The sequence below is a fragment of the Rhinichthys klamathensis genome, unplaced genomic scaffold, assembly GCF_029890125.1.
Source record: "Rhinichthys klamathensis goyatoka isolate OS25496 unplaced genomic scaffold, OSU_Roscu_1.1 h1tg000050l_1, whole genome shotgun sequence".
Lineage (NCBI taxonomy): Eukaryota > Metazoa > Chordata > Actinopteri > Cypriniformes > Leuciscidae > Rhinichthys > Rhinichthys klamathensis.
In genome coordinates, this window is record NW_026606596.1 from 2,104,977 (window position 1) to 2,231,542 (window position 126,566).

Genomic DNA, 126,566 nt, shown 5'->3' on the forward strand with positions numbered 1-126,566 from the left:
GAGAAAGCATATAACCAGAAGGTGGCAGTGATGCCCTGCGAAATGTTCCCCTCATGAATATACGTCAACGAAATGACTTTACCGAAAGTAAAAAAAAAATGTCCTACAATATCTTTTCTGCATTTTTCCACCCGCAGAAGGGGAACAGATGAGTCATTTTAATGGGAACTAAGCCAGGCCATAATTTCCTCATCTCTCCTGCTGCGGGTTATTTTTGTCCTTGAATTGTTGATGAGGCAACAGTGTGTTCAGGTTCAAGCACAGTTAGCCACTTTTAAAGCTAGTTGAAACGTCATTAGTATTTCCTGCTCTTGATGCATTAATATATCAAAAACAGTTTAAATCCTCAGTTGTTTGTTTTTTGGTGTGATGTTCTCAGCTTATTCACATTTTCTTAGTCTAGTGTCTAAAATGTAGGCTATACTTTTCACATAGGCCTATTATTTATAGGGACCCACTTTATATTACAGTTTTTTTTTACTATAGCTAGGACACATTTCTCAAAACTTGGGTCATGGTTTTCAAAACTCTTCACATAATTCTCCTAACCAACTTTCAGCTTGGCACAGCAGTTAATTTCACATTCAAAATGCACTAAAACTACCAAAACATTTCATATATGTCTCAAATCAACTCATTCTTCTAACACTAGCAAAGATTGTCATCCAACAAACACACTTTGTCAATCATAAACACAGACCTGAAAAACACTATCATTAGGTTGCATTATTCAATGTTTTTATTTGTAAAATTTATTTGCAAAGCAAGCATGACACTCTGCAGTATCGTGCATGTTTACATTACAGTACAAAATTATTCCTACAAGTTTCCCCTTTTGTATAGATGGTAATGAATTTGAAAGACTAACACTTGTGTAGGTGTTGTTCAGTTATATTTAATTGCTTTGATATTATTTGATTTTTCTTTTTAGATATTTAGAATATACAGTATTTCAATATCGTATTACTGTCTTATTCATTTTTGTGTTGTGCTAGGTTTTGAACTTAAGTTTACAGTAAAGCTTACAGTCAGTAAACAAGTGCGAATTGGCCTGTGTAGTACATAAAGTTTTGGTGATGTTTGTGTCTAAGTGAGAAAAGAATTCATGTAAATTAAAAGATGCCATCATTGAATGCATTTTGTGCCAAAGCAATGATAAATGATCCACAGTTTAGCCCACATAGACTGATGCTGTGATCACTGTGAAGAGTAAAAAAAAAACAAAAAAACTGAAAGTGCAAAAAAAAAAAAAAAACACTGAAAGTGCCTTTATAAGTACTAACATTTAAATTAATCATCTGATACAATACATTTGTGTACATACATGTACATGTTTGTAAATTTTTCTTACATTTGTACTTACATTAAAAAAATACCTGCATGTAATTACATCTGTAATTAATTTCTGTAATTACACTGTTGACCCACACCCTTAAACTTAACCATACCACGAAACCTGTAGTTAACCTTAACCGTATTCCGCCTCAATAGCAGCAAAAGTGTTTTGCAATACAACATAGTACATGAACACAATAAGTACATTGTACCTAACAATTTTTATTGTTAGGTACAATGTAGCTGGTGTGCGGTGAGCGCACTGGCGCCGTTGTACTGTGGCTGCCGTCGCATCATCCAAGTGGATGCTTGGTGCACACTGGTGCTGGTTGAGGAGAGAACCCGTGACATGATTGTAAAGCGCTTTGGGTGTACAGTACACTGTAAGAAATTTACTGTAAAATTTACAATAACTTACTGGCAACTTCGGTTGCCAGTAAGACTGTAAAAATTTACAAGAGTCCTGTAAATCATTAACTACAACTATACTGTTAAACTTACAAGAGTTCTGTAAATCATTAACTACAACTGTACTGTAAAATTTACAGTCTTACTGGCAACCAAAATTGCCAGTAAGACTGTAAAAATGTACACAATTACTGTAAATCATTAACTACAATTGTACCGTAAAAACACAGCACACTGCTGTATATATATGTATTTCCTGTAAAATTGTCTTTACAGCTGTAACTCTAAAATTAGTCGAAATAATGTTTATGAATGCAAGAGAAATTACAAGAGCAACTATGAACTTACATGTACTGCTATACATTTTACAGTAGAGCATTTACTGTTGAATTTAATTCACTATCACAGCAGTGAAAAATCTCAACTGTAGTTAGTGTAAACATACGTTTGCTTTAAGTTTCAGCCTTTTTGTCAAATAAAACTCACAATAACAGGTTTTCGTAAATATAACAAATTTATTGTGCAATAATGTCTGTTTAACATAAGCACCAGATTCCAAAATATATTTGTAAAAACACAAATGGAGATTGCACATTAAATGAAAGGCTTTAGCCTAGGAAAGAACCACTGAGAACAGAAGCATTTAAAGGATTAGTTCATCTCAAAATGAATATTTCCTGATAATTTACTCACCCCAATGCCATCCAAGATGTTCATGTTTTTCTTTCTTCAGTGGAAAAGAAATTACGTTTTTTTAAGAAAACATTTCAGGATCTTTATCCACACAATGGATTTCAACCGCAAACCTAACCCTAACATGTTGAAGTCCAAATCAGTGCAGTTTCGAAGGGCTCTGAAGTGCTTCAAAGGGCTCTGCACGATCCCAGCTGAGGAATAGGGTCTTATACAGCGAAACGATCTGTCATTTTCTAAAATATATATATATATATATATATATATATATATATATATATATATATATATACTTTTTAACCACAAAAGCCTGTCTTGTACCATCTCCGAGATGCGCTACAGCGTATTACTTTATCAAGTTGGAAAGGTCGCGAACATTTAAAAAGAAAATAATAAAATATTTTTCACCCTTCCCTACCTTTTTGAACCGGAGTACACAGACAAATAACTTAAACTGATAACGTGACCCGATGACGTGTCGCAGACCAGCACAAGATGAACAATTGTGGTTAAAAAGTATCTACTTTTTTTTTTTTTAAATAACCGATCGTTTCGCTGTATTCGATCGATCGCCCTATTCCTCAGCTGGGATCGTGAAGAGCCCTTTGAAGCACTTCAGAGCCCTTTGAAACTGCCCTGATTTGGACTTCAACATGTTAGGGTTAGGTTTGCGGTTGAAATCCATTGTGTGGAGAAAAATCCTGAAATGTTTTCCTCAAAAAACGTAATTTCTTTTCCACTGAAGAAAGAAAAACATGAGCATCTTGGATGGCATTGGGGTAAGTAAATTATCAGGAAATTTTCATTTTGAGGTGAACTAATCTTTTAAATATCAATTATAAAGGGCACACATCCCTAAAGTGTGACTGAACTGCAGTCATAAACAAAAGAAATGGTCTGAATTGTGCCTACCTTTAATTTGCCAAATCCATAAAAATGGCAAGAATACTTGAACCTCAATCATGAACTTCAGGTCAGAGTCTCTTGTATCAATTCCTTTGGAATACTTATGTTTAAATGGCAAGCCATTCAAAGTCCATTGGCTTTCGTAACAGTGTGCATACATGTGTGTTCATTCCATGCATTTTCTTGTCTCGCTTTCCAGCAGCAACTTTTGATCCAGTTTCCGGGTTAATCCCCACAAGTCCTCTGTGGAAAAAAAAACACAACATCCAATTATCAAAAAAAAAACAGTATACACTTAGACAAAATACATAATTTGTCAGACAACTCATAAATTACATTTAATGAAGGGTCATATTTAATTTTATCAGAAATTTAAATATAAAAATATTTAGCCTTCCATGTTTACAATAATCAAAATGTACAGATTAAATCATTATACGGATTATGTGCAGAATTTTTAGATTGAGCCATATGCTGGGATTCCTCGTGTTTAGCATTTTAAAAAGTGCATTTTTAAAAATTTGGCTATAGAACATGTAAATCATGTGCACTAGGGCTGCACGATATTGAAAAAAAAAAAAATTCACATTGCGATATTTTATTTTTCTGCGATATATATCGCGATATGAAAACAATTTCACCAGATGACTTTATTAGCTCTCTTTGGAAAGAATGAATCATCTGAATGACTGGGGTGATTTTGTAATGGAGTAAATCTGCATAGCAACTATTATAGTTAACTAATGTAGTTAACTAGAGTTTAATAAATGGAACCTTATTGTAAAGTGTTACCGATTTGCTATGTCTCGTGAGTTCAGTGTTGGACAGGTCAGTTGTTTTAACCATTCATTAAAGGAGAACTCCGGCGCAAAATGAACCTTTGGTCTAATTACACATTGTTACCTAGTCAACCGTTATCTGAGATTTGTTTTCATGATTATCGAATGTAAATAGTTTTATCTCTAAAAACAGTTTAGCCTATAAAGCTAGTATAACGCTAGTATATTGGGCATAGTGTAATGACAAATAAAAATCGCTTGTTAATACCACTAACAAGGCTCAAAATAGCCCCACACTAACACGGTAGCATAATGAGGGTCCCTACCTTCAAACCGAAGCATTGAGAACTTTGTCAGTGTCCAGACAGTTTAATAAGAAAATATTTTAAACATACAGTCAACTTCGCGTATACAGGCAGGAGCCATCTTTGAAATACAGCCTTTACCAGTCAATCTACGAACGCCGATCCAAGTCTGCTGTTCGCGCTCACCTTATCACAACTTATAGCTCGTTCACATCTCACCAGCGCACTTGGATCGGCGTTCGTAGATCGACTGGTAAAGGCTGTTTTTCAAAGATGGCTTCTGTCTGTATACGCGAAGTTGACTGTATGTATTAAATATCTTCTTATTAAACTGTCTGGACACTGACAAAGTTCTCAATGCTTCGGTTTGAAGGTAGGGACCCTCATTATGCTACCGTGTTAGTGTGGGGCTATTTTGAGCCTTGTTAGTGGTATTAACAAGCGATTTTTATTTGTCATTGATCTATGCCCAATATACTAGCGTTATACTAGCTTTATAGGCTAAACTGTTTTTAGAGATAAAACTATTTACATTCGATAATCATGAAAACAAATCTCAGATAACGGTTGACTAGGTAACAATGTGTAATTAGACCAAAGGTTCATTTTGCGCCGGAGTTCTCCTTTAAAGTAAATCGGTTCAAAGGAGTCATTAGTTCGCGAATTGGAGGTGTAATTAAGCTGATCTCTCGCTCTCAGACACGACATCTGAAACTGGAGTTTCCATTGTCATAGAAGGCTCTATCAAATGGTTTACAGAGCACATTTTATGTGTCCGTGATACATGTGATGCAAATGTAGATCTCACCTTAAATGTCCTGCTGCAACCAAATGGGCACTGGATCTCCAGACCTGACTGAATATGGCTCTTTAAATGAGACAAAAGCTGTGTTAGTGTCCCACATTGAACATCACAAAACTCTACATGGCATTTAAATGTTTTATCATCACACATCTGTGCCTGATGCTCTTTAGCAGACCGGTGATGTTCACTGTGATTTCTGTATATGTGCGACTTCAATGAAGAAAACTTAGTGAAAATATGTGGGCAATCAGGTACACCACATCTAAATCCTGATTTAGGCACATTTCTATGCAATTTCACATGCTGCACAAAACTCAGAATTGTACTGCTCTCATTATTACATAAGTGACAGATAAACATGTTCAACTGCAAAAATCTAAACTTCACAAGCTAATAAATGCACAGCAATAAAGCATGTGCACAGCAAATTTCAATGTACTTTCTATTTAGCAACTAAATTACAAATATGAATACCAAGCACCCTTACAAGTAATATTAACCAAATTAAATAAATAAATAAAAACCACTTCATTACAGCATCTTAAATCGAACAAACACGTGCTATTAGCTAAAGGCTTGGCAGTCAAAAACACTAGTTGCATAAAACCTACACAATTTAACTGCAATGTTTACAAGCTTAATGTTACATGTCTACTACCAACAACAACGTAAAATAATTTTATACCGAACACTTATCAAAAATTTTAAAGTAAAATGACAGCCCGTCCACACTTTCATGTTGAAGAAAATATAGCCAGCTAATCGTTACTGGACTCACCAAGCACAATCATGAAATTGGACAAATAATCTAGATTATCCATTTTGCAACGTCACAAAATAAAAATAATAGTTAAAATATTGTGGATGTAACAGGATTTCACGTTTACACTAAAGCATGAATTACTGGCTACGCACCTCGTCTCACTCTCATTCGAGGTCCTCCTCTGGTAATCGTTGCGCGCATGAGGTGAGCGCGAAAATTGAGTGTCGATGATGCAGCGCGTGGAAAGTCCCAACTGCCAAGATGTCCACTGAAGATGACGATTGACGAAATGACATCACACGCACTGCGCTACGCCGATTTTAAAAGCCAACAGTTTTAAACTACTTGCTGTACGTTATATAATCAAATGTCAGAGTCTAAAAGGTGTAAACAATTCGCTAAAAACGCTGTATTTATTACAGTTGACTATTACTTTAGTGTTATTGATTTGTGAAGCTCATAACATTTTGCAACCTTTTTTTTCTTCTTTAAAAAAAATTATTTTAAAAATTACAATGGTATGCATGATATCCAGTAGCATTTACTGCATAATCATGTTTCCAGAAGTCATAGGAACATGCAATAACAGTGGTCTATCACAGTATCTTATTGGACCTCTAAAATTCACACCAATACGCACGCGCCCACATGGCAAAATACAGCAAAATGGAAAAAATACTGTAAATGTTAAAATACAGTAGTCTATTGTAAATATTTACTGTAAAAACTACAGCAATTTTTTACAGTGTAGTGCATATGAAAGCGCTATATAAATGCCTCATTCATTCATTCAACAATTTTTATTATTTTGTTTTATTATTATTTGATGCATATAGTAAAAAACAACTTATATAAAGTGGGACCCATATTAGTTTGGTCTTTGGCTCAATCGCTCTTAAATGTAAAAAGGTGTTTTCTCAACTTTATAGACCTGTCCTTTACTACAGATTTTATCATATTCATCTGGGCAGCAGTTAAAACATCAAATGCACCATAACATTAGGAAATCATTTTCTGCTCTGCTGTAGAGAAAAACATTTTTTATTTAGGAAATGAAACATCATTTACAAGTGTTTACTGTAAATAAAACACTCCTATAACCAGTTATCTACCGTGAGATCCATCAAAGGAAAAATAAATCATATGTGCCATTTGCTAAATAGCACATCACATTTCTATTTCAGGTAGATGTCAGACCATAAGAGCCTGAGGGAAGAAGAAGGTTATCACAACAACAAACTAAGGGACAGTTGTTTCACATAATGACGTAAATTTAGAAAATGTACACTGATAAACTAACACTCCTATGGCCCTTCTCAGTCCAGCTCTGATTCCATGCAGTGTCTTGGAGAAATGTTATCCACTGTGATGAGTTTTAAATTATGTTTAGTTAGCTAAAATACTAAATGTGCTTGAATTGTAAGGTTTTTACCAGCTAGTTGGACTTCCTGATCATTGAACTGGTTTATTATGGGTTGCAAAGTTATTTGTATAGTGACTGAACTGGCTTTTAGAATGTGATTTTGTAACATTTAAACCTTTTTTTTTTTTTTTTTTTTTACTATCACTAGGACCCATTTCTCAATATCACAACATCAGTCTATGTGGGCTAATCTGTGTATCATTTATCACTGCTTTGGCACAGAATGCATCTTTCAAATTACATGAATACATTTCTCACTTATAGACAAACACTCTACCTATACAGGCCAATTTGCAAGTTTACATACTTTTCATAATACAACATTGAATAAGACAGCAATTTGCTACATTTCTACACTAATGCAACATTGAAATATATTCTCAATCTAAAAAAATGAAATACTATCAAAACTATTAGATGTAGCTGAACGCCTACACAGGTGTTAGTCTTTCAATTTCATTACCTATTATCTATACAAAAGAAAACAATTAGGAATAATTTTGTACACTAATGTAAACATGGACTATGTAATATACTGCAGTCGATTCTAAACAGCAGATAGATGGCTGCCATTCTTGTTGTTAGTGTATTTTAGGTCGTTGTTTAATTATTAGTGACACTTGGATGACAATCTTTGCTAGTCTTATAGAAGAATGAGTTGATTTGAGACATGAATGAAGTGTTTTGGTGCATTTTGAATGTGAAATGAACTGCTGTGCCGAGCTGAGATTTGGTTAAGAGAACTGTGTGAAGGGTTTAGGAAAAAATGACCAAAGTATTGAGAAATGTGTCCTAATGATTGTAAAAAACAAACTCTAGTCTAATGTATTTCTATTCTTTCCACACACTGCTGCTGACTAGTCAATTATAATAAATAATAAATCATAAATCTGTCAAGAAACGCAACCGTGCATTATTTGAAATGCTCCAGAATTGAAATTGAAATTCTACTTTACTTCTCTCCTACCTGCCACAGCTGACCATCAATATTAAGAATTCATGGATGAGTCGTTGAATCACACAGATGAAACATTCCTCAGACTGAGGAAAGGAAGAATCCTCTGTGTTGGATATAATAGCTTTGATTTGTGCTTCTTTTGGCTTTCTCTGTGTAGCCGTGATCATAGGACTACCGAGGTGGAAACTGACTGTACGCTCTGAATCATGTGCAGAATATGAAGGACTATGGACTAAATGTTCTTTTAGCCATAATGCCAGTTCATTAACATGCAAAGCCTATTTAGATCCAGCCCTGTGGTCAGCTTGTTACTTTATAACTCTCTCTTTGGTTCTGGCTGCGGCTGCATGGGTCAGTTCACTCGTGAGCATTCAGTGCACCCGTCCCGACAGTGCCAGGTGTTGCCTGGTTGGAGCGGCCTGTTTGCACCTGCACTGCTCGCTTCACTTACTACTCTCATCTCTGTGTCCTGGACGGCACTCAGCATCTTCCATGCCGATCATGGTCTGAGCTCCATTCGGTTCCACATGGGGAGGCTCTGTTTGTAGGCTGGCTGGCCTCGTGTTTGCTATGCATGGCTGGGCTGTTGCAGTGTTGTTCTGGCCCCCTCGGCAGGGCAGGAGAAGAAACCACCATTGCTGAGTCCTCCAGCCACAGCGACATAAGTTTGAACACACTGTTTAGCTCAGCCAGCCTAGACTCTCATGGAAATGCATGGAGTAGTGAATTGTAAAAAGGGATGAGTTGGTGACAGTAGTCTTTTTTAAAGGGATAGTTCACCCAAAAATGTAAATTCTGTCATCATTTACTTACCCTCATGTTGTTCCAAAACCAGTATGAGTTTTTTTCTTCTGTTGAACACAAAAGAAGATATTTTAAAGAATGTTGGTAACCAGACAGTTGACCGCACCCACTGCATTCCATAGTATTATGTTTTCCTATAGCCAATGTGTGCCATTAACTCTCTGGAGAACCAATATTCTTTTATTTTAATATTTTCTTTTGTGTTCAACAGAAGAAAGAAACTTATACAGGTTTGGAACAACTTGAGGGTGGGTAAGTAATGACAACATTTTCTTTTTTGGGTGAACTATCCATTAAACATTGTCTTTTTTTAATTCACTTATAAATAAGGAAAATAAAGACTGAAAGTATACTTTAATGTGTGCCACAAGCCCACAACTGAAGACTTCGCATCATGGTTTAATTTCATGTTTAATTATTATGTTTAATTTAGTCAAATAACATCTGTCTACAGATTCTTCCTTTGCCATAGGGGCTAGGATTTGCCCAACAGGTGGCGTTGCTCCACCATTTAGCAAAAAGAAAGTCAGCTTTTGGTCCAATTCAATTTACCGAATCGGTTCGTTCCAATGAACAAGACCAAAGTCAAGTCATTCAAGTGTTTCCAGATGTATTACGTTTGATTTTTGATGATTATCACTACGTTTTCACAATGTAGGTCTAGATTATGTTAAATGTGATTACTGTTCCAACATTTTAGTTAGTAATAGGCGAACAATATTATTACTAACATGTAATTATTATCATTATTATTATTAACAATAATAAGAAGAAGAAGATCCTAATAGTAGCCTAATAATATGTTTACTTAACATGTGTTCCATTTTTCACAGTAGGCTTTTGCTCGCTCCTAAACAAATCCCTTTCAGTCGAGTGTTCTACAAACGGTTATCGAATCGTTTCGACTGAGTCCATTACATCAAGAATCGGTTCAAAACATTTCGTGCGAACAAAACATCGTCACTATAATTATGAGGACTCTCATATATTTTTTTTAACATGAAGTGAATGAGAGCAACTATTTAACTCCCCATGACAGCATATTCAGCTCACTTTTTACCTCAAACGGATTGTCTCAATGTGGCTATTTGGAGGGGAAAAGAATTTAAGACCCTGGAAAATAGTCTGTGCGGACTTAAAAAAAGAAGATAACACCGTGAAGAAAGCCAAAACCCTGAACAGATTTTGCTTTAATCCTGCGTCTGGATCATGTGTCTGCCATTGGCACGCGCACTTTACTATCCTCGCAATGCGCGTGCGGTGTGCTAAGTATTTGAAGCGATGAACGGAGGATATCAGCACAAAATCTTACCTGAAATATCTTGAAGACTCTATTACATCGTGGATTTTCCGGTAAAGGATGATAATGTGTTGTTTTTTAGGCAATAACTGGCTTTTTCGAGGAGCTGTTTCCATTGCGCGCGATGGGAGGTGAATGGTTGATGAGCGCGCGCTACGATTCCCTGAATCCAGTTTTATGACATGAAGTTTTTTATTTTTACCCATTTTGATTACAAAGCCATGGATAAGCGCAAAAGACTGTTATTTTTCCTTTTTTACTTGATGTCAAAGTTTTACCATAGTGACCAACAGGTCATACGAATCGGTAAGTGATTGTCTATCATGTCACGTTCATTGTTGTAACTTTGTCACCTGCAGTTAACGTTACTTGTTAATTTATAAACTTTCGGTGCTCGGCACCGTGGGTCTTTTTTGTCACGTCACTGCTTAATCGACTTGTGAAAGTGTTTTGTTATCGCTTGTTTCAAAATATCTTCATCTTCTATTTATTTTTGTTACATCTAAGTATTGTGCAGTTGTTGTATCTGCATGCATAGCCTATAGAAGTCAAGTCAAGTCAAGTCATCTTCATTTATATAGCGCTTTTAACAATGAATTGTTTCAAAGCAGCTTTACAGAGATAGGCTAAACATAATTTAAGGTAACAGATTGTTTTGGCGTTATGGTCTTGAATAATGTTACTTCCAGCTAAAGTTAACTTTGATTGATTCACCTTCGTCGTAATGATCAGACTTAGTAAGAAATAGCCTACGTATTCATTGAAATCATCAACATTGTCATATAGCTACTATAACAATGTTTTGTTCCAGAACTCAGACGTTAAAACTTTTTGGGATGAAATTGGATGAAATAATTAACAAAGATAGGTTTCTTAAAGTCCGTTCTGTATGTGATGGCCTTTCCTGACATAAGAAGTGTCGTTGACGGGCCATCTTGAAAGTATTATGTTTAATATTAAACCATCAGCATCATCATCACTAAAATGTGATTTGAGAGATTTGATCACTGTCTGCCCTCATATGTGTTATTGAGATTAAGCCTGCTGTAGTCACACAGAGAACAGTACTGTATGATTATTGCTGCTGTCTGACTTTGCCATCACAGTAAATCCCCAAAGCAGTTTTAACAACCTACATTAATCCTCTTTCCTACCCAAGACTTGATTTGATGCTCCTCTCCAAAAGATGGGACTTCAGTTGAAACAGAAATCTTGGCGTATTGCTTCTGTGGGATAGATTGTGAAACAAAGCTGGAAATACTATATATATATACAGTTCTGGAAAAATTAAGATACCACTGCAAAATTAGTAGTTTCTCTGTAGTTAATATTTATGTGTGTGTTTAAGTAAAAATATTTTTTATATATTATTTTTTAACAACATTTCTTCCAAATTTCAAGTAAAAATATTGTCTTTATTAAGGATTCATGACTCAAGCCACGTACAAGGTTATCCTGGTAGAACAAAATTCCTCCCTTCTGCTCGGACAATATTCCCCAACTCTTTCCCACGGGACAATGCTCCTTGCCACACAGCCAGGCCAATAAAAGTGTGGATGGAGAACCACCAGACCAAGACCATGTCATGGCCAGCCCAATCTCCACACCTGAACCCCACCGAAAACCTCTGGAATATGATGAAGAGAAAAATGGAAGGTCACAAGCCATCAAACTGCTTGAATATTTGTGCCCGGAGTAGCATAAAGTGACCAAACAGCAATGTGCAAGACTGGTAGAGCAAGACACATGAAAGCTGTGATTGTAAATAAATCAAATATTAATTTCTTAAGTAAAGACATTAGTATTGTGTTGTTTAAAAACATGGGATCTTTTTTTGTGATTTAAACCAGTTGCCATTTTCTGCAAATAAATGCTGTTCTTTCTTAAAATTGGGAAGAAATGTTGTCAGTAGTTAATAGAATAAAACAAAAATGTAGATTTTACTCAAACACATACATACATAGTATTATTAATTTATTAAAGGAATGATTATTTTATTAAAGTTATTATTCATTTTTAGATAACAGTCTGTTCAAACTGTAGTCTGATATAGGCACACCACTGGACCATTTACAATGAATTAGTTAAAACAAAAGGTTTACAAACACGTTCTCTTTCTGTATATGTCAACCTACAGTGTTGATGTTAAAAAAAAAGCCTGCATCATCCATCCATCCATATATAAACTACAATGAAATGATCTCAATTTAGGTTTACTGCAACGATCCACTCGTAATGTTGGTCATTTTTCCTAGGATGTATACAGGGCTCCAGACTAACTTTTTGCCTTGGTTGCACTGGTGCGCCTAACTTTTTTATTTAGGTGCACCAGCACAAAATTTAGGTGCACCCAAATGTTTCCTCGGCTCGCGTCGCCTTTAACGCCACAATTTCAAGCTCAGCTTTTTATCATGCTCCATATAAATGCATATATATTATGTAAATGATTTTAAACAAGAATAAGGTGTAGGTAAATACTTTTTTTTAATTTGAAGCACAATTATATTGTATACAAACATTTTTTTTGTGCTTCACTGAGCTGCCAAACTAACTATTTTGAGTCTCTAGCTCAGGCTCGGTAGGCTCACCGAGGAAGGACCAGGGCTTGGCATCTTACAGGGACTGGGGAGACGGGTGGCTGAAGTAGCTCCATGTCTGGGCTGTTGTCGGAGCATTGACCGGGGAGTAGGGATGGGTATCCATAAGGTTTTAACGGTATTACTACCGATACTCCTTAGCGATCCGGTACTTCAACAGTATTCTTATCGGTTCTTTTTGTTTTATAAACAAAGATAAACAATTAAACAAAGATGCACATTATATAGGCCTACACAGTGCTTTAATTTCAGGAAGGTCTACTAACATTAGCTACTGTTCAAGTATGGTCTAAAAAGAAAACTAATAAAGTAATCTAATGTAAAATAACACTGCATATTTTATCATAGATAGATAATGCTTATTAAAGCTGAAGTTATTAATTCAAGAGCTGTGAATACAAGCCGGTCATTTTGACATATTTTTGTGTACATTTGATAGTTTAGACACGCACATGAAACCCAAAGTATAATTTGCTTGTCTCGTTACGTTCTGTTTTTAGAGCGCGCGTCGCCTTGGGAACAGCATCTCTTGTGCAGACTTTTGTGCTTTTAATAGCTCTTTTTACAATTTAGTAACAGTAGCTGGACTGCATTTTACAACAATCACGAGCTGATTCTGTCGTTAAGTTTGAGTTTTAGGGAGAAGTGACAGCGCACTGCTGCGAATGGAAGGAAGCTGCGCCAGACCGAATGTGTCTGTAGTTTTTAATGGTTTTACCTCAATATATTTTTTTATAATCTTTGGAAGCCGAAATCTAAAACAAAATCAGACTAATATCACAGACCTAAAGTGTAACCAGGCTACGTTTGAATGTTTAGTTCTGCGTCGTCACTCATTAAGCAGAGCTGTCGTGTTTTGCGCGCTGTGGCTCCGCGTGAGAGATCTCTCTCTCTCTCTCTCTCTCTCTCTCTCTCTCTCTCTCTCTCTCTCTCTCTCTCTCTCTCTCTCTCTCTCTCTCTCTCTCTCTGACTGCGAATAGCAAAAATGGTGTAATATTATTATACACAGAAAAGGCTCGCAAGATAAATTCTTTTTTTAAATAACGTCTTTATAGTAATAATAAATAGTATGTGTATTTTCTTAATTTCTCCAGTAAGTTACCCACATCAGAACCGATCACGTCCGAGCTGATCGATACAGCGGTCTTTCAGAAGTTGAATACCGGGTTTCGGTACCCATCCGTACCGGGCAGAGTGTTGGGGGAAACAGGCCTACTTTTCTAAAAGAGAAAACTCTATGGGTCTATTTCTTTTCATTGTTCGTCGTCTGTTTTCTTGCGTTTCTTTTGCTGATGCTGATTGCCGTAACTGATTCTCTGGTGCTCAGGTCGCAATTTCAGTCACACAGCACGGAGCAGTGTAGGCCTACCACAGCCAATCAGAGGCAAAGACCCGCCCTATCTCTGTCTCTGATTGGTTTAGACCACGATATGATCCAACCATGAGTGTGCTGTGAGTTCCGACAAAGGAGAACAAGCGCTTCGCTCGTGGAAACTTGGCAGCGGACGCGAGGACGTTAGGTGCACCGGTGCGACCTTGGAAAAAATGTAGTCGCACCCTTACAAATTTTGGTCGCATATGCGACCAAATTGGTCGCACTCTAGAGCCCTGGTATACTTGTGTGTGAAAGAGTTATTTAGCCTCCTGATCTAACCTCCTAACTGCCCTATTGATTCCACAGGTATTTCATCAGTTCTGTCCCTGAGGGGACTTGTTTAGAGCACACCATTGTGGACCCTTATTATCTGAGTCATTTGTCAAAGTTTATCAGATATTGTAGGTTTACAGATGTTTTGTCGCCTTGAACACAGTGTTCTGTCTTTAAGATGGATGTGCACCGGAGCAGTGAATCATATTATTAGATATACACACCCTTACACATACACATGAATTTGATAGGACATTGTATGTCAGGCTGGAGACACTGTCCCTATGTGCTTTCAAAAATACAGCATCCACCTGCCATCTGTCATCTGAATGTTATGATTGGCATGTTACAAAGCGCACGCCACTGGAGACATGCAATAATGGTGGGATTAGTTTGCATAACAGTGAGCCTCAGTTGAGTTGATACACTGATGTTCCTTGGCTTTTCACAAATGTTCATGTCAACATTGTATGTCAGTGTACAGCTATAGTTTCTGTTTCACATATGTTGAGCAAAGATTAAAAATAGATGTTGGATGGATGATACACAAGGAAACAAGATTTGCTTTTTAAAACAACTCATTTTAATTTTCATTTGCCTCTATATTAATTGTATCCCTGTATTCAGAGAAGAAATATATGTAAATGTAAAAAAAAAAAAATATATATTTTCATTAAAGGGTTAGAACTTAGTTCACCCAAAAATGAAAATGATGTCATTAATGACTCACCCTCATGTCGTTCCAAGCCCGTAATACATCCGTTCATCTTCGGAACACAGTTTAAGATATTTTAGATTTAGTCCTAGAGCTTTCTGTTCCTCCATTGAACATGTATGTACCATGTACCTGGGGGCGGCAGTGGCTCAGTGGTTCATGTAGGTTGTCTACAAACCAGAAGGTTGGTGGTTCAATCCCCGGTTCCACCTGACCCAGTGTCGAGGTGTCCATGAGCAAGACACCTAACCCCAGCTGCTCCCGACGAGCTGGATGGTGCCTTGCATGGCTGACACCGCCGTCGGTGTATGAATGAGTGAGTGGGTGAATGTGAGGCAATATGTAAAGCACTTTGGTGGCCATTGGGTCTGTGAAAGCGCTATATAAATGCAGTCCATTTACCATTACCAGGGATGGAAATTAGCACCCGCCAAATGCTGGTAAACTCGCTTTGAGTGGCTGGTAGATTTTGGAATCTGTCTGTCTGTCTCACCAGCCACAGTGGCTGTCTGTCTGTCTGTCTCACCAGCCACAGTGGCAGGTGGACAAAAAAAGTTAATTTCCATCCCTGGTATGTACGGTATACTGTCCTTGTCCAGAAAGGAAAAAGACATCATCAAAGTAGTCCATGTGACATCAGTGGGTTAGTTAGAATGTTTTGAAGCATCGAAAATACATTTTGGTCCAAAAATAACAAAAACTACGACTTTATTCAGCATTGTATTGTCTTCCGGTTCTGTTGTCAATCCGCGTTCACGAGTCCGCAGTGACGCTGCTGACGTAAGACGCTGCTGACGTGTGTCTGGTGCGTCCGTGTATTCGGGTTCAAATAAATATGGCTGGGCAAAAAAATGCAAGTCTTCCTCTGTGTCGAAATCCTTAGACATGTTTGCGAAGATTGTTTTGTTTACAGCGTGCGTCTCCCTCAGACTGTAAACGAAGCTCGGGCGCACCAGATAACACGTCAGCAGCGTCTTACGTCAGCAGCGGCACTGAACGCGGATTGACAACAGAACCGGAAGACAATACAATGCTGAATAAAGTCGTAGTTTTTGTTATTTTTGGACCAAAATGTATTTTCGATGCTTCAAAACATTCTAACTAACTCACTGATGTCACATGGACTACTTTGATGATGTCTTTTTCCTTTCTGGACAAGGACAGTATACCGTACACTACATAGCCTACATGTTCAATGGAGGGACAGAAAGCTCTCGGACTAAATCTAAAATATCTTAAACTGTGTTCCGAAGATGAACGGAGGTCTTACGGGCTTGGAACGACATGAGGGTGAGTCCTTTAATGACATAATTTTCATTTTTTGGGTAACTAACCCTTTAAATAAAATGTATTTATTAAAAAATAAGTTTGATAATACTTTACGTAAAGCCTTTGCATTATAAAGGTATAATGTTTGTTCTAATGCATTATAGCTTTCCAAATAATTGTAACCAAAGGCATAATGCATTATAATATTTGCAGATTCCTTGTAGCATCTGAAATTCGTTGTTTGCCATGTGTTTTAATGCATTATACTTTCTAAAGGTGTAATAATGAATAGATACGTATTGTAGTGTATTATAACTGTTGTGGTTACAATTATTCATGAGCCCATAAAATGCATTATTACAATGCATAATTAATGCATTAATCAGAGAACTCACCACGCTCTCCCAGCTAATTAGGTGCTAAGACCTATGTCTCTGTAGTCAAAAAATCAAAAAAGGTCTGCATTGTACACTCTAAAAAAATGTTTTATTAACTTCAAGCTGGAGATAAAAAACAATGTAAACAATTTGGCTGTCTGTCTGACTCCCTCAGTACATAATTAATGCATTAAAATACTTTTATAATGCATTATATATAAAGATTTTCAGTAAAGTTTACCAAAAGTTAAATTAAATATAACGGCCTAATAAAAGCTGTTTTAATTTACAAGGAGTGGGTCCATCTCATGGCAGCTGCCATTTTTAGATGACCAGCTGAATACTACTTGCTTTAGGTAACCCATATTTTATCAGACATTTTTGGTAATGTATTTTCCATCATTAAAAAGTTTTACGTTGGTAGTTTTAAATGGTAAATAATCAATTATTATTAGAACATTTTAAAACACATATCCATATCAATGACCTAATAAAAGCTGTTTTAATTTACGTGGAGTGGGTCCATCTCATGGCAGTTGCCATTTTTAAGATCACATGATCAGCTCAATACTGTTTGCTTTGTCTAGGACAGTAATCATATACTATCAGGCACTTTCGGTCACCAAATAAATGAATCATGGCTTTAATTAATCCTTGCATTTCTACAATGGCACAATAACTGGAAACCTTTTTACGTTTACATGATGCATGCATCAATGCCACGTGATACAGCCATTTACAGGTTTCTATTAGCATGAAGGAAAAGCAAACTAAATTTGTTTTCTCATCTTCACAAAAAATAAATCATAAATGTGTCCTACAAAGGATGTCTGCGGATGCCATTTGTCATCCCATTGGTTGCTAGCACAGATTTTGTGACTGCATGACAGCAATTTTGTTAGTTTTGGACCGAACTATTTTGCACACGTTCTTGTTTAAGATCTTTATAAATCTTATAATTACTGTCCAACCCTGTATGAATTACTGTTTTTAAAATCTTGTTAATATTAAGCTGCATCAGCTCATTCCTGTGAGTGGTTTAAAATAATCTGCGCTCTCACAGTGTTGACTGAGGAAATGTGCAGTGCTGATGGAAGTATTTCACAGGCCATGAGTGGAAATTAATCCTTTTAGATTTGGATCCACGTGGCCTCAGATGTATGTTCAGGACTGTGAAATGGCACTGGTCTTTGACGGTCAGCAGAATTTCCCTAAAAGTCTGTACGGACATGGTGAATTAGGAGCTGGTTTGCATGCCTCTGTGCATCTATTTGAACACTCTGCAAAGTATTTGTCAATTAACAAATAAAGTTGGTTGTAAATATTTGCATCTAAAAATACTTACTGAACCTCTTATAGATTGAGCTTGAAATTACAGTGAATGAACTCGAGCGTTTAGGATGATCCCCATGAGAAAATCAAAGAGTTCGATCACAGTGGCGGAGAGAGTGGAGAATAGCTAATGTATCTCGCTCTTTCTCTGCTAGAGCATTGGTATGCATGCTGACTCCTTATCCCTTTGTGTTTTCTTGTGTTTGTCAGAAGGGATGTGTTTGAACAAGATTTCATGAATTTGAATGAGAGAGAAGGTTTTTTCTTTGATGATGCATTTGGCCTGTGTGTTTGCTGAAATCATTGTGATGTCTTTATGAGTGTGTGGAATACATAGACTGACAGTGACCGAAATGTTGAAAAGAAGGTCAGAGACAGAAAGACAAAGACTGTGTCCGAGATGATCTGAGTTATTCGGCAGTGGCTTATGTGCAGGTTTGTGTATGTGTTTGTATGTGTGCATGCTTGCATTGGTTGTTGCTCATTTGTGCATTAGAAGGTTCTATATGCATGATTAATCAAGAACTCAACTGTGTGTACATTACATTTATTCATAGATGATTTTATCCAAAGTGACTTACAAATGTGGAAAATCGTACAAGCATTTCATCGTACAAGCCACAGCAGCAAATTGTTTAACGAAAGTAATATGACAGAACGTATTATATAAATTAAGTAATTTAAAGGTGCACTCAACAGCTTTACATAAAAGCCATTCAAGCTATTTTAAGGCATGAAAACATTTTTCACATTCCCAGTTTTAAGGGATACAATTGACTACAGGGGGACTTTAAACAAGAAAATAAAAAATTTCAGTCTTTCTGCTTAACAATTTCATGTTTAATTTAATATTACTTGCCGTTTACATGCAAGTAAATCCATAAAATTTACACACAAAAAAATTCCCAGTGTATGTTATGTTATTGATCGTATTATGAACAATTCATTTTTTTTTTTTTTTTTTTTTTTTAAATCATTCAATCTTCCGGTGAAACGTCAGACTTCTCTCTGGTCATTCGGATCTGCCTCCATCTAATCAATAATCGATGGGTAGAACCACGTTCTTGTCGGGTCTCATCTATGTTGGATGTGTTTCGGATTACCCTGTGGATTTATTAAAAAGACTGCCTAATATCTTAATCTTTGTGTGTATTATACCAGCACAATCCGTGACACCTGCCATGTTAAGATCACGAGTCGTGTCATGTAATTTACGTTAGTTCTTACAGCCAGTGCTCTAAACAAAACAAGCAAATCAAGTGGAAAAATTAAATCCAAATTGGCTGTTTTTACTAGGATGATAAAACAATCCATGGCACACGAAATGCCTCTGTGATCATCCAAAACACAGTGTGACAGCTAGCGGTCACAGTGCAATGCAGCATGAGACTGAGATAAACAGACGAAAAGGATCAAAAAGAGATAAACAGTTTAACAGTTAGTAAACACACTTCATGCATCCAGGCCATTAGGTGTCCAATACAACCGTGATGTTCAAATTGAACAAAAATCAAGCGTAGCGTCAGTTCTGGCAGGTCATGTTAGCTGACTCTCAGCTGATCCATGTCTACCTATAGGAATACGACGCCTATCACTGTATACATATAAGCTCCTTCAGTATTATCAGCAGCTATCGTGTTTCTTAGGAGCTATTACCTCCTCCCTCCCCAGCTCCTCCTCTCGCCAGCATTTGGCATTTGAATCAGAATAAATTGAATCAGAATAAATTCCCGAATTATGTTGTATTTTAAAATCTTGAATTAATGATATCTGCAATACATTCATGTTGGTTCTGTTGTGTTTACCCTAAGGGGGGTTATTGCTGCTCTCCCTGCTCTTATCCATGCTAGGCTGCATGGATGCGCAGGGAGTTCTCGCCCAGAACAGACCCATACCGCCAATCCAAACTGTATGCTAATTGTCAATCGTATTTGACGATAGTGGTCCTGACAGAAATTTACTAAGTGCACCTTTAACTTGAACTCCCCATGACTAATTATACTTGTCTGACTCAAATTTGACTACAGTGAGTGGAGCAAAGGGAAACTCATCAACATTAAATATTGATTTTAATCATACTACAGTACATCATATAAATCAGCCCAGTTCTACCCTCTGCCTTTGTGAAATATTTGCTTTAAACTGCTGAATTTGGTTGTTCTTTTGCCCAAAAAACAATACTGGATGAAAACACATCCATTCTGAGAATTCAGTTTGTTCTTACTGTATTGTTGTGCAGAGCGTTATGTCAGAATATAAGCAGCGTGGTTGAGGACAATGATATAAAGTTAGAGTTGACAGATATGTAGCATTGAAAAGCCTCAACTGAACATCTCCCGGAATGATCCAGGGGAAAATGAAAAACAGTACCGGCTGAACGCACAGAGCAAAGTTTGAGATCCTTCATGGCATTACAAGGTCAGATGCACTCAAAACAGTCACCAAACACTTATGCATGCACAATCATCTGCTTATTGTGCATCAAAAGACTCGGGCTGCATCCAAATATGCATACTTCACTACTATATAGTATGTGAAAAGAGTATGTCCGAATTTACAGTATAAAGCAGTAGGCAAAAAATACCCTGATGACCTACTACTTCCGGCATGATTTTAAAGTGCACATCCAGTCCCACAGGAGATGATTTGTAAATGGCAGTGAAGCAGCACAACTGATGCTGTAGGTCACATGACAATGACAACATGACAAATTTAATGACGGGATTCATAATAAAAAAAGAATGGTCTCAAAGTAAGTACGTACAAAAGTACGTATTCAGAGAGTGTTTTAGATGCAGCCTTTACGTCACTTTCAATGACATTTTGTTTTGTTGTCTCAGAGTTGAATATTCTAAAGTTCGTTGAGCTCAATATTTGGAGGGGAAAAAAATGAAGGCACTTAAAGTCCAGCAGCATTTCAGGGCTGCATTCATAATCTCCAAAAGGCCTTTGAGATGTTAATTTTGGTAAAATGTTAAGAAAAGTTGAGAAATCTTAGCAATTGAATTGCACACATGCTTCATCAGGGTATATATTACAGCTATTAGCTAAAAATCTCCATTATTTTATGAATGAAAAGTCCTACTGTTTCCTTTATCAACCAGTTCCTGAGGAAAATGAGAATGAATACATGTGCAAAAATAAGAAAGAGGCACAAAGGGTTTGTGAGCTAAAAGGCAAAAAGACAATGCATCCAGTAACACAGTCTGGGAATGGCGACAATTACCCATAATTCAGCTAATTTACATCAATTTAAATGTAAAAACTGCCTAACCTCTGCACCATTTTTGTTCATGTGTGCAGAATTTTAATGAAAAAAGAAAAAACTCTGAAGCAAATATTTCCACTCAAGGGTTCGTTGACAGTCAAATTAGGCCTTTAAAAGTTTCTTTTAGTCTTTCTGTACTTTGATATCTTTGGTAGGCTATATCTTTGATATCTTTTCAATCTTGATAAAGAAAATTATTAAAATAAAAACAATTATTAAAACATTAAAGTTAATAAATGTATTAATTAAATAATAAATTTAATAAATAAAATAAAAAAATTTAATTGATTAAAATAATTTAACAATACAGTACTATAGTGAGTAGATTAGGTGATTAGTGGTGTAGGTTGATGAAATAGAAACTAAATAATTTCCAAACATTATTTTACACATATATCTAATATTAATATTATAAAAAAATTTCACATTATAAATTGGGTCTTTATACATTAACTTATAAAGCTGCCTTTTTAAGCCAGCATGCACAGATAAATAATTTAAAATGAATACGACAATATTCCATAAAAAATAAGACCTGTCCATTTTGATTTTTGACTTTAAATTTAAGATCCCTTGCATAGGCTATTTGGGGATCAGTGGTAAACGATTGAAAACATGATATATAGAAACTACTACTTTTTTTAGTCCATACTTTTTGCCAACCACTGGAGTTTGTGTTTTCTGCTAAAACCTTACCAATTGCTTACCAACTCTGGGAGCCTTTGAGCTGTCTGTTGATCAAAGCTAGAGAGAAGGCACTGCATACTGCGTATGTCACATTCTGGGAGGTATAGGACATGTTCTACATTAAAGTACCATGAACTGCATTAATGAATTATCCACTGTGAGAATATTTTGAGGAGGATGTGCTGTATACTGTCTGGCAGACTATAGATTGAACTAGGGCAGTGATAAAATATCGATGAGAGTGCTGGCCTGATCCTGCTGTGACAGTGCCATATGTGGGTCTGCAGCTGAGTACTATTGGATACAACAGCTAATAATTGGTAACAAAATTTCACGATCGGGCCTGTATGGTGAAGCTTTGTCAGTAACAACACTTTAAAGTAGTGGGGGGAAAACACATTAGAAAAATTTAAGAAATAAACCCATACGAAAAATAAGTTTATTGAAGTATGCTATTAGTACTTCTTTTAAACTAAAAAAACAAGAAAGTATACTTTTAGTCTTCTTTTTATGTACTTAAAATTGCACTTAAGTATACTTGATTTATACTGACAGAAAAAGTATATTTGGCCAATACTTGTACTAAGTGATCGAGATATACTTAAGTATTATGAAGTATTCTAAGTATTCTTGGCTTGTTGTAGTTTTGATTGAGTAGCCTATTAAATCATATTTTCACATAGTTTAACATACTGTCTTATAAACTTACATTGTTTGAAAATATTGATTTATAAAGAAAACAGATATGTATACCTAACTCTGATTATCTGAATGTTTGTGTAGGCTAGCTAGTCCACTGGTAGTGTAGGCCTACTTAGGAATTTTCTTCAAATCTACTTTACTCGCTCCTCACCTTTGACTGAATTTTCCGCCTATATATGTTTTCACCGTTATATGGTAGGGGCGCTATTACACATCTTCTAGTACAAAATCTCCGGATCAAAACACAGGTGAAGAAGCAGATAGAAGATTGCTTATGTAAATGTAAAACATTGTGATCATCAAACATTAAACAGCATATAAACTGCCTAACGTCACCGAATGAAATGTCGACCCAGGAAGGGGTAACGACTGTAAAGTTTTGTGGGTGTTGATGAATTCGATCTACTCGAAAATCTATCTAACATAAATCTGTGTTATGTTCTGATTATGAATCCGATCCGGTTCAAAAAAGCGATTTTCTCAGCTTTTTGTTTAAAAGGTTGCTTTTTTTAATGAAACTTACCCAGATTCAAGTGTTTATAAAAAAGGATGCATGAAGCTACAATAAAAAGTACAGTTATATTTCAAGTATAAATAATGCATACCTAAATAGGAACATAGTTGTATACTTAAAGTACAAAAATAATATATAAATAAACTATAAGTATGATGTTATGTTCACTTAAAGAAAACTTACAAGTATACTTATTTAATACCGTGGCTAGACTAACAAATAAACAGATGTCGTCTGAACAAAATACCTTGTTACAGTTTAGTAGTAATGATTTCATGAACTTCTTCACCGAGAAAATTGAAAGCATCAGAATCACAATCGTAAACGCTCAATCTTTGCTCGCGCCTTATAATTCAGCCGCAATTATCACCCCGCAAGAACAATTACAATGCTTTACAACCATAGAACAAAAAGAGTTAAATAAACTTATCACTTCATCTAAAACAACAAAATGTTTATTAGATCCTATACCAACTAAACTATTGAATGAAGTGTCACCTATAGTGGAAGAGCCTCTTCTCAATATTATTAACTCATCTTTATCTTTAGGTCATGTTCCAAGAACGTTCAAGCTGGCAGTTATAAAACGTCTTATTAAAGGGTTAGTTCACCCAAAAATGAAAATTAAGTCATTAATTACTCACCCCCATGCTGTACCAACCCCGTAAGACCTTCGTTCATCTTCGGAACACAAATGAAGATATTTTTGATTAAATCTGAGAGCTGGATCACTGCTACATAGGCTGCCAAAGGGAATGATACTTGAAGGCCCAGAAAGTCATTAAAGAAAATGTTTAAATATTTCATGTGCCTACAGTGGCTCCACTATAAGTTTATCAAGCGACGAGAATACTTTTTGTGCGGAAAAACAAACAAAAATAACGACTTTATTCGACTATTCCATTGCTTCCTTGTGGGTCTGAGACGAGAGTTCAAGAGATTTCCAGGACGCATGCGCGAGAACTGACATTCTTCTTCTACTACACACTACACAGCGCGCGTCTTACCAAGGGGGTAATCCATCGACCGGAAGTTGAAGCCGGCCGGGTGCCGCCATGTTGTAGCAGAACTTCACTTGTGTTAGCATTTCCATTGACTCCCATTCATTTTTGCGTCACTTTGACAGCGAATAACTTTACATCTGAGGCGTTTAAAGACTCCATTTGTCCATTATTTATTTCTAAAGAAACACGACAATGTATAAAGGGCTCCATTACCTTCTATGTTACACTATGGCCCCGTAGAAACAGATTTAGTAAAAATAGGCTAACGATTGCGTCATAACCACTCGACTCTCTGTCGCGCTGTACAGAAGTTACCGTACAGACAGGAGGAGAAGCTCGCAGGCAATCGGGGGGACGTCCCGTCAAGGGAGAAGCCCATAGATAATGAGTCCATAAAAGCAACGGAATTCTTACTCCTGCTCACTCACGCCAAAGAACTCTTTGCTCAAGTTCCCCGTCTCTGCAAGATTAACGTTGGCAGTTTTCACGCACAGCTACTAGAAGAGTAACGTCTGTCAGACAGGTTGCTCACGTCATCAAGCTTAGTTTGAGTCGGTCTGAGTCTGCGCGTCAGGAACGGAAGTTCTCAAAAATCGCTAAAAGTGTGCTTCAACTGTCTCAACTGAGTTCCAATGAGATCGCTCTGTCCATTTCTTTTACTGTCTATGCGTCTTACAAGCAGAGGAAGACGCGTGCTGTACATAGTAGTAGAAGAAGAATTTCAGTTCTCGCGCATGCGTCGTGGAAATCTCTTGAACTCTCGTCTCAGGCCCACAAGGAAGCAATGGAATAGTCGAATAAAGTCGTTATTTTTGTTTGTTTTTCCGCACAAAAAGTATTCTCGTCGCTTGATAAACTTATAGTGGAGCCACTGTAGGCACATGAAATATTTAAAAATTTTCTTTAATGACTTTCTGGGCCGTCAAGTATCATTCCCTTTGGCAGCCTATGTAGCAGTGATCCACCTCTCAGATTTAATCAAAAATATCTTCATTTGTGTTCCGAATATGAACGAAGGTCTTACGGGGTTGGTACAGCATGGGGGTGAGTAATTAATGACTTAATTTTCATTTTTGGGTGAACTAACCCTTTAAGAAACCACAATTAGATCAAAATAACCTAGCAAATTACAGACCCATCTCAAATCTTCCATTCATGTCAAAAATATTAGAAAAAGTTGTGTCCGCTCAACTCGGCTCTTTCTTGCAAGAACACGACATCTATGAAAAGGTTTAGTCTGGATTCAGGCCACATCATAGCACTGAAACTGCGCTTGTTAGAATCACAAATGATTTACTTTTAGCTTCGGACCAAGGCTGTATCTCAGTACTAGTTTTACTTGATCTTAGTGCTGCGTTCGATTCTATAGATCACACAATACTCTTAGATCGACTACAAAATTACATTGGTGTTCAAGGACAAGCATTAAGCTGGTTCAGGTCATATCTGACCGCTACCATTTCGTCTACTTAAATGGAGAAAAATCGATCATAACTTCGGCAAACTATGGAGTGCCGCAGGGATCTGTGTTACGCCCTTTATTATTCTCAATATATATGCTGCCACTTGGTAATATTCCAAGGAAACATGGAATTAGTTTCCATTGTTATGCCGATGACACTCAAATATATATTTCATCACGGCCAGATGAATACGCTAAATTATCCAAATTGACAGATTGTGTTAAAGATATAAAAGATTGGATGACGCGTAATTTTCTTTTATTAAATCCAGACAAGACAGAGGTAATACTTATCGGTTCTAAAAACCGTCCACAAAACCTTTCACAGCACGACTTTAACATATTAGGATGCCCTGTTACTTTATCCGCTACAGTAAAAGACCTGGGTGTTACATTAGACTGCAACCTGTCTTTTGAAAAGCATATTTCATATGTTACAAAAACAGCCTTTTTCCACCTTAGAAACATTGCTAAGCTACGTAATATGCTATCAGTCTCTGATGCAGAAAAGTTAGTTCATGCATTCATGACCTCGAGACTAGATTACTGTAATGCTTTATTAGCTGGTTGTCCTGCATCTTCAATAAACAAGCTACAGTTAGTCCAAAATGCAGCCGCTAGAGTTCTTACTAGATCAAGAAAATATGATCATATAACACCGATTCTATCATCACTTCATTGGTTACCTATAAAGTTCCGTATTAATTACAAGGTATTGCTTTTGACTTATAAAGCTCTGAATGGTTTAGCTCCAGTCTATTTAACGGATCTTCTATCGCCCTATAATCCATCGCGCTCTTTAAGATCACTAAATTCGAGGCTTCTGGTCATTCCTAGGATATCCAGATCCACCAAAGGATGGAGAGCATTTTCACATTTAGCTCCGAAGCTCTGGAATAGCCTTCCTGATATTTTTCGTTGCTCAGACTCATTCTCCCAGTTTAAAACTAGACTAAAGACGCATCTATTTAGCCAGGCATTCATATAAATTTTTTATCTTACAGTTACTGTAAATTCGGCCTCTACATCATAAACGCCAGAGGAGAACTGGCCCCGACTGAGCCTGGGTTCTCCCAAGGTTTTTTTTTTTTCTCCATTGGGTCATCTGATGGAGTTTTAGGACACCATCGGGTCACTTGATGGAGTTTTTCGGTTCCTTGCCACTGTTGCCTTTGGCTTGCTCAGTTGGGGATATTCAAATTAAATGACCCATCATACCACTGATCAGCTCTACCAAACTTGGATGTCTTTTTCCAGTAATAAACAAACACTGTTAAGTTGTTTTGATTGATACTGTGAAGCAGCTTGATACAATCTGTATTGTGAAAAGCGCTATATAAATATATTTGACTTGACTTGACTTGACTACTTGCCGTAAAAACTAAACAAGTATTTGACTAGTAAACTATCAGTATACCTATAAGTTCACTTGTAGTATAGTTGCAGTACAAATGAGAAATGTAGTTGTAAACTAGTTGTGTACTCAAAGTTTACTACTGTTACATTTAAAGTATACTTAAAAGTATACTTTCATACACTAAAAAGGGGGCCAGTTTAGTCCCAAGTAGTATTGAAACAGTACGGTACACTTACAAGTATACTTCTAGTACATTGATTAGTATACTTACTACATAAGGTATACTTAAAAATATATTTGTACTTTACTAAAGTATACTTGAAGTAACTTGAACTTGAAGTATACTTATTTTCCGTAAGAGTCCCTTTCAAGTCAGGTGTTTGTTTTGTTTTACAGTATGTGTTTGAGAGGAGTTTTTCTCTAGCGCGTAACTTACGTTTGACAGTTGTATTCTTATCTGTAACTCTTTACATTACAAATGCTAAATATCTGGACCTTTCTGACCTGTCTGCAGTGTGAAATGTGTTTTGTCTGGAAATTACAAATGCTGACGACCTACAGCCAATGAGAGAGCAAGAGACAGGGCAAGGGAAAGTTCAGGGAAAGGAGTCATAGACCAGAACATCAGAAAGCAGGGCTTCTGCAAGCAACCATTCTCTTCTTCATATTTTATTCCCCCCTGGAAATCAGCGCACAGACAACTTGGATCTCAGGCTTCTTGCGGGCTATCATTTTGACAAGAAGAAATCCAGTCTTGCTGAACTTGTGTCTTGTGCGTGATCATGTTTATTTCCTTACTTAGCAGCCATATCACCCTGTAGCCCAAGACTGGTTGCCCACTGAAGCTAAGCAGGGCTGAGCCTGGTTAGTACCTGGATGGGAGACCTCCTGAGAAAACCAGGTTGCTGCTGGAAGAGGGGTTAGTGAGGCCAGCAGGGGGCGCTCACCCTGTGGTCTGTGTGGGTCCTAACGCCCCAGTATGGTGACGGGGACACTATACTGTCAAAGAGCACCGTCCTTCGGATGAGACGTTAAACCGAGGCCCTGACTCTCTGTGGTCACAAAAAATCCCAGGATGTCTTTCGAAAGAGTAGGGGTGTAACCCCGGCACCCTGGCCAAATTTGCCCAGTGGCCTCTGTACATCATGGCCTCCTAATCATCCCCATATATACCAATTGGCTTCATCACTATGTCTCCTCTCCACCAGTAAGCTGGTGTGTGGTGGGCGTTCTGGCGCAATATGGCTGCCGTTACCCTCCTTTGTTTGTTCCCCTATTTAGCCTCCCTGTGTTTGTAGTCATGTTTGTAGTCACATTGGTGGTGGTTGAGAAGATCCCCCCTTCTATGTAAAGCGCTTTGAGTGCCAAGAAAAGCGCTATATAAATGTAATGAATTATTATTATTAATTACTTCCTGTACCACTTCTCGTGGTGTTTGGTTTTTGTTACACATAGTTTGTAGATCAGACATAGGCTGAGTCCATCACTTGCATACTCTCTTGAGTGGATACTTATTTTGAATAAGTGCTTACTTCGCGAGCACTTAAGAAAGCATGTTCTAAATAGTATGAATGGGTAACACTTTATTTTAAGGTGCTTGTAATAAGCAGTAATTAACAGTTAATAAGACACTTATAAGACCTTATAAGATGCATATAAGCATTAACCACTTTATATAAGTGTTAATTAAAGGTCCAGGCCCTGAAGAGATCAGGGAAACTACTCCCTCTTGGGAAGGTCAATTTTTAAGGGACTGGGAGTTTGTGTTACCATTTATGTTTGTTCGGCTGTTCTAAAAGTGCAATGTATTGATACTTGAGAAATGTATTATTTAATTTTATTTATTTATTATCATTAGTTAATGCTTATATGCATCTTATATGCATCTTATAAGGTCTTATAAGTGTCTTATTAACTGTTAATTACTGCTTATTACAAGCACCTTAAAATAAAGTGTTACCGTATGAATGTGTGTAGTATGAATGTAATTCAGACGTACTATATTCGCCATGCTGTCATTATCATGTGACCTACCAGAATCAGTTGAATCTCTTCACTGCCATTCATAAATCCTCATGGGATCCTCAAGGGATAGTAAAGTGTCCATCACACTTCAGAATCTCACCGGAAGTAGGAGGTCATCCGGGTTTTTCTTTTATGAGTACTGTGAATTTGTATTACTTTAGATCACATTTATATTACATTACAGAATTTATATTATAGTACATACTATAGAAATACAGTATAGTATAGTATAGTATAGTATAGTATAGTACATACTATATATTATAGAAACAAGAAAGGCTTCAGGCAAAACCAGGAAACACGAGGAAACAGGAAACATTGACAACGAACCAGCACATGACTACAAACACAGGGAGGCTAAATAGGGGAACAAACAAAGGAGGGTAACGAGCAGGACAGGTGGGACAAATTAACCAATAATCCGATAACAAGATGGGAGGGGCTAGACAATAGACAGAAGAGCACATGGCACAAGGGAAACACATGACAAACCATGTGCTCACAATAAACAGAACTAGAACACAAGCACATTACAAACCGGGAATGTCAGAGCTCTGTCACCCACTAAGATAAAACCAGACAGAAGTGACAGAACCCTGACATTACGGGACGGGAGGGTTGAGCCAGGGAGGTTCAGGCCTATCAGGAGTCCCTGCTGAGGTCCAGGGTGGTGCAGGCTGTGTAGGTGACCAGGGCGGAGCAGGCCCTTTAGGCGGCCATGGCGAAGCAGATAGTCCATCGGGCGGCCAGGACTGAGACGACAGTCCATCGGGCGGCCAGGACTGAGACGACAGTCCATCGGGCGGCCAGGGTGGAGAAGGTCGTGCGGGCGACCACGGCGCAGGGACAGGCACTCAGGGACAGGCACCGGCACCAGCTCAGGGACAGGGACAGACACCGGCTCAGGGAGAGGGACAGACACCGGCTCAGGCACAGGAACAGACACCGACTCAGGCACAGGAACAGACACCGACTCAGGCACAGGAACAGACACCGACTCAGGTTCAGGCGTGGCGGCGGCCATCTTCGCTGAGGGCTCAGGTTTAGGCGTGGCGGCCATTTTGTCCGGAGACATTGGCTCGATGGAAGGGACGTGAACAGTCTCTGGATCGACAGACGTGACGTGAACAGTCTCTGGATCGGCAGACGTGACGGGAACAGTCTCTGGATTGGCAGACGTGACGTGAACAGTCTCTGGATCAGCAGAAGTGACGTGAACAGTCTCTGGATCGGCAGAAGTGACGTGAACAGTCTCTGGATCGGCAGAAGTGACGTGCTTCTTCCATGCATGCAACATGGCCAATGCATAGAAGGACAGAACCGTTCTCTTGGCCATGGCAGGACTGATGGTGGGAATGATAGGTTCCGGGGTAGTTCTCCTCCCCCGCCGTTTATGTGGTCGCGGCGGTGCTGCCGCCTCCTTGGCCACCACCGAACCTGAGACCCCTGACGTCAGGTCCTCCCGGAACACCGGACTTGGCTGAGCAGACGGGACGTGAAGCCCAGGCCCGGCAGGGTTGACGTGAAGCGCAGGCTCTGCAGGGCTGACGTGAAGGGCAGGCTCGGCAGGGCTGAACGGGACCAGCGGTGAAGGCACTGTGCTGGACAAAACCAGTGGTGAAGGCACTGTGCTGGACGGAAACAGCGGTGAAGGCACTGTGCTGGACGGAACCAGCGGTGAAGGCACTGTGCTGGGCGGAACCACGTGCACAGGAACCTGGCCAAAGGGCGACTGGACTGCGGACCGATGTTGGTGCCCACGACAACCATGTCCCCCTCCATGGCCTCCACGAGTCCCCGAGAATCTGGCCAAGCGGGTTCCTTCAAAAGATTGCGACCGAGCCGGAGTCCCAGATGAGCTGCCAGTCGCAGTCCTGGGCTTACCTCCTCCCACCCGACCGCCGGCTCCCACAGTCTCCTCAGTCCTATGAGCGCACATAGCAAAATAGTCCAATAAGGAGATAGCAGATCCCTTCTCTCCCGCAGGAAAAATCTCATCCCGCTGTTTCCACATACTTGGCTGGTTCGTTCTGTTACGGTATGGTTGAACGGAGACGAGGATACAAAAGCAGGTTGAGGTGATGTTTATTAAATAATACAGAATAAAGCAAGAACGGCTTCAGGCAAAACCAGGAAACACGTGGAAACAGGAAACATTGACAACGAACCAGCACAGGACTACAAACACAGGGAGGCTAAATAGGGGAACAAACAAAGGAGGGTAACGAGCAGGACAGGTGGAACAAATTAACCAACAATCAGATAACAAGATGGAAGGGGCTAGACAATAGATAGGAGAGCACATGGTACAAGGGAAACACATGACAAGCCATGTGCTCACAATAAACAGAACTAGAACACAAGCACATTACAAACCGGGAATGTAAGAGCTCTTGTCAGTCACCCACTAAGATAAAACCAGACAGAAGTGACAGAACCCTGACAGTCCCCCTGTTGCCAATCCATCATGTAATGAGCACACAAAAGCGAATAAATGGTACCCCAGACAGTCATGTAATGTGGGAAGAACAGTGATTTAACAACTTTGAAAATCATGTAGCGTGTTCATTGGTAGTTAAGACTAAGTTTGTGGTTTTGTATTTCTTAATCAAAATTCATAAATTAGTGATTTGAATTGTCCTGCTTCCAAACTGTGTACTAACATATTTTTTTGTTTTATAGTGTAACGTTTATAAATTAAAACTTTGTAATGAACATAATGTATAACAGACAATAATTTTTTTTTTTTTTTTTTTTTTTTTTTTTATTAATCATAAAAATATGCAAAGCTCTACTCCTAAGTACAAGCATATAGATCCAAAGCTTATAACTTTCTTTCTAACTTAGTAAGCCCGTCTAGATCAGTCCAAAGGCGGCATCCGATAGAACGGGTGAAGGTCCCTGCGTGTTACTGTCTTTCCGCGTGACAAAGTAATTTAATTTCATTTAAGCTTTTATCTGACTCCATTTTATCACAACCTCGAATTTAGGTTAGATTGCCAATTGGTTATTGGTCAATTATATAATAGTTTAGCAATACATTTGATTGTTCTATTTAACTCTTTACTACTTATATTTTACCCGTTTATATTAGGAAGCTATGTCGCTCAGAGGTCCTCACGCCTTGTTTAACGTGGGTCTCACGATCACAAGCTCGCCAGTTTTGGTCACCAAATCGGTCGCATTCACGCTTACACAATCAAAGATACTTTGGCATAGCCCCCGTGATTGCATACACTTGAAATTAAAGTAATGTTTACTTCAGTAGAGGTATGGCCACATGTGGCTACAAATATAAGTCAAGAACCAACTTTACTTGTCTTATAATAGCTTTGGATTGGCCATGCCGTGGTTTCCCACAGAGGTAAGACACACCCAGATTTAGGTTGGTCAAGGAGCACTTTTGCTGCCCTAAACGGAAATTCACTTCTTGTCTTTGCAAAACACGTACACTTGAATGAGTGCCAAATATTGTAGTCACTAATCTGACGCGAAACTTGCGGTAACATACGAATCCGTTTAATCTACTTTCTGACTAATTTCAGAGTCAGTCGGAATAAAATCAAATGTAACAATTTATTATGTCAGGTAAATATACCATGCCAATTTCATAATCAGTTCAAAGATAACAAATACAAAACATCAAATGCTCTGGAATAAAGAGAGAAGATGCGAACCTGACATTATAAAATACATAATGTGGAGTGCCTGCATATACTCAGCATCACGGGCTAATTTGAGTTACAAATCGCCACGAGCCTTCTTCAGCATCTCCCTCAATACTCAGACCAAGGCAGAAACCTCTTTTCAAATGTAAACATGGAACTCATGTGAACTACAGGTACATTGGGAATTTGCATTAATCACCGACACCGTCCCAGACTTACTGGGGACAGAAGTTGATTTACATGGGGGCACACCCACAGCAGTTAATAAGATATCTCTAAACTCTCCACATCTTATTACCTTTTTGGTTTACTTCTGTGGGAATGAGACCTTTGTACCAGTCGCACTGAGACATTTCAAATGATACCAAACATGTATAATACTGTATGATAATTGTTCATATTAAACCATATCGATTTTTGGGTGAATTCAGGTAGGGATGTTTGAAGGCAAAGATGTGTAAATTGCGAGGTGATCAACTCAAGTGTGATCGTGTCTCGAATAGGGATGGTAATATAGCAAGAGAGTTCAAATGTAAATTTCCTTTGTTTTCTTAGAGAGTATCCCTCTCTTCCAGTTCTTCCAGTTTCTTCAGTCTTAAACTTATAATGTTTATTGCAAGGTCAAAATGCATTTAATGGCACAAACATGATAGAAAAAGAAATTCATTAAAGTTGCGGTCTCCAAGGCGAGCCGCAGAGGCTTTGGACATCCCTTGGGGACCATTTTCCAATGAATAGAAATAAAGCATTAAGCATGCTCAAGTAACCATCACTGTGCCTACGCACACATACACATACACAAGTGTCTATATGCCACTCTGTCTGCTTTTTCATTCCACTCCAATCTAATGCTATGTCTTAAAGACACTGTAAATCTTTTTGGCTCCAAATGGCTGACTCTTAACATGCCAATTAAAGGAAATTTGAATGTAGATTGATTTGGTGTTTCCAGGTAATAAAAGATCAATGAGGGATCAGACCTTTTAGTTAGCTGAAATAGTCAGAGTAAATAAACATAGCAAAAACGTAGATCCGATACTTCCTCAAAAACTAACCGAGACTTGTTTGCTGCCAGACTCATTGTTATCAACTCTCCTTCATGTTAGTGCATCTGGCTCTTCTAGAAAAGCTTTAGGCTTTATTTTCATCTCCAGCCTTCCAATCGGACACAGTCTGACCATCTCTCTCTATATGAAAGCAATCAGTTTTTCACAGACGAAATCTCCTCTCCTTGCTCCCTGTGTGTAGTGCTCAGTCTGCGCTCTTTCCTCGAGGGACTATCTGAACATCAGACAGTGTTATCCACAGCAGGACTTTCTGGCTTTGCTCATTCCAACTCAGCTTTCAAAAAGCCAAAACAAGCCACTGAGACCGGGTTTGGTAGAAGCTCGTATCTTTACTCTGATGAGCTTCATCTCACACACATGAACATTTCCATTTAATTACTCTTATCTTCATTCACAGTCTTTTCATTAAAGAGCCAATCTGTCACTTTCACTGTTGGAGGTTGGCTGTTTATTGGTGAGTTAATGGCCCATTATTTCCTGCTGAGACCTGTTTGCTGGCCGTCTATGAATAGAGCCCGATCTCAGGTGGATGTCCTCCATGCGGATCTCACCGTGCATTGTATTTGCATGTTGTGTAGTTTTAGTATCTCCAGCATTACTAATAATGTGTCATGACAATGCTCTTAGTAACAGATGTTCATGCATAATTGTGGAGATACACTCCAATGCAAGTCTTGGCCACTTAGTCATTTACGCAATGTTGACTTTGCACCCTACCAAGTTAAATAGATTCTTGATTGGCATATTCAGTAACAAAGTTTGATGTTTTGATCATGATTATTTGCTGATTCAGGTGTGAACAATATGTTTTGATCTCGATGATTGTGTGATTTGCATATGATCATTGAGAAGAGATGATGTTGATTAACCTCATGCAATTGTGAGAATAAGCTTCATTGCCAGCAAGGGAAGTGATTTAAAAATGGCGTGTTAAAGGTCAAATGCAGTGTTGGCCAATTAGTCCAAATTTCTTAAGCAGCTACATCTGCATGATTTGCCATTTCAGATTGTCTAAATGTTATGGAATTGCTGAATGACCTGGTGTAACCTCTTTAGCGAATTATATCACATACTTGGTATTAACATTTAGATGCATCATATCAGACTTGGAATTATTCAAGAGCAGAAGTAAAACAGCTATTGTACTCTGTCTTTTTTTATGAATTATTAAGATAATGCATTCATGTCACTCTCTTTTATGTTCTTAATAATAATCAAACAGCAACATTGACAAGAAAAGCTCACTGCTTTTGTAACTTTAATAATCCTCTACAGTTAGATATACTTAAAAACTCACACTCTTTGTTATTTTGCTTGTAATTGATTTCTTTGTTCTTCATTTTATTATAGACTGTTTACTGATGATGTTTACTTAAAGGAGCTGTATGTAAGATTGTGGCCAAAACTGGTACTGCAATCACTTTCAAATTACTGTAGAGCGGTGTATCCCCTCCCCCTCCCCCCTGACTCGAGGTTGCCAGATCGGCTGCAGGATCCAGCAGGAACATAGGCTGCTACAAGGAGCTTTCAACTAGAGCAGAGCTGGCAACCCGGATGCCGAAACACTACTGACTTCGTGATTGGTAGATAGGTGGAGGGTGGGGCTTCTGGCCAAAACACAAGATGACAACATCAACATCAGTTGAGGGCTGCAACTTTACTTTTTAAATGACAATATCGTGGCCGTACTACTGTTGTAAGTGATATAAGTATTTAAAATGAACATGATCTCTTAATGTCTAGAGACACATCAGGGCCATTTTATCATTAATTGAAATACATTTCTTACATACAGCTCCTTTAATTGAAAAATACTCAAAGGCTGCATAACTTATTTTTGAAAAGTGTCCATCACTCAAGGGATGTTAATACAGAGCAGTCCAGCAAGACTTCTGCCTGGATCTTCAATTTGCAATCCTAAATTGTCAACGTGTGCCAAGCGTCAATGTGGTCTGGATGGGAAAAAAATGATCTAGAACAGACTATGAACTTTGTCAGCTGTTTGAAAATACCATTGACTATACCTGAGCCAAATCGTATATTCTTTACATGTGTCTTAAAGGACAACTCCGGCGCAAAATGAACCTCGGGTGTAATAACACATTGGTACAGACTAAATCGTTCCCTGAGATTTGTTTTCATGATAATCGAATATAAAGAGTTTTATCTCTAAAAACAGTTTAGCTTATAACGCTAGTATATTGGGCATCGAGTAAGCAAAAAGAGATCGCTAGTTAATACCATTAACAAGGCTCAAATTAGCCCCACACTAACACGGCAGCATAATGAGTGTCCTTACATGCAAACCGAAGCATTGAGAACTTTGTAAGTGTATAGACAGTTTAATAAGAAGATACTTTACACAGACAGTACAGTTAGCGCATACAGACAGCAGCCATCTTGGAAAACAGTCTCGATCAATCGAACCACGAAGGTGAGCGAACAGTACGTGTAGATATTGAAGATAAGATAAATTATATTTATTTTTTTATTTTCTCTGTTGCGTTCAGTGCTTCTCTTATGCGCTCAGTGCTTTCTTCCGGAAACAACGGACCATATGAGATTCCAAGTCACAGTTCAGCTCACGTATCACCGTGTTCGTGGTTTGACTGATCGAGACTGTTTTCCAAGATGGCTGCTGTCTGTATGCGCTAACTGTACTGTCTGTGTAAAGTATCTTCTTATTAAACTGTCTATACACTTACAAAGTTCTCAATGCTTCGGTTTGCATGTAAGGACACTCATTATGCTGCCGTGTTAGTGTGGGGCTAATTTGAGCCTTGTTAATGGTATTAACTAGCGATCTCTTTTTGCTTACTCGATGCCCAATATACTAGCGTTATAAGCTAAACTGTTTTTAGAGATAAAACTCTTTACATTCGATTATCATGAAAACAAATCTCAGGGAACGATTTAGTCTGTACCAATGTGTTATTACACCCGAGGTTCATTTTGCACCGGAGTTGTCCTTTAACATCGTTGTACCATTTCTTATTCATATAGTTTTTTTTCACTAAAGGTGAACTCTTTGTTTAAAGGCACATCTTGGCAAGATAATGTAAAAATAGTGAAGTTATATCTTTGATAAGTGTAAACAGACAGGACAAAAATATGATTTGTCAAAATAAATGTGTGCATTAGCCTTTTTTAGACAACTTTTGCTGGGATGTGCTTGGATGGGTAATTTTTGGGAAGGTTAATTTTGTCTAAATGGGTATCTAACAGATGGTTTTAAATATCTATCTATCATGACTACTCTCAGAGTGTTGGTAATGGATATGACAATGTTAATATGTTTGGTCTTGGCGGAATAGATCTGCTACACTGCTGCTGTTATTGATGCTGCTGCTGCTGCAATTATATGCTGCAAAAATATTATGCTCCAAAAACTAATACATACACACTCACCTAAAGGAATATTAGGAACACCTGTTCAATTTCTCATTAATGCAATTATCTAATCAACCAATCACATGGCAGTTGCTTCAATGCATTTAGGGGTGTGGTCTTGGTCAAGACAATCTCCTGAACTCCAAACTGAATGTCAGAATGGGAAAGAAAGGTGATTTAAGCAATTTTGAGCGTGGCATGGTTGTTGGTGCCAGACGGGCCGGTCTGAGTATTTCACAATCTGCTCAGTTACTGGGATTTTCACGCACAATCATTTCTATGGTTTACAAAGAATGGTGTGAAAAGGGAAAAACATCCAGTATGCGGCAGTCCTATGGGCGAAAATGCCTTGTTGATGCTAGAGGACAGAGGAGAATGGCCCGACTGATTCAAGCTGATAGAAGAGCAACTTTGACTGAAATAACCACTCGTTACAACCGAGGTATTCAGCAAAGCATTTGTGAAGCCACAACACGCACAACCTTGAGGCGGATGGGCTACAACACCAGAAGACCCCACCGGGTACCACTCATCTCCACTACAAATAGGAAAAAGAGGCTACAATTTGCAAGAGCTCACCAAAATTGGACAGTTGAAGACTGGAAAAATGTTGCCTGGTCTGATGAGCAAAATGATGATAGAAACAAGATGGCGGATTAGGTGAACACTCCTGACGCACCTGCTCGTCTGTAGAATAAAAACTGCGCTTTAATGATATTTAGTTGGCACTTATAGTGGAAATATAGTCTAAAATAACAATATAGCGTATGGACGCTCCTAATATCACGAGAGGAGAGAAGAAAAAGCTGAAAGGAAAAGTTACCGTGTCGCTTCAGGAACAAAGCATGGGTACAGCGAGGGCTGACAACGCTGTCTTGATTGCGGAATTAACTGAAGTAATTTCTACATTAATGGACGACAAGCTAAAAAAAATTACTGATAAACTCACAATTGTTGTGGAACAAAATGAGCAGAGACTCCAATTAGCAGAAGAGCGGATTTCAACTGTGGAAGATTCCGTCAAGATACTACAAACTAAAGTGGCTGCAATGGAAACACAGTTGAAAACAGCAAATGATAAAGTGATCGATCTGGAAAGTCGAAGTCGTCGGGACAACCTCAAAATCTTAAATTTGAAAGAAGGAATTGAAGGGACTGACCCGAAAATATTCCTAGAATCTATGTTCCCGAAACTACTGGGCCTCCAGACTGGCAAGGACAGGGTGAAGATTGATCGGGCTCACCGTGTCGGACCCAAGCAGGATGATAGACCGCGAGCAATGATTATAAAATTACACAATCCCAGCGACAAAGATAAGATCATGCGTGCTGTGAAAGCTAAGGGGTCACTGATGCTTGAGAATAAAAAATTGCTCATTTACCAAGACTTATCCCCAGCTGTTCGTGAACAACGCCGGGGTTTCAATGAGGTGTGCGAGGCGCTGATCAACAAGAATATCAGATTCAACATGAAGTTTCCTGCAATTCTGTGCCTGACACATGGAGGAATTCACCGCTCATTTAGAAGCCCAGCTGAAGCACGTGAATATTTGACTAAACTTAAGGACTAGCTGAACACCTTTTGGATCAGATCTCTCTTATTTATGGATTTAGACGAACAGAAGGGGGGTGTCTCTGCTGGAAAGGTAGGATCTGTTTTGCGTGATATATATTCTCCCATGCGTGAACCCGGGAGGACTACCTTATTTTAACATCACGGATAAACAGTAGGCTATTGCCTCTCCTCATGCAAAGGACAATGTGATTGACTCATGAAAATACTCAAAGGTTTAATCCTACTAATCAAAATAGTCTATTATGTTAATGTGGATGGAAAGCCGCTGATTTAATATTTTGTTTGTTTGGCTGACTGAAATGTAAATATTAACATATGATATATAGCCAATTATATATCATAAGGATGTAAAGATGGGCGGGTGCTTGGAACGCTTTTTTTCTTTGTTGTTGTTTTTTTCTTCTGTTTTTCGTTTTCTTTTTTGCTTATTCTTTAGTCACTTAAATGCCTTTCGCAAAAAGGTTTTATTCATTTGTTTTGTCCTGTATGTCTGTGTTGTTGTGGCCGCGTATGTGTGTGTGTGTGTGTGTGTGTCTGGATTGCTTTGTGAGTTTTGGGGGAAATGCTTTTTTGTTTTATTATCTATGGGATTTGAAGATTTGACATACGATGGAGATGACATGCATCACTGTATTGACGTTGAAAATAACATAACTTGTAAATATTATGACCCTGAGCACGTAAAATGTCTGAATATAGCAAATAACTTTTCATTCCTGCACTTAAACATAAGAAGCTTGAATAAACATTATGATGAGCTTGTCTCCCTACTCCTAAATACTGAATGTTGCTTTAGTGTAATTGGTTGTAGTGAGACGTGGCTAAATGATAAATCGTACATAGATGCCTTAAACATTGAAGACTATAAATTGTTTCATAAGGACAGAGTAGGTAGACTTGGTGGTGGGGTATGCCTCTATGTACGTTCGAACATTCATGTCGATGTTTGCGATCTTGCTGTAAATGATAATCATACAGACTCTCTTTTTATTGAGATAAAAAAGGATAAAGGCAAAAACATTATTGTGGGTGTGATTTACCGTCCTCCAGATTCTGATTTAAATGTTTTCAATAGTAAACTTGAAGAAACTTTATTATATTTAAATAAATTAAATAAAGACTGCGTCCTCCTTGGAGACTTCAATATTGATGTCGCCAAGAACGATGCAGTCAAAAATGATTTCATTAATACACTATACTCCTCCTCTTTTTTTCCAACTATAAATATCTTTACCAGAGTCACAAATATTTCTAAAACTGTCATAGACAATATTGTTACAAATGTACGAAATGTCAAGCTTGAATCAGGAGTATTACTCTCTGATATATCTGACCATTATCCAATATTGATGTATTTTAAATTTGATTATAAATCCCTACCGTCATGTCATCCGGTAAAAATTAGAGTAGTAAACGATAGAACAATGTATCAGCTTAAGGAAAGTTTGCATACTAAAGCATGGGGTACTGTTTATTGTTCCGGCAATCCTGATACTGCATATGCTTCTTTGGTAAATGAAATAACTAATTCTATTCGTTCCATTATTCCTATTAAAAATGTCACACGTAGAAGGGCAGAACACAAACCCTGGCTAACAAGTGCAATTTTGAACTCTATTAAACAAAAAAATAAACTCTACCAAATATATGTTAAAAAACCAAATATAGAGAATAAAATTAAATATAATGCTTATAAGAATAAATTGACACATATAATTCGAAAAAGTAAATCTAGTTATTATTCTGAACTTATACAAACTGTGCAGGGAGACTCTAAGAAATCATGGAAAGTGCTGAATAATGTTTTGAATAAGGGCCATAAAGATACCGTGCTCCCAGACACAATAAATAATATTGATCTTGCAAATGATTTTAATAATTATTTTGTATCGATTGGGACAAATCTTTCAAAAAACATTTCACAACCACACACAAATCGTAACACTTACCAACAATATATGACAGGCAATTATCCAAACTCCTTCTTCCTAAAGCCTACTGATGCCACAGAATTATATAATATCATAATGGCTCTGAAGAGCTCAAATTCTGCTGGAGAAGATGAAATTAGTAACAAAATATTAAAAGGTATTGCGAATGAAATAATTGAACCACTTTCACATTGCATTAATCTCTCACTGCTTACAGGAATTGTCCCCAGAATGACAAAAATTGCAAAAATAATTCCGATTTACAAAACTGGTGACAAAAATGAAATAAAAAATTATCGTCCCATATCCATCTTACCAAGTCTTTCCAAAATACTGGAAAGAGTAGTGTATAATAGATTGATTAATTATCTCAATACATTGAATATACTTAATCCATCCCAGTATGGCTTTAGGAAAAAACATACCACCAGTATGGCAATCCTTGATCTTACTGAAAAGATCAATGATGCCATAGAAAAGGGGGAATATGGTATCGGAATATTCTTAGACCTTTCAAAGGCCTTCGATACTATTGATTTTTCCATATTATTGTATAAATTGCACCATTATGGAATTAGAGGTCAATCTCTTAATTGGTTCAAGAGTTATTTATATCAGAGGCAACAATATGTAACTATACGCGAACAGACTTCAGAAAACAAATATGTTCAATGTGGTGTTCCACAAGGATCCATATTAGGTCCTCTCCTCTTTATTATTTACATTAATGATCTGGAAAACTCATCAAAGATTCTGCATAAAGTAATTTTTGCAGATGACACTAATTTGTTTTTATCACATAAAAATGAATTTGAACTTCAACAATTACTTAACAAAGAGCTTCAAAATGTTGACAGTTGGTTTAAAGTAAATAAATTGTCTATAAATACTAGTAAAACTAACTACATAATATTTTGTTCAAATAAAAAACAACTTAAACTTGATGATTTAAATCTACAGATTAAAATAGAGGGAGAGGAACTACAGAGAGTAAAGACGACTAAATTCTTGGGTGTCTTTATAGATGATCACCTAAACTTTAAACACCATATTGAATACCTTATTAAAAAGCTATCAAAGTATGTTGGTCTGTTCTTTAAGCTTAGATATCTGTTTCCTCGTGCAACATTAATCACTCTTTATAAAACCCTCTTTGAACCTCATTTAAACTACTGCAATATCATATGGTGCAACACTTACTGTACTTACCTAAGAAAGTTAGAAATTTTGCAAAAAAAAATTATTCGTGCCATTTCATGGGCTGATTTTAATGCTCCAACTTGCTCTATGTTTCTTAGGTATGGTATTTTAAGACTAAGTGAACACAATAAATTTCATAATGCATGTACTATGTACCAGGTGGTCAATGGACTAAATGGTAGGCTGTGTGAACTTGTTCCTATTCGCTATCCCCGGCACACTTTCCTCACTAGAAATAAGCACATTATTACTGGAAAAAAACGGAGATTAAAAAGCACTGGTATGAGTGTGGTGTGCCGGGGACCGCGGATTTGGAACGACCTGGATGAAAACTTAAAAAATTCAAGTTCTTTTCTTTATTTTAAACAAAAACTCAAAAAACAATTATTGAGTCTGTATTCATTTTCTTGAAGTATGTATTATCTCTTACTTTGTATGTATGTCAGTATTAATTTTATAATCTCATGGTACACTGTGAAGAAAAACTGTACTTGTGAAATGGGATCCCCTATTATTTGTTGTACGAATGTTGTATGAAATATTTTCTATGTATGGTCACACATCTGCGATCGTTTTTTTTTTGTTTGTTTTTGTTTGTTTTTTACTTTTTTTACTTTGATTGCTATGGCCCCCGAGTATAAGCTTTAGAGCTTCTTTGGGGACCAGTTCACATACTTGATCATCTTCTTTGTTCTTGGCATTAGTATGTATGTGAATAAAGATGTCTCTCTCTCTAAAAAAAAAAAAAAAAAATGAGTCTCGAATTCTGTTGAGACATTCAGATGGTAGAGTCAGAATTTGGCGTAAACAGAATGAGAACATGGATCCATCATGCCTTGTTACCATTGTGCAGGCTGGTGGTGGTGGTGTAATGGTGTGGGGGATGTTTTCTTGGCACACTTTAGGCCCCTTAGTGCCAATTGGGCATCGTTTAAATGCCACGGCCTACCTGAGCATTGTTTCTGACCATGTCCATCCCTTTATGGCCACCATGTACCCATCCTCTGATGGCAACTTCCACTTCCCACAAATCTCCATCAACTGCACGATGCTATCCTATCAATATGGGCCAACATTTCTAAAGAATGCTTTCAGCACCTTGTTGAATCAATGCCACGTAGAATTAAGGCAGTTCTGAAGGCGAAAGGGGGTCAAACACAGTATTAGTATGGTGTTCCTAATAATCCTTTAGGTGAGTGTATATGACATGCTGCTGTGAGCAAGTAAGACATGCTGCTGCAGTACAATATAGCATACATGAATTACCTGTAGAAGGTCTATACAGGTGGAGCTGGGGAAGGTACGGGGTTTATGAAAGCGTGCTGCAACTGCTACAGTACATGCTGACCAAGTAACAGGTTGAGCTGCGAGCTCATTGGCTACTGATACAGCTGGAACCAATCAGCTGTGGCCTATAGAGAATGATATGATTGCAAGATTCCTGCCCAGGGACTACAGGTGCAAATTAGCAAATGTTGCTACAACCTGGCCCAAGACATATTCTCTTGTTTAACAAGTTTAATGTTTATTGTGCATTGTCCCTGTTTCAAATAAAATAATTTCCTTCCTTCCAAGCAGATCGAGTTAAGGACTTATCAGCCTACATCCAGAGTTTCAAGAGCTGGACTAAATTTTTTCAATATACTTTATCATTAACTTGGATTTGATTTGTATTTAACATTAGCTTGGCACTATTGTTTATAACTGTTTTTAAATTAGTATGGACCTGAAATGTATATTTCCAGGGCACTGGTTTTATTTATTTATTTATTTTTGTACGTTTAGCTAGACACTGGTTTTTAAATGTGTTTTTAAGGAACTAACAAAAACTAGATTGTGCTTTTTTAGCAGGCCTATGCTTTAGAATGAACTTGAAATTGATTTATATTCAGCATTAGCTTGGAACTATTGTTTGTAACTGCTTTTGAATTAGTGTGGAACTGGGATAAATCCATTACCTGGAGACTAATTTAAATTTTATTTGTAAATTTAACTAGGCTCTGTTTTAACTAGACTCCTTACTTACTTGTTGCTCAGCCCTGTTTATTTTGGTTAAAGGGGGAATCTTTGAGACGCGGGAGAATGAACCCGTCAGTATGGATGAACTCGCCTTTAAATTTGCTGTTACAAGTATCAACCGAAACAGAACCTTGATGCCAAACACCACGTTGACCTACGACATCCAGAGAGTTAACCTCTTTGACAGCTTTGAAGCCTCCCGAAGGGGTATGACTTTTTTTGATTGATTTAATTTTGAATTTATTTTACTATTTTATTCTTTGAAATTTGCTAAGTAGAAATATAAAGGCCAGACTATTGCTTTTATTATGTACATGCTTTGTTCTGTTCTCTTCTCTGTTTCTAATATACATTTTCTCATGTCACCTGTTTTTCTTTCCCTGTCTGTTCTCTCTCTCCATTTTTCTTCTCTCAGTATGTGACCAGCTGGCCCTGGGGGTTGCGGCGGTCTTCGGCCCCTCTCACAGCTCCTCGGTCAGTGCCGTCCAATCCATTTGCAATGCTCTAGAGGTGCCACACATCCAGACACGCTGGAAACACCCATCTGTGGACAATAAAGACAATTTTTACATTAACCTCTACCCTGAGTACACCTCCATAAGCAGGGCTATCCTGGACATTGTCATTTTCTACAAATGGAAGTCTGTTACTGTGGTTTATGAAGACAGCACAGGTGAGTGACAGTTATTGTTTAGAAAGGGGAGACAAAGGGATATTTGAAGGGCAGCTCAATGTGCTTTTTGAGGTTTTGTGATCTTCAATGGGATCTTCACAGCTTTGTGCTTTAAAATGGGACACTGCAGGCCACAACATGTATACTGAAATCATATTTTTTGCTGGAAAGAGTGATTGATGTCCACATATATTTACATTCTATTATTTTTAAAACAAATGGGAATTCAAACTGAATTCAACAGTAACCCCAGCATTGCTTATCACCATATGTTTTGAATGCTGGTTCCCAAGCACGGAAAACTGGTATACCCTTCAGGCGATGCTGGTCAAGTTTTGTTGGTGAACAAGTATAAACCAATATGAAACCCGCATAAACCAGTTTGCAAATGCCTTGTGGTTTAAACTGGTCTTTTCAGCAGGGATCCCCTCATGAATTTTAGAATTTTGTGTGTCTACTTACAATTTTTTAATATAAGAAGTTTTCTATTCTGTTAATGTTAGATATAGTATTTTTATGTCAATTAACAGTTCTGTAACTGGTTCGGTAACAGCCAATTGAAAGGAGAGACACACAGACAAACTTCTGCAAAGTTTCAAAGATTGAAATGCATGATAAATGTCATGTTCTGTCATGAACAACTCTCTAAAAGATTGGCATGGTAATGGATATGGCAATGTTAATGCATTTGGTCTTGGCGGAATAGATCTGCAACGCTGCTGCTGCTGCTGCAGAGCAAGTACAGAGACTTGTTACTGCCAATACATTCACAGACATTGCTGTGAGCATGTAAGACATGCTGCTGCACATGTAGCATACATTAATTAACCCCCGTAGCAGATCTATACAGGTGGAGCTGGGGAAGGTGGAGGGTTTCTGAAAGCACGCTGCAACTGCTAACAGCAACACTACTGGTATTTAAGTGTGGAGCCACAGCTCATTGGCCGCTGATGCAACAGCAACCAATCAGCTGCGCTATGTACTGTAGATGACGATGCAATCGCTACCAAATTTAGTTAAGGACTTATCAGCCTGGCCCTGCACCATCTAGAGTTTCATGCTAGAAATTTGTATTTATTGTTTCCTAAAACAAAGAACCGATTCTGAACTGCCAGAAACTAATAAAAAAAATTACAAAATGCCAGCCTATGGTCTTCATTGGCTGCCTGCGAACAACGTCTACTTTGACCCGCCCTCATACACTGTAGTTGTAGCTGAGGCCTGAAAGATTTTGGTTTGTGTTGTCGAAGAGACGTGACGTCGTTCGTGACATGTCGAAGAGACGCTGTTTTCTGTGCTACAAAAGCAAATCCACTTTGCGAGGACTTTCAAAGGATGAGATTGATACGGTAAAACCAACGCCACAGTTATTGTTTGTATTACTCTGTATCAGGTGCCGAGGAAGCCTCCGGAGCTGAAATTCAGATATGGTAATGGAGTTTTGATTCCGACACTCGCTGTAAGCGGTAGACCCATCACAACAGACTGAGCCATCTGACCAATCAGAGCACAGTAGGCTATTGGATTGGTTGGTTTAGAGAGACCAAATCCTTGATCGAACTGTTTCAGACACAGAGAAAAAAAGGTGATGCTGCAATGCATGTAAACTAGGGCCGGGTCTCGATTAAAAAAATTAATCTAATTAATTAGAGGCTTTGTAATAAATTAATCGAAATTAATCGCATTTTAATTGCATAAATATTTGACCTGAGAAGAGTGAGAAGTAATTTTTTTCACATGGATTTTTAGTATACCATTGAATAATGACAATACATAAGCTTAATCAACAACATATTGTTTATTTTTGTCAAACCAAGTCCAGCAGACCAGTTCAATTTTTGCCATTAAATGTAGCAATAGCTACACTAATAGCAATAGCGAATTCCTTGTTGCATAACTTTGCACACAACCATGCTCTTATCGACGCTTCCATCCGTTTTTATAACAAAATTTCCCATCCACGGGGCCAACCAAAGCGATCTAGGCGATCTATGAAGCAAGCAATCTCGTCAGCTTCTTCATCATGAACGCTAGTTGGTGCTCCAGTATAATCGGTCCACCGAAACTCATCCAGTGAGAAACGTTCCGCGGTGCAAAATTAGTGCGATTAAAATTATTTTTTGTGTAAATTAACGCGTTAAAGTCTGTAATTAATTAATCTTAATTAACGCGTTAAAGTCCCGGCCCTAATGTAAACCTATTGTAGGAGACCTTCAAAACTTAAAGTGCCCCTATTATGCTATTTTAAAGTTTCCTAATGTTGTTGTGGAGTCTCCTACAACATGTTTACAACATGCATCAAAGGTAAAAAAAAACTGTTTAATTTGCTCATAATATACATTTGCACATCATCACATTTTCAAACGACTCGTCAAATGAATCAATCCCTCTAAATCCCTCCTTTCCGCGAGCTACTCTGTTCTGATTGTCCAGACAGCTCAGTCTGTTGTGATTGGCCTACCGTGTACAGCGCGTTGAAAACAAAAATGTCCATTGCCTTAACAACGTCAGCTCTGCTTGTCCTGAGGCTTCCTACACCGTAAACTAAACAGACTAACGAACAACGACGTCGATTTGACCATATCAATGCGAGCACGAGTCCGATGATGAAACACTGGAAGAGCTAGTTATTCAACCCGAACCTCCATGGCAAGGACGACTTGAGCAGGACGTTTCACAGTGATACACTTCTCAGTTTGAGGCACATTATAAGATGTTGCAACTGTAATTCCTCACCATCAGCATTAACAAGTGCATGTCCATCAACAAACCGATTATTTTACTTGTACTCATTTATTTACCGAGTATTTTTGTAATACATTGCATTGAATACATGGAAACTGTATCAATAACAGTGCAAGTATGCAATGTACATTAGCCGAGCTCTAGAGTGAATGATCTGATGTAACATAAACGTTGGTAAAACAAATATTTCATCAAAGTAACGTTAGTGAGAACGACAGACAATCTGCATTAACAATGGCCCACAGCTGATCAGCTGTCATTATTTCAGTAACACAGTAATAATATGAGTTAGCCAGTTAGCAGGAGACCTACACAATATAAAACTCAAAACTAAGTTTTTTGAACACCATCTTTCAAGAGCAAGCGGTTTGCGAATCCTGCATTGAACTCCGAGATTTGAGAAGCAGTTGTCAGTAAAATAAAGGGAACACAGCAAAAGTTTAGGATTATACTGCTGTGATATCATGGTAAAAATGAATTTTAACCTCGTCCTTGGGCAGTGAAAAAAAACTGGCTTTACCTTCACATTATAGAGCACAGCGCCGTCTTCTCCACATGATGCTGTCCAGTATCCACAGAAATCAGCTGCCGGTTTGAGGTTCAAGTTTTCCCTGGCGCGTGCAATACGTGGGCGGGCAATATACTAATGTTTCGTCTTGACGTCACAACGAAACGGCTTATGACTCGTTTGAAAAACGATTCATTTAATTGACTCGACTCTTACTTTTCAAAGACAATAACTTACTGTAATATACGGTGCACTTTCAGATTTGAAACTTTGCAGGATGTTTTCATTCACTTAGAGCTATGTTACACACTACATGAACGCCCTTGCCCTTATCAGTTTAATTTCCTTTTGACAGCATTATTTCAATACCATATTTCATTTTCTATATATTTTGACTTTTGTGACCTTTTCTAAACTAAAATGGTTTTGAAAACAGTAAAATATTGACTGAATATTGATCTCCTCCCACGTTGTTTCCTGCTGATTACAGACATGTATTTCATAGGCCTTGGCTCATGTGTCAGCAGACTGAAGAAATATCATGATTGGAATGGTTGTTCAGATTTATAATTATTATTATTTCTCTCAAAGAGGTGATCAAATGGGTCGATTACTCACTCTGAAGATAACACTGAAGAATCAAACAATAACTGTAGATATAAAACGCTTGAAATCAACATGACATTAAGGGTGACTGACTACATTTTTAATCAATTCTCAATATTGTGCATAATTTATGCATAATCATTTAAACTTCTTCTTTTTAAAGAAAGTAATAACTTTCTCTGCCTCTGATTACATCAAAACAGAAGTCATCTTAAAGACATGCAGATGGGGAAATACTAACCTATAAAAATATCATTACACCAATATCACCACACAATCAAGTTACTCCTTACATTCAAATCCAACTAAATAGTTGCATATGCAACTGCAGCATAATGCATAATATGCAAATCACGCATAATGCTATAGTTCACCAACACACTTCAAGTGTTCCCCTGATGGCATCAAACTAATCTGGAGAGCAAATCAAATGCAGAAAAAACTAGAAAAACAACCACAAGTCCAAATAAAATGGAAAAATGGCCCTGCAAACACTTCTATTTCTACTGCTTAAAATGAACATGCTGACACTGTAACCAATGTCTTTGTAACAATTTGCTCGCACCAGATAGAAATTCTGTCAGATTGACCAGTTTCAAAATGATTAGTGTGTCTGATTCATAGCCAGTGACTTGGATCGAAATCATTAGGGGAGCTCAGGGAACAGATGCCAGCTCAAATTTACCCTAGTATTTACACATCACACCATCTCAGCTGTAGTGTGATTTGTCTTGGATTCCTGTGTGTCAAGACAAATACTGTAACTTGCCTGGAACTAAAAGGAGTTTCATACCTGTTTTTTTTTCTTTCTGTTTTTTTTAACTGAGCATCAAAGCAATTTTGTTGCCCAAACCTGTTGATATGACCGACATATTTCTCTATCCATGTCACTGAATTTAGTTGCACAGCCTTTATAAGAAATTCTTGTCCCTTATATTAGTCTGTCACCACTTTTATTGACTTTCTCCCTAAGCCTGCATGGGATATATTTTCTTCAAAATATCAAAAAAAATTTATTTAATTTTTAATCCAATTTGAATCCCTTTAAGTTTCGGTTACCATAAAGAGATAATTAATAAAAGCTATTTTAAAGACGTAACAAACGCTGTGATGATCTAATAAAGCCACCAAGAGATTATAGACTAAAATACAAACAATACCAGCGTCATCAGAATTTAAAACAGGTTGTTTAGACGGTCTTATCAGATCTAACACCAGGAAACCAGTTTCAGCTTATGACCTTAAAGTGTGGTTTAAAATGCCATAACATTTTGAGAGTGAGGGAAATAGAACAATATAGAAGCTTATTATTTTAACCTTGACTCCCAGGAGCCCCTACATGTACTGGAGCCCAATATGTATCCATTTCAGAGTCTCGTCCAAAAGCACAGGGACCCCTGAACTTGAGAGATGAACCCCTGAATCTGAGCTTGTCTGGTTATTAAAGGGTTAGTTCACCCAAAAATGAAAATTAAGTCATTAATTACTCACCCCCATGCTGTACCAACCCCGTAAGACCTTCGTTCATCTTCGGAATGCGTCGTGGAAATCTCTTGAATTCTCGTCTCAGGCCCACAAGGAAGTAATGGAATAGTCGAATAAAGTCGTTATTTATGTGTTTTTTTCGCACAAAAAGTATTCTCGTCGCTTGATAAACGTCCCGGGTTACGTATGTAACCCTAGTTCCCCGAAGGGACGGACGCTGCGTGTAATCGCAGTGGGAACGCCCTCAGCGTGACGCGTCTGAAGCATGAATGAAATCAGTCAATGGAGAGAATGAGCGTACGGCGAGTGACGTCATCGACCAGGAAGCTATAAATATCCCCTGAGTACACAATACGCCAGCTTAAAAGTTACTGAAGCAGCGACCCAAGGGGATGCCGAGAGTATGGCAGGACACGCAGCGTCCGTCCCTTCGGGGAACTAGGGTTACATACGTAACCCGGGACGTTCCCCTTCAGGGACTACCGCTGCGTGTAATCGCAGTGGGAACGCAATACCCACATCCCCATACGACCAAATCCCCGTCGTGTGTCATTAGGAGACACAAGCCGACGAGAGAACCTGAGCCCCGGGAGTGGAGCTAAGATCGAGGGAATAAAATCTAACGAAAGTGTGCGGTGAGGACCAGCCTGCCGCATCACAAACGTCCTGAAGAGAAGCTCCTGAAAGAAGAGCTGTAGAAGCAGCCATACTCCGGGTGGAACGAGCCCTTACAGCCAAAGGTGAAGGCTGATGGGCCGACCCATAAGCAAGTGGGATGGCCTCGACCACCCACTTGCTCATCCTTTGCCTAGATGCAGGACACCCTTTCTTAGGTGACCCAAACAGACGAACAGTTGTTCCGATCTCCTCCACAGGGCAGCTCTGTGGACGTAAGCATCTAAAACCCAAACTGGGCACAGCAAATTAATTTTCTCCTGGTCTGACGTCAGAAAAGGCGGAGGACAGAAAACCTGCAGAACTATAGGTCTAACAGAAACAGTTGGAACCTTAGGAACATAACCTGGTCTCGGAAAGAGAAAGGCCTTAACCAACCAGGAGCAAATTCCAGGCACGAGGGAGCCACCGAAAGTGCTTGAATATCTCCAATTCTTTTTAGAGATGAGATAGCGAGAAAAAGGATAGTCTTAGAGTAAGAAACTTTTCCGAAACTTCCTCGATGGGCTCGAAAGGAGCAAGGGAGAGACCTTCTAAGATGATGGCCAGATCCCAAGCTGGTACCCTCGTGCGAACTGCAGGCCTCAGCCTCAAGGTGCCACGAAGGAAGCGAGACATAAGTGGGTGTTTCCCGAGGGAACCTCCATTTGAAGGGGTGTGGTAAGCAGCTAAGGCCGCCACATACACCTTCAGTGTGGAGTGGGATAACCCTGTGGAGAGACGGTCCTGCAGGAAATCCAGCACTGTACCAACCGGGCAGTTAACTGGGTCCTGCTGGTGCTCTCCACACCAAGAGGTGAAAAGTTCCCACCTCGCGCATATAACTTCCTCGTGGAGGGAGCTCTGGATCGGAGGATGGTCTCAACGACCTCAGCCGAGAGACCAGAATCTATGAGCTGGGCCCCCTCAGAGGCCAAGCCCACAGCCTCCATAGCTCTAGACGGGGGTGAAGGATCGACCCACTCGCCTGAGAGAGCAGATCTCTCCTGATCGGTATCTCTAGGGGAGAGCCGTCGAGGAGAGACACTAGGTCCGCAAACCATACCCGGGCCGACCAGAACGGGGCTATTAGCAGGAGACTGAGCCCGTCCCGGCGAACCCTCTCCAGAACTCCTGGGAGCAGAGCGATCGGGGAAAAAGCGTACAAGCGTGACCTCGGCCACGGATGTACCATCGCATCCAACCCCAGCGAGGCTGGATGGCTGCGAGAGAACCACAGCGGGCAGTGTGATGTTTCTCGAGAAGCAAATAGGTCTACCTCGGCAAGACCGAAATGTTTCCATAGGAGTTCCACCACCTCGGGGTGAAGACTCCATTCCCCGGGCCTCGGCCCCTGTCTTGACAGGATGTCTGCCCCCTGATTAAAATACCCCGGGAGATAAATAGCTCTCAGAGAAAGAATTTTCCCCTGGGACCATAGAAGGATCTGACGTGCCAGTTTGTAAAGCGGGCGAGAACGCAAACCCCCCTGATAGTTGATATAAGAAACCACCGATGTGTTGTCTGTCCGGACAAGAACATGGTGGCCCCTTAGGTCTGGGAGGAAGTGTTTCAGAGCCTGAAACACCGCCAACATCTCTAGGCAGTTTATGTGCCACAGACGATGATGGTCCTCCCACAGACCCTGAGCCGGGCGACCATCCATGATCGCCCCCCCAACCCGTGAGAGAAGCATCTGTCGTTAGCATAACGCGACGACAAGGAGCTCCTAACACAGGGCCTTGGGACAGAAACCAAGGATCTTTCCACATGATCAGGGCGTGATGACACCGTCGCGAACTCACGATCATGCGAAGCGGATTTCCCCTCGGGGAGAATCCCTTGGTCCTGAGCCACCACTGTAACAGTCTCATGTGCAAGAGGCCAAGAGGTATCACGTTGGACGCAGCTGCCATGAAACCTAACAGTCTCTGGAACTGTTTTACAGTGGATGACTGGCCTAGCTTGACCTGATCTACTGCAGCGAGAATCAAAGCAATACGAGCAGGTGACAATAGTGCCTGCATCGTCGTTGAATCCCACACTACACCTAGAAAAGTGGTTCTCTGTAATGGAGAAAGAACACTCTTTTTGGCGTTGAGCCTCAGCCCCAGTCACTTGATATGAGCAAGAACGACATCTCGGTGCCGAACCGCCTGTTGTTCCGATTGAGCTAGAATCAAGCAATCGTCTAAATAGTACAGAAAGCGGATGCCCTGTAACCTCAGCGGGGCTATAGCAGCATCCATACACTTCGTGAATGTTCGGGGTGACAGTGCTAGGCCGAACGGAAGAACCCGATATTGGTACGCTTCGCCCCCGAAAGCGAACCTCAGGAACTTCCTGTGTTGAGGGAGGACAGATACATGGAAGTAAACGTCCTTTAGATCTATCATGACAAACCAGTCCTCGGATCTGATTTGAACATCCCCTGTGACAGACACAGCGCCCTGTAACGTACTGGCAGGGAACAGCTGGCCTGGGCACTCCACAACCCTCCTCGGAGGGGGCGAGCGTCCCTCGGGAAATCGCTCGCAGAGTCTCTCTACGCCCTGTATAGGCAGGGTTAGTAGAACAGACCCCTGAGGGCATCGAGAAAGACAGGGCACCGTGTTTTTGTGCGGTGAACTCAGGTCTTTCACGATAGGGACCACCCTCAGAGTCCTGACGTTTAGCACGTCAGGATTTTTCTTTTTCCCGATGAAGTAGTATCCTAACTCCCTGCTGGGTGGGGGACCCATTCCGCCAGGAGCTCTACTAAGGGAACCAGCCTCTCGAGGCTGGCCTCTGGATGAACATCCCGAGTGACAGACACAGCGCCCTGTAACATACTGGCAGGAAACAGCTGGTCTGAACACTCCACAACCCTCCTTGGAGGGGGCGAGCGTCCCTCGGGAAATCGCTCGCCGAGTCTCTCTACGCCCTGTATAGGCAGGGTTAGTAGAACAGACCCCTGAGGGCATCGAGAAAGACAGGGCACCGTGTTTTTGTGCGGTGAACTCAAGTTTTTCCCGATGGGGACCACCCTCAGAGTCCTGACGTTCAGCCCGTCAGGACTTTTTCGACGCGGCCTTTCTGGCGACAATGACTGTCCTCAGATCAGTCCTGCCCCGAGAAGGCCGCGCCGGAGAGCGCCCGCCTCGTCCCTCCAGTTTCTCTGCAGGAGGGCACGAGACTTGACACTCCGCTTCTGCTGTGCTCTTTTGGAAGACGAACTCGACGAAAAACTTTGCTCTGGTTGAACATTCTGCGTGACAGACACAGTGCCCTGTAACGGCGCACCAGCAGGGAACGACTGGTCTGAACACACTAGAACCCTCCTTAGAGGCGGCGAGCGTCCCTCGGGAAAGCACTCGCCAGACCCTTCTACGCCCTGTTTCGGCAGGGTTAGTAGGACGGGCCCCTGAGGGCGCCGGGAGAGACAGGGCACCCTTAAGGGAGGTGAACGCAAGTCTCTCTCGGCGGGGAACCCCCTCAGATTTTCCTTTGATCGGCCTGAAAAGCCTGCATAAAAGTCTTTTTATTTTTATTTTTATTTTTTCGTATGCAAACATGCAACCGCCTGCCCAGCCACCGAGTAAGCCTTCCCCACCAGCACAGAGGTATATATATTTATTTATTTATTTTTGGTGGAAGAGCCGGTGCTTTAAGTGAAGACGATGAAGCAGGAGAGAGATAGCTCGCGAGCGTCTCCTCCGCCTACAGTATCGTCACATAACCAGCAGATTTAGCACCAACAATGTTACCATAAGCATTGGACTGATTTGTGTAAATTCTGCTTGAAACCGGTCTAACCCAGGTCTTTGACACCTCAGTATGAAGATCTGGGAAGAACGGTAAGCACCGGCGAGAAGGTTGAAGTCGTGCAGACAGAAATCTATCATCTAGATTGCTTTTAATTCTAGAAACCTGTCTATCAGCTGGCCACTCGATACTGTTTTTTTTTTTTTTTTCAGCTTTTCAACAGCCCGAGATAACACATCCATCAAACCTTCTTCATTTGCAGTATAATGTGATAAACTAGTTTTCTCTGATGCAAAACTTTCGACATCCAGCTCCTCAGAACTGGAAAATCTCAATTCAACATCATCATGTGCCTCCACCCGGGCAGAAGTAACCGCCGCAGCGCGTGCTTCCAGAGCCGGGTGAGAGGCACTAGATCTCGGCGGAGATAGCTGAGATAGGCCGGAGCCCGTCTCAACGTCGCCAGTGAGATCCATCTGCGAGCCCCAAGACAAGCGCCGCCGCTCTGCCTCAACAGAAGCGGGACCCGAGCCTTGGGGAGCTCGCAGCAAATCACTCTCCTCGAAGAGCGATCGCCGCGAGCGCAGAGTTCTCAAGGGAAAACACTCGCAATGCTGACAATCGACTCCCTCGAGAGCCGACTGGGCATTGCTGCACTTCCCAACACACTTCTTATACTGCTCGCTCATATTGGTTTTTTTATATAAAATATATATAGTGAAAACTCCTGACAAAACAGACAAACACAATCGACAGATTCAGACACACACAGAGCTGCTGAAGTAACTAAAAGCTGGCGTATTGTGTACTCAGGGGATATTTATAGCTTCCTGGTCGATGACGTCACTCGCCGTACGCTCATTCTCTCCATTGACTGATTTCATTCATGCTTCAGACGCGTCACGCTGAGGGCGTTCCCACTGCGATTACACGCAGCGGTAGTCCCTGAAGGGGAACTTATAGTTGAGCCACTGTAAGCACATGGAATATTTAAACATTTTCTTTAATGACTTTCTGGGCCGTCAAGTGTCATTCCCTTAGAAAGCCTATGTAGCAGTGATCCACCTCTCAGATTTAATCAAAAATATCTTCATTTGTGTTCCGAAGATGAACGAAGGTCTTACGGGGTTGGTACAGCATGGGGGTGAGTAATTAATGACTTAATTTTCATATTTGGGTGAACTAACCCTTTAAAGTTATATTCATGAGAAGGAAGTCTGTCTTTAACCATCTGTATTCATTCACTGTAGTCACATTTTAATGCACAAGAATTACACTTAATTAAGTGATCAGCAAGATAGCCGCTTAATAGAGTTTGCTCATCTGTATCAGTGTTGTTATGGTTAACTAAAACTATTAACTGAAATACAGCTGAAAAAAAGAAATATAAAAATTCGATGAAAATCTTACATTTAAAAAACGTTACTATGTTTACTACTTTTTACTATAATCAAGTATGTTGGAATCATTAGAGAGATGCAATCATATGCAATTATATTCTTGTGAAAATAGCATAGAGGATCCTTATTATCTAATAACACTGACTGAATCTGTCATTTTCTGCAGTGGCCCTTGCTAATTCCTTTCCCAGGTCAGTTCAACCTTTAGATAACTTTTTGATCTGCTGTGGTTTAATGCATTACTTTTTGCTACTATAGACTGAGTGTTTTGATTAAAGAGAAGCCCCAAATGCATCTGATTGTTATGTATCAACGGAATAAATCAGTCCCAATTTCTGGTCTCTGTAAACATCTGCTATAACACTAGGGAAATCAAAAGTGTAATTACTGCAGCTCGTGATGAGTTTGTTTTTCTTCCATTTCTCCCCACCTTCGATCACTTTTTTTGTTCTGTTTTTCAAGGATTAATGCGTATGCAGGAACTGATCAAAGCTCCGTCCAAAAACAACCTGAAGATCCGTATTCGCCAGCTGGCGTCGGGAGGAGGTGACAGTCGCCCCCTGCTGAAGGAGATGAAGAAAGAAAAAGAGTTTTACGTCATCTTCGACTGCTCCTACCAAGTAGCCGCCGAGCTTCTCAAACAGGTGCATTATCCTTTCAATAAATTCTCGTTTTGAACTTTCGTTGAACTCAATGTTGCGCAGATTGAAATGGATTGAAAATGAGTGTCAAGTGCTCTTGCATGCTGTGACCCAGCAGATTCTCAGAGCTGTACTTTAAAGCGGACATGTAATTCAGTATGCCATGCTGCCTTTATTTCTGAATACTGCAGAAATCGTCTTATTTCACACTCAACCCATCTTTGCTTTCTTTTCCTTCTGGATTCTTCCCAAAAAACATCTTTTGTTGTGTTTCTCCCCTGCAGCTGATGTCGATGGGTATGATGACAGAGTATTATCATTTCTTCTTCACTACTTTGGTGAGTCTGAAAGGCTCCCTGCTTGCTATTAATAAGAGCTCTTTTTATTGCATTAGATGATGAGCAGGCGAAGTGATTTTCTGCTGTTTCGTATAATTGTTACTGTATGATAAAACCCCACTGACATCTTGACTTATGTCAGGCTGTACAATATTCATTCTGATTTATGTTTGACAGTGTTCACTCATTGACACATGAGACTGTAATGGTAGCGCACTATCCTAAGCTTTTGTGCTAATGTTGAAAAAGGTTTTAAAAAATCAGAGTGAAATTGAATTTAGGGAAGAATTTATAACTAGAAAAAGAAAGTCATCAAGACAAACTTTTAAATTATGGCTTGGAAACCTTATCAGAAAGTTTAAAGAAGTTTAAAAAGTCTGAAGGCCTTGACAAAAAGGCCTAACAGACGGACATAAGCTGATATGCTACCATTTCAAATTTTAGTGTTATAAAGTTTTTTTTAAAGAAATTAATACTTTTATTCAGCAAAGACACATTAAATTGTTCACAAGTGACTTTACATTAAATACTTTTACATCGTTACAAAAGATTTCTGTTTGAAATAAATGCTGTTTTTGAGCTTTCCACTAATCAAAGAATCCTGACAAATGTATTACAGTTTCCACAAAATATTAAGCAGCACAACTGTTTTCAACATTGACAATGATAATAAGAAATGTTTCTTGAGCACCAAATCAGCATATTATAATTTTTTATGAAGAATCACTGAAGACTGTAATTATGGTGAGTAATTATGGTGAAATTTCAGCTTTGCCATCATAGAAATAAATTACAATTAAAACAGAAAAGAGTTTCTTTAAATTGTAATAATATTACCTGTTGAATTCAGTAATTCAGTAAATTTGACTTTCTGACTTTCTGCTATGTAAATTACAATTCTACTTCCTGTGGGTTGTGGCCAATTCAATCCAAATTCCAATTTATGAATTTAAAGGGAGACAATTCTTAAATTCAGAGTTTTGCACAACCATGATTTATGGACTCCTAACAAGAGCTTAAGGCTGCACCACAAACAAAATGGACCATTTTATCTCTTATGGCAAAGAAACACATGGCATGAAGAGGTTATATCTTGTGCAAAGTTTGCACAGCTCTTAAAGCTAAATCTGAACAAACTCTTGTTGTCTTGCAGGATCTGTTTGCTTTGGATCTTGAGCAATACCGCTACAGTGGAGTCAACATGACTGCCTTCCGCCTCCTGAATCTAGATGATCCGTATGTGGCTTCCGTGATCCAGAAGTGGTCCATGGAGCGCCAGCTGGCACCGCCCAAACCTGAGAGTGGATTGATGAGCGGCATTATGACTGTGAGGATCGCTCTGATGTCATGCTCAGTCTTGTTCTAGAGTACTAATACAGTTTACTTTTTTAAAATTTCCACAATCAAATTCTGTGAGTCAGTTTAGTTATCGCAAAAATAAAAAAGTCTTGCCTTGACTTCCATTGTGAGTTCATACTGACAGAATTTGATCCGCTCCTGTAAGATATTGCATAAACAGGACAATTGACCTATTGGTAAGCCCCTCCCCTCGAATGCAGATGAGCCAATGGCAGTTAAGTATCAGTTGCATGGGGACTGGAACTCAGAGATCTTTAGGTTTCAGCGCCATAGAGAAACATTGGAAGATCCGAAGCTCTCATCAGTTTGATGGTGTTTATGCTACAAAAATGGTAAAACGATGTGCCTGGAGTAATTTTAACACTGATTCCAGGTATCCTGAGAGGATGGGCAATGGAATTTATTTTATTCCATTTCCTAAACCCAAACAAGACAATGCAAAATGTCTGCTGTGTATTAATCCAATGATGTGGGCGCGTAGTAACCTGGCTCCTTAAGGATTCAACCCCAATCCCAATGAAGACGAAAACATTCATTTTCTGGTTGTCATACTCTCATTAAGTTACAATTAAAGTTAGTGAGTCCATGCTAACGTACAAACCTAAATAGCTAACTGTTCTTACGTCATGTACAGACTGGTCTACAATTCAGTGCCTCTCCATATTAATCTGGTTAAATGTAAATTAATTTAATCTTACCCTGCAGTACATGAACAGTGTTGATCCTGGATCCTGATGTAACATGAGGCTTCTCCCGCTTGCACTTTGATCTGTAAACCCTCGCTTCCAAATTAATCTTGTTACCCACCATATTTATTTTTAAATCTTTTATATATCCCTCCATGGCATATTTAAGTCCCACATGAATGCCCCTCGACAAGAGGTGGTCCTTTTGTGTCCAAAATGTATCAAAAACATCTTGGGACAAGGTTTTCACACTGACAGCTGTCATTGAATGACAGTTAGCGACTCCGTTTGTTTGTCCGAGTTCGCAACAGTAACTAAGGGGGGCAGGGCTACCGATAGGTCAATTCGGAGTCAAACCTCTTAGTAAATACAGTTGTCGATCCCAAACACTGACTGTGTGAACGCACTGTAAAACGAGTCAATCGCACTGCACAAAATCCTCATTTACATATAGACCAGAACTAAAACCAATCCCTAACTTCTTAAAACCACATCCTTCACAGTTAGAATAACTAGGATTAAGTTTTACCGCTGTTGACTAATCTACCCGTCCTCCAGAAGGCAGTGTATACTGCTAGCACACACAGCCTCATTAGACACGCATGAAGAGCTTAAAGCAGAAAGCATCCAGAGATTTATTCAAATCTATTTTTACCATCCAGGTCACATTTTAGCACTGAATAATACCCAGAGAAACATAAGGTGTGCGCGGCAGGGGACAGGGGAGGAGCTCTTTTCCTGTGATCAGATGGAAAGGAAATTAAACTTAAATGTCATTATGTAACGTTCAATATTGTATGAATGGTAAACAAAAACACTTTTTGCCTGTATATTAATGCATTCACGTGAAGTTTGATTATATTTAGAGCATGTTTTGTGGGTAAATTCTTCCCTCCTTCCGCAGACCGAGGCTGCTCTCATGTATGACGCAGTGTTCATGGTTGCTGTTGCGTCTCAACGGGCCACACAGATGACAGTGAGCTCCCTACAGTGCCACAGACACAAACCCTGGAGGTACGGCCCGCGCTTCATGAACTTGTTTAAAGAGGTGAGAATATTGTCCTTTATGTAGCAAAACGCACTCAATTGATATGAATTGTAAACTTGATTTTAATTGTATACGATTATAGACATTTTATTTTTAACTTTACAAGAAACAGTGTTTTCAGTTAATTCAAGTGATTACAAATAAATCAAGTTAAAATTATACAAATTTTGTTTTATTGTCAAGGAATATGTTTTCTTGCTGCTAAAACGTATACACTACCATTAAAAATTGTGGGGTTTAAAAGAAAAAAAGTTATAGCGGCACAACTGTTTTCCACATTGATAATAATAATAAGAAGAAATGTCTCACTAAATCAGCAAATTAGAATGATTTCTGAAGTATCATGTGACACTGAAGACAGGAGTAATGGCAGCTTTGCCATCACAGAAATAAATTACACTTTAAAATATATTAAAAAAGAAAGGTTGTTTTAAATTGTAAATATATTTCACTTTTTGTTTTTGATCAAAAGAGACTTCTTTTAAAAAACATAAAAAAACTTACTGACTCCAAACTTTTGAACGGAAGTGTATATAAATTGCAGCAGTGCATAATACATCATATCATTAAGAAGATGAGCAGTTATTAATGCATGAATCAAACTCTGAATTATGACAATTTCTGATGTTTTTTCATGCATCATTTTATTTATTATAAATAAATAATAAGCCCTGTTAACTAGGGCTACGTTAATTGCGTTAAATATTTTTAACGTGTTAAACTGGAAAAAAAATAATTTAATGCGTTAACGTGTAAAAAATATTTAACGCAATTAACACAGCATCCGTTTTTTCTGTCATTCTTTGGCTAGAGTCTCATTATCACGCTCTTATTCATGCAAATGCCTTTAAACCATTCAAGCGCGACAAATCAAAAGAGAACGCGCTGCCTGTGATTGTCCTCTTTATATGACACACACACGACGCACAGAAAAACGCATGCCAATATCGTGCGTGCGTACAGACAGCGTGCCACAATCGAGTTCTCTTTCGTGCTTGAACAATAACACAGTTAACACAGCCAAACTGTCCCTTTTGTCGAGTATCCTCATAAGAGCAGCCTTAAATGAGTTAAATAAAGTCTAATATGAACGTAAAGAGTTGTGAGAGAATGAGACGCGTGTGAGATCCGCGTCATGTGCAGCAGTGGCAGGTCTTAAAGTGACAGCAGCCACTAATTCTGTCTGTCCGTAAAGTTAATCAAAGAACAAAGGGAAAAGAAAAAAATCACTCACTGCTCTTGACTAAAGAACTTTTGTAGCTTTAATAAGGATTCATATTTATTTATTTTTTTATTTTTTTATATCTTTTTATTGGAGAATCACAGATGTTACATTTTACAGGAAGTGAAACAATTATCCAGTTTCATTTTATCTTACCAAACTAAAACCTTATACAAACCCCCCCAACCAACACATTTATCCAACCCTTCCCACCCCCCACATTTTGACAACAGTCTGGGAAAACAATCTTTTTCCATTTTGTTTGCTACACAGTACTTCAAAAGAGTTTAAGGATCTACACATTGAAAACAAGCACACAACTGCATGCCCACATTTCGACCCCAGTTGGGGTTAACAGGGCTTTAAACTCAGTTTCACAATTGTCAATCAGGCTACTAAGTTCCCACCCTATTAAGGTAATTGACCATTGATTTGAATAAACATATATAGAAAAAAATAAGAAAGGAAACAGAGAGAGGTTGTAGTCAATTTTCAAATATAAAGGAGTCTCATACTTCAGGCAATACTTTGAGATTCTCAAAATATGTCACAAAGGGTTGCCATTTTAAGTAAAATTTCTGGACGGACCCTCTCAATGTGAATTTAACTTTTTCTAGTTTAAGAAAAAATAATACATCCCTTAACCATGCGGCCACCGCTGGTGGAGTAGCGGATGTCCAAGCCAGTAAGATTCTACGACGGGCAAAAAGTGATGTAAAAGCGATAATGTCCAATTGGTCCCGGGTTAGGGTTAAGGTCTCCTTTGGAATACCAAATATTGCAATCAACGGACAGGGCTTAATTAGAATTTTTATAACTTCGGATAAAGTTTGAAAAACAGATGACCAATATTGATTTAGACGGGGGCACAACCAAAACGTGTGTGTTAAATCAGCCGGAGAGAGGGAGCATCTATTACAACTCCCGTCCGTTCCTGGATATATATCTGCTAACCTAGCCCTACTGAAATGAGCCCTATGCACTACTTTAAACTGAATGAGCCCCAAGCGTGCACAGGATGAGGATGAGTTAATCCTTTGTAGTGCATCCTCCCAGAGTCCGTCCGACAACTCAACCATCAACTCGCCTTCCCACCCGTTCTTAATTTTTGAAAGGTTTTGGTTTTCCAGAGACATAAGTTGAGAATATAATAGTGATATCAGTCCTTTTTTTGAGGATTCATATTTTCTACCTGTTAGATGAGGAAGGGCAACTGTAAATATTACATTTATTATGGGTTTATGTGAGGATTGTTTTAAGTTCACTTAAATAAAGTTGTTATATTTTTGAAGCCTAACAAATGTAAAATATTTGATAGCTGTCAATTACACTGTAATGTTGAATGGCTATAATTAATGTTAACATTGCATTACTCATTTGTATTAAGTCAAACCTTTACTTGCGTCGATGGTCATGCACATTTCATATCTGCAACAGTCGCTACCACTCATGTTGGGTTAATTTGGTAATCACTGTATGATCACTGAATGTGTGAATACTGAATAATTGTGGAATATTTATCAGACAGTCTTTTTGTACTGTTTTAGATTTTAAACAACTTTTCCTTTAGATTTTTGACCCGTAGGTTACATAAAAATATATTTGTAAATAAAAAAAAAATTCAGGGCAGAGGTGCCTGAAAATGGATACTAGTACTTTGATCTTTTTTTAAGTCCCAGATCACTGCTGGATGCTCTCACCGCCTTTGAACCGAGGGGACACTTCTCCTTCATGTTTGAGTGTGGGGTGTGTGTCCATCCACTCTGAGAACTCAAAAATCGATGCCCATGATAACTCAAAATGGCTGTCTAGGGGAACGAAAGCTTGTTCTGAATAGGCCTTTCAGTATAATTTTTAGATATGCTTTCAATTCCACTTGCATAGTGACTCAGCAGTCAGAGTGTTCCTGGCTTTAGAAATGAAAGAGGCTTTTTAAAAAAATGAATAGTGCGACATTGCATTAGGGAAGGGGCGGCCCGGCAATGCTCAGCGGTACTGTACTAGTCGGTTTGTACTAGAATCCCTCGGTACTCAGTTTGCACCTTATTCACAGAGCGGCAATGCCAGAAAAAGAAAAAGTACAGGACTTAAAGCTGCCTGTCATTCATTTCGTACATTTGGATTTGCTGACATCTGGTTGGTTGACATGTCTTTAGATAGTTTTTGAAGAGATGTGTGGTTTCGGTGATGGAAATATGGTCTAATTCGGTGGCACAAGTTAACAATGCGGCTAACATTGCTTACGACATTTTTAAAGCTGAAGTGTGTAATTTCTGCACCATTAGTGTCACCAAATGAAATTGGAAACATAATGGCTGATTTCAATCAGGCTTCTGAAACATTTCCTTCGTCTTCCAGAAAAACAGGTAGCCCCACCCCCAAACTCATTTTATAGGTTGAAGTGTGTCAGTTCTGTCCTATAGAGTGCAACAGTCCCCGCCCACTATTTCAGCAGCCTTGGTTACGGAAGTATTTTTTCTATAAATTTTTCCCATAGGGATTTTTAAAATATTTGTTTATAAACCAAACCAACCAGCTACGAGGTGAATCACAACATTATAAGCATTGATTTTAAGCAAAAACTTACAAAAAGACAAAAGTAGAAGACTGTGTACTTAATGGTGTTATTGAGGGAAATTAAAAACAAATTATTTCAAAGTTAAAATAAGAGAAGGATAAAAGCAATGATTTAAAGAAGGTGATTATATATAGAAACAATAGTTTGTGTGTATTGTCTAAACACATAAATGATTAATTAGTTTGAGAGCGTAGGGAGACTGACTCTGTTGCGTCTTTCGCAGAGCGATTCTCTGATTGCTGGAGATTCCTTTGCAGAATCATGGGTAATGTAGTTTTTCACCAGAATTTCCACTACTGAAAATTATTGTTTAAAAAATAATTGAAATAATGTGGGCTGATGGCTATACAGAAGCAAATACCATCTATTAACAACCTCATAGCTTATAGTAGTTATTTAATGGTTTTTAAGTTATTGTTAAAAATCAATTCCTCTATGGCAGATATGTCCATTCCTGCTCCTCGAGGGCCACTGTCCTGCAGTGTTTCTGTACGATCACACCACCGCCGACTTGAGCTTCCAAAGCGGCCGGAAGTCATTCATTTTCAATGGAAGCTAGCTTTTCTCAGCTGCAAGGAGCGTCAAATCCATCGGCGTCGAGTTTTGGGCGTTTTGAGCGTCAATCAGAAAGTTGAAAGAAGCTCAACTTTATGGTAATGAGCTGTGACGTGGTTCAGCGGCAAGCAGCGGCAAAACGCCAGCAACCAATCGGAATATAGACGTCCTTCGCGCTGGCTGATTCCGGAGAAACATACAATGTAAACTTTCGTTCCTACCAAAACATTAGTTCCGAGAAAATGGAAGAGAAGCTAATAATCGCCGTTGCTGGGTTTCCTACAGATTTCCTATCATTTATGACATGACGTTGTTTGCGTATAGCGCATTGCGTATAGCGCATATAGCATGAGCGCAACTTTTTTTCTTTTTTTTTAATACATTTTATTGGATACAGCGTTCAAACAATATTTGCAACATGATACAATATAAGTCTCCATTTTATGAATGAACAATTTCAGAATAAACAATTCTTCAAAACAAGTCATTTTATGGTTCCCTCCCCCACAACCCCCAACCCAATCCCGCCCTCCCTCGAGCGCAACTTTTATTTGAAATATTTACGAACGCTCGTTTTAAAGCAGGAATGCAATTGATTTGCTCACGGTGACACCGATTTGACCGCAAATAATAATAATAATAATATCTAACTATTATTTTTTTCCCGACCAAATGTGACCAAAACGGTTATAAAAATGCTGTCATTATAAAAGGTTTCTTCCATGTATTGCTTGTTTTTTTCTGTTTATTTCATTTCATGTTGTGACACTTCTATTCTCCCTGCAACGTCAGAGCGTTCAAAGCGTCCAAAGCGTCAACAAGCTTCCCCGTACTTTTTGACAAGCGTCCTTGACAGGGCGGCCAGAGCTTCTTTGACGCTCAAGTCGGCGGCGGTGTGAACGTACAGTTTAGCTCCAACCCCAATTAAACACACCTGAACCAGCGAATTATGGTCTTACTAGGCATACTAGAAACTTCCAAGCAAGTGTGTTGAGGTAAGTTGGAAATATACTTTGCAGGACAGCGGCCAACCAGGAGCAGGTTTGGACACCCCTGCCCTCAGGAAAAAAGGAATGGGTTTCCGGTACTTTTTCACCATCTTTTGTTGATCAAAAAACAGGTAGCTCCACCCCCAAACTCATGCCGTTTGCTGAGCCAGTGTTGCTCCCCAAAGCTACAGTGTTTACACTTTTGAGGGAAATGAACCTTTAAATGGGCTACTTATAGTTATTTCCACATGTTCAACTGGGAATGGAGAAAGTATTGAGCATCTGAAAAATGATGCACTTTGGGTTTAAGTGTGTGTAATTGTCTAATTAGGCTTGTTTTGAGTTGAGCAAATGTAGAGTTAGTTTTCCGTTCATGCCAACACCATGACGAACTGCTAATGAGTCCAGATGCTATATTTTAACGACCCATAAACTCTGTATCACAGCACCATTAAAGCCATAAAACACTGTTGTAAGAGGCCTCTCTACAGACACTGAGCTAGAAAATTCGAAATATTCAAAATGTTGTAGGATATAAAAACCCATCACTCTGTGAACTGCGTATGTACTGTAGCCGTTGAAATTCTTCACTTTAACAGCAGAAGCAGCCATGCTGGAGAGCTTTTAATAGATTGCCAGGACAAAATAAAAACCCTCTTTATTTCATTTATTCCTTTTCTCGCTTGTCCTGTCCATTTAAGTCATTTTCACTCACTTAAGTACTGTAATGGGAATTTTGGTGCAACTAATCAACTGTGACAGAAGGCTGAACAGCTTTAAATGTATTTGTTTATGTTGACCCATTGAGCAGGATATGCTGAACAGTGCGGTTTTGCTTATGAGCTCCATTTTATGAGGAAATAACGAACAGAAAGTATTACATGCCATATAATTTTAAATTGTGTAGCTCCTGTACTGTAGCAAAAAAAAAATGTTTTACTTAAAGTGATACTCCACCCTAAAATGAAAATTCTGTCATCATTTACTCACCCTCAAGTTGTTGCAAACCTGTATGAGTTTCCTTCTTCTGCTGAACACAAAGGAAGATATTTTGAAGAACGATTGGAACCAAACAGTTGTTTGGCACCATTGACTTCCATAGTAGAAAAAAAATACTATGGAAGTCAATGGTGCCAAAGTTCCAATCGTTCTTCAGAATAACTTCCTTTGTGTTCAGCAGAAGAAAGAAACCCATACAGGTTTGCAACAACTTGAGGGTGAGTAAATGATGACAGAATTTTCATTTTTGGGTGGAGTATCCCTTTAAGGAGCTTTGATTATATTACACTGCATAGTCGGCAAAGTCATTGTGAAGAAACGGCACTGCATAGCCTACAATTACAATATAAGACCCACAGCTCTAGTGACATTTAGGGGAGGTTTTCACAGTATTTATCCCTGCTTGGGGCCAAATTGTAGGGTTGAAGGGAAAAATAAGTATCATTATGTTATTTTCGGCACTAAAATGTTTGTGGTCCCATTAGGCTCACCACCCTCTGCTTCTCAAAACCAATAAGGAAAGTTAGTGTTGTCATTATCAATTATGCAGTACATGTTAGAGATTTTTCGAGTTAGACTTTAAAGTTATACAGATTAAAGCAACTTTATAAGATATTCACAATCCTTGTCTTATTGTTTTTTTTTATTTTTTATTTCTTATTATCAACAGAGCAATTTGACTAAATCAATAAATAAATATTGTGAACGACTCGGTTACTAACGTAACCTCGGTTCCCTGAGAGGAGGGAACGAGTATTGCGTAATAGCTTTACGCTATGGGAAAACTCCTTTTCTCGAGAAATATTGAAGTCTTTATGTAAAACGCATTGCAGCTGCACAGCATACAGCAATGAGCGAGGCAGCTCGGTCATTGGCTGTGCTGCGGCAACTTGCACGAACCAATGACGGGGCGACTCTGAACCCGCTTCCAATGAGCGTGCTTCACGCCCACGCGCGTCAGAGCCCGCCAAGATGGGCGTGGCCAAGGGCTATATATTGGGCGCCCCGTCGTCTGAGTTCTTTAGGTTCAATCGACTGAAGCAAACTGACCAAGCACAAGCACGGCAGATTACGCAATACTCGTTCCCTCCTCTCAGGGAACCGAGGTTACGTTAGTAACCGAGTCGTTCCCTTTCGAGAGGTTCCTCCTATTGCGTAATAGCTTTACGCTATGGGAACGCCATGTAAAACGCCGTGCGTGCTGACTTCGCTTCTATTAAGCCGGAGGCCGGAGCCTGAGCCTTTGAGCGAAGTAATTATCCAACGAGCCAGCCGAAGGCGGGTTTTATAAAGGACAACGTGGAACGGCCCGATGGGCGTCCAGAGACACACACAAGCACATTTTCATGTACTGTCATGTATGAAAAATCCTCCACATCAGTTTCAAAGATGTGATTCTATGAGGGAGGAGACAATGCTCAGCATGTACACACCCCAGCCTATGATAGCTAGACCGACAGTATGTTAGAATGCAATGAGGGGACCTGTAGGTTATAAAACCTGATAAATGTGGACGGTGAGGCCCAGCCTGCAGCCGCACAAATATCTTGAATGGGTATCCCACTCGACCACACCCACGAGGAGGCCATGCCTCTCGTAGAGTGAGCTCTGATGCCCAAGGGGCACTGAAGGCCCTTGGCTTCATAAGCCAGCGCTATAGCATCAACTATCCAGCGCGATATTCTTTGCTTTGACACAGCCAGACCTTTAGTGCGGCCGCCAAAGCATACGAACAACTGCTCTGTCTGTCTGAACAGGGCAGAGCGTTCCAAATATACTCTGAGTGCCCTGACCGGGCAGAGTAAATTAGCGTCACTTTCGTCTGCTGGGGACGATAGCGCGGCCAAAGATATCACCTGTGCTCTGAAAGGAGTAGAGAGCACCTTAGGAATATACCCGTGTTTTGGCCTGAGGACAACCCTGCTGTCGTTAGGTCCAAACTCCAGGCAGTTAGCGCTTGATGACAGCGCGTGCAGGTCGCCCACTCTCTTGACCGAGGCGAGAGCCAGCAAGAGAGCAGTTTTGAGCGAGAGCTGTTTAAGGTGCACAGTTCGGAGGGGTTCGAACGGGGCACGCTTAAGTGCGTCCAGGACCGTGGCCAGGTCCCAAATCGGCACCGAGGGGGGGCGTGGGGGATTCATCCTCCTGGCGCCCCTCAGGAAACGAACAACTAGGCAGTTTTTCCCTAGTGTGCGTCCTTCGACCGGTTCATGTGATGCCACTATGGCAGCCACATATACTTTGAGCGTGGAGGGGGTGCGGCCTGCCTCCAACAGCTCTTGTAAGAAAACGAGCACACTCGGCACTTCGCATGTCTCAGGATTCAGGTTCCTGGATTTACACCAGTCACTGAACACCTTCCATTTCTGGGCATATAAGCGCCTCGTAGAGGGCGCTCGCGCCTCAGTGATGGTTCTCAACACTCCACTGGGGAGGTTCCCGGGAATCCGTTGAGGGGCCACGCATGGAGGGCCCACAGATCGGGGCGGGGATGGAGGATCATCCCGTTGGCCTGCCTGAGGAGATCTAGCCTCAGTGGATTCGGCCATGGGGCAGATTGCGTCATTTGCATCAGTTCTGGAAACCACGTCTGGTTCTTCCAGAGTGGGGCTACCAGGAGCACTGCACATTTTTCCTCCCTGATCCGACTGATGACCTGAGGTAGCATCGCGACCGGAGGGAAGGCATACAGCGGTCGGCTCGGCCAGACTTGGGCGAGCGCGTCTGTGCTCTTTGAAAAGAAGAGAGGGCAGTGCGCATTTTCCTTGGAGGCAAAGAGGTCGACCTCTGCTCTGCCAAAGGTTTGCCATAACCACTGAATCGTCAGGGGGTGGAGAGACCATTCTCCTGGGAGAACTTTGTCTCTGGACAGCATGTCCGCTCCCTGGTTCAGAACACCTGGCACATGCGCCGCTCTCAGCGAGCGCAGGTTGCGCTGGGACCATAGTAGGAGCTCCCTGGCCATCGAGTGCAGGGAGCTCGATCTGAGTCCACCCTGACGATTTATATGCGAGACTACCGTCATGTTGTCCGTTCGGACTAGGACGTGCTCGTCCTTCAGGTACAGGAGCAGGGCTCTGAGAGCCAAAGCGACCGCTTTCAATTCCAGACAGTTTATATGTAGGCGCTTCTCCGGGTTTGACCACAAGCCGGAGACAGGCCTGCCCTCGTAAAGGGCCCCCCAACCTATTTTGGAGGCATCTGTCGTGATCATTTTTCTCCTTGTGTTCACGCCCAAACTCACGCCGGACTGATACCAGTCGACAGCTTTCCAGGGCGTCAGGGCTTTTATGCAGCCGTGATTTGCTCTGATTAAAAAGTGGCCCGAGCGCCATGCGTGAGTGGGGACACGGCTCTTGAGCCAGCGTTGGAGAGGACGCATGTGCAACAATCCTAGCTGGAGTACAGCTGATGCTGAGGCCATGAGACCGAGCATCCTCTGAAATCGCTTGACGGGGGCGCGCGCACCCGCTCTGAACGATGTTGCAAGGCGCCGAATAGTGAGCGCGCGCTCTGATGAGAGGCGTGCTGTCATCTGCACCGAGTCTAGCACTATTCCCAGAAAAGAAATATTCTGGCTGGGGGATAGCATGCTCTTTGCAAAATTGATTTTTAGACCTAGGCACTCTAGATGACTGATAATCCAAGACCTGTGTGTCACTAACTGGCTCTCTGATTGTGCTAGTATTAGCCAATCGTCGAGATAATTTAGTATTCGCACTCCCCGCTGTCTCAGGGGGGAAAGTGCTGCATCCATACATTTCGTAAATGTACGGGGTGCCAGTGACAGGCCGAATGGTAGTACTGTGTACTGGTATGACTGTCCCTCGAAAGCGAATCTCAGAAATGGCCTGTGATGAGGCGCTATTGGAATGTGAAAGTAAGCGTCTTTCAGATCCACTGACAGAAACCAATCCCCCGGGCGAACTTGCGCGAGGATATGCTTGGTTGTTAACATTCTGAACGAGCGAATCATTAAAGCTTTGTTCAGATGTCTGAGATCTATGATGGGGCGGAGACCGCCATCCTTTTTCGGGACGAGAAAATAGCGGCTGTAAAAACCTGCCTCGCTCATAGAGGGGGGCACTGTTTCTATAGCGCCTTTCTCTATCAGTTTGAGCATCTCGGTGCGTAGAACATGTGAAACATCTTTTCTCACTTTCGTCTCTACCACTGCTGTGAAGCGGGGCGGTCTGCGAGCGAATTGGAGCGAGTAACCGTGTTTTATTATGTTCAAAACCCATTTCGGCATGTCGGGGATATTTTCCCAAGCTTTCGCTCGCACAGATATGGGCTGAATGCTGGCCGGGGGCGTGTCGCAGTGACGTATGGCCCCCGCCAGCGAATCGTTCTGTGTAAATACCGAGCTCACAGCTGTCAGCGGCGCGGGCGCGCGCTGAGCAGCTTTGTTGAATGACGAGTGCAGGGGTGCGTGTGAGATTACAGGCACGCTCGCTGTAATGCTCACAGAGTGAGATGGGGAAATGTTTAACACTGTGTGTATAGTGCTTATGGGTGGGGGTGCATAGACTGTGGTAGGCACGCGCGCCACTTTCATAAAACTTCCCGCTCGTGGCGGGAGGTTTTTGGCCATATAAACAGTGTTTGTGAGATGGGGTGCGTGCATAACAGCGGGCACACGCGCTACTCTTATACAACTTCCCGCTTTTACTGGGGAAGTGTTTATAACTGTGGGAACAGTGCTTGTGTGTAGTGGTGCATACGTAACAGTTGGCACACAATCTACATTTATGAGGCGTCCAGCCTGAGCTGGGAAAACATTTGGCACTGAGTTTACAGTTTTGATATGTGGGAATGCGCACTTTGGTGTGGACACGTGACCCTTTAATGACACAGGCAGAAAATAGCTCTTTATGTGATTTCTGTGTGTCGCCGTAAAAACGGCGTTTGTTTGCAGGTGGGCGAGCTGTGTGGCTGGCACATTGGCTGCTGTATAGACATTTCCAGCCGCCTGTGAGGGGACTGGGTAATGCTTTAAACGTTTTGGAGAGAACGGTCCGGCTCTTGCGAGACACGCGCTCTCCCTTTTCCTCCCTGTAGCTAGGAGGACTTACGAGGCTCTGGGTTCAGCACAATCCTGGGCCGAGGTCCCCGTCGCTCGGGCGGCTGTTTCCTGTTGGCGGAGCGCGAGCGGCGTCGAAAATCCGTTTCAGGTTTGGGCTGAGAAACGGGGGGGCGCCGTCTTAGCTCGCTGCTGCTGAGGCGGCCGTTGGCGGCTCTGCGATGAGCTAGATCGCTTGGGCAGGAAGTGACGCATAGCCTGTGAGTCCTTACGGGCTTCGGTGAAGCGCTCGGCGAACTCCTTCACCGCTGGTCCAAACAGGCCGCTTTGGGAGATAGGCGCGTCGAGAAATGACGCCTTATCTGCATCCTTCATTTCTGTTAGCGTCAGCCACAGATGGCGCTCAAGGACAGTCAGGTTAGCCATAGCACGGCCGATGGATTGGGTGGTGGCTTTTGTAGCTCGCAGCGCTATGTCAGTGGCGCTGCGTAGGTCCTTAAATGCCTCAGGATCGGGTCCAGACTCGTCCATACTGCGGAGAAGTTTGGCTTGAAAAACCTGGAGGACAGCCATAGAGTGAAGCGCTGATGCAGCTTGGCCGGCGGCGGCGTATGCGCGACCGGCGAGAGCTGAAGTAGATCGGCAAGGCTTCGAGGGATGAGAAGCTTTAGCTTTCCATCCAGCGTTGGAGGGTGGACACAGATGATTGGCCACAGCTTCCTCGAGGGGCGGAGTCCCCTCATAGCCTCTTTCTTTCGCGCCGTCCACAGAGGAGAGCGACAAAGAAAAAGAAGGCTTCAGGCGAGCGGAGTGCGGGGCTTTCCACGACTTCGTGAGTTCGTCGTGAACTTCCGGGAAGAAGGGGGAGGGTCTTTGTCGAGGGGCCTGTCGGCGCCCCTGCAGGAACCACTCGTCCAGTCGGCTGCGGGCGGGTTCTTCCGGGGAAGACCAATCGAGCCCGAGGTCTTCCACGGCCTTAGAGAGAATGCGGATGATCTCAGAGTCCATGCTGGAGCCCGCGCTCGTGCCCGCTAATTTCGATGGCGCGGGGTCGAAGGACGAGCCCGGCCAATCGTCGGATGCAGCATCACAGGAAAAACTGTCATCCTTATCATCGTCATCCCCTGACGCGCCAAACGAGACGAGCCCCATCGCTCCGCTGGAGGGGTGCTGGTCCGCCTGTGTGAACTGGACTGGCGGCGGGGAGTCTTCGGGTGGTGGTGAAGCACGCGGGGATTGGCCCGGCGTGACATCACTGCAAACCGCGTGCTCCGGCGGCCTCTGTGAGCGGCGTTTTTTCTTTCGCGGCTCGACTAGAGGAGATGGCAGCACGGAAGAGGTGGGCACTTTCGCGGTGAAAACGGCGAAGCGAGGGCGCAGCTCGGTGAGGCCCAGGGCGTCACACTCGGGACATCCGCCTCGAGTAAGGGCAGCCTCTGCGTGGTCCGGTCCCAAGCAGCGGGCGCAGATGATGTGACGATCCCCGTCCTGAAGAGGGCCTCGACACGAGGCGCAGGAAGGCATTTGAAACAACGCCTTGGAAATTTGACTCTTTTAGAAAAAGTGTCGCGGGGGCGAACACTGATAGCTTTGTAAAAGGATATAGATGGTGCGCGCCGGATGGCTTAGCAGAAGGCGATCGAAGGCGGCTGAAGGCGCCGGCGTCCTCGAAGCAGTCCTGCTGTAGGCTTGTCGACGGCGGCGGCGAAAAGACTCCAACAAATCCGGAGGATCCAGCGAAGAGAAGGTTCTTTGCTGAAGGAGATTAAATCTAAAGAACTCAGACGACGGGGCGCCCAATATATAGCCCTTGGCCACGCCCATCTTGGCGGGCTCTGACGCGCGTGGGCGCGAAGCACGCTCATTGGAAGCGGGTTCAGAGTCGCCCCGTCATTGGTTCGTGCAAGTTGCCGCAGCACAGCCAATGACCGAGCTGCCTCGCTCATTGCTGTATGCTGTGCAGCTGCAATGCGTTTTACATAAAGACTTCAATATTTCTCGAGAAAAGGAGTTTTCCCATAGCGTGAAGCTATTACGCAATAGGAGGAACCTCTCGAAAGGGAACATTTTATTTCAGAATTTCTTAGTATTTGGTTTATTCCAAAGTGCCAAACTTGCTTATTTGGTTGGTTAGTGGCCTAGAAATAGTGCAGAATCTGAAATATTTCTCATAAAGTTTGTTTCATTTCTTTGTTTTAAATGTCTCAAAATTTGTCCCTTGTTTTATTTACAGGTTTGAAAATTACTTAAAATGCCTACTGGCATTTTCTGCTTCTTTTTTCTTTTTCTTTATTATTGCAATGCAGGTAATCTAGCCTTTATAAAAAAAAAAGCCTGAAAGCCTGATTTGGTGACCAAAAGCTTTTCTTTCTTTCTCACCCTAGAAAGTGACTTAAAGTGACTAGTCAGTCGACCATTGTTATAACCACCACTGCAGTTCAGTGAACATGACAGTAAAGGCACGTTCACACCAAGGACTATAACAATAATGATAAAGTTATAGTTACAAAATTCGTTCTAAATATAAAAGAATAGTCCACAACACAACTATAACAATAATAGCACAGAGAAACTATATCATTGGAATCACTTTCAGAATTAGAATGCAGTGCACCCCTTGTCTCCATTGGCTCTATCACAGTTCCCTACAATGGTGGAAATGGTTCACATCGAGGTCAGAATCAAGTCTCCAGGTGTCCTGCAGAATAGTAAGCTGTATCCCCCTGAACAAGTCTGGTGACATGTTGAAGGCCAGCCTCTTGTTATGAGATGTGCTCTGAGAAACACAGCAACCTTGCTAATAGAAGTGTTTTTTCCTGATATCCCACCCACTTATCAAAGGGCTTGAGTAGGGCTATTACTCTTCCTTAGTTGCCTCAGCTGATTGAATTCTGGGATTGCTTGCTCTCATTTTTTGCACAACAAAGCTAGCTGAAATGAAATGAAATGAAATGACGGTACACTAGCTTGATGTTCTTGCTTTTTGGGAAAAAATGCAGTCAGGCCTGACCATGTGTAGTGTAAGGAAGAGCACTTGTCATTTATTCAGAAAATGTAACCTAAAGATTTAAAATTTTGCCTCAAACAGCTTATGTGTGAATTAAATGTATTAAAAATAAACAATATTAAAAAATATATTTTTAAACTTAATCGAGAACTATGCCATTAAACTAAAAGTATAAGTCTGATCTTCCATTCGTAATGACCATAATTGTTGTGATGGCCTGTGATAAAATGTAACAGTAAATGAAAAAGCTCTGTAACACTTGCTAAAATCAATACAAAACATCCTCAAACACGAACACATCTTAAGATTATTAAAAATGGGTAATCTCGCGGTGAGAAAGTTAGTATGAAAAATACAAATTTTTATAAACTTTGAACCTCTAAGATACACAAAATGTAAGTGTAAAATCTACACTTGCATGTTTTAAATCATCCACACTTTAATATAATCCATTTTAATATTGCAGATATATGCAATTCTGTTCAAAAGTATTTGTTTTAAATATTTAATATTTTATTATAAATGATTAATTTTTAAATGAATACTTTAATTCAGGGTGGATGCATTAAATTTATCAACAGTGACAGTAAAGTAATTTTTAATATGTAACAAAAGATTTAAAGTAAATGCTGGTCTTTTAATGTAGAAAAACTGAAAACAGTATTTTAAATAATATTTTTCAATGGTATAGTTTTTATTGTATTTTTAATTTTTTTAAATGGTGAGCATAAAATACTTATTTCAAAAACATTCAAAATAATCTTACAGACAGCAAACATTTGAATGGTAGTGTATGATTTGATTTATTATAGATAAAATTGTGACCATAAATCTAAAAATTACAAAGGAAGACATTGTTACTGTCACGATCTTGGTGTGTTCTAGTCAAGACAGGACAATACACAGGAAAACGTCTCGGTTACATATGGTAACCCATGTTCCCTGAAAGAGGGAACGGAGACGTTTGTTGGAGGGATCCGACAGAAATAGGATCCCTACCAACACGCCATGTTGTTGGCCCTTCCAGTGCCCTGCATAAGTCTCACTTCTCTCCCTTTATTAGGGGCAGAAGCTTATGCGGGGAGTCCTGGCCACTGATGTTCCGCAAGACCCACTCAGTGAGAACATTGGATAACACTGGGAAAGCGTGCCCTTCCTAGGGGGAGGAGAACGCTGCGGAAGCCACGACCTGCCCGGAGGGAAATAACGTGAAGAATACACATATGGACTAGCCAAGCAGGGTAGTGCAACATATGGAAGTCTCTGGGGTGGTGCCAGCCTACTCCTAGGGGGGAAGCGCACCGCTCTGCCAAGGGAAAGACACTGGCTAGCCGACAGGGTAGCCGTACTGTGGAATTTACACATATGGGGTCACCGCAGGGACCGCTACATATGGACACCCAGACAGGTTCCTCAATGCATACGAAGGTTAGGCCTGGCGTCAGACGCTCCGCAACGTCTGACTGCCATAGGGGTGACGGAGGAAACTGTCTCCGGGGAACACACTGGAGCAAATAGACGCACGTATCTGGCCGACCAGGCGAGAATGGCGTAGCAAGCCGACACTTGAGCGGGTTCCCCGCGTTACAGGCCACTTGGGGCAAGTATAGTGGGCTAACTTCTGCTTGGAGACAGCCTTTCCCTTCTGCTGGCCTCCGTAACAGACGAAGAGCTGGTCTGAGGTCCTAAAGCTTTGCATTCTGTCCACGTATAACCGCAAGGAGCAGACGGGACAGAGAAAAGCCAGGGCTGGGTCTGCCTCCTCCGAGGGCAGCGCTTGCAGGTTCACTACCTGGTCTCTAAAGGGCGTGGTAGGAACCTTGGGCACATATCCGGGCCGAATTCTAGGCACGATTCGTCGACCGAAAACGCTTGCAGGTCCCCTACCCTCTTGATAGAAGCCAGCGCCGCCAGGAGCGCTGTCTTTAGTGACAGGATCTTTAGCTCTGCTGACTGCAGTGGTTCGAAGGGAGGTCTCTGCAGTGCGCTGAGCACCAGAGACAGGTCCCAAGAGGGTATAAAGGGGGGACGAGGCGGATTTAGTCTCCTTGCCCCCCTCAGGAACCTGACAATCAGGTCATGCTTTCCCAATGACTTACCTTCAACTGCATTGTGATGCGAGGCAATAGCGGCGACATGCATAAAGATGATAACCGACAGTGAACTGAACAAAACAGGAAGTATATATACACTGAAGCAAAAAAGGGAACTAAATAAGGCACAGGTGTAATTAATCAGAAACCAAGGAAACTAACAAGGGGATTAACAAGACTAAACAGAAAAGAAACACAAGAAATAGGCACATGAATGAAAACAATGAAATCTAACATACTGACAGTTACTTGGCTTGAAATGCTGTATGTTGCGGCTCAGTGGGTATATGAGGTCCCCGGTTCTTCCCCTTTCTATTTGGACTTTGCATGTTCTCTCTGTGTCAGCGTGGGTTTCCTCCGGGTGCTCCTGTTTCCCCCATAATCCAAAAACATGCAGTATTGGTGAACTGGAGTCGCTAAATTGTCTGTAGATATTGAATGTGTGTGTGTTGTGTGAGTCCCAAGCCATGTAATGGGGGGGCGGTTGAGGAAAGACTTGGCAACCTACCCTGGAAAAATCATTGCATATGGCGAGAGATAGCCCATATAATCACCAAGAGTCGGATACAGCTGAAATGGTTAATGAATGAATGAATTACAAATGCTACATTTAAATATTGCTGTTTTACTACATATCAGAGCAAGTGCTGCTTTTTTTACAGTAATGTACTGTTTTATTCATCATTTAGGCAAACCTGCAGCACATGATCCAAGTGTTTCTGTTCAGACTCTGCATAGTCCATTCAACTAAAATTTAATTGACCAGCAAAATGCTCTTGGGGTTTTTTGGGGTTTACAGACGCACATTCCCTGAGGCTGCATAATAGTCCATTACGTCTATGATTGAAAGACACAGCAGTAAAAACAATGTTGTGCATCATTCTCATTGTATACTGTTTTTGTGCCTCAGGCCCAGTGGGATGGTTTGACTGGACGGATAGTCCTTAACAAGACTGATGGTCTGCGGAAAGAGTTCAACTTAGACCTCATCAGCCTCAAGGAGGATGGCACGGCGAAGGTGAGTCAGCTCAGCTGGACCCTGAAGAGAGACTGCTGCTATCAGCAGAGTGAATGGAAACCTTGAGCCAAGTGTCTTAATGTATTTCGTGTATGGATTCAATTAAACTGAATATGTTGTTTTGAAAGCAGACATATTTATTAGCCAGATCATTTTTTGACCTTGTTGCTCTCATGCTGATTACACAACTCTTCAATTCTTTCTAAAAGCGAGTGGCTGATGGTGCAGCACGACCTACTAAATTATGGACAAAGGTTTGTTCCAGTCTTGGTTTCATTCCATGAGTTTGTGATTAAGACCTGTGGAGAGCTTGGATTTCCTTTCCTTCAGTAAACCAAGTGCCCTTTCATCGGCTTCCCTCTCCCTGCAGAAATCCCTTCACTTCCTTATCGAAAGAGATCGCTGCCAGTCACTTCAGCCAGAATGTCTTGCTGAGATGCATAATGTGTGCCAGTTTTAGTTATGAAAGTTAAATCACCTTCCTCAATATCCAGCACTGTAAAATACGTACTTTTTTCCACAATCCTTCGCGCCTCAGTAAGAAACGCATCTCCATAAAAGCCTGCTCAGGCGCGTAGAAAAATGTACATGAATCCACAGGCAGATATTTAGAGAGCAGCTCTAATCTACTTTCAAAGTTCATTTGAATAAGTCGCTCATTTCAGACTCATATGAGCTGTGTGACAAGTGCCATACATAAACATAGACTAGATTAGGCTTGTGTTAACAAAGGGTTTATCGAACAGAGAAAAAAGCAAGCCCTCCATCAAGCGGTTTCAATCTTTTACTGCTGACATCCTGTTTTAAAGGAGTCATGTCATACTTTTCTCTTATGTTATTTTTTTAAGATCCTGTATAATGTTAGTCAAATTGGTTTAATTTAATTTTTTAAGCTACTAATACTATCTCTCTGATCCTTAGAATTAGATGGGCTGCTTTTATTAAACATTATTTATTAAATAATAAATTCTTGTTGATTTCTGAAACGCTTTTATCTCATAAGATCAAGGATTATTTGATTCCTATAACGTATTTTTTAGTCTAAATAAGAGCTATGCTGTCAGGTAACCGGGTAATACCTTCTTTTGTGACATAAAATATCTGTCTGTCTGTCTGTCTGTCTGTCTGTCTGTCTGTATGTCTGTCTGTCTATCTGTCTATCTATCTATCTGTCTATCTATCTGTCTGTCTGTCTATCTATCTATCTATCTATCTATCTATCTATCTATCTATCTATCTATCTATCTATCTATCTATCTATCTATCTATCTATCTATCTATCTATCTATCTATCTATCTCAGTATTCATATCAAACTCAGGAGTAATACATTTAAAATAATCATAACCACAATATTATTTTAATTAGTTGTATACAATAATTTAACAAAATTATCTCTACAAACAAATAATACAAATATAAAACAAATAAATAAAAATAACAACAATAATAACAGTTATATAAAATCTTTACATTTGATATAAATTTGTAATGTTTTCCTAGGAGAAACTTTAAAAAAATACAACAATTTAGCCTGATGACATTGTGTCGTTTTTTTATAGAAGCTTTGACTTCTTAAAAGTGTAAAGCACTGTGAGGCTTCGAAATCTTCACATCTTTACACATTTTCCATCTACTTATGCTTCTTGTGTTCATATTTCATATTCATATTTGAAGTCCATTAACCGGAATAGCAGTGGAGATAACAGAAAAGCTTCATAAATTGCAGAAACGTTGGAAAGAACTTGTTTCTGCTTCATTGACCTAGAGAAATACAGCAGTATAAACCTACTTGTCCTCATCTTGAAATGTACACTGAATATTCTAGAGCTATATGCATAGATACATATACAGTATATATATATTTGTTTATCAAGTAGTAGATTACTAAAGGCTCACACTTTTATTTCAAGAGAACTATTTAACCTTCTGATATAGTGCACAGAACTTTACAAGTCATTTGTAGCATTTATGGTGTGATGTTGCATCCATATCAACATGTCTGATAACCATCGACCCTTTCTCATACTTCTTTTTGACCCTTTCTCATACCTCCATCTTTATATGTTGTGTTTTTTATTTATGACAACATCAATTCAACATGGCTAGCAAAAGTGGAAAGTAGTGCACTTAAGATGATATATTTATGAGCTTCTATTTTATTGGACAGATGTGTAACTCTAAAAAAAAATCTCTGAAAAGAAATATTGAGTGTTTATATTATTGTTGTTTTTTTCTTTGTGTTTTCATAATTCATGTACACAATTCATTCATAATTTGTAGAGCATGCATTAAATAGGAAAGCATTTTACTGGATTTTATTGAGCAGGGAAGGAGTGTTTTACAGTCAAAGGCATTCAGTGAATTAGGACTAGATTCTTTAATTTTCTTTCATTAGGTTTTTTCCTTTCCTTTCCTTTCCTGACCTATTTAATGAGTCTGCAGTGATGAAGTCCTTCTTTCACTGTCATTTCATGTGCTCAGAAACAGAGACTCATGTGCTTCATGCCTTGTCATTTCTATATTGTATTGTTAGATTGGAGTGTGGAACTCTTATACAGGCCTCAACCTGACTGAGGTAAAAGACAGTAAAAACATCACAGACTCTCTGGCTAACAGAACGCTTATCGTCACCACAATCCTGGTAAGAATCCAATCAGTTTTAAAACAAGTTATAATTCCATGTTATGTTAAAAATTCTTTTCAGGGATCACAATTATTTTTAGTTGGTCAGATTTGTATTTGCCTGTGAATAGTTTCACTGGCCCACCAAATGAACAAAGAAATATATACTAATATATATTTCCCATTTATTTTATTTTATTGTTATTCGCCATTACAGCTATAAATTCACTCAAACACTTCAAAAATTAGACTGCACACTTTGCAAAATGACTAATTTTGAGCAGTTCTTCTCAATTCATCTCATCTGACCAGCTAACTTTGCCTCTGTGACATCTGACCTACATGTGAATTTATCTTGTGAACAGGAAAACCCCTACGTTATGTATAAGAAGTCTGACAAGGCGCTATATGGGAACGATCGCTTTGAAGGCTACTGTCTAGATCTGCTAAAGGAGCTCTCCAACATCCTGGGATTCACCTATGAGGTCAAGCTGGTTTCTGATGGCAAATATGGAGCTCAGAATGACAAAGGCGAATGGAACGGCATGGTTCGGGAACTAATCGACCATGTGAGTGATCTCCCACAAAGGGTATTTTTTATCATCCAAATGCAGTCTTTGTAGATGATCTTCTGCCTTTCCACCTCATTATATTTCAGTTTATATCACACTATTTAGAGACTAGAACCAGACTGTCTTTGACAACTGATTAACCAAGATATTTCAGCTTGTAATGGATGTTTTTGTAACTTGGCTCCTCTCAGGCAATTTAGCAGTGCTGAGAATTATGTTTATTTACAGCAAGTGTAAGTAGTCCAAAAGTATTGATAGGAAGACTACAATTGTGTATTCAAAACATCAAGGTGCAGGTTCATTAAAAGTACTTCTACTTTAATGAGAAAGTTTTTTTCCAAGGACAAGGGCATTTGTGTTTTCATCTGGCTGTTTTATATCAATATTTTTTCTTAATACTTTGCCAACCCCTAGTGTCTTCATAACTCATTTATTTGTCAGTATGGTAGAAGTACAAAGTCTGACAATCTACAAAAGCTTTCTTTAGTTTAAATAAACTTCATAAAACAACAGGAAGCTTCAAACAGCCAGTCAGTTTTCACCAAAGCCCTGTTGTGGGATCCATCTCTGCAGGCGTCACTTGTTTCTATCTTAGTGATTGAACTCTAATATTAACTGCATCTATCTGCATTTTTTCCAGCAGTACAAGTTCCCATCGCCTTGTGTACCTCTTCTTGTCCCCTTAACCAGATAGCTGACCTGGCTGTGGCTCCGCTGACCATCACTTATGTCAGAGAGAAAGTTATCGACTTCTCCAAACCCTTCATGACCTTGGGCATCAGCATATTGTACCGAAAACCAAATGGCACCAATCCAGGTGTGTTCTCTTTCCTCAACCCCCTCACCCCGGATATCTGGATGTACGTGCTGCTGGCCTGTCTTGGAGTGAGCTGCGTGCTTTTTGTGATAGCCAGGTATGGATGAAACTTCTGCATCTTGGAAATATAGCAAAACAAATGTGCAGATTGGGTTTAAGATCTAGGAACACTGACCCAATTGTTCAAAAATGTCTTTCAGATGTTTTACAGTTTGACATAACATGAGGAGACACATTATCAGGCTGTCATTTGAAGAATATGGCTGTTATCTGCAGCTTAGGGAACATCGTACATCTCTCTTTGAAGCTTTCAAGAATTATTTTCACTCTCGACTTCACTCTCGACAGTCTGATTTAAAATATAAAGCTGTTTTGCAGATTGTGCCTACAGATATCAAGTTTTTTTGTGGGAGTGCATTTAAAGCAGTGTATTTTTCTCATGTTATATCATTGCTCTTGTGAGATGCCAGAATCAAAATGCTGATTTGATCTTGAAACAGATCAATAAGTAATAAACACAGCGCCCAGACTTTATTATATTGCTGTCGGATTATAGATTAATGATGTAAAAATTTCAGTCATGGTTGTCCAGATCCACTTTTTCCCCGAATGCATAATGCACTTTCTCAGTCGGTAATGTTTTGTATTTTGTATGAGTGAGCATAAGGTTGCGTCTGTATTTTAACCCAGTTCATAATCCTTAGCCCTGGGCAATTGTCCACATCTACCTAAAAAGAATATCAAGAGAGCTATGCTACCTCATCAGAGCCAGATGATTGATTGCTTCAATTAAAATGCAAATGGTCAATAAAAACGCTGTCCAGTCAGACTCTGTTAATGGACATCTGGTGGGGTCTCAGTGTTAGTGTGGTTCATGTGCACTAGGTGACCCATTTGTTGTCTGCTGGAGGCCTTTTAAACTGTGATCTTGAAATTTGGCACCTTTGATAGCAGACATACAGCAGTTTATAGAGTGAGCGTCTACACACCGTGAGGCATGACTAATGAGTCTTGTGACATGTTCTGATCAGGCGTCGATTCACCATGGGAGTTTTATAAATTACCCAATTCATGAGTGGTAAAATGGAGGATGTGTCTTTCAGACGCTCTTGTGTAATCATAATGTCTGTCAAACTGAAATTTCTACCAATTGTTTCCAGCACTGTAAAAGTGTAAAAAGTGAATGTCTTATTGCTACCGTATAGGGACTTTTATTGGTTTAGTCTATATAGTCTATAGTCAGGTTAATCTGGTCATCTTAAATACAGTAATAAGGTTTGTCAGTTGATAAAAATGTTTATACATTATACGATGTGGCAATTAATTAATCGTGGAAGACAAAAGCAATGAATAAGCATTACAACATGTTGACAAAAGGTACTTTATGGAATTATTTAGTTTAATATTTTTACTAACGAATCTTATAATTGTAATAATTAATACATAAATTAATTATTTTATTTTATAATTAATCACACTAAGTTTAATTATTAAATTGACACCCCTATAAATAATATTTTCTGTGAATTCTCACAGGAATAAAAACAGCTATTTAACATTACATGTGTTAAAACACAGAAGCAGAAAAAATCAATGAAAAAAAATTACAAGAACTTACAAGATCTTTTTTTATTATATTAATTATATTTTCAATAATTAAGTTTATCATTTGAATAATATAATGTTATACATAATCACACTAATTTTACATTAAATTGACAGACCTATAAATTATATTTTTTGTAAATTTTTACATGAATTAAATTAAAATGTTCATAAAGAAGCACATAAGTTTCTTTTCCAGCTCTCCCTTCGTTTTGCTAACTGGACAGATTAGAACACTGAAAAGTTTTCCCATAAAATGAGATGTTTATTAACCTTCGTTCCTAGCAGTTATTGATAGCCTGTTGGCAAGAAGAAAACATTTTTAGCTGTTCTTGTCAAATATGCAGCCTCTCAAACACAGTATTAATACTCAGTCTTCTGTGTTGTAAAGTCTGTTTTCTTTGATTCTCGACAGGTTCACACCGTATGAATGGTATAACCCTCACCCCTGCAACCCCTCATCTGAAGTGGTTCAGAACAACTTCACACTGTTGAATAGTTTATGGTTTGGTGTCGCAGCTCTAATGCGTCAAGGTATGTTACACACAACACTGCAAAAGTTCTGCGTTGTTTTAGCTGATAAAAAAACACTGAAACAAGTGCCATTTATTTAGATAAAGAAAAATGTCACAAGCACTGTGGTTGCTCTGCTACATCTGTTTTAGCTTGAGGGTAGTTGCCTTTATACATTCACCAACAATCACCCTGAGACCAGTTGGTTGAAATGAATAGAAATTTTTTATCCAGAAAAAGGAAAGTTGTTGTGTGGTTTGTTTTTGAATTTTTTTTTTTTTTTTTTTTTTTTTTGATTTCATTCAATTACATTCATACAGTAGGGCACAGTTCTAAGTCACAACCAGTAATTTAATTGATTTTTGTTCTGACTTGCAAACTTTTAGCTTGGTTTCCTCTGGTGTAATAGATGCTAGTGAGAAGAGGTCTGTAGGTTCCGCTACAGAAGGCATGAAACAAAATGGATGACCTGTCAGGTGTGCAGAAAAGTGTAAAACGCCAAGATCGTCTTTAATGAGCACAGGAGAACCAGACAAATCATTATGCAGCATAGTCTGACCTCAAGTTACAGAGAGATTTCTTCTGAAATATTAGATAAATCTTATTTACATCAGAGGGGCCATTCAGCCATGAAGATGGAAATTTGCAGAAAAGTGGAGTGCAGTTGCGGGCATTTCATGTCACTGGTGGATTTTAGGGTATTCCATTATGGTTAAAGCAGGTCATATTTATACTATGTGAGAAAAAAAGTCAGCATGAAATGAAAATTGACCCTATCTATTTTGTAAATGCATGTTATTAATCTTAGTGTGAACAAATCATCCACATACATTTTTTGTTTTGTTTTTTTTCCCGATCACAATATCTTCAGAAAAATATCTCTCTGATGACGTATGCTGGACTTATTTAGACCTCATAAAACCCAGCCTCATTCTTAAAATTGACAGCAAACTTGCAGTTTTGAGCGCACGTTCTCTACATCTCAATCCAATCAACAACTGATGGATATAACCAAGTCCTTTTATTTCAATTAATAATAATAGGAATATCTAAAAATTTCATTTGATAAATAACTAATGCTGATGTAGAATAGTGTGTTTACATAGAAAATATACATAGTCTTAATCAGCAAATAACAGGTTAATTCTAATTCCGTTCTAAGGGTTAGAGAGAGATAGTGGGAAATGGTCATGTAAAACTAGATTCGATTTGTTGGCACACAAAAAAAGCTTTGGCTATGATCAAAAAAGTGATAATTATTTACGACATGACCTCTTTAATATGATCAACAGGCTTTTTGAAACCCACACACATAGTGTTAATTGGGCTCATTTAGTTTGTATTCATCTTGTTTGGATATTTTTGTGTTGTGCTATGTGTTCACATTATTACCTACCACAGCTAAACCTCCTACATGAGGTTACTGAAATAACCTTGTTATCTTTTTTATCTCATCAATTAAAGCATGCAGGGTTTTACCAATTAGCCAACGGTAGAAAATGAGAACATAAAATCACAAAAAATAGTTTTTGTCCTTATGTTGACAGAACAATATTTTAAGATATTTTTATTGTTTGGGTTTTCATCAGCTGTCTAGATGATTTTCCTCTTCATTTTCTTCAATAAATAGATTGATATTCTTGTCTTGCAGTGTGATAATATCAGGGCTATGATTGACAGTTGTGTCCTCCCCATGCCATTTAAGAGTAAGACATAGGTCAGTAGTTAGCATTTAGCCATGCTAATTATCTGAGATTAGCAGCACAGCTTTTCCAAAGGAACAAACACACCTCATGGTGTCTGTCAATGAGCTGTTGCTCCCCAGGTGGCTAATGTAAAAGTGTTTGGTATCTTTCAAAAGGATTTATTAGCATGAACATTACTGAAAGGTCGAGATCATGCATTAGCTCTGCTAAAAAAAAACATTAAACAACCCTTGAACAGTTTTTACTGCTGGTTTTTAGCCAATTTAGCTAGCCAGACTAACTGACTAGTCCAACTAAATCCAAAACAAATTAGCCTGACCATCTTAAACACACTAAATTGGGTTAAACTGTTTTTTTTTGGTTTTTTTTTTTTGGTGTTGTCTTTTCAGTTAGCTACACTAATGCTAATAGAGCCATTTCGAAAATAATAAACACTATCTTTTACATTTAGCTATTTTCCTCCTTTTGAATTTAAAAGAAATATAGATCATAATACATAACCATTATCCACTCTTTACTCATGGCTGACTACTTTAAAGTACTACTTTTTTGCCGACTGCTTTGGTGGGTAATTACTGTTCTGTTGTTAGATATATTGCTTGGATCAAAGGTAATAATTTAGCTGGCAATTTTAAAGTTGCGCTCTATATGACACAAGACATACAAATGCACAGTACACACACTGTGAATTTGTGCTGTTCCAACTTCCAGCTACCTCAACTGGGCATCTATGCATGAAAGACGATCCATGCAGACTTCGATTCACTGGTCTGTCTTTCTAATTACAAAACGAACATATATGGGAGGATAACTTCCTATTAACTGATTAATATATCTTGATAGTACACCTAGTTTATCAGAGTGGTGACTTTGCTTATAAGGACAGATTCATAGACATATTCTGTTTTTCTTGGCTTTTCACAAGGATAAAGTACAGTTCTTATGATGGTTTCATTTTCTAGCGATCAAAGCCCTGAGTCATCCAGCCAGCCATAGTGAAAACCCTCAGTTAGAATAACACACATTAGATTTCTCATTTAGCTGAAGGTTAAAAGCTAGAGTCAGTGTGATGAGAGCAAACGTAATATGAGCCTTTGATAAAAAAAAATAAACCCATTTAGGTTGTCACAGCGAGCTTCACGCTGCTCATGGGGTCCTGGGTGACTCTCAGTCCCTTGTGTGTGGGGTTTTTTGAGGATGTGTGTGTGCTTGCTTGTGTATCAGGGTTGTTTTCTCAGAGGAGACAGTGCTTTAAAATATCAGAATAAAAACTTTAACAGTACAAAAGTAATACAAAACAAATATTGCGAAATAGTAGATGAAATGGTGTGTAAACCACTTTTGTAATGTAATACTGTTCAACAGATAAAGATTCATATAGAGGCAGCATCTCTTTCACTCAAGCTTATTCACTTAGAGGGGCCAAAAAATTGAGATGAAAAAAACTAACATAAGCTCAGATCAATCTGTTACAAAAAGACCTGTCCTATTTAAAAGAAAATAAGTTGATTCAAAGGTTTAATCCAATATTTGGCAATAACATAGCATAAAGAGAGAATTAAAAGTGTTTTTTTTAGGCCAGTCTTTTTTGACCAGGAACAAGGTCGAGAGAGAAAAAAGCACCAATATGATCTTACAGTTTCTGGGAAGGTGTTATACCCTGTGTGAGAAAAGTCATTACGTTTTAGTCCAACACGATAACATTAACAAGCATTTTCGGGGCAAAAAGTAAGTGTCAAGAATGTTTTGTGAAACCGGCCACTGGTTTCACCTTTCATGTTGTTGTTGCCGTCTGTGTACACAAAGATAATAATTTATAGTGGATGTAAGAATCAGTTTCTAGTAACTACAGGTGTCAAATGTGTTCATCACATTTGAAAATTGTATCTAATGTTATTTAATTGAAAACCAACCAAACTTTTTTTGTTAAATGTCATTTGCTTGTAAAGCTGTCTTTGTTTAAATGTCACTTGGTTATGAATTTTGTTATCTATTGCAATGACATTCAAACATTTTTCCAGCATGGCTTAAGTGTCCAAGTACTTTTTGGGGCCAGTGTTTTGCTAAGCTTTTGTTTATTTCAGGATCTGAGCTGATGCCTAAAGCTCTGTCCACCAGAATCGTGGGAGGGATTTGGTGGTTCTTCACTTTAATCATCATATCTTCATACACGGCCAACCTGGCTGCTTTCCTCACAGTGGAGAGAATGGACTCCCCAATCGATTCAGCTGACGATTTAGCCAAGCAGACTAGAATTGAATATGGTGCAGTGAGAGATGGCTCCACAATGACTTTCTTTAAGGTAACATGTTCTCATCTTGCACGCAGAATCGATGTGCCATAACACACCGTTCACATAAAAGCTACTAAAATACAGAAGGATCAGCCAGCCACAATCCAAACACTCAGCAAATTATCAATTTTACAAGAGGCTGCCTGCACAGAAGGAGCTGGAGCTTTTAGGAGTAAGTTTATTGGATTTCTGCTAGGAAGTAAAAAAAGGAGATCAATCATGTGTGTCTGTCTCATGATAAGATACAAACTAATAAAACGGATGCAGAGTCACACACAGATGAGTTTTGAGTTATGTTAACCAGAAAATTTCACATCCAATAAATGTCCCCTCATACTGAGAGGGGAATTCCATAAATAAATTGCACTAGATTGTGCGCTTATTTGCACAGGATGTCTGCATTGTTTTAGTGCCATTCACAAAAGAAATTATGCTAATCAGGTAGCAATGCAAACACAGTGCAAAATTTGTTCTAATGGAATTTGACGAAAATTCTGTTTGCATTCTCACCAATAACAGTTTTTTATGGTGTTTTGTCCACATAAATGATTACATATTGTGTATGTATTTTCACTATACTGTTCAAAAGGATGCATTTATTTGATTAAAAATGCAGTAATATTGTGAAACAACTGTTTTCTATTTGAATATTTTTTCAAATCTTTATTCCTTTGACGGCAAAGCTGAATTTTCAGCATTATTACTCCGGTATTCAGTGACACATGATCCTTCAGAAAACATTCTATTATGCTGATTTGGAGCTCAAGAAACATTTCTTATCAAAGAATGAAAAGTTGTGCTGGATAATATTTTAGTGGGAACTATTGGGACTATAGGAATGCTCCAATCAATCAGCCGCAGATCGTTATTGGCCGATAATCAAATTCACAAAACGATCGCAATGCCCCCGATGTGTATGTAAACAGTTTACAACAGAGGCTTCTGCGCCAACTTTCTGCTTTGTAACTTTGAGAAACATTAGTAAACCATAGTAAATTGCACATCTTTATTTAGAGCAGATTGTCTCGATTCAAACTAGCGCACACACAACATAACGTAGTGCATAGATCTTGAGAAAATACTCACGGAGTGACATTACATGCTGCTTGGCTAAAGCTATAGACCTTATGTGGCCCCGCTCCTTTTCAGCGCTGCGCTCGTTCAGTTCTGTATTCCGGTTTGTATTTCCACAGCATGAAGGGAAGATTTTACGGATTTATGAACGAACCGCTTGTTTTAAAATCTTCCCGGTCTACTGACATTTGTTATGACATCAAACATTACAATGCTCATGATAGCTTTCGTTAACTCTACAATAATTAAATCCACTTCACCAGCTTATTATTCTTCGACAGCAATGCCATAAAATCTTCCGTAAAAAATGGAAGTTCAAACACAAAATTCTAAAGATGGTTGCGTGCTTGTTTCTTTGGTTATGTGTGTGGGACTTCTGGGATGGAAACTGGATCTTGCGTATGGTGAGTAGGGTTGGGCAATATGGCAAAAATATTATATTACCATTTTTTTCAGGAAAATCACGATTTTATCACGATTCTTTTGCATGTTGGTTTTACTATTTTGCAAGTGACTGAGCATTACAGCCAAACTAATGTCCCTATTTTAAAAACAAACCTTACAAGGAAACAAAGTATAAAATAAAAAAGAATAGACTTTTTTTATTTCTCAATACAATTTTTATTTTATTTTGATTGCTTTGAAATATAATCATTAAAAATGCCTTCAGGATGTAAGGAGTTAACAGTGTCAGTCATCAGAGAGCTTACATATTACTTATATAAAGCTTGAATGATCGGGATTGGTATTGGCCAATCATGATGACAAGAAATCGGTAGTTGCTATTGGCTGCAAAAATCCTGATCGGAGCATCCCTAGAAACTATGATACAATTTTTAATGATTTTTTAAATTAATCTTTTTTAACATAAATTACTATCAGTTCTGATCAATTTAATGCATCCTTGCTGAGTGCATTAGAAGTGTTAGTAAATCTTACCACAAATAAATGTACTACAAGTACATTTTGGCACCTCAAAGTAATGTACAATATGAAAATGGATATTCATTTTGAAACTTGTAAAATATTATATTTAACAGTTATTAAATGATTAGTGTTTTTAAAAATGAACTTTACGTAAGCTTTGAATTACAGCAGATGTGATATAAAAGTAAAAAAAATGAGCATGTACAATCGAATGTAAAAAATTAAATGAAATATAACAATATAATATCCAAGATAAATATCGGATGAAGGTTTATGCACTAAAATACTGTACATGCAGTATAAGACATCACAGAGTCCTTGCTAATACCTCAAGTGTACACATTCACAAATCCGCCTGAATCCTACTGAACTCTATTTACCTCCACCAATCAGGCCATCTACAATTCCAGTAATTCCAATAATCCAGTGATCTATCTTATAAGTAAGATCCACACATGTGCACCATTCATCATTTAGAGAGAGAGAGAGAGAGAGAGAGAGAGAGAGAGAGAGAGAAAGACAAACGAGTTGCACAGAAGTGTGTACAGAGGCTGGTGAGGGCTTTATCCACCGATATTGAAGAGTATGATTACATCCGCGTGTATCTGGAAAAATACAGGCCTGTGGAGAACCAAGACAAATCGAATCAGCTGTGAGAGATTTAGCACACAGCTGCCCCATTTCTCCCTGCTGTCCTCTGACACACTCAGACGCAACATTTTACAACTTGTCCCCTTTTGACTCGGCCTAATGAGAGATCAGGGTGAACTTATCAGACTTGAAAAGCCTATTCCAGTAGCTGATGAAAGATCCGAAGAAAAGAACTTTCTAGAATGAACAGAAATATCGATCCAGGTGGCGTGACTCGTGACTTTAATGTCTTTAGTACTTTTTGAAGGCTAAATCAACTCTTTGAAACTCTTTCAGAAATCAAAAATATCAACGTATGAGAAGATGTGGGCGTTCATGAGCAGCAGGAAGAACACAGCCCTGGTGAAAAACAACAAGGAAGGGATTACAAGAGTCCTGACCACTGACTATGCCCTCCTCATGGAGTCCACCAGCATAGAGTACATCACACAGAGAAACTGTAACCTCACCCAGGTCGGAGGCCTGATCGACTCTAAGGGCTATGGAGTTGGCACTCCAATAGGTAATGGTGCCCCACATATCATCTGACAGGCTGTTGAGCCCTCTAACCATGACCTTACTTGCCTCAGGCAATAAACGTGGCATGTTTTTCAGTATGTACTGTTGAGAATTTATTATAAAAGGAAAGACACACACTACACAACCAATTGAGTTTGAGTTGCTTTGCTTGATTTAGTTCTGGCCTGATCATTTGCTGCATTCCATCCAAAGTCTGGATTTGATGTCTCCGATACATGTGTGGGGAAATATTATTAAAATATTTTAATTATATAAATTATTTTGTTATACAATTCATATATTTCTAGTATATGTCCCTATATTTTATATTTCCATAAATATTATTTATAAATCATTGCAGATTAAATTGCATTGACTTCAGTTTCATAAAATACATAAAATAAATATAGTATATATAAAATGTATTTATATTATTATATATATACAGATTACTATTGCATAATATATTGTATGTATGCAGACATTTCTATATAAAATATAAATGAAATTAAGTGTGTATATCTATATTGAATATTTATTAATTATTGTAGATTAAATTCTATTGACTTTATGTATATAAAATATGAATAATTTGGAACTTTTATTGCAATTTATTTTAAAATAGGTACGCAACCAACAATGATAAGCTCATTGTTATTATAATGTTATGATTAAAATTTAATAACAGATAAATGTTAATAAAAGGTAAAAGCAATAAAAAACAACATTTTTGAAGTCAATTTAGTAATCGAAACAACATACAGTATAAAAATTGGATATTCATTTTGAGATTTGCTAAAGATTAAAATGAACAGTTATGAAATATTCATGTTTTTAAATTAAATAAGTATCACAAAAGGTAACACTTTATTTTACAGCGTCGTTGTTATACGTTATACAACAGTAAATGCATAATTTCATGCACATATTCCTAATCCTAACCCTTAACCTATAGTATATTTTGTTTATATTTCTCAGCACATATATGTTTAATTACACTGTAACAAGGACACCTTAAAGTAAAGTGTAACCTCACTAAATTAAATAAAACTCTAATATAAAACTAAGATATATTGTGTGCATCCCTACTTTAAAATGATCGAAGTTGGAAGTTTAGCTTCAAGTGCTGTTCTATTGCACTTGTGTAGGACTCTTCTCTAAACTCAAACAACTGTGGTTGTTTGCAGGCTCACCCTACCGCGACAGGGTGACCATCGCCATCCTGCAGCTCCAGGAAGAGGGAAAGTTGCACATGATGAAGGAAAAATGGTGGCGAGGTAACGGATGCCCTGAGGAGGACAATAAAGAAGCCAGTGCCCTGGGTGTGGAGAACATCGGAGGCATCTTCATCGTGCTGGCCGCCGGTCTCGTGCTGTCCGTGTTTGTGGCCATCGGAGAGTTCATTTACAAGTCGCGCCAAAACAGCGATATTGAAGAGGTGAGTGGGAGGCAGGTAGAACGGCCCCGCGGGGTCCGAATCTTACAGGAGCTAATTACCTCACCGCTGTCACAGCCGAAATGAGCCATGTAAACACAAATGAGACACTTGCAGCAGCCCACTGGTCAGGAACCTGTCGCAGACTGATAGCACATGCTGTTTCTCCTGCTTGTTTTGCATGTCATACATACTTGTTTTGCCAAAGTACCAAAGTGACAAAAACTTAACCAATAAATGAGGAGCTCTTTTCCAAAACGCGATAAATCCATTTCAATAGTTTTCAGGAATTTTTTTTTTTTTACCTTGACCCACACATTTTGTGAATATTCAATTTAGCCTGTTAAAATGTTTTTTTCCCCTCAGTCTGAACATGTTGAACAATGATTATTAAATCAAACAACAATATTGTTGATGATAAATTCAAAGTAATTTATTTTTTTTTCAAAACGCTATAAATCCAAAAATGGATGATTTTGGCCACTTAATTAAGTTTTGTTTTGTAGAAAGTCTTTCTTTAAAGTGAATTTCGTTTTGTATAAATTGTATCTTAATTTTAATAATTTTTTCATCAACCAATTGCCTGGATTTAATAAATAAGAAGCAAATAGACAATATAATCATGACATGGAGGCGCCGGCGTGGTCACTTGCATTGCACGTGAACTGGTGCGCATCTCATCATTAACCGAAATTCAGCGTATGCCTCACAGAGTCATGAGAAATATATCTATATAGAAAGCTTGAAATGTCTTTAAACGAAACAATTAAAAACGAAAATAAATAGCACACTCTCTGATTATGTAATCCATTACATGCATTTCTCTCTAGGCGCGTTCACTACAGAGATGCTGATCGTCAATTTCATCTTTGCAGACACTGACACACAGAAAACAGTTGATTAAAAAAATAAAATAAAAATTTCGATTTTCGAACGATATTCGACTTTTGCTCCTTGATTGTCGAATGCCATTTTTGGCAGAAATTATAAACAGAAACCTTTGGCAGCAGCATCTACCCCAGGTGTAGGTCTCACTGGCTCATCAAGGCCATCAAAAGTGTTATCACCGTTTAAAGCACTCATTTTGAGGAATGAATGAACATAAACAAACCTCTGTTCAGCGTGCCGATGTTGGATTGCGTAGAACGCTCAATGAATTCTGATTTGTCGAGAGAGGATTTATCGCGTTTAGGCTAAAAATAGGTTTGGCGCTTATCGCGGTTTGGAAAAGAACTGCATCTTGCAGTACATTTTAAACAAGGAAATATAGCGATTTGGCATGAAACATTGATGGAGCAGTGAATAGGTTCAGAACACAGCAAAATGACATGACAAACTAATTGTTTTTTTAAATGGCGTTTATCGTGTTTTGGAAAAGAGCTCCTCAAATGTAAAATATGACAAAGTACTGCCATTCAACACAGTTTGGTAATTCAGGCAGTGTGATGTGAAGTGTAAAAGTTAATGCATTCATGCACAACAGCCATTAAATATGTCTGTAATGCATTGAAATTTTAATTGTTTAATTGGATCTATAGATCAAATCCAGATGGGATGTTTAACAAAAGTCAAGTCATTTGCACTCTTTAAATAGCAGAATTTGGTTATCGCTGAAATTTGACAAGTATTAAATATCAGATTTTCAGATTTTAAAAAGAAGGCCATTAGACAACTACAGTCATTTTGTTTGGGGGGAAATTTTTGCAAAGTAAATTGTATTGAATTTAGTTTCATTTAGAATATATCAAATATATTATAAATGACATGTATATATATATATATATATATATATATATATATATATATATATATATATTGCTTTGTAAATATTAATTATTAAATTACGTGTATATATTGATTATTTATTAATTATTGCAGAATAAATTGAATTGACCTCAGTTTTATATGAAATATATAAATGCACATATTTCTATATAAAATATAAATATAAAATTATGTGTGTATTTATATTGATTATTTTATTAATTAATGCAGATTACATTACATTAACTTGAATATATACATTCTTCTATAATTACAAAACAAAATAGATGATAAAATGAATCACAAAGCCCTAATTTAACTTAAAGTGTCACTTGAGTGACAACAGTTTGGTACGGATCCAATGCTAATGTACATTTGTTAGCTGAATGAATATTTTAGCATGATTTTTATTTTAGTTGCTTGTGAATGCTGCTTATATTTTTTTTATCATATTGATCATTTGCATGTTACTAATCTTGTCCTGCTTTTTGTCTTTCTGTTCTATTTTTTTTTATCATTGATCTGCATGCACAAGGCCTTCTGTTTCTTTTACGGAGTCCAATCCCGGCAGCTGCAAAGAAGCGATTCCATCTCCTCCACTGGCACGTCCTTATCAACAGATTTAGAGAGCGGGCGGCTCCTCGGGGATGACATATGTTCTTCGCGTTAGCCACACACTCTCGTATCTGTAAGGGCTGTGCGTTATTTAAAGAAATATAAACTCCTTTCCCTCATTTGCCCATCTACTGGTTACTTCCAAACCATCTTCCCAAACCCTTGACCTCAATCCAGCACCGATGCGGCTCAGAAATTTACTACGGTTTTCAAAGAGATGAAGAACACTTTCATTTTTTGTTGCACACCCTGTCTGCGGACAGATAAGAAATGGAGTGCTCTCAGAAACTTTTATATACTGGCAGAAGCCATTCGAAGCTAAATTTGAAGTGTGAACTCTCTACATTTGATGTCCTAAATTCTCCCTCTCATTTTCTCAGGGCTTTCTCAAAAGATCGACCCACACAGTGAGGGTAATAATAATTATAATGAGGGTTATGATAATCATTTGTGCTATAGCCCACTGATTCTTGAGTGCAGAGACAAAACAGGCTGCAATACAGAAAAAAGTTTGAGTAATGGAATTATTTTCGGTTAATCTAAAAGTTCCAGTGTCCATACAAAATATGTGCTTGCCATTTACTCAATATTGGTTAAGACTGTGAGAAAGAAAATGATGTGTGAAATATTTATAATTATTGACCAATCTAGCATTCACTTTAATAAATGAGACTACATGAGAGACGGTTTCAGCTCCTTCTATTGAATTGCTACTACAGTCAAACAGATATTACTGTGTGAACAAAACATAAATCATATTTTGATGTTCTAAATGCAGTATTTATTTTTCCAGTTTTGCTTGCTGCTAATGGAACCTGAAAATTACATTTGAGCTGGCATTTCATGGTCTTTATATTCAATATATTGTAGGGATGCACCAAAATTTCGCCTAACAAATATTTTCGACCGAAACAGCTATTTTCAGTTTCAGGCTGTAATGGTTTTGAAGAGGCCGAAATCAATGACCGGAGTTAAACATGTTAAACATGATGTCAGCTGTGTGGACACTAGCTTGACTAGATTGACAATATTCATTTCTTTATTTTAATCGGTAATATGGTTTCTTAAATCTAAAATCTTTTAGTCTGTGCTGTTTTCTGTTGATGCATTCATTTGATCCTGACATTTGTAGGGCGCCTACCATCCAGTAATTGCAAAAAGATTTTTAATATGAAGTAAAGTCTTCAATAAACTCATTAGTTAGCTAAAAACAATAACTTTTTTGCTAAATGTATGCACTGTATTATATTCATTCATATATATATATAAAATGCATTTATATAATTATTCTTGTTAAAGATAATATTAATGTATTAAATATTATTTATATTTAAGAATAAATAATAATCGGAATATAATTATAACATCAATGCATTAATTATATTTTTTATAATTATATTAAAAAATATTATTTTAAATATCATGTCTGTTTTTCATCTATGTAAAATATTGACTCTTATTACTTTAAAGGGGCAGGTGATTTTAGTGTAGTAGTGTAATGTCATAATTTTGATTATAAAAATAATATTGATAATGCAAAAAGTACATACATAAACTAACAACTGGTAAAGTTGTAGTATATGTTTTGTGCTATCTCAAGAATCAGTGAACTCCACTCATTCACTTCTTTTTTTATATAAACACCTGACACTGAGCATACAGTCATGAAACACCAATATCAGTCTCTGCAATGTAATTAACTTTAGCTGTATTTAGAAGAGAAAAGACATCGAGAGGAGAGTCTTCATTATGACTTGATTAAATATTGATGCACTCAAAAAGAAAGAACAATTAAAAAGTCTAAGATTACTGTGTCTGAAATTAGCCCACAGGATAACCACAATCAGCCGGGAGCTAATTCCCCCCTTTATCTGCCTCCCACATCCCAGCGGCATTTCTAGAGCTGTGGCCTTCATGCCTCCAACGTCTCATGACAGACAAGACCAGGACGTGCAGAATCCCTCGGAATCTGCATTATCACAATAGAAAACGGGCTACACAACCCAGTCATGTCTATTGTGTGTCTTTGCAAGTCAATCTCGTGAGAGTTTCATAGCATGAAAGTAACCATGTTGTCCCGACCCTATTCTCCACATCATTTCCTGTTGTTTTCACACTATCCTAATATGACTAAAGGCCCTGATATACTTCAAGCGAAATCAAAGAACTGGTGTGACGTAATTTCGAACAAAATCAGACCAAAACGAAGTTCGTTTGAAGTTCGTTACTGGAGTTTGAAACAGCTTGCCTAGCGAACTTTCCGGAAAAGTTAACTCCAGCTGGTAAACACCTTATACTACCATTAGTCCAAGATAGGTGTGTGCTGAGGCTCCGCCTTTTTGACATGGAAATCTTCTCCGGGGATGAATCCGAAATCGCCCCCATACCCTCAAATATGGCATTATTTGAGGGGACAACCATTTTTAGTGGTGTCCGAAACCATAGTGGATGTAACCGAGTGCACTCATTCTATCCAACATTGCACCGCAATAAAGAGTGTACAGCCGATGTACACTCAACATCTGTCCGAATTCGCTCACTCGTTTTTATTCACTCCTTCAAGTGAACCGTATTATTGGACTAACATAAGGAATAGTGATTGAGGGTTTAGGGGTCGATTTCTGATTCCGCCCATTTCATTTCGTCTGTTCAGTCAATCAAGGTCAAATGCGAGTTAAAACATGAACACAACGGAGGTCTGCTTTAAAGTAGAAATTGGGGTTGTAGGTGTAATAGTAAGAGACACTCACACTTTTGTTTTTTCATGTGTAATACTGTAAAGCTGCTAGTTTTAAAGCAATCTATTGTATAAAGTGCTATATAAACCTGACGTGACTGGAGTGCCGAGTTGCATAGCTCTTGCAAACATCCACATCACTATTATCAGATGCTTTCTTAACGGCTGTTTTCTCATCACTGTCATTTTTGTTGTGTAATGCTCGCAGCACATATTTACATCCAAGCGCCGCTCTCAGCAGTGTGGGCGTCGTCGGATGTTTGCTAATTGTATACTGCTGAAAAGGCATTTCGAACATTTCTGTTTACCCCTAAGTGAAGAACATAAAAGAACTTTGATGTGAATATATCAGGGCCTGAAAATAGAATCATAAACAATAGATGAAACAGCTGTTTGCAGTGAATTTGACACTATATGCATCAAATCTAGTTGAATAGCTGAAGTGGACACTGTTAGATTGTGTGTTTGTGTGTGTATGTAAGTGTGCCTGTGTGTATGCATGTGTGTGTAGAGACTCATGCAAGCCCTCGTGTTCTTTTTTGACAGTGTGTCTCTTTCAGTGCGGTGATGGAAGACCTGGGCATATCCCTCAGGTGCCACAAGGCCTTGAGGAAGAGAGGCAGACACAGAGGAAGAGCAGGCCTGTCTGGAGTCTTATGTAACCCCAAACGCATCTCGAGGAAAGAGACAGTGGCCTAGATCCACCTCCAACAGCCGCGCGGGGAGCAACTCTGCTTTTGACGTACCTGTCCGTTAAATGAATCTCTGAGGCTGTTTGATTTTTTTTTCCATTGAAAGTTGTTTATGTGCTTTCTAATTATGAATTTGCAAGTTTTTATACGAGTATTACGTGGATTGTGTTCGTTTTGTGTCAGCTACACAGATCTTGGTAATAGCTTGAGTTGAAAATGAAAGGAATCATTTTGAGATATTTATGAACGTACAAGCACATTGCATAAAACGGTAGCATTTTCTTGTGCTGTCCTCGATTTAATAAATAAAAGTGTACATTTTACACAAACTTGAGGAATTTTATCTTCCAGTGGTTCTTTGTTCAGTGACGCAGGTTCTATTAATTGCACTGTTATATAACAGTATGCTTCTGATGCGTGACGGTTCCAAAGGGAATTTAAGTTGGATGTTAATGCATGGATGTTTCTCCATTACTTTGTTCCCATTTTGACCCTAACAATTCAAGACGTTCTGCCTGCTACACACAAACCGCCAGCCTCAGGGGACTGACCGAAGTATTCTCCCTCAAACCGAGGCGCAATCAAGGCGAGTTCAAAGGTCAGCCTCTGCTTCAAAAAGCTACCTGCTCCATGACCCAGACAAATTACTCTCTGAAGATTAAAAAAGATTAAAGATCAGACGTGTCTTAATGCATATCAGAAAATGCACTGAAAGATAAGACGCTCTGAGATGCAGGCGATCTTCTTGATTCGATTTTTTGCGCTACGGATGAATTTGCTCGAAACAAAGTGTGCCCGAAAGTGTGTGTGTGTGTGTATATATACAGAAAATATTATGGATATGCTAGTGGTGTCCCTTTCAACCCTATGTAAATCAGGTTAGGTTATACATATATAGGTCAGCCATGTCCGGACCAGAAAGACAATGCAAGTCTTGCTCGGTTTTGGCCTTGGAGAAATGTAGACATGAAAGATGTTTTGTGGTGTTTGTGAGTCTGGACATGTGAGGGGAAGCTTGTGGGCTATTGGCAAACGTATAGAAATTCTAGAGCTTCAGAGAGACAGAGGGCCATTCACACTTAAGAAGAAAAGGACTGCTCTGAGCTGCTTGGGCCTGGCAGTTTGTTTCAAAGGCCTCCGACTTCACTGAACACATGTGATGGCCATTGAAAACGACTTACATGGAGTCCTTGCTTAAAAGCAGGAGCTATTATCATGTAGAAGCTTATTTTTATTTGATTTAAATTATGATATTAACACAACAATATAAGTGAAAATACATCTATTTATCTATCTATCTGTCTGTCTATCTATCAGATGATTTACCTGTATGTCCGTCTGTCTGTCTGTCTATCTATCTATATATGTGTGTGTGTGTGTGTGTGTGTGTGTGTGTGTGTATGTATGTCTGTCAGCACTGAAGCCTGGAGTAATGTCTTCTGAAAATTCAGCTTTGCTATCACGGAAATATATTATATTTTTTCTTAATATTAAAATAGAGCAGTTATTTTATATTGTAAATTTGTTTCACAATATTCCTTTTACAGTATTTTTGATCAAATAAATGCATCTATATGCATTAATACATCTACTGATCCTAATTTATTAAAGTCAGCATGAAAATGAAAATTCACCCTATGAAATAGAATTTTCTAATTGTCTTATTGTGAACACTAATCCGAGCATTTATTATTATTTTTAATTGATTTTTTGGACCCGTACAGTTTATCAAAACGCCTGACGTATGCAGGACTTCTCCAATCATTTATTCGGCTTAAACCCCGTCACTGCACGCTCACATTCATCTGCCTCCACTTTAAAGTTAATAAATAATACAAAACTAATTCATTTGAATAAATTATACAATTGTTATAATGTTAATGTTATGTAAATGAAGAGAAGAGAATCACCTTAACCTCATGAATAATTTGTTTGCTAGATTTAGATCAAGTATCAGTACAGCGTAACAACATGTCACTCATAGCTAAAGGTCAGATTGATGTCCTCTGATAACAGATGCGATCAGTTTTAATAAACAAACCTTGCGGATCTGATCCGAGTGCTATAAGAGCCTCTGTGATGATTAATAGGAGCATCACATGAGAACAGAGCCTATCTGTCTGTCAGAGTATGGTGTCACTTTCACACTAATGACAAATCAGTCTTGTGCTTTATGTTTTTATGTTAATGGGTGCCATTTAGGACAACAACAGTGCTTTTAAGCTATCTTTTTTTCTTTGTTTCTGTCGTGTGAAGCCTGCATTTGGAATCGTATAATCTGACAAACGGATTAAATGAATTTTGAAAGCTTTAGTTTCAAAGAGAGGGGGAAACTTCTGAGTCACATTGACCTGTTACTTCACTGACAGGTCTGCTCCGACTCTGTCTGTTAAACAGCTCTGTTGGACCTATGGGACGGGGTGTATGTCAAAGCAAACACTGAACGTGTTTTTTTCAAGCAAAGTTGAGAGAGAGAAAGACATCAGGTTGTTCCCCAGCGTAATGCGTAAACTCGGTATGCTGGCTGAACTCTTGTCAAAACCATGACAATGGGGCACATTCACTTAATCGTTGAGTTAACATTTGGCCTGTGCCAATACCCACACTTGCGGTCTTTGCACTTGGCCACGTGTCTGTTTACATGAGTGTGCGTATAACTTGATTACCTGATGGGACACAGACACTTACAACATACTGTTGTAAAAATGCAATAGCTTTATCTACACATTTTGATTTAAAATAAACTTTAAAATATCTGTTCAGTCGCTATGTAACAAACAACATTTAATTGTGTACATGCTTCTAATCAAGTGATAAAAAACATTTGCAAATGTTTTAGAAAATAAAATCTCTGCTGCACCAATAACTTTTACAACACGTTTTACGTTATATATAATTTCTAATTAATTTAACTTACTCTGGAAAGTCTTCCGAGACATGTCGTGAACAAAATGAACGATTGGATACGCCTAGCCTCAAATACTGCTCCGAAACGGTATTAGAAATAGTGTGTGTTTAGGCTGCGTCCCAAAGCAGAAAACTGCTGCCTTCAGAGGACGCATTTCGAGAAGGCATCCGGGCACTTCCGAATCCAATGTTAGCTTCACTTCCTGTCTCCTAAATTACCTTCATCTGATCAATTTCTTGAAGGCAGCATAGATGCATCCTTCACTGCCTTTGATATCCCACAATCCTGTGCATGCATGCCATTCCATGACAGTTGAGCTAAAAAAAACAAATATGGCGTAAGAAAGTTGTAGTTGTTGGTTAGTTTGTGTGTAAATGTACATCTTTGACCAACTTTTTCCACATTTGATGTTATTTCTAGCAAGAAATGACTATTATAGTATTCGTTTAGTTACTAAAGCGCACTGTTTTGTTGTAGACCATTAAACTGTTACGCTACCTCAGAATCCTGTCTGATATCAGTCTCGCAGTGGTGGACGAAGTACACATACCATGTACTTGAGTAAAAGTAAAGATACTCAAGGTAAAATATTACTCAAGTAAAAGTAGAAGTGCTGCCTTTAAACATTCACTTGAGTAAAAGTACAAAAGTATTTGCCTTCAAATGTACTTAAGTATCCAAGTACTTTGATTTTTTTTATGGCTATAATGTCCTATTATAATTTGTCACAAGACTCTTGCTTAACTCAGTCTAAGTGAAGACTAATGTCACTCTTGGCACACAATCTATTAATGAAATGACATTAATTAATATATACTGTATTCAGGGGCGTAGAATTTAGTAGGGACGCTAGGGACGTGTCCCTACCAATATCCAGTGACACTGATATATCCCTAGCAATAATTTCGATCAAAACTTAAAATATATTTATATATTGATGTCCCCGTCCCCACCAATTTCAAAATCAAACCTACGCCACAGCTATATATATATATATATATATATATATATATATATATATATATATATATATATATATATATATATATATATTTGAATTGAATTAATTTTTTTGTGTGTTTAATTTTGGAGGGAAGGGAACTGTTCCCATAAGGTATAAAACATTTACAGTATTTACTGTATATATTTTTCTCCAGCGCCTATGGTCATAATTATTAACATCTTAATGTTATGATACATTCTCATAAACCTGCACAACGCCATTAAATATATATATATATATATATATATATATATATATATATATATATATATATATATATATATACACACACACACACACACACACACACACACATACAGTACATATATATATAGTATATATATATATATATATATATATATATATATATATATATATTTTAATTGAATTAATTTTTTTGTGTGTTTAATTTTGGAGGGAAGGGAACTGTTCCCATAAGGTATAACACATTTACAGTATTTACTGTATATATTTTTCTCCAGCGCCTATGGTCATAATTATTAACATCTTAATGTTATGATACATTCTCATAAACCTGCACAACGCCATTAAATATATATATATATATATATATATATATATATATATATATATATATATATATACACACATATACACACACACACACACATATATATATATATATATTCTATATTCTATGTTATGGGAGATATTTGAGTTTGAAATGTAGTGGAGTAGTAAAAGTCTCCAAAAATGTAAATACTTGAGTAAAGTACAGATGCGCAAAAAAGCTACTTAAGTACAGTAACGAATTACATTTACTTCATTACTGTCCACCACTGTCTCGTGAGGTATACCTTTGTATACCTCATTTATTGGATTTGAGGCAACAAGTCAGCTGCCAGATGCCTGTAATGGCCTGTAAATGATTGATTTATTCTTTAATTCATTCATTCAGTGTGCAAACTACTTAAATCTGCATAATTTCGAGATAGATTTTTAGAAAGCCTGCATTATACATTTGTTAACAATTGACCAATAATTTGCCTAGATTGTTAGATGAAAAAAAAAAAAAGTTTTCAAAGATAGAGTAACTTGTTCAATTTTGATGTATGATTATGAAGAAAAAAAAAATTCCAGTAACATGCACTGATCATATACAAGACCAATTTTGATTTTTCATGTTGAATTTATCCTAGACCAACATAAAACTTCTTCTACTACTACTACTGCATAAACCATAAACCAAAAAAAAAAAAAAAATCTTCATCAGGGTACCTCAGAAACAGATTACCCCAATGATTCAGACTGGAATTTCCATTGAAGTACGGATGTTAATAGTATGCACCTGCTGTCTGACATTACTCCAGATGCATGCAGTATGCTATTGGGTTGTTTTATCTCAGCATGAGATGTCCATTCAAGCCTTTATAATAATACACTGTCCCTGTTACCCAGTGCTCAGCACACACATACACATCTGGCTGTGATAAGGCCATCCTGTCTACATGTGTGTGACATAGACTTTGAATGAGGGCTGCAGGTGCAGGGTTTCTCTAACGCGCATTAAGCCATGGGAGATGACATGCAAAGTCCAAGACAAGCCCTCTATTAGAACTAATGACTGCCCTTTTATGCCAAATAACAGTCACTTTTGTGTGAGAGGCAAGCATACACTGATTAGACAGCAGTGGTCTTTGTATTATGGGACATCAACCAATAGATTCACACTGTATAGTTGAGGGGCAGTTAGTTAAAAACAAGTTAATGTCTTTCTTGTAATCAGGTGAATTGAATTGGAATGTGACCAATTTGGTTTTAAAGGGATAGTTCACCAGAAATTGAATGTTTGAATGTCTTTTTTTTTTTTTAAATTTTATCATCATATACCCTATTTCTAAATCTGGATCGGAATAGTAAAGAATTGAACAGTTCTGATTCTGCAGTTCCATTTTATCTAAATTCAATCCAATAATTGGCCTAACACTATGTGTAAATAAATATTATTTCATTCATTATTATTTATTAAATATAGCCTACTGACAAAATGTGTATCTTTAACTACACATGAAAAACCAGTTCGTTTGATTCAGAACGACTCAGTCTTTCTATGGGGAATCAGACTTCACTGGTTGGTCTGTTTGTTACTTCGAATTTTTAATTTTTTATTCGTTCGAAAATCGAACTTCACCGACTCATTCAAGAGTCATTCGCTATAAACAACACTGCACAGAGGGTTTTGTGCTGTAATGTGAATTCAGTGACAGTGTTGCTGTATTTTTGTATGGTGTTCCTTCAAATGCGTTTTGTTGTTGTTATTGTGTTCTTTTGTCTGTCTGTATGCATCACAGGGATTTAGTGACCATAGGTTTCACGCTCCATAACTTGAAAAAAAGAAAATAGCACCATATTAGGCAACGTTTCTAACAACTTTGTCATTATGTTAAAAAAAAAGAATCTCAGCTCAGGTCCCGTTTGTGCATTAGCATATTCAATCATGGTCGTGTCATGTCAGGTTTTCTTTACGAAAAAGTTGCCGTGCAAAACGAAAAACTTAGTTGTAGGCTAATCTAGTTGTGTAGAGGCTACTCAAAGTTAACTGTTACTCTTAAACTATACTTATAGTTTACTTTTATACACTAAAAAGTGGGCCAATTTAGTCCCAAGTAGTATTGAAACAGTAGCCTACACTTACAAGTATACTTCTAGAACATTGATATTAGTATACTTACTAAGTATCTACATTAAGTCTACTTAAAATATACTTGAACTTTATAATAAAATTAACCTGAAGTTTCCTTTTGTCTATTTTAAATGCTTGATAGCCACTCGTTGCAGTCTGCTTTCATTGTATAGAAAAAGGCAGCTTGGACATTTTGTTCACCATCTTCTCTTGTGTTACATGGAATGTGTTTAGAACAGTGAAGTAGACTCATCATTTTCTTTTTGAACTTTAGTTTCTTATGAGTATTTTTATATTCAATATTTCTATATGCATTGTGACATTTATTGTGGAACTTTTTAATATTACGTTTTTGATTTAGCTTCTTGTTGATATTTTGCAGAAACAGATCTCATCAAGACACCCAAGGTCAAGAGACAAAAGTCAGAGGTTGTGTTAGTGGGTGCTGTTATCCTTTTTAGATATTCAGCATCCTGGTAAATTATTCCCTCAGTCTTGACCAAGGTGTTTCAGAAGATCAAGATATCCGTGTACAGAAATACCATAGACTGTATAAAAAAAAAAAAAACTTTTTTTTTTTTAAAACCTGTTCTTAACGCCCAAAACCATGGAAATGATGCTTATTTTAAAACACAGCAAACTATTGTGACTCGCATACCTAGCGAATATCATCGTATCTCTGCACTGTGTAGTGCATCAGTGATTAAGAGCTTTTATTCAAATCCACACAGATGGCATAATATTACTGTGCTGCTGAATGTAATGATGTTTACTGCCAGCTTGTTTTTTTTTTCTTGTTTTTTTTTTCTTTTTAGTATTTTGATTAATTCTGGGATTCAGTTTAGACCGCCGTAATACTGTTTTCCCTGTCCCTAATCTGCTAACCTCATAAACTCTTAATCAAAACCTCCAAGCCGTTTTTTTTTGTCTTCTATACTCTATATTGTAATCTTGAATGAATGAGGTCACAGATTACGTGCATGTGCCATTCTTCCTGTCACCGCTGATCTTACCTGAAACTCCTCTCAGAACAGTGAGGGATTTAGGAAGGATGCAACTGTCCTTTTCTGAAGACCTCTTCTTTCTTTGATGTCTTATCGTAAGCTTCATGAGCACAACCCAGGCGCAAAGCATCAGTTGTCTTTTTGAAACAGACCACAGCATGAAATTTTGCCCATCACAATTTACTCGCCCTTATATCTGTCAAAATCTGTATAACTTTTTCTTCCGAAGATTACAAAAGAAGATTTTCCCATACAATGACTAGCTACAATTCTCTGTCCACTTTCATTGAAAAGAACAGCCTGGACGTTCTGCTAAACATCTTCTTTGGTGTTCCACAGCGTAAACAAAGTCCAATGGGCAATGGTTCTTTATATTTATTTTATCGTTTTTTTGGAGGATGAACTGTCCCTTTAAGAAAGAGAAGATTTAAATCCACGTGTCCCTCAGAGGGATTTGTGTTTGTATGTTGAATGAATAAATTTACAGAATCACACATCCAGCTCACCTATTTCACTCAGATTTTTATTCTTTGATTATTAGGATGTTTTACCCATTATGTTGCTTTTCTGACTATAATGTGACGATTAATATGCTGTTTATTGCACAATGAATGCTGTGTTTGAATAGTGAGAGACTGAGTTGTGTTGTCTTTTTTTTTTGACTATCATGTGACAATTAATATGCTATTGCACAATGAATGCTGTGTTTGAATAGGGAAATACCTAAAAGAATCCGTTTTCTGATGGTCCTTTCCTTTGTCATATGAAGATCAATTATGTCCGATGGCTGTCTGTCTGGGTGCAGAAAGTGATGATCATGGCAGATTAACCCAAGGGAACAGACACACACAAACACGAACATACTGTTTTGTGGCTGACAGTCGGTAAGAATATCCATCAAAGTGATTGAAATGATGAAAAATGCCTCACAGCCTGTCATTTTACCGCGCCCATTCTTAGTTCTGCGAGAACAGACATTGTTATATGAAATAATTTCACGAATTTATCTTCAAGCTGTCCTTGTTTAGACTGGAGCCTGTTTACATATTACAGACGCAACTATTATAGACGCTGTAATTATGATAGTTTATCAAGCATGAAGGGATGCAAATATTAAACTTTGTCTGGTTGGCTTCTGCCATCTGTTGGTACAAATGTATAACTGCAAATAATGAAACCGTCATGTAAACTCGAGGATTCCCAAACTTTTGTCTCAGCCAAACCCATTTAACCTAAAATATTTACTTGAAGTATCTGTACATTTGTAAAGTTAATATTTTGAAAATTTAACTGCAAATATGCATGATGAGGTTTCTCTGATGTCAGTTAATGGTCATATGACAATGACAGGTAGACAATAAAGTATTTTATGTACTTTTATATTAATATTTATTCATACAATATTTAATAAAACATTTTAGTCAGTGTTTTGTTTTTATTTAGAAAATTATTATGATTTAATGAGTGTTATTTTAGTATTTATATGCAATTATAGTATTTATTATTTTGAATTATTTTGAATTTTAGTTGACATTTTGTGCTGTTCTTTTGTCATTTTTATTAGTTTCTGGGGGTTTTTATATTTATATTTAGCTTACATGTTTTTAAAAAAATAATTAACTACTAAAATAATAAAAAGTTAATGTAGTTTACATTTTTCATCTAATATATATATACACTCACCGGCCACTTTATTAGGTACCCCATGCTAGTAACGGGTTGGACCCCCTTTTGCCTTCAGAACTGCCTCAATTCTTCCTGGCATAGATTCAACAAGGTGCTGGAAGCATTCCTCAGGGAGTTTGGTCCATATTGACATGATGGCATCACACAGTTGCCGCAGATTTGTCGGCTGCACATCCATGATGCGAATCTCCCGTTCCACCACATCCCAAAGATGCTCTATTGGGTTGAGATCTGGTGACTGTGGAGGCCATTTTAGTACAGTGAACTCATTGTCATGTTCAAGAAACCAATTTGAAATGATTAGAGCTTTGTGACATGGTGGAAGTAGCCATCAGAGGATGGGTACATGGTGGCCATAAAGGGATGGACATGGTCAGAAACAATGCTCAGGTAGGCCGTGGCATTTAAACGATGCCCAATTGGCACTAAGGGGCCTAAAGTGTGCCAGGAAAACATCCCCCACACCATTACAGCACCACCACCAGCCTGCACAGTGGTAACAAGGCATGATGGATCCATGTTCTCATTCTGTTTACGCCAAATTCTGACTCTAACATCTGAATGTCTCAACAGAAATCGAGACTCATCAGACCAGGCAACATTTTTCCAGTCTTCAACTGTTCAATTTTGGTGAGCTCTTGCAAATTGTAGCCTCTTTTTCCTATTTGTAGTGGAGATGAGTGGTACCCGGTGGAGTCTTCTGCTGTTGTAGCCCATCAGCCTCAAGGTTGTGCGTGTTGTGGCTTCACAAATGCTTTGCTGCATACCTCGGTTGTAACGAGTGGTTATTTCAGTCACTGTTGCCCTTCTATCAGCTCGAACCAGTCTGGCCATTCTCCTCTGACCTCTGGCATCAACAAGGCATTTCCGCCCACAGAACTGCCGCTCACTGGATGTTTTTTCTTTTTCGGACCATTCTCTGTAAACCCTAGAGATGGTTGTGCGTGAAAATCCCAGTAGATTAGCAGTTTCTGAAATACTCAGACCAGCCCTTCTGGCACCAACAATCATGCCACGTTCAAAGTCACTCAAATCAACTTTCTTCCCCATACTGATGCTCGGTTTGAACTGCAGGAGATTGTCTTGACCATGTCTACATGCCTAAATGCACTGAGTTGCCGCCATGTGATTGGCTGCTTAGAAATTAAGTGTTAACGAGCAGTTGGACAGGTGTACCTAATAAAGTGGGCGGTGAGTGTATATATATATATGCTTTATTTAAATTAAAAATGATTTGTAATATTTTTATAATAGTTTTAGTTAACAATAAAAATAAATAAATTCAATTATTATTTTTATTAACTCCCGAACCCCAGTTTTGGAAACCCTGATGTACAATAGCTCATCCTTTAGATACTGTGAAGCATAAAAAAAATAAAAAATAAACAAGCTAATCAGAAGGAAACCAAGTCTATTTCAAATATACACATTTTCATAATTTATTAAGCTTTCAGTGTCTTAAGAGAGAATAATTTGGTCCCAAGCAAGATGTTAGAGCACAATAATCAAAATAGAATCACATTACATTTAAAAAGAAGAAATTGTTTTGCTTACAAATGACCGTTGGATTTTGGAACTGATGGAAAAAAAAGTTCAATTACATAAAATCAGCATTAGTGAAACTACAGTAAGTGCAGTTCTGAACACCTGAGAGTTTGATCCCAGATTCACTAGTCTCTTTTCTAAAGTTTCCAGACTTAAAAGAGTGGCACAGTTTCAGCAAAAACAGATGACAGCACAAAAATAGTCCAATAGCATTATGTCCCCTGAGAAGAAGAAAAGGTTTTATTGGTGAGGTTTGTTGTGTTGTGAGTCCAAAAATGATCCTGGCTGATTGATTCTATGAGGATGTTCAGGGACATGTGTTAGTTAAAGGAATACTTCATTAAACACTGACCAATACAAACTGAATGCTAATGCTTAAAGGGTTTGAGTAATACAAAAAGGTGTGTGTATATATATATATATATATATACACACACACACACACAAGACGTACGACCTACAATCAGTCGAGGACAGTAGTGATGTCCCGTTTGTTAAATGCATCTTCAGTGAGACGGTTTAAGATGTAAAAAATCCTTCCGTGATTTTCTGTGGTCCTTCCTTCAACCAACACATCTAATTTTGCTGTTTGTTTGTTTCATGCTTGCTGCTGAGAAGATCTGTGCTGAGTTTCACCATTGAACGACACTCACTTTTGTCAAAAGCCGAGGCGTCAGGTGGACAGGTGTGTGACTGAGCTTCTACGACCCCCAGAGGTAACAGGTTCTGTGAGCTTGATCGTGCTACGGTGTTTTCCATTGAGGAATGAACTGGTGGTTTGGCTCCAGAGCAACAGGTGTGCGTGGAAAGGTCTGAAGCCTGGGCCGTGTGTGAGTCAGGGGAGGAGCACAGGAAAGCAGACAGAGGGCAGTCCGGAGAGGAATATTTGGCCAGCACCTGTAGCTGCTCAGGTTTGAGGGAGGCTTCAGCACAGACCCTCTCGTACAGGCCTGAGTAACTCTGCCAGGTCTTCAACTTCATCTGATTCAGCTTTATCCTTTCTACTGTCAGCTTCTCTCGCTCGCTCCTCTGCAGAGAACAAAAACAAACAGATATATCCATTAAAAATAATGTAAGATTTATCCATTTGAATTGCATATACACTTTCACTGGATTGCACAATTTTAACATCAACAATTTTTTTTTAAATATTGTGATGCATATTTGTTAGTCATGCATACATGAAACAGGTTACCTCATTACCTATTTGATCTTAATTAAATAGTCATATATTCAAAAAACATTTATTCAAATATGTCTTAGAATCAGCATAAAACATTGTGAAATCAATTACATTTATTCAGTTCAAATAAAGCTGTGGCACAAGCAATATTCAGGTAGGTAAAATGTATGAAATTGAAACAAATTGGATTTATTGATGATATATTTATATACCTGGCTGGTTATCCATTCAGTTCAGTTTATAACATTCAGTTTATTAGTACTAGTATTAATTTGACCTGTTTCATGTATGTATGACTGACAAATATGCATAACATTAAGTTCATTAGTCTGTTCATGTGTTAAACTGTAATCCTAATGGTTGGAAATTGTATATGCAATTCAAATACATAAATCTTAAAATTAGACATAAATATTTGTAGGTGGATCTGTATAATCTCACAAAAACCTCTGAAGGTCATATTTAACCCAAAAATCAAATAATAACAAATCATATTTTTCTTAAAGAAAATAATAAATATATGTATATTTTAATTATATTTCAGCATCTTTCCCCCCTAAATTATCATTAACAAATAATAAATAAAATTCTACTTAAAATATTTATACATTATCATTGTATTATCATTTTATTTTATTTTGTATTTTTAACTAATGAAACAATATTTTATCTTACAAAACCCTGTTGATTTTTTTTTATTTAAACCCTTAAAATAGTTTTGTATTTTCTTTAATAACAATAAAATCCCCAAATTGGGGTGAAATGTAATCACATTTTTGTGGAAGTCACTAAAATAGCAGCTGTAGATCAAAACTTTCATCCTGAATGAGGTATTTGAGGTGCTAGTGTACAGTTATGACCTTTGAGCCTTCAGGGATTACTTCGGATACTCACCAGTTTCTCGATTTCACACTCCAGGTTGTGTATGCAGTCAAGTTTCCGCTTGCGGCAGCGACGGGCTGCAATCCGGTTTTTGCTCCGTCTGCGGATGTCATGCACAACATCGAGCTGCTCCCGTGTCAAGCACTGCTGCTTCAGCATCTGCTGGAAGTCGTTCCTGCTCAGAGACACGATCTGATCCACAGAGAGCGGCAGCGCCATCTGGAGTGAAAGAACAGAAATGCTTCACAACTGTAGTCAACATCAACTAAACAAATATGTCAGATTCCAGGTCTGTTTATATTTGAAACACTATAATGTTAACTTTCCTCGATATTTAGAGAGTAAAAGATTGGGTTAGAGAGTAAAAGAATGGGTTAATGCTTTCATTAAGGTCCTCATTCAGGACGTTTGTGGACTTTTGACTTCACTGCAAGTCTGACTAGTCATTATCAGGTGTGCAAAGTAGGTACATTCCAGCCTGCTCAAAAGGCACTGAACAGGGCAAAGTCCAACATGCATTAACAAATAGAAAAACTCTTACCACAGGTGCCAGGTTCTTGCTTACTATGGAAGCTTGTTTCGGACACAGAATAAAAAAAGGGTCATTGCGACTTTTTATCTCACAATTCAGACTTTTTTCTCTCGCAATTACGAGTTTGCATCTCGCAATTCGGACTTTATAACTCTCAACGGAGAGTTATAAAATCAGAATTGTGAGATTTAAACTCGCAATTCTGAGAAACTTTTCTGAGAAAAACAGTCAGAATTGTGAGTTATAAAGTCAGAATTGTGAAAGAAAATTTAGAATTGCCGATTATAAAGTCTGAATTGCGAGATATAAACTCGCAATTGCGAGAAAGAAGTCAGAATTGTGAGATTTAAACTCACAATTGTGAGATAAAAAGTCGCAATTATCTTTTAAAATGTTTTATTCTGTGGCGGAAACAAGCTTCCATAGCTTACTGCTCCACCACCAACTGTTTTATTTTTATTTATTTTTTTTTTATTCGCTTGACCAATATTTTTTCTAATATTGACCCAATTGCAGGTATGCTGACAAATGGCACCATTTGGAGGGTCTCTAAAGAAAATCAGCCAACAATGCTATTAACAAGTGAAGTTCTAATGACATGTATGGCTGGCTAATTATTCAACTTAAAAATAATAATAACAGCAACTCATACTGGAAGAAATGCAAAAAATAAAATAAATTTGCAACCATTTTGATTTTAAAACAACTTTGGATAAATATAAAGACATTAATAATAATAATTATTATTATTATTTTAATATTATATTTATATTAAATGTAATTCATTTAATTTTTTTAATTAATTAAATCAATATTAATCATTATTATCCTCATTATTATTAAAATGCTTTTAATAACAACAACAAAATATTAATTATTATTATTAATTATTATTATTAATTTAAAAATATAATTGTATTTTCATCAAATATTCATAATCTTCATCATATCCGTTTTAATAAAGCAATATATCAATCTCTATTCATGTTCCATCTATAAAGTACGTCTGACGTTTTTTTTTTTTTTATGTTTTGGAAGTTTTATCACTTAATGTAATACACACCTCTCCTCAACAAACTGCACAAATTGAGATAAGGGTTTGTTCAGATCAATGAAGCACCTCTAGTGGCAATGGTACGGCTTTTCCACTTTGTGGTACGACGCAAAGTGGGTGGGATTATAGACTGATCGTTATAGTTTCTGCTCCTCGGCAACCAACGAGAGGAACGTCTGCACTTCGTCCACTGACCACTTTTTTCTTTCTTTTTTCTTCAAGCAAGTCAAGCAAGTAGTTTTAAAACATGTGCTACAGCGGTGGCTGTTACTGGCTATTTAAATCTAGCGGGTTTGATGTCTCGCAAATACAATAGGCTTGTTTGAGATGCGCCTTGCCTCGCCTGAAATGTAGTCGAGAGTAGGCGGCTGCAGTGAGAGGAGGAGTGAAAAAAGCGCAGGCAAGCCGGACAGATCGCTCTTCTCGCAGTGGATCTGACACGAGATCAAAGGCGGATATCGCGGGATTCACACTCGTGCACGGTGTTGCTAATAAACTGGATGTATTTTAAGTTTTGTTGCTTGAATATGAAAATAAATATAATGAACAAGACACCCAAAGTACTTATTTAATTCCATTTTAAATAGGCCTATATGTTTATGAATCATTTTTTTTCTTTACAGATATGTGTTTTTTTTTTTTTTAATTTTTTTTTTTTAAATTACATCACATAGATCGCACTGTCAGAGAGTTTGGGGATATCCACACATAATCTATACACATAAAACATGATATCAGAGTTTTAAAATCAAACATTTTAAAAGAGAACAATACATCACGGTTGTTTAAACCTATGAGCATTAAGCTGTGCCGTCAGCAAGTCGTTTCCCATCATGCTTTTGATCAGCGCAGTCGGTGGAGAGCAACTGCGCGCGACTGCAGAATCCGACACGTGCGCCTTGCGTTCGCGAGAGTTTTTTGACACACGTCAGCATGACATCAGAGCAAGGCGGACCGCACTCGGACACATTTCTAACCGGCATGCATCTCGCGCTGATCACCGGTGATCGGTTCTGCGCAGATTTTGCTCATCTCAAACAAGCCTATTGATGCTGGTAGTGACGATTCCGTCTGACCAATCAGTGATCTGCCATGTTTTCACGTCACATTTTAGTATCGGTAAGGTACTAGGGCTGTCAACGAATATTCTAAATTCGAATATATATTCGAATAGTTTTAAAAAACAGAAATTCGAAGGTGAAAATTTATATTCGAATCATGTGGAAAAACACAAGCGCGGTAGCAGAGGCGCGGCTGTCTGCTTTGCGAGTGGCAAAATTCTGAAGCTTAAAATGTAAAACGCATTTTCCAGCTGCACAGCTAGCACAGTGAGTGTCTGGCTCACTCATTGGCTGTGCTGCGGCAACTGCATATCCAATGGCACGGGCGCCTCCATTGTGTGCGCCAATGAGCTAGCATTACATCAGACACGTCAGAGCCCGCCAAGGGGGCGTGGCCAGACGCCCTCGAAATAGCCATAGTAGCAGGCTAGCTAGCAGCAGTTTACCCATGAGTTTACCACAGCACAGCTCGCTCGGAGCGTTCAATGTCGGTTCTATATACTGTAAAACTTCAATTAATGTTAATAATATTTGTTTCAATCACCGAATGAAGCCTGCTATATTTAGGACAAGAGTCGCGACCTTACATTGCTTGCACAAAACTCTTGATCAGCACTCAACATTTGTTTATTGTTGTTCATTTAAACCGTTATGCGCAGAGAGCGTGAGGGCGAGCGAGAGAGAGAGAGAGAGAGAGAGAGAGAGAGAGAGAGAGAGAGAGAGAGAGAGAGAGAGAGAGAGAGAGAGAGAGAGAGAGAGAGTGCCTGCGAGTGCGAGCGAGAGTAAGGTCTGCGGTCTTGGCCATTAGTTGATTTACTTGGTTTTGTGTAAGTTAATACGTTGTCAAATATGTTTAAACTTAAATAAACTACCTATACATGTAGTTGTGTCTCTTTGTATTCATTTGTCCTGTTATTGACGTAATGCGCGTCATTGACAAAATGCGCAACCAGATATTCGAATAGTTCGAATATATGTGTTTTTTTTAGAGGGAATATTCGAACGTCATTTTTGACAGCCCTATAAGGTACGCTTGGAACCTCAACAGAGGTGGTACCATTTAAACTTTAAATTTAAAATGAAGGCGAAGCACTGCTACTTGGGCGGAGTGATAACCGCAGCACTAGAGACGCGCTCTCTGCTCCTCACCACAGCGCGTCTCAGGTGCTGCGGTTATCACTCCGCCCAAGTAGCAGTGCTTCGCCTTCAGAGAATATAGTTCCCAGTATTTATACGGTTAAAATATGTCTGTCTCATGTGACTTTGTTTTTTGTACACTCTGTGACTATACAAATCACAACATGTAAATAGGAAAATGTTTGCGTTATTTTGTCACTTATTTAGATTAGTATGCTAGCTGCAACCATTTACATCCAGTCTTTGTGCTAAGCTAGGCTAGCGGTGGGTGCGTCAAACAGACTTATAGCACGCACGGAGATGAAAAAAGTATGTATGGACTTATCTAACTCTGGGGGATAAGGTGAATAGGCTAAAGTCCCAAAAAGTCGGAGTGTTCCTTTAAAGCGAGCTGAAGCGAGCCATACCGTACCGTACCATGCAGTGGAAAAGCGCCACAAAGTGAGCCGTACCGAGCCGAGCCGTACCGTACCATGCAGTGGAAAAGCGCCAAAGCGTGCCGTACCGAACCGTGCCGTACCGTACCGTACCATGCAGTGGAAAAGCGCCAAAGCGTGCCGTACCGAACCGTGCCGTACCGTACCATGCAGTGGAAAAGCGCCATAATAAATACAACCAGTCCTCACCTCACACACTCGTTCACTGCTGTAAGACTCACTGTCCCCCTCTGTGTCAAAACTATCAGAGTCCTCGCCTGATTGGTTGGAGGGTAAGTACGGACTGCCCTGGGACGTGGATCCCCCCTCTCCATCATGTAGTTGAGCACCCACTGCGCCAAAGCTCTGCATAAATGGACACTCTAATGCTCTGGAATCCAGGTACCAGCTTTTCAGACAATTTGAGGGTTTCTCCACCAAGCCCAGACCAGAGGGAGACGCCTGACAAGAATCCGGCCAGAATGTAAGCTGCTTGGCCACCTCGATTTCCTCTGTGCTCCTCTGTTCATTGCTTTGGTTATCTCTGAGCTCCATGTATGTTCTCTCGGCATCATCTATTCCTGAGCGAGGGGACATTCCCCGTTTAGACAAGTCTCCTGAGTCACAAATGGAATGTGCCGACTCGTTGCAGGTTGGAAAGGATGGCTGGCCAGTGCAAGGACCAGGATTCAGAGGACAAAATTCAGGATGAAGAGAATCTTCATCTTCATCTGTTTTATTGCATGAAAATATCTCCTTGCAGTCTCCATTGCTTGAGCAAGGAAGGTTGTTTAAAGGACAGTCGTCATCTGTCTTGTCAAGGGACATGGGTGTCGAGTCGCAGACATCCAGACAGGATCGCTCCTTCCCGCAAGCTATTTGAAACTTCCGGTATTTCGGGCACAGGAAGGAGTAATCTGTGTCTTTCCCACTGTAACAGCTTTTTGCGACATCCTCAATGGCCACCGACTGAGGGCAAGATGGCTCTTTGGCTTTAAGCTGAGACTGTGAGGGTTGAAGTAATGATTTATCTTCATCAATAGCATCGTCCTTGTTAATCAAGCTCAATTCAGCCCCTCGGGATTTGCAGCATTTGGTTTTACAGCACTTCTTCTGGACTTTTGATGTGCTTCTGCTGCTGTCAAAGAACTTGGGGAGAAGGAAGTCAAAGCAGGCTTTGTCCAAGTTCTTGAAACCAAGAACCGAAGCACAGTTACGAATTTCCAGCACGTTCTCTTTGGTAAAGATGAGTTTTGAGGTGTAGGCAAAATCCAGCAAGGGTTCAAACCCCTCTGAGGTAACCTTAAGATGGAAAAAAAAGCAATAGATTTTAAATCAAATGCATGAAAATCTGCCTTTTCTTTCCATCACACCTCATATAAACACTGAGGAATTAAATATTTCTGCCACAATGTTGAGCCAAAGATCACATGAACTTCCTCCTTGAACAATTCAGACCTTTAATTATGTTGTTACCTCATCAGGAAGGTTGATGACAATCCCTTCAGGTGTATGACTGGACACACGAGCGCTGAAGTAATCACTGCAGGATGCCAGAACTGCCCGGTGGGCCCGGAAGCTCTGGGTCTCCGCCACGATAGTCACATCACACAGAAGATCTTTCTTCCTCTGCTCATTCAGACATTGCAGAACGTAGGAACTGTGCACAGATGACTGGAAGGTGAACTTAAACAACTTTGAGCTTTCCATCGACATGTTGATCTGTATGGTAAAAACATAAAGAATAGATTTACATGTGCTCAATTCAAGGAAACTGTCAAGTGTATACTAAAATGATTCGCAACATGACAAATAGACTGAGATAACTCATTCATTTGGCATATAAATCAGGCATCACACCGTTTGACCAATGGATTTCAATTTCCTATTATTGGATAACGATTTTTCTAAATCATTTTATGGATGTTGCATATATATATATATTCACTATAGAGAAGATTTTCATGTTGTGAACACAATTTTAAAATCCCCTGTGATTTTCAAACACCTTTTAGTGTGCAACAGTTGGCCATCCACTTTTTTAGCGAATTTGGTTCCAGAAGTATTTTCATTAAAGGGTTATAAGCCATGATCCAAAACAACCAGCTATGAGTTGAGTCACAACATTACAAACCTTTATTTGAAGAAAAAAAAAACTATTTGAAAATCGTACAGAAATACAAAGTACAAGGCTATGTACTTTAATGAGTAAAAGAACTACAATCTCATGACAATCAAATTTAAAAATAAATGGATAAATATAAAACTATTGATCTAAACTGTGTATTCATTATCAGTATATTTTACGTTTATTGCAAAATATGCACATATACACAAATATTTAAGTAGTTTGAGAGCATAGGAAGTGGGTGGGCGCTTTTTTTGATTACCTGATTGGTGGATATTTTTTGCAGAATCATGGTAATGTAGTTTTTCAACCAGAATTCCACTGTTGAACACGATTATTTAAAAATAAGTTGAAATAATGTGGACTGTTGGCTTTAACCATTGCCATTGGTTAACAACCTCATAGCTCACAATAGGTCCAAGTCAGCTAAAGGTTATAAATTAAAAAGAAAATGAATGGGGTTTACTTATGGAATTCAGAGTAGCACTAACGACTCTGTTCCAGTTTGTGTCTAGCTTGCGGCGCTTCGTTTCGTGAAGGTGAAAATAGATATCACAGCTGTCCATATCCAGAACAACAGCGCTCATGCTCGCGTAATACTTCTTAAAAAAAAGCCTCACACTCGGTCAACAACAAAAGTGCCACGAGAAGAAATGCTTTTTGAAACACTCAATACGTACGTGTCCTTACCCACGGGAACTCTTTATCTCAACGGTGTACTACTGATAATAATTTGACCTAGTCGAGTCATGAGTGTGTGTATGTATGCGCGCGCGCGTGTGTGGCGCAAGAGTGTGTGCGCTCTGCTGACTCATTCGGTTTTGCTGATAAAGGATGAGCAAGCATTTTACCCGTCTGTCCCTTTCCAATAAACTCCTCGACTTTATAAAGAACGAAGGGGCCAGTTGCCTCATACAGTTCAGCTGGAGTATTTTATGTTGTTAAACGAAAACATCTTCACTCGTTTCCCTAATAATGTGTCGAGTAAAAACAACAGACGCGCATTTTATGTAATAAATACCAAACATTACGACTGTGCTACAAAACCTAGTGAGCAGCCTACATAGACAGCAAGGTATCTCAGGTGCTTAACATATTTGAATGGAACCATCGAAGCGCGGATATGATGCCCAACTATGCTGTCTATGTAGGAAGCGCATTATGTTTTGAGACAGCCTACGTCCGAGGAAAAAAAAAACATTTGAATATTATCGCTTCCACTATCGCCTCAGCTTGAAAAACTTCCACCGATATGGCGTGAAACAGAAGAATAGCTGAAAGTTCTTTCATAAGTATTAACATTTTAATAAGATATTTTAAACTTTTAATTATAAAGTTTAACGATCTCCATTTTCCATGACTTTCTGTCTCTCAGTTTCGACATACATAAACTAACAAAACCACTAACTGTTAGCTTTCGTATAAACTCACCTGTCATATCACCGGAGAGTGAGAGTAAAAGTTGAATTTGACACTACATACTAACTCGGGTTGCTTAAAGCGATCACTTGTAACTATGAAAACAAGGCGGCGCTTGTGTTTCACTCTGGTGTCATGTGACTTCAGCCCAAAATTGTTTTTGTCCCGCCTTCTCAAACACGGCCCCCTTTCATTGGCCCTCTGTCCTGACAATCATTAACGTCACGACTTCCTTTAAAAAAAAAATCGCCACCAGACCTCCTTGGTTTTCACCACCCACACACAGACATACATACATACATACATCATGTATCCTCCTCAGTCCCGAGTTGGGAAACTTTACAAACAAATAATCTTTGTCAAAAAGTGAAAACGGCAACAAAATGCAATAGGCCTACGCTAATTATTCATTGTCTGGTATATTGAGCATTCGGACCTAAGCATATAAAATCTGATAATTCTGCTTTATTTTCACCAATGTTGGTAGGCACAACACATTTGTGTGTACTGCATGTAATAAACCTGACATTTTTGTTAGATCAAAATGTTACGTCCCTGTGGTTCCGCGTATGTGTTTTCTTTTGGTTTCTCTTTCTCTGCTATCACCTTCTTAGGTGTGCGTCCTCACTCATCTGCTGTTGGCTGGGAGAGATGTCAATCATCATTACATCGTGACGTCATCTCCTTCCCGCCGCCTATCAAGTTCAACACTCGAGTTTAAAGGGAAGCGGGAGAGGAACGCATGTCGGCTTGCTTTCTTTTCTGTCGCTTTGCTTGCCGCCTTTGTGTTTATTTTCCGTTACAGATATTGTCCTGTTGTTTTTTCTTTCTGCCATGACGGCGTGTTTTGAGATTACCAAGTGTAATGTGTTCTGCCATGACGGCGTGTTTTGAGATTACCAAGTGTAATGTGTTTTGCCATGACGGCGTGTTCTGAGATTGCTAAGAGTAATGTGTTCTGCCATGATGGCGTGTTTTGAGGTTACCAAGAGAAATTCGGACAGGTAATATGTCACGTGACGTACACAAAGCAACACTTAGCAAACTCGATGTATACAAACCCCAGGTAGGGAAGTGAACGCCACCCATGGATGTTTTGTTATTAGTTAGAACAGCTAGAGAGGGCGCTTAGGCGCTGAAGATTACTGTCTTTTCTTTTCTTTTTGTTATTAGTTAGTAAGAGGTTGGGACTAGATAGTCGGAGTTTGTTTTGTTTCTTTCTTTTATTTGGCGTCACTATTTATGTCCTTATTCTCTTGGGTTGTTTATTTTTTTTGAACTCTCAATCTGTTTATATTTTGTTTATTTTCTTGGTGTCCACAAATATATTTATCATCATTATTATTATTGTCCATCTTTTGCATTTACACTTCAAGTACAATAAACCGTACTTTATTTTCTTTCATAATACTTTGTTGTGTCGTCTCTTGCCACCTTAAATACACCATCTTCTGGTCACGACCTCAATGTTGCCCCTTTAAAGACCTTTTGTCTAAGGGTGCGTAACATTTAATGGGGGCTCATCCGGGATCTTTAATCCCAAGTTAATTTAGTTGTGATCAGTTGTATGTGTGTATGCTAGTGGTGAGTGACGTTACGTTAGTTTGGCGGCATATTCATGCAGAGTAGTATTTTTGTACTCGTTTGCTGGTTGTGCATCATGGAAATGTTTAGCTTGCAGAAGTTCATTGCCAACCCGTCTTTTGAACAGATTAGTTCATGTAAGAAGCAAGATTTAGTGCTGATAGCTGATCACTATCAGGTTGTTGTGAGTAGACAAGCTCTTAAGAGTGAGATAAAAAGTAAGTTGATACAACGTTTAAAAGAGATCAATGTTCTTCCTATGTCAAATGCCGTGGGTGATGAGGAGGCTAGCGGAGGTGTTGGTGTGAGTGACGTTGCAGTGGCACATCACAGTTTTGTGGATGATGAGGATAAGCGGAGCGGTAGAGCTGATGCTGAGGCGGAGGTGAGAGCCGAGGCTAAGGCCGGCTTGCCACCGTTTGATCCATTCTCTCCCAGTTCTGTTGATTCGAGAGACGGCGCGCGACTGAAAGTCCGCTTAGCCCGTTTACAATATGAGGCGCAGGAGAAAGCCGAGGCACGTCAAGCTGAGATAAATCTGCGTTTGGAAGTACGCAGGCTTGAAATTGAGGCTGAGACTCAGGTAAAGCTGCGACAGCTCGATCTGGACGCGATGCAGATCACTGCCAGTTCGGCTGCGCAGTTGAATCCAGGTCCGGTCTCTGATGTTCCTCCGCGGTATGATTCATCCCAGGTAAGATTTGACATAAGTAAGCACATTGTCTTAGTTCCTCAGTTCAGAGAATCAGAGGTGGATTCTTATTTCACTGCATTTGAACGCATAGCTACTTCTCTTCATTGGCCTAAAGACGTCTGGTCTCTGTTATTACAGTGTAAATTGATTGGAAAAGCTCAAGAGGTTTGTTCTACTTTATCTCTAGAAGAAAGTTTAAAATATGACTTTATGAAAGCTTCGATACTTCGTGCTTATGAGTTAGTCCCAGAGGCTTATCGGCAGAAGTTTCGAGGGCATAAAAAAAATTCGGCACAGACATTCGTGGAATTTGCAAGAGACAAAGGAATTTTATTTGACAAGTGGTGCACAGCTAGCAAAGTGAGTGACTTTAATGAGTTAAGAGAACTTGTACTGCTCGAAGAGTTCAAAGGGTGTTTGCCTGATCGTGTTGTGGTCTATCTAAATGAACAGAAGGTAACTTCGTTGTCTCACGCAGCCGTGTTAGCGGATGAATTTGTTTTAACCCACAAAAATGTTTTTTCACTTGCACGTTCAGAGAGGTCACAGCCTGCTCCTGTGCAAACCCAAACGTTTCGTTCTAAAAACAGTCCACCTCGTGCTAGAGAGGATCGAGAATGTTTTTATTGTCACAAACAAGGACATGTGATCGCAGATTGTTTGACGTTAAAACGCAAGCAGCAGCCTAAAAGCGTAGGGTTTGTGAAAACTGTTAAGCCGACTGTTAGTGTGCCTAATGTGAGGAAAATTGATGACAGTTATCAACCTTTTATCTTGAAAGGGTTAATTTCTTTAAACGGAAATTGTGACGACCAGAAAGAAATAAGAATGCTCAGAGACACCGGTGCAATGCAATCTTTTATTGTGGCAGATAGATTACCATTGTCTGAGGACACTTTCTGTGGCTCAAGTGTGATAGTTCAGGGCATTGACATGAGTTGTATAACTGTGCCATTACATCGTATACATTTACAGAGTGAGTTATGTACGGGATTTGTAAGAGTGGCGGTACGTCCTTCTCTTCCTGTTCAGGGCGTTGATTTTATCCTTGGAAATGATCTAGCTGGAGGAAAAATCTTGCCTGTGTTAGAAGTTGTTGCAAAACCAGATGTGTGTAGTCAATCAGATGATGTGTCACATACTTACCCTGAAGTTTTTCCCGCATGCGCTGTCACTCGCGCTCAGTCGCGTAAAGTGGGTGATATGGTGGATTTGTCTGACTCTGTTTTTATCCCTCTTCTTGCTGGTGACGAATCATTGTGCACTGTTACGTCATCAAAAATAGATAAATCACAGTCAGAGAAAATGAGAGAAAATGTGTCTGACGCACCAGAATTGAAAATGTCCGTGTCACGAGAGAAAATTATTTCTGCACAGAAAGAAGATAAATCTCTCATTACTGCTTTTAATTCTGCTGTCTCTCTTGAGGTAGCTAAAAATCAGAAAGTTGCTTATTTTCTTGAGAATGAGTTATTGATGAGAAAGTGGTGTTCTAGCACAAACGATTCAGATTGGAATGTTGTGTATCAGGTGGTCATTCCTTCTCCTTATCGTCAGCATGTGTTATGTTTAGCGCATGATCATCAGCTTGCCGGTCACTTAGGAATTACGAAAACGTATGATAGGATTTTACAGCACTTCTTTTGGCCAGGCTTGAAGAAGGATATTGCTCAGTACTGCCGTACTTGTCACACATGTCAAACTGTTGGGAAGCCGAACCAGGTGATTCGTCCTGCTCCACTGTTTCCCATACCAGCAATCGGGGAGCCGTTCGAGCATGTGCTCATAGACTGTGTTGGGCCGTTGCCTAAAACAAAATCGGGTAACCAGTTTTTGTTTACCATAATGTGCATGTCTACTAGGTTTCCAGAGGCAATTCCACTGAGAAAAATCACCGCACCCGTTATTGTCAAAGCATTAGTGAAGTTCTTTTCCACTTTCGGTCTTCCGAAAATAGTACAAAGCGATCAGGGCACAAATTTTTTATCAAGACTTTTTAAACAAGTGCTGGAGTCTTTAGAAATTTCTCACCGAGTTTCAAGTGCGTACCATCCACAAAGCCAGGGCGCACTTGAACGCTTTCACCAGACACTTAAGTCGATGCTTAAGAAGTACTGCATGGACACTGCTAAAGACTGGGATGAGGGGGTTCCCTTAGTATTATTCGCGGTAAGAGAGACTGTACAAGAATCTCTTGGTTTCAGTCCAGCCGAACTTGTATTCGGACATCAGATGAGAGGACCTTTGAAAGTTTTTAAAGAACACATTTTGACCACTGTTTCAAGTCCTCACACGAATGTACTGGATTATGTGAGTAAGTTTCGAGATCGTTTGCATACTGCTTGGTCACTAGCTAAAGAATCTCTAGGAAATGCTCAGAAAAGCATGAAGCGCAAGTATGATCAGAGAGCAGTTGCGCGTTCGTTTTCAGCCGGTGATAAAGTGTTGGTGCTTTTACCTGTTCCAGGATCATCTTTGTCCGCCCGTTTCTTTGGTCCTTATGTGGTGAAACAGAAAATGAGTGAAACTGACTATGTGCTTTACACACCTGACAGAAAACGTCAAACCCGAGTTTGTCACATAAACATGCTAAAAGCTTACCATGACAGGGAGATGCCTGAGGTGAAAACTTCAGAGGAGACTGCAGGGCCCGCTGTCTCATCTGTCGCATTAGCCGTGGATCTGTTAAAACCTGTTGATATCTCGGGGGCTGACGAGGATGGGGTCGTGCTTCGCAATGCTCCTCAGCAGTGTGCAAGATTAGCTAATTCCGAGATTTTAAAAGATCTTCACTCGTATCTGAATCATTTAACTCCTGACCAGAGAACTGACATTGTTAAAATAATATCTGATTTTAACTGTCTGTTAGTGATGTTCCTAAACAAACAAATGTTTTACAACATGATATTGTTGTAAATGATGCTCGTCCTATTAAGCAACATGCTTATCGCATAAATGCAGTCAAGAAATCTGTTATGCGTCAAGAAGTGAATTATCTGCTTGAGAATAATTTAGCCAGGCCTAGTTGCAGTCCCTGGAGTTCTCCGTGTCTTCTCGTTCCTAAACCTGACGGCACGTATAGATTTTGTACGGATTTCCGTAAAGTGAACGCCGTAACGGTGCCAGACAGTTATCCGTTACCGCGAATGGAAGACTGTATTGATAATCTTGGGTCTGCTCGCTTTGTTACAAAGCTGGATATGCTGAAAGGGTACTGGCAGGTACCACTTACTCCACAAGCGTCAGATATCTCAGCATTTGTAACACCAGACAAGTTCCTCCAATACACAGCGATGGCTTTCGGACTCAGAAACGCTCCAGCCACCTTTCAGCGTCTTGTAAATATCGTCTTAGCTGATGTACCGAATTGCAATGTGTATCTTGATGATTTAGTTTTATATTCAGTGACTTGGAAGGAACATGTGTGCTTGTTGAGAACTGTGTTCGAACGTCTACGTGCAGCTAACTTAACTCTCAACTTGGCAAAGTGTGAGTTTGGTCGAGCGACTGTCACTTATCTGGGTAAAGAGGTTGGACAAGGCCAGGTACGACCAGTGGAGGCTAAGGTTACCGCTATTGCAGATTTTCCAGTCCCTACCACTCGACGACAGTTGCGAAGATTTCTAGGTATGGCTGGTTATTACCGCAGTTTCTGTAAAAACTTCTCAACCGTTGTTACTCCTCTCACCTCGTTGCTTAGTCCATCTAAACTTTTTAAATGGTCTGTGGAGTGTCAGAATGCTTTTGATTGTGTCAAAATGCTTTTATGTAATGCACCTGTTCTCGTTGCACCTGATTGTACGCATACTTTCAAGCTTGAGGTCGATGCCAGTGCTGTTGGAGCAGGAGCTGTTCTTCTTCAGGAGGATACCCATGGTATAGATCATCCTGTGAGTTATTATTCCCGTAAGTTTAATAAACATCAGCTTAACTATTCTACCATTGAAAAAGAAGCACTTGCTCTCTTGCTTGCTCTCCAGCATTTCGAAGTTTACCTCGGTTCCAGTAGTCTTCCTATCACAGTCTTCACCGATCATAACCCTCTAGTGTTTTTATCCAGGATGTACAATCAAAACCAGCGTTTGATGCGCTGGGCTCTAGTACTCCAGAATTATAATTTGGAGATCAAGCACAAAAAGGGTGTTGATAATGTTTTGGCTGACGCTCTTTCGAGAGTGTAAAAATATTGTCTGTTTTAACTTGTTTTTCACAAACAGGTTTGCTCTTAAGGGTGGGAGTGTTACGTCCCTGTGGTTCCGCGTATGTGTTTTCTTTTGGTTTCTCTTTCTCTGCTATCACCTTCTTAGGTGTGCGTCCTCACTCATCTGCTGTTGGCTGGGAGAGATGTCAATCATCATTACATCGTGACGTCATCTCCTTCCCGCCGCCTATCAAGTTCAACACTCGAGTTTAAAGGGAAGCGGGAGAGGAACGCATGTCGGCTTGCTTTCTTTTCTGTCGCTTTGCTTGCCGCCTTTGTGTTTATTTTCCGTTACAGATATTGTCCTGTTGTTTTTTCTTTCTGCCATGACGGCGTGTTTTGAGATTACCAAGTGTAATGTGTTCTGCCATGACGGCGTGTTTTGAGATTACCAAGTGTAATGTGTTTTGCCATGACGGCGTGTTCTGAGATTGCTAAGAGTAATGTGTTCTGCCATGATGGCGTGTTTTGAGGTTACCAAGAGAAATTCGGACAGGTAATATGTCACGTGACGTACACAAAGCAACACTTAGCAAACTCGATGTATACAAACCCCAGGTAGGGAAGTGAACGCCACCCATGGATGTTTTGTTATTAGTTAGAACAGCTAGAGAGGGCGCTTAGGCGCTGAAGATTACTGTCTTTTCTTTTCTTTTTGTTATTAGTTAGTAAGAGGTTGGGACTAGATAGTCGGAGTTTGTTTTGTTTCTTTCTTTTATTTGGCGTCACTATTTATGTCCTTATTCTCTTGGGTTGTTTATTTTTTTTGAACTCTCAATCTGTTTATATTTTGTTTATTTTCTTGGTGTCCACAAATATATTTATCATCATTATTATTATTGTCCATCTTTTGCATTTACACTTCAAGTACAATAAACCGTACTTTATTTTCTTTCATAATACTTTGTTGTGTCGTCTCTTGCCACCTTAAATACACCATCTTCTGGTCACGACCTCAATGTTGCCCCTTTAAAGACCTTTTGTCTAAGGGTGCGTAACAAAAATAATAATTAATTAATAATGCTTAAAATCACGAATTTCAAAAACATGTATTTAACTATTTCCTGGAGCAGCTTACATGTTATGGTTAGTTCAACAGTAATTATATAAACATGTGATGTGGTGTGTAAACACGGTCTAAATGAATAAATGCCAGTATACTAGACATCAGATTTTCAAAATTGTTGTATGAAAAATAACAAAATGGCATTTTCTATCATCAGTCAGACAAATAAAATGAAACCGGCAGTACAAAAGTCTAGAGTAGACTAACTAAAATACCACTGAATATTGAGGAAGCAAAT

General features: G+C 39.0%; 2 protein-coding genes across 6 annotated transcripts; one reads left to right on the forward strand and one right to left on the reverse strand.

Annotated features, from left to right (window-relative positions):
• Positions 1–10,240: 10,240 nt before the first annotated feature.
• On the forward strand, positions 10,241–98,519 carry grik1a (glutamate receptor, ionotropic, kainate 1a). Of its 5 annotated transcripts, none has more exons than XM_056247716.1 (17): positions 10,241–10,785; positions 44,327–44,494; positions 44,703–44,960; positions 56,565–56,746; positions 57,028–57,081; positions 58,235–58,408; positions 60,031–60,174; positions 77,551–77,658; positions 77,868–77,912; positions 80,194–80,301; positions 80,648–80,851; positions 81,545–81,768; positions 83,692–83,810; positions 87,580–87,797; positions 90,717–90,942; positions 92,126–92,376; positions 98,036–98,519. In XM_056247716.1, exons 1-17 carry the CDS (start codon positions 10,662–10,664, stop codon positions 98,186–98,188), a joined length of 2,760 nt encoding a protein of 919 aa, XP_056103691.1. In that variant the 5' UTR covers positions 10,241–10,661; the 3' UTR covers positions 98,189–98,519. The 5 variants fall into 5 exon arrangements, with proteins under 5 accessions (XP_056103691.1, XP_056103694.1, XP_056103692.1 ...); XM_056247719.1 differs by having other exon boundaries at positions 98,050–98,214; XM_056247717.1 differs by lacking the exon at positions 98,036–98,519 and adding an exon at positions 94,673–95,182.
• Positions 98,520–108,851: 10,332 nt separating this feature from the next.
• Positions 108,852–118,938, reverse strand: bach1b (BTB and CNC homology 1, basic leucine zipper transcription factor 1 b). The gene is made up of 5 exons (XM_056247725.1): positions 118,796–118,938; positions 116,713–116,958; positions 115,447–116,538; positions 111,049–111,255; positions 108,852–110,000 (listed from the first exon to the last, which is right to left on the reverse strand). Exons 2-5 carry the CDS (start codon positions 116,950–116,952, stop codon positions 109,548–109,550), a joined length of 1,992 nt encoding a protein of 663 aa, XP_056103700.1. The 5' UTR covers positions 116,953–116,958; positions 118,796–118,938; the 3' UTR covers positions 108,852–109,547.
• Positions 118,939–126,566: the final 7,628 nt, after the last annotated feature.

Bases quoted from the DNA above. Each gene is read 5' to 3' on its own strand.
- grik1a (XM_056247716.1), top strand. From the start codon at position 10,662: ATGAAGTTTTTTATTTTTACCCATTTTGATTACAAAGCCATGGATAAG. The intron at 77,659-77,867 runs GTGAGTCAGCTC...TCTTTCTAAAAG, and splicing joins AGGAGGATGGCACGGCGAAG to CGAGTGGCTGATGGTGCAGC. The intron at 77,913-80,193 runs GTTTGTTCCAGT...TTGTATTGTTAG, and splicing joins CTACTAAATTATGGACAAAG to ATTGGAGTGTGGAACTCTTA.
- bach1b (XM_056247725.1), bottom strand. From the start codon at position 116,952: ATGTCGATGGAAAGCTCAAAGTTGTTTAAGTTCACCTTCCAGTCATCT. The intron at 116,539-116,712 runs GTAACAACATAA...TTCCATCTTAAG, and splicing joins TCATCAACCTTCCTGATGAG to GTTACCTCAGAGGGGTTTGA. The intron at 110,001-111,048 runs GTGAGTATCCGA...TGTTCTCTGCAG, and splicing joins AGTGTGAAATCGAGAAACTG to AGGAGCGAGCGAGAGAAGCT.